The 105,000-nt window shown below is 41.8% G+C and overlaps 3 protein-coding genes across 7 annotated transcripts in view; all 3 read right to left on the bottom strand.

Annotated features, from left to right (window-relative positions):
• The window catches only part of LOC122869184 (multidrug resistance-associated protein 1-like), a 64,647-nt gene extending 60,921 nt beyond the window's left edge, over positions 1-3,726 (bottom strand). The window contains 2 exon segments of the mRNA XM_044181917.1: positions 1,948-2,124; positions 3,570-3,726. Coding sequence (XP_044037852.1) covers positions 1,948-2,124; positions 3,570-3,617 — 225 coding nt within the window. The 5' untranslated portion in view covers positions 3,618-3,726.
• A 1,481-nt stretch (positions 3,727-5,207) lies between these two features.
• Positions 5,208-18,020, bottom strand: LOC122869353 (secreted acidic protein 1A). Of its 2 annotated transcripts, none has more exons than XM_044182278.1 (6): positions 16,993-18,020; positions 9,634-9,731; positions 9,311-9,379; positions 6,812-6,863; positions 5,591-5,627; positions 5,208-5,505 (listed from the first exon to the last, which is right to left on the bottom strand). In XM_044182278.1, the coding sequence occupies exons 1-6, from the start codon at positions 17,537-17,539 to the stop codon at positions 5,466-5,468; spliced, it is 843 nt and encodes a 280-aa protein (XP_044038213.1). In that variant the 5' UTR covers positions 17,540-18,020; the 3' UTR covers positions 5,208-5,465. The 2 variants fall into 2 exon arrangements, with proteins under 2 accessions (XP_044038213.1, XP_044038214.1); XM_044182279.1 differs by having other exon boundaries at positions 9,634-9,728.
• Positions 18,021-23,133: 5,113 nt separating this feature from the next.
• Positions 23,134-83,188, bottom strand: trpm4a (transient receptor potential cation channel, subfamily M, member 4a). 4 transcript variants are annotated; one of them, XM_044181470.1, is made up of 29 exons: positions 82,934-83,188; positions 66,840-66,901; positions 65,663-65,840; positions 62,459-62,639; positions 61,245-61,414; positions 59,186-59,363; positions 57,726-57,790; positions 56,573-56,812; positions 55,693-55,795; positions 53,235-53,353; positions 50,014-50,325; positions 48,960-48,992; positions 47,846-47,947; positions 47,133-47,261; positions 46,745-46,874; positions 46,259-46,404; positions 45,631-45,743; positions 44,196-44,303; positions 44,061-44,107; positions 38,886-39,118; positions 37,771-37,886; positions 37,390-37,522; positions 35,607-35,781; positions 32,581-32,746; positions 32,232-32,413; positions 26,475-26,607; positions 25,845-25,917; positions 25,219-25,316; positions 23,134-24,919 (listed from the first exon to the last, which is right to left on the bottom strand). In XM_044181470.1, exons 1-29 carry the CDS (start codon positions 83,171-83,173, stop codon positions 24,886-24,888), a joined length of 3,999 nt encoding a protein of 1,332 aa, XP_044037405.1. In that variant the 5' UTR covers positions 83,174-83,188; the 3' UTR covers positions 23,134-24,885. The 4 variants fall into 4 exon arrangements, with proteins under 4 accessions (XP_044037405.1, XP_044037406.1, XP_044037407.1 ...); XM_044181471.1 differs by lacking the exon at positions 48,960-48,992; XM_044181472.1 differs by lacking the exons at positions 23,134-24,919; positions 25,219-25,316; positions 25,845-25,917; ... (1 more) ...; positions 32,232-32,413; positions 32,581-32,746 and adding an exon at positions 32,876-33,253.
• Between the last annotated feature and the right edge of the window lie 21,812 nt (positions 83,189-105,000).

The following is a 105,000-nucleotide window of genomic DNA, read 5'->3' as shown; positions in this document are numbered from 1 at the left end:
TTTGCCTCCTTCGTCACTGACAAAATTCAGAAAGTTATACAGGCAGTCAGTGTGTCTATATCAGGTACAGGACATGTGTTGTCCCTGTGTCAATTTAAAATCAATTTAAATAGCATGACACAATTTGATCCTACTAACCATATAAACTTGGAGGAGATTATACGACATCTGAAATCCTCTTCCTGTCAACAAGTCTCTTCTTTCAGGTATCTTCCCACAGGCCCTGAAAACTGGACTCTTAAAAAAAGAATAATCTAGACGCGTCACTAATGAACAATTATGGGCCTATATCAAACCTCCTGTTTTTAAGTAAAATCATTGAAAAAGCTGTTTTTCAACTTCTTGACATTAAACAGTTGTTTAATGTCTGATGTCTTCCAGTCAGGTGTTTAATCATACCACAGCACTGAGACTGCTCTTGTTTAAGGTATTCAATGACATCCACTTAAACACAGTGTCAGAATTTCAGTCTTGGTATAATTGGATCTCAAGTGCTGCATTGGACACGGTCGACCACAACATATTACTAGAGCGACTGGAAAACTGGGTGGGACTTTCTGGCTCAGTTTTAAATTGGTTTGAATCCTACTTAAAGGACAGGGACTACTTTGTGTCTATAGGTAATTACACATCTGAGCAGACAAAAAATACATGTGGAGTTCCCCAAGGCTCTATTCTGGGACCTCTTCTTGGATGTGCCAGAATTTTCTTCAATTAAACAAAGATATAACTGAAGTCACTGTTTTTGATACCAAGGAAGAACGATTAAAAGTCAGTGCTCAGCTTCAATCAGTAATGTAAAAACCACAAACCAAGCCAGAAATCTTGGTGTAGTCATGGACTCAGAGCTGAATTTCAACAGCCACATTAAAATAATTACAAAGACAGCCTACTACCACCTGAAGAATATAAATTAAAAGATTTATGTCTCAGCAGAATTTGGAAAAATTTGTCCATGCATTTATCTTCAGTCGACTCGATTACTGTAACGGTGTCTTTACAGGTCTCTCTAAAACAATCGATAAGACAGCTGCAGCTGATTCAGAACGCTGCTGCTCGTGTCCTCACTAAGACCAAGAAAGTGGATCACATCACTCCAGTTCTGAGGTCTTTACACTGGCTTCCCGTCTGTCAAAGAATTGATTTCAAAATACTGCTGTTGGTTTATCAAGCACTGAATGGTTTAGGGCCAAAGTACATTTCTGATCTTCTGCTGCGTTATGAACCATCCAGACCTCTCAGGTGGTCTGGGACGGGACTGCTTTCTGTTCTTGTGTCCTTGGGCAAGACACTGAACCCCAAATTGCTGCCGAGGGCTGTGCCTTCAATGTGTGAATACATACATTTCATATACTGTACATTTGAAATTCGTGGTTTGCTGTGTTCTTTATCAGTAGTCCTTTCTGACATCGGATTGGGGGACTGTGTCCGACCATTTCTCTAACTTCCAGAAACCGACAATCTGACATTCACACCCACTTCATACTGTGATTGGTCAGCTGCGTGGAGGTGAGAGAGGAGCCGGGGTTTGAACTTCTCTCTCTAACTCTCTTTTTCATTCTTTACACAACTATTTCTGTCACTTTTCATGTGAACAAAACTATGAATTTCTTCCAGTAGAGACTGTCTGAAAACGCGCTCCGTTATTCCTATAGTCAAACAATATTGTGCCTCCCACTTCTCCGCGAAGGCCGGCTTTTCACTCTGAAAACTTTTGATTTCTGAACAGGTCATACGAACCACTTCTTTTTCTATTATAACCCGAGCCTTCACACATGTCTCCTGTATAAGAGATGTATTAGTGTTTTTGCTCTGCTCCAATAACACAGGATAACATTGAGAGGGCAGATTAACATGGAGAGAGTAGAAATAATAAATAAACAACACGTGACCCTTGCACAATTTGAAAAATGACTCCTCAAAATAATCAAGGGTCACGTCACTCACAGTTTTAGCTTTGTTGAGGTGACTCATACATATATAGCCATGGTCGTGGCTGCGGAGGTAGATGAGGTAGATGGGGGCACACGTCCACAGGTAAAGGCATGGCAGCCACACCAGGACAGTGTTCTGGAAGCATTGGGTGAGGTCTGGGTTAGCAGCGTACCATGTACGGTTCCAATCCTGGTAGAGAGAAAAAAGAGGATAAAGACAAAGAATCATTGAGATGTTATTAAAAAGAAACTGCCTGAGTGACTGAACGCCAGCTGAAAAATGTCCTCGCTGCACCCTCACATCATTGTCACATGTAGTTACAGGTACAAATGATCCCACTTCTGACCACACATTAACTTTTTAACCCTAATAGGTGATTGAAACAATGCTTTCAGTTCGATGCCAAGTTACCTTTTGAAACAGCAATGATCTATTTTGGATCATGATGATCCATTCCCTTGTAAAGTCTGTCACTGCTAGTTCTGCTGACCCGAGGAAAGGTGTCACTAACTGCATCTTTCACCTGCCAGCAACATGCTTGACCAGAAGTGCATTACATGCTCGGAAGTTCATGCTCATCACCCCTCCAAACCAGGATGTGATCCCACACCCGTTTCCCGCCCACAGACACTTTCATTTATGTTGAGTGAAACACCTGACCAGGGATTGAGTCTAATCTCTCTAGTGGTTTCTTATAAAGACTATTATTGTTGTTTATTAACGCCCTGTAAATCCTAAACTAAAACTAAAAAAATGCAAGAGATAAATGCCAAGTATTACTGTGTGGTGATGTCTGAATGAAAACATTTAGCAGTTTATAGCAGGTCTTGTTCCATGCTCGAGCCTTGATAACGGCTGGAGAAACTTCTCCATATTCACCAAGGTTATTAGGCATGATGTGAAGTATACACAGAATAAATTACCTGTGCATTATGAAGGGGGTTACATATTTTGGCAGACTGTACGTCCACCCTGGTAGTACAAGTAGCCTACCTTAATCGCTTTGTGTTATGAAAAGTGATATTTAAATACAATGCATTATCATTATGATGGTTATTATTATTTACCCTTTATGGAGGGGGGATCAGAAGCATTTACAACAATATCCAAAGGTAGGCTATCATTTGCAATGTAAACGTGGATTACAAGGACAAAATACTGTTAATGCTGCGTTCAGTTCAATGAACATTTCGAGTCAAGGGGAGCAATGTGTTTAACTGGTTACAGCTATCTGAATGAACAACGTCCTTATAAAAGGTTGCAGTGTGTCTGGATCCAGCTCCCAAAGAGTAATATGGGACGACCAGGTAATCGACTCGTGGGAAATTATAACATTGTCAAATTATCAGAGAAATGTTTGCTTTTTCAGTGCAATACGAAGTTCGACAACACGTACAGAACAATAAAAGCGTTTATTTTGATACATGAGCCATGTGCCTACTTTGCAAAACCTCGTTGATATGTTTAATTTACTCACCGAATGCAAGCGGCCAGGGACCCACTTTCTATTCGGAGGTAATTACCCTGGCACGACACCGGGGCTAAGTCAGGTCCATTAGCATGTGCTAATAACAACAACTGGACAGACTTTTAAGATAACGGAAAAGACATGAAGGTCGTGAAAATAAACTCACCCAAAACGGATCGGAACTGTCCAGACTGCAGAACTTGGCAAACCCCATTCGCCGCGGTGCAATGGAAGTTCAAGTCCTCACTGTCAGAAATGTTTTTGGGGCTCAGCTTTGGTTTCGTAACCTTACTGAAGCGGAAGGTACGTCCTCTTCTTTCTCTTTGGTAGTTGACAAAGCAACGTGAAAGTTGTATACTGCCACCTGCTGTACCAGAGTGTGTAACTCCGTGGCTTTCTGTTCATGTTCCCCTCTCCTGTCGCCTTGAGTCTGACGATGCATTCAGGTAACCTTCAGTTACGAACCTCACGTTTGCCAGACTGTTTTTTGTTCATGGGAAATCCTGTTAAGTTCTGTATGTCCTCACCTGAGACTTAAAAAAAAGTCAAACTCTGACAAACCTTTGTATTTTATACGGTTATTCCCTACCTTTACTGTCCTTATTTCATGATGGATCAAGATTTGATTTTAGTCAAGTCACTCCCTTTGCCAATGTATCTGCACCAAGGCCCAGCAAGGGAATACGACCCAGCAAAGCAGCTGCCTCCAAGCTCGGAGACTCCAAAAGGCAGATTTCATTGCATGCCAACTGGCTTTTGGTAGCCTATTAGCGAACCTGCAGCACTGAAGTTCAGTATCACTAAAGTGGGTTCTGCATTATTCCATTGTTTTCAGACTACAGTACACTGCAGCAGAATCTGAACAAATTGCAGACAGCTCTGTTCTCTTTTACCGCCTCTGCTCACTGTAGACTGATGATATTATTTCTGCTGTAAAGATATATAGCCTTTGGAAACAATATATTTTAACAATGAATTTGTTCAATTCTGGGATAAGCTACACAGTATGTGCCTGCTTCTGAAGGGTCATTGTTTGGGTTTTAGATCAATCTGTAGAACTAGTTAAATAATGAAAAGACATTGTAACATGTTCTTGCAGGCCTAGTCAATGACCACGGTTACCCATTTTCTTACCTGATATCTCTCATCCAGTGGTAGCTGTGATTAGGCTCCAGAGCCCCACGACAGGACAAGCTGCTTTAAACGATTGATGAGTTCTCCATCTATATATTTCTTCAAACCATAAACATTGATATTTAAATGTTTGAACCCTTTCTATCAATGTGCTATGTAATGTCAGCCTCACCCTGCCCCCTATTTGCTTCATAGTGATTAGCATATAGCAGGATTTTTGTCCTTGACATTTTTAATCCTGGAGTCTTACAATGGCTATTGCTCTCTAAATATTATATAATATCTCAAATCACACGTGAAGCATATGATTTGAGATATTATACATAGAAGAAGTTGATTCCTTTTATAACATCATATTTACAGTAACCCTTGGGCTTGGGGATGATATCAAGCTAAAAGGCTAAAGTCCAATGGAAATCACGAATCACTGGTCAAGTTGAAAGTCTGTTTTGATTTTGTCATCAGATTCGTGACTCGAGTCCAAGTCATGTGGCTGGATTCCACACCTCTGTCACACTATGCAGCTCAAAATGGCCTGTTTTCTGACTTCAGGCAGTATGTTGGCTTAAAGTAGAATCAGTTCTACAAGACAAGTTTCATTTTCTTTCATCGAATGCAGTACTTCATACATTCAGTCTAGTGAGCATTTTAAAATCAATTCATCAATCCGTGAAAATGTCCCCTCTTTTTTATTTAGCATATCCCAAATATGACTGCAAATATTTTATTTTCCTTAAAAGTATGACTTAGACTTGTCAGTTAACAACAGTACACAAATATATGAAGTTATTCTTTTAACATTTTCTATTCAGTCATTGGTTAGCAATCGTTTAATGTTCTCAAGAAAAAAGACAAAAATAACAATGAAAATGAGAAGTGAAAGTGAAACATATTAGTTTGGCCACATGGTGGCAACATATGGTTGGGTTCAGTTGTCATCATCATCATTAAAGACATCAGCTACAGTCCTGTGGATGGAGAGACAAACAGAAGTGACAGACTGTAGTTCATAAATGTTTGAACAGGTTTCAGTTCAGTGTAAATATGACTTACTTGTAGATCGACCCAGTCACTTCATCAAGAAAACCTCCTGAAGAAAAAAGACAATGTAAGCGTGAGCTGGAGCCCTAGTCAACAAATAGGAAAGTCCAACATTTCTCATCAGAGGTAGAATTGTTGCCTTATAATGTTGTCATATAACACTACTGTAGAAATCTCAGCATAACCATTTGATTGAACTGATCAAGTATTACTTCATTTTGGGATTCAAAATGTTGCAACGACATTAGATTGTGATTCATTTACATACACTACATAGCCAGATTTGGTCTACTCAGCTGCTGTATAGGAAAGAAAATACTCCACTTTGGTTAACAAACATTTAAGATTTTGTATTATTCCCAGTCCTGTTGGGTCATCTTTAGTTCTTCTGCCTAACCTTCAGCCATCAGTGCAGTTTGGGAGATCCTGTTCTCTTTAGAACTATGAATCAAGTCCCAAAATGCTTCGTGTTGTATAACAGGACTGACCAGTTCAAAGGAACTACAGGAAAACTTTCCTTTTCTACTGTGATAAAAGATGTGATGTACCAAAAGTCACTCTCTCGCCTCCAACTGGTTCAGAATGCAGCAGTTCTCACTGGTTTTAACAGACGACATCACCTCACCCCAGTCCTGGCTTCTCTCCATTGGCTCCCTGTTCGATTTAGAATTGATATTAAGATTTTACTGATCACTTTTAAGGCACGTGTGGGTCTGGCCCCAAGCTACATAATGGAAATGTTGACTCCATATGAGCCGGCTTGCAGCCTTAGGTCCTCGGGTGGGGCTTAAATCTAAAGGTGTCCGTGCTTTTGACATCAGGGCCACTCGGCTGTGGAACGACCTGCCTGAGGAGATAAGGCTCGCAGAATCAGTGCCTTCTTTTAAATCACTTCTTAAAACTCCCTTTCATAGACTTGCTTTTACGTGATGTCGTCTTCTTATTTGTCTCTTTATTATTTTTATTGTTTTCATTTGTTTTTATTTCTATCGTCATGTTTTTAAGTTGTCTCTTGTTTTAATTTGACCTTATTTTTGCTTTGCCTTGTCTGGCATTTCTGTTTGGCTTTCTGCTGTTATGTTGCCTTCTGGGTATCCTGTTTCTGCTTTGCCTTGTCTGGCAAAGCACTTTGTAAACTCTGTTTTTAAAGGTGCTATATAAATAAAGTTATTATTATTATTAGCATTATAAAAATGTGTTTTTTCTCACTGTGGCAGCTCTGCATTTACTCACCAGGCTGGCAAAGAGTTTGACAAACAGGACACACATGGCAGAAACTGCACATCTGTGAACAAGACAGAAAGTCATGAATACAGAAAAGTAGAGTCAGAAATGTAAACAGTTCCATAGTGTCACAACAAGCCTAATCTATTTGTCTGACCCCAGAGCTGTCTGTTCCCAACCTGCTTCCTGCGCACACTGCCATAGGTTACTTCATACAGCTACAAAAACATTTGCATGTATGCTCATATGTTAGATGTATGATGTATGATCAAATGACCAAATGTTAGGAATGACAAACATAAAAATACTCTGGGATTTACTATGTCAAAATAATGACATTTATTGAGTCTTCGACTTTCACATTTTAAAAAAGTCTACATTTTGACCTATGCCATAGTTATGACTTAGTATCTCACAGTTTTGCCTTAGTATATTATAATCTTTACTTGCCATCATTGTCATTTTATATCATCCTTGACTTTTCATACGTTATTTTGTTTCCTTTCTTTTTTTATTGCTGAGAGGGCATATCAATATGTAAATGTGAATGATTAAGAAGGTATGATGCACAGCCAAAATGGCAGTGAAAGGCAAATGTTTAAAATTTTGGACTTCAGTACCCAAATGTTAGGTGACCTTTGGAAACAGCAGGGAATGATGAAATAAGATCTAGTCTTGTAAAGAAAGTAGTTTTCTCTATCATTGAGCCCCTCACCCATGTTTTTATACTAGTATATACAAGAATAAAAAAACATGTGGATGAGAGCGACATACTGTACAGCCATCAATATGGTTTTTGGAAAGAAATGTCAACAGAAATGGATCTTTTGCAGTTTGTTCACAGAATCTTTACAGCCTTAGACAATAAATAAATCTCTCTCTGCATATTTTTATACTTGTCAAAGGCCTTTGACACTGTCGATCACTTACTGCAAAATTACAAAAATATGGCTTTCATGATGTTGCTCTAAAATGGCTGCTTGATTATATAAAGGGCAGAGAACAGTATGTATATATTGTATATAATAGGCACAAATCAAATAAATGGTAAATGGATAGTGCCTTTCTAGTCTTCTGACCACTCAAAGCGCTTCATACACTACATATCACATTCACACACATTTATACACTGATGGCATGCTAACTGCTCATCAGTCCAAAGTAACTAACCACACACACTCACACGCTGAAGGGAGCAATTTGGGGTTTCCCAAGGACACTTCGACATCTGGGCTGGGGGAAGCCAGGATCAAACCACAACCTTCCGATTGGTGGACGACCTGCTCTACTACTAAGCCACAGCCACTAAGCTACTTTGTGGAGTACCTCAGGGTTCCATCCTTGGGTCTCTCTTGTTTTTGATTTACATGAATGACCTATTTAGGGTCTGCAGAAATGTACTGCCCCTTTTATTTGCTTATTTAGAGTGCATCATAGCACAGAGACAGCACTGGTGAAAATTACAAATGACCTTTTAATTGCATCAGACAATGGAACTGTCTTTGTACTTGTCTTGTTAGATCTTAGTGCTGCGTTCGACACCATTGAGCATCACATCCTATTACAGAGAATGGAACATTCAACTGGCATTAAGGGAACCGCACTAAGCTGGTTTAAATCCTATCTATCAGATCGATCTCTGGAGCTGCAGAATCTGGATCTGTGTTTGTGGGCCACCTGCTGCCCCCGTGTTCCTGCTCGACAACTGCTACTACAGTTGTTGTTATTGGCTCTGTTACTAATACTGACATTGTTTTTCCTATAGCTGTCATTCCTATTATTATTAATTTATTAATATTAACACTACAATTACAATTCTACTATTTAAAAAAAGATTCTAAATGTTGCAACGACATTAGATTGTGATTCATTTACATCCCCCCCCCCCAACCTCTCTCTCTGTCAAAACCTAACACAGCAGCGGCGGATAGCCGCCCACCATTGAGTCTGGTTCTGCTCGAGGTTTCTGCCTCTTAAAGGAAGTTTTTCCTTGCCACTGTCGCCAAATGCTTGCTCATGGTGGGATTTGTTGGGTCTCTGTAAATAATATTATAAAGAGTTCGGTCTAGACCTGCTCTATAGGAAAAGTGCAATGAGATAACGTTATGAATTGGTGCTATATAAATAAAATTTTATTGAATATCTTGTCACACAGGCCAAACTAAAATTTTACTTTTAGTAATGATGGCCACCAAAATAATAGTCAGTAGTTAAAAATATATATGTTGGCAATAATTTTAAAATCATGTGTGATTTATACACATTTATATATATTTAATATTAACTGATATAGATTCATTCTATTCCATTTAGTTACAAATGTATAGCATCACATTAATAACAGCATTTGTGTTAATCTTTGTTGAGTGTGTCACAGGCAGAAGCACATCACTTAAATATGTACATGTATGAAAAAACAAAGCTGATTAAGACTTTCCTTTGCTCTGGGGTTAGAGGAGAGTATGGACTGACCAGAAGTCAAATGTCACATAATGTGTATTTTCTCACCTTGCAGTCATCACAGTGTTCAGACTTGTCTCCCTCTTCACAAGGACATTTGTCACAGCTGTCACAGTGCTGCAAGGAGACACATTTAGTTAAAAAGAAGCTGATAGAGAGCAGATCATCAGAAGGGGCAAAGTTGGAAAGGATTGTACATAACAGAACCTACAGAGTGGACACGTGTAGAGTGGAGGATTGCTTGTATGTACTACTTCCATTTCAATACATAAAGAAACAAATCCAAGCTGTTTAATCTTTAACACAGCTGGTTCCCATCACTACACACTGTGATGCTTTGATGACTATCTCAAATGTATTTTCAGACATACCTCACAGAATTCACAATATGAGCACACAGAGCCCTTGTGATAAGCATCATCGTCGTCGTTGTCGTCGTCATCATCATCATCATCATCATCATCATCATCTGCACATAATATTGATAATAATATATATGACTTTCAAACGAAAATACTTGAACAAATCTAACACTCAACAATGTTGCATCAAAATACATGGTATTCCATTGATAATGTGAACATAAAGTGAGAGTGGTTTGTCTGCCAATTATAGTTCACAGTAATTTTGGAGTAACTTAAAATTTTGACTCCACTTTTGACAGACAAATGAAGTCCATATAAAGCCAGAATATAAAATATATAGATGTGTCTCTTTTTATGGGCTCCACAGGACTGGATCATGGGGAGTGACCGAAAACATGTGTTAGGATTACATACATCTGACTGCAGTAAACTTTTAGTGATGTTTGTTTTTTGTTTGTTTTTTAGCAAACTGCATGTTTACCTGCAATATCACACCTCCAACCACTGAACACTAAGTTTAATTTTGCACAAGTACTGCCTCTGCCTCACTGGCTGCTGGCTCACAATTACTCACCACTGCCACACTACTGTACATAGACCTTGCACAATATGTGCTCTCACATACCCATACACTTTATACCATTGTCTATACTGTACATATCTTATCCATAGTGTATACACCATATTCATATCATACTTTCAGCTGTTTATTCTGTATATAATGTCTTACTTTTAGCATTACTTGTACTTACACCTGCACTGTATATTTTATATATACTTACACTTGCACTGCCCAGTATAGCTGCTGCACATGTTCATACTGTATATATCTTAGCATATGCATATTTACCCATTACTGTTTATTTATATACTGCTATACATATGTAATTAAAGTCACAAATATGAAAAAAGTAAAAACTCTCAGAATAAAGTCAAAATTCTGGATTAAACTCAAAATCAGGGAAAGAAGTCATAATTCTTTTACTTTACTTTAATCATAAAATAGAAACCCCTGAACACTGTCATGCAATGTGTCGTTCCAACAACCTGGAAGAATCTTGTTTAGTCTGGCAAGACAGGAAGGCCCTCTGTAATGCCAGAGCAGCTTACTACTCATCATTAATATTGGAAAATAAAAACATCCCCAGGTTTCTTTTCAGCACTGTAGCCAGGCTGACAGAGAGTCATAGCTCTATTGAACCATGTATTCCTATAGCTCTCAGTAGGAACGACTTCATGAGCTTCTTTAATAATAAAATTTTTACTTTTAGAGAAAAAATTCATCACGTCCTGCTCTTAACCTGTACCGATTTATCTTCAAACACAGGAACCTTAGAAACAACTGTAAAACCTGATATATATTTTGACTGCTTTGCTCAACTTTCTTCAACTAACTTCGATGATTAATTCATCTAAGCCATCAACCTGTCTCTTAGACCCCATTCCAACTAGGCTGCTTAAAGATGTTTTACCCTTATTTAGCACTTCTTTACTGGATATGATCAATCTGTCTTTATTAACAGGCTATGTACCACAATCCTTTAAAGTAGCTGTAATTAAACCTCTTCTTAAAAAGCCCACTCTTGATCCAGGGGTTTTAGCTATTTACTATAGACCTATATCTAACCTTCCCTTTCTCTCTAAGATCCTTGAGAAAGCATTCGCCAATCAGTTGTGTGATTTTCTAAATAACAATAGTTTATTTGAGGATTTTCAGTCAGGATTTAGAGTTTTTATCATAGCACAGAGACAGCACTGGTGAAAATGACAAAAGACCTTTTAATTGCATCAGACAATGGACTTGTCTCTGTACTTCTCTTGTTAGATCTTAGTGCTGCGTTCCACACCATTGACCATCACATCCTATTACAGAGACTGGAACATTCAATTGGGATTAATGGAACCGCACTAAGCTGGTTTGAATCCAATCTAACAGATCGATCTCAGTTTGTACATGTTAACGGTGAGTCCTCCGCACATGCCAAAGTTAGTCACGGCGTTCCACAAGGTTCTGTTCTTGGACCTATTCTATTCACCTTACGTATGCTTCCTCTAGGCAGTATTATTAAGAAGCACTCTATAAACTTTCATTGTTATGCGGATGATACCCAGTTATATCTATCGATCAAGCCAGATGAAACTAACCAGTTACCTAAACTTCAAGCATGCCTTAAGGACATAAAGACCTGGATGACCTGCAATTTTCTGATGTTAAACTCAGACAAAACTGAAGTTATTGTACTTGGCCCCAAACACCTTCGAGACACATTATCTAAATATACAGTAACTCTAGATGGCATTTCCCTGGCCTCCAGCAGCACCGTAAGGAACCTCGGAGTTATCTTTGATCAGGATTTATCTTTTAACTCCCACATGAAACAAACTTCAAGGACTGCCTTTTTTCACCTACGTAATATTGCAAAAATCAGGCACATCCTGTCTCAAAATGATGCCAAAAAACTAATGCATGCCTTTGTTACTTCTAGGTTGGACTATTGCAATTCCTTATTATCCGGCTGCCCGAATAAGTTCCTTAAGACTCTTCAGTTGATCCAGAATGCTGCGGCACATTTACTGACAAGAACTAGGAAAAGAGATCATATTTCTCCAATATTAGCTTCTCTGCACTGGCTCCCTGTAAAATCCAGAATAGAATTTAAAATCCTTCTCCTCACCTACAAAGCTCTTAATGGTCTGGCACCATCGTATCTTAAAGATCTCATAATACCATATTATCTGACTAGAACACTGCGTTCCCAGGATGCAGGGTTACTTGTGGTTCTTAGAGTCTCCAAAAGTAGAATGGGAGCCAGAGCCTTCAGTTATCAAGCTCCTCTCCTGTGGAATCAGGTCCCAGTTTAGGTTCGGGAGGACCAGACACCATCACCACATTTAAGAGCAGGCTTAAGACTTTCCTCTTTGATAAAGCTTATAGTTAGGGCTGGCTGGTGAGTCCTGAACCATCCCTTAGTTATGCTGCTATAGGCCTAGACTGTTGGGAGACTTCCCATGATGCACCTCTTTCCTTCTCTCCCTCTCCATCTGTATGCATTTTTATCCCATTACTGCATGTTACTAACTCAACATCTTCTCTCTCCCGTAGTTTTGTGCTTTCTCGTCTCTCTCCTCTCTCCTTCTGTTGCTTTCAGCAGGTATTTCTGCCTCCGGAGCTGCAGAGTCTGGATCTGTGGTTGTGGGCCACCTGCTGCCCCCGTGTTCCTGCTCGACAACTGCTGCTACAGTTGATGTTATTGGCTCTGTTACTGATGCTGTCATTATTTTTCCTATAGCTGTCATTCCTATTATTGTTATTCATTTCTTAATATTACCACTACAATTAAATTATCACTATTTTAAAAAAATTCTAGGTGGTATTTGCATTGTGCAACCCCCCTCCCCCAAAACCTCTCTCTCTCTCTCTCTCTCTCTCTCTCTCTCTGTCTGAAAACCTAACACGGCAGTGGCGGATGGCTGCCCACCATTGTGTTCAAGGTTTCTGCCTGTTAAACGGAAGTTTTTCCTTGCCTCTGTCGCCAAATGCTTGCTCATGGTGGGATTTGTTGGGTCTTTGTAAATAATATTATAAGGAGTATGGTCTAGACCTGCTCTATAGGAAATGTGCAATGAGATAAAATCTGTTATGAACTGGTGCTATATAAATAAATTGAATTTAATTGAATTGTCCTGTAACAATAACATTTTTCATTGTTGTTGACACTGTTGGAGGTGTTAGCACAGAGATGGTGTCTGTGCTGACTTTTGAGGCTGTGGATTGTGGTCTGGCTTACGTTAGATTGTCGATGTTTCTAATATATTTGCTCCTCCACAGATTGTGTTCAAAGCACCTGTCAGTGTAAAACACGATTACCAACCAAGCAAAGTGGACACCTTTTCGAGGGGTCTTGTGTCAGAATTGAGTTTGAGGACCTTTACTGTTATTGATATTGTGCTCATATTGCGCATATTCCAAAATAATATGTGTTTAATCAAATAACCACAACATGGGGCAAACCTGGGGCCAGGAAGTATTCTATAATAGGTTGGTATCTAGGGCTGTGTGCTGTGTGAACTGTACATGATGGGCAGAAAGTGGGAGGAAGGAGGCTCACTGGGGCCCCCTGGTGAGCAGTCTATTGCATTCCTAAACAACGCCACCACAATGCATAAAACATAAAACAGCCTCAAGAGTGCCATTAAATAGAAATGAGTGAATCCACAAACATGCAGTCTCAACAAAAGCCACATTTTAGTGACTACTGTAAGGTAATTGCATTACATTGCATTGTGTTATAGTTGCTTCTATTTTTCTGCTCACTAGTCAATTAAAATACATTTGTGTAGTTTAATCTTATTAATTTCATTTTTGACATTTTCAGTTTAAGTTCATGTTCAACTTAAACCAAACTCAAGGAGACCAACAGGGGTGGAAGACATATTCAGATCCTTTACTTTAGTAAAAGTAGCAATTGCACAATGTAAATAAACTCAATTACAAGTAAAAGTAAGAGATTCAAAATGTTATTCAAGTAAAACTACAGAAGTATTATCAGCAAATGTACTATGTAAGTATTAAAGTAAAAGTGTTCATTATGCAGCAGAATGACGTTGGTCTGTTATTTGACTGTATATTATAATAGTGGAATATTATTACTTTTTTTACAGACATTTTTTAGCAGCATTTTCATGTTATGGGTCTATAACAATCTATCATATTTTACATTAGCTGACAATATGGCTTGGATGTAAAAAATGTATTTGTAAAGTAACTAGTGACTACAGCTGTTAGATAAATGTAGTGGAGTATTAAGTAACAAAAGAGGATACCTCATAATTATACTTAAGTACAGCATTTGAGTAAATGCTTAATTACAGTACATTCCACTACTGTGACACATTTACAATACAAATATGTTATAAATTACTTTTTGACACAATAAAAATGTTATTACATTTGTTGTCACCAGTAACAATTACACTTTGGAGGTAATGTCTGAACATTACATTTTTAGTGTCTATTATATTTTCACATGCTGACTTTATCATTACTGCGATGGTTTCAAAGTGTTGGGAATGCAAAGAAAATGTTTCACCCAGAAATTAAAATCTGTGTCAGACCCTTAATTTTAATTAAGACTGTTGAAGTCATATTACATTTGTGCCCAACCCTTCACTATTGTAATCTCCCAGACAAGCATTTATAAAACACAGTTCACTGTGGTCAGAACAGATACTCACAGGTTTCAAATGTCTGTAGCTTGGCATTCTGGTCCTCATACAGGTAACATGACCAAACACATTTTTACAGGCCTCTAATAAAAGCAAAAGTAAACGCTCTCCGTGCATTTTAACAGCTTTTTACGACTCAGTCCTCTGCCTTTGGTAACAGATTTGCATTTAGGCAGTTTATGATCATTTGATTTATTTAATGAGTGAAAGTAGGGTTGAAGACATATGGACAGCAGTGACTGTCATATTTTCCACACATGAATGTTCACAGTCATCACAAAATCACATTTTTGCCAAACAAAAGAGAAAAAGAAGACAACCATTTCATCTCTTGAGAATTTGACATTTGGCAGAGCTTTTGCTTTTTTTTTTTTACTTCCTCTATAGAAAGAGACGTTTCTCTCTTTTCCCAAACACTCTCTCCCTGAAGGTCTGAAAAATCATCAGCAAATCCACTGTTGCAACATTTCATAACAAATGAGGAATTATACATCTGTTCATTTTAGTTTCACAAATGACTCAAATATTTTAATTCAATTATATCAGTGCCAAATAAGCACTGAACAGTAAAGGGAAAATTGCAGAAAACTCAAATATTCATCATTAATGTAAGCTATTGACATGTGCATCAAAAGTTATTATTTTATCTAGTGGTTCAGAACATCAGCGTTTTAGAAAATAAAAAGAGATATGATTATTACACTGTTCATAGATACATTGACAGTTATTTTATTATCTTATCTGTGTTTAGCAATTTTACAAGTGCACACACCAGACTTGAAAAATAAAATCTGTGCATTACACGCCTCTTCAACAGACAGCGGCATAAACGCTCCACAGAGAAAGAATGAGATTGAGAGATATGGAGAAAGAGAGAAATTTAATATCTGTTGGTACTCTAAGCTTTTAAATGAATGAATTTAGGTAGTGGCCCTCCTGCACCTCTACTCGCGCTTTATTCTCCCTCTGTCTGTTTCACTAGCACCCCAATCCCCCAACCCACCCCCAATATCACTGTCTCTCTTTCTTTCTCTGTAGGTTCACATAAAGACACAAATGCAGGTCAATCTGATCCAAAACAAATGAGAAAGGAGATCCTAGTGGAGGAACCATTCTTTCAAACGAAACACAAATCAAAAGATCTCAGACTAGTGACCCCAATGACTGATTTCCAAGGCAGGCTTGGTTTCTGTGAAATTGTTTTTTTTTGTTCTTTCTCTCTCTCAAATCAATGCTTCTGCAGTCCCCAAGTTCATATCTAGTGTACTGTACGAAGGACTTCGGACAGTTGGACTTCAGATGGGCCAGTTCAATTTCCCCAGAGTGCTCATAACTCTAGTTAAGCAGGGAAAAGAACACAGTGTCAGAGACAGCAAGGGAAATGGACAGCTGGAAAGGGGTGGAGGAGGGACTTTATTACCAATGCGCTCCGAGACATTAAAATAAGAACTGACAAAGAGATGATTAGGTTGTAAGAATGTTAACGAGAGGGGAGTGGCTAACGTTGGTCTTAGCTCCTCCCCTTTTGCACACTGTCCTGTAATGTAGACATACATGCACGTTTGTACCTGAAACGAATCACCAACTGCATGTCATCAGCCATCACTGACAATTGAACTTTAAATATAACATACGTGGGTGTAACATTGCTACATTGAGCTGTGGCCTATTTTGTTTCGGCACTGTGTTTTGTCAATTTTAATAGCCAATCACAGCCAGACCAGGAATAAACAACATATTGTCATTAAAAATCAAGTCAGTGACAGCTAACGCTTTGACAGAACGCAGTTTCAAATGTGTTTCAGCTGCAGATGTCTGCTGCTAACACAGGAAGGGCAGCCCGTTCTCATTCCCAGGGCGTCAGATACCGACATTTTGTCATTTCCCTCTGCGTTCTATAGAGACGCACAAGGAAACCCTTTAGCGTTTGTATAGCATGCACAGGGCTGCCAGAAAGCCTTAAGGAAGTCAGGTGACGTAGTATAACGAGCGACATAAAGAGCGAGAAAGTCCACCTGTATACAATGCCAAGGGGCGTGACAAAACATTGGTATTTGACGCCCTGGGAATGAAAACGGGTGGGGAAGGGACAAAGGAATATGAGAACATACAAAGTACTGCATATTTAAAGTAACTTACCTTCATGATCATCATCGTCATCATCATCATCGTCGTCGTCATCGTCATCGTCATCGTCATCGTCATCGTCATCGTCGTCGTCGTCGTCGTCATCATCATCATCATCATCGTCGTCATCATCGTCGTCATCGTCGTCGTCGTCGTCATCGTCGTCGTCATCGTCGTCGTCATCATCGTCATCATCATCATCATCATCATCGTCGTCATCATCGTCGTCATCGTCGTCGTCATCATCATCGTCATCATCATCATCATCATCGTCGTCATCATCGTCGTCATCATCGTCGTCATCGTCGTCGTCGTCGTCGTCGTCATCATCGTCGTCATCATCATCATCGTCATCATCATCATCATCATCGTCGTCGTCGTCATCATCATCGTCATCATCATCATCGTCATCATCATCATCATCATCGTCATCAGCCACCAGACCTTGCTCGGAGCGGAATGGCAGATCCTGCGCCTTTGCAGTGGGAGCCAGCGGGGTGTGGAAGGAGCAGAGCAGCGCCAGCAGCAGCGCAAGAATCAAACTTCTCAAAGATGCCATGTTCACAGCCGGGACCGGACCAACTAATGAGGAATTAACCTGGAATCACTGCAGGAGTCCAGCACTGCAGCTCTTTGCCTATTTGTCCCCCACACACACACAACCTCACAAATTCAAACCCACTCAGGGGTGCACACACTCAGATAGATTGCTACAGTAGGAAATGGACGCCAATTATAATGGCATCCAATAGACAAGGTCCAGTGCAGAGAAGATATTCCAAGTTGAGATCCAGACACTTGTTCCCAGGTCCTGGCAAAAATGATCCTGAGAAAAGCGGGTGTCCTCCCTTTGAATCTGGGACCACAACAAGACAGGCTAACTTTTAGTCCAGTGCAGCACTTGTGTGATCACTTCAGACTGCAATAAGAAGCTGAGAGGAGAGCCGTCAGTAACTGGTAACACTGGAGACACAGACAGGACTAATGTGAGAGCGACAGAAAAAGAGTGAGACTAACCTATGGGGTAAGCTGAGAAGAAGGGGGGCAGTCAGGCTGAGTGACAGGGGCAAATGCTGGTGGGCAGACCTGCACTATCCATAAGTTAAGTTACTAAGAGAAGAGGGGAGTGATTGGAGGGGGGTATAAGGAATGAGTGGACCATACTTGCTTTTCCATGATCATCAAATGTTCAAGTTTAACTTTAGAACAAGTGTTCAAGCTTAACTTTAGAGAGGACCGCAGCAGAAGTAAGTCAAGGCAACGATTACCATATATTGTGAGAGAAAGGAAGAGGGTGACTTGGTAAAGAGCTGGGAGGATATTGGACATGTAGTTGTACACAGTACAGACTGATCAAGTGTTACAACATATTCCCTTTGGAGTAGGTGGCTGAACATTTTGCCCCACTAGCAGCTGGGCGAAGGCATAACGATGTTGGTAGATCATTTGGGAGGTTAGTTTGTCCATGCGTATGGTATTTCAATAAGTACAGAGTTCCATGACATTTGGTATAGATATTTATGTTCTCAGGGGATGATTATTAATGATTTTAGTGACTCCCTGACCTTTTCCTCTAGAGTGCCATGAGCCCAACATTTCCCTTAGACCTACAATCCAATCCAGAACGATGTATCTTGAAAAATCAATTTTGGATTTCTAGGATTTTTCTGTGGATACGCATGGTCTTAAGAGGATGAATCCTAATACTTTTTGTGACCCCTTGAATTCTTGCATCATCACATTGGTGCCATCTCCAGGTGAAATTGATAACTTTACACGCAAGATGTCCAACTCTATATCACCAGACAGGACATTGATATCGGACAATTCTGCAAAACCCTGGATTATGATCAATGACAAAGTTTTTAAAGGTTCAATGCCAACATTTTTGAATTTTTTTATTTAAAAAAAATCCATGCATGGCAAATCCAGCACTTTTAAAGTTTGGGAAAGATCATGAATATAGCCAATAAACTAAACTTAAGGTATGTTTAGGTTAGACATCTAATACACCAGGGAAAGATCATGGTTACAGTTTAGTTTACAAAAAGCCAACATTAATTGCTCGTCTGCAATGGGATGCTAACTCCACTCTCCGGCACGAGCGTTGGAGATGCTACATGCTCATCCACCATCCTGACCTTAACACTGGGGTATGCTTGAAACGCACTACTTTGTATGAAGTGCCGTCCAACCATGCCTAAAGGCAAAAGTATTTATAGCTGTTCCAAATGGCCACAGTCAAAGGCGGGGTGAAAAGCTTGTTGTCAGAGTGAGGAGCAAAACATAATTATTGTTCAAAGGAGGATAACATTTCATTTTCAGACAGTCCCTCCTCGAAGACATTCATGGTGTTGCACTCGATTGTACATTTGGAAAGTGACAGAAGTAGTTTTGTGAAGAATTTAAAAAGACAGATTGAAAGGGCTCTCTTTTTTCCCACCTTCACACACCTGGCCAGTCACTGTGTGAAGTGACTGCGAATGTCATGTTGTCAGTTTACACAAATTTTTCCTCTGCTGTGGTCCTCTCTAAAGTCTTTTTTTAATATTGTAGAATATAAAAAGGACTTTGTTTGCAGTGTACTGACCCCATTACTTGCTACATAAAGGTTACCCTACTTGCATTGGCACTTAACATTAAGCATCAGTGGTGCTCTGCACGATCATCCAAATGGAACTTAATTCCTAGAGTCACTGGCTTGTGATAACCCATGATCTAATGGGCAAATTTGCTGAGCACATTAATGGTCCTAAGGGTACAAATCCTTTCACTGCCCTCAGTAGAAACATTTTTAGCTCTAAGCATAGCTTAATCATCACTTTGTTGTGCATTCTGTCCAACACTATCATATTGTGAAGAGTTATGAACATTGCAGCATGTAGGGGTCAGACTGTTGGTCTTCATAATCATTATTCTGGACCATTTTCAAAACATGTTTTTACAACTTCTGTTATATACATACCTCCAGTATTGCCATCATGCTGATGCAGCCAGAGTGTATGTACTACCAAGGCTATAGGCCAAACCCAGACACTGATCACTAGCCCATTTACTTGTCCCCCCCTACACACTGCCCCCAAAATAGATGGATTTGTGCAATGAGGAGTTGACAACCACTCTATTTAAAACCACACACTGTCAGAGTCAGTGTAATGTGAGCTTCCCTGGCTCTGTCTGTGTAGGGCCAGCACAGTATCCCACACCCTCTGTCAATTCTCACCTACACATGCATGAAGAAAGAGGTCAATGACAGGAACCTCTGAAACAACTCCTAAACCAAACTTGACTAGAGTCAATAAATACATTAACTCTACTTGTTTTTGCAAACTGCTGTGATGCCAGTGAATGTTCTCACTTCATTAACCCTATTTTGTATACATGCTAAGGAAAACACAACATGCTACTTAAAACTTAGATATTTTTATTCAAGGCAAATAAAAACAAAAATGCCACACCTGTAATTTTACTTTTTGGCTAAGTTTACATTAGATATTTTTGGTCAGTTGCGTCTAGTTTTGTTAAAGGTCTCACTGATGTTATTGTAAAAAGCAATAATGGTTGAATGATCCATAATCTTTGTGCATATTGTAGCCAAGTCAATAACATCATGAGTACTAGAACTTGCTCTGATTTTCATTTCCGGTCAACCAGGACTGGGAAAAAGCGAAGGCCTGTGATTTGTTCTAGATCTGTCCTAGATTCTCAAGTAGTCCCTAAGTCAAATAAAATAGTTGCAGTAGATGATTGCACAGCCCAGCCCAGCACACTTAACATAGGAGACTTAAGCTTGTATTAACCTATTAGAACTTACATCATCACCATTATCAGTCACTATTTAAAGTTTTAGATAGCACATACTCTTTGATACAACCGCATAGGTTTGAGAACAAGTTCATAATGAAGTTTCTAATGATGATAGACTAGTGGCAGTCAGAAACAGCTGAGTTGGAAAGAGCAAAGGACAGAAAGAGAGAGGAGATCAGATCGAGATGAAGACTGCAAAGTGGCTGAAAGTGGAGATGAGCTCAGACATGCCAAAGACATTTCTTCTCTCTTAGTTTGGACCACTGCCTCTGCCTGCATTGACCCACTTGACTCATTTAGTTAACTAACGCTACTGTTTAATTCCTCCTCCCCATAACATCTTAAAGAAAACATCATCAGTTTGGAATAATAGCTGATGCATGTGCAACACTTTGCCTGTCTGCTTTAGCTTGGGGCAGATGCTGACACCTGAGTATAGACCCTAACACAGGACTTCAATTAATTCCAACATGTCTGGGTATAAAAAAAAGAATGGGTGTTATTTAAGGTGTTGGATAGGGTGTTGTGAGGTGAAGAGATGACAGCAAATGCACTGCATAGGCCCATTCATCAACCAGATCTGACATTCCCCAGCAGGATTCATTTGCCTCCCTGAATCTGATCCAGTGCCACATCCAACCCAAGCCCTTTCCATGTAAGGACTGTCTAAAGGGGGAAATCACTTTCCATGATAAAGTTACCTAAGGGGACTGGTGTGTGTGTGTGTGTGTGTGTGTGTGTGTGTGTGTGTGTGTGTGTGTGTGTGCATTAGGGGGTTAGAATTATAATTTAAAGCTCCAGTGTAGTGCTGGCTGAAAATGAACAAACAATTCTTTTCTACGGATACTTTTGCTGTGGCACTATACTGACAAGAACTAGGAAAGAGATCATATTTGTCCAATTTTAGCTTCTCTGCACTGGCTCCCTGTAAAATCCAGAATAGAATTTAAAATCCTTCTCCTCACCTACAAAGCTCTTAATGGTCAGGCACCATCATATCTTAAAGAGCTCATAATACCTTATTACCTGACTAGAACACTGCGCTCACAGGATGCAGGGTTACTTGTGGTTCTTAGAGTCTCCAAAAGTAGAATGGGAGCCAGAGCCTTCAGTTATCAAGCTCCTCTCCTGTGGAATCAGGTCCCAGTTTAGGTTCGGGAGGACTAGACACCATCACCACATTTAAGAGCAGGCTTAAGACTTTCCTCTTTGATAAAGCTTATAGTTAGGGCTGGCTGGTGAGTCCTGAACCATCCCTTAGTTATGCTGCTATAGGCCTAGACTGTTGGGAGACTTCCCATGATGCACCTCTTTCCTTCTCTCCCTCTCCATCTGTATGCATTTTTATCCCATTACTGCATGTTACTAACTCGACATCTTCTCTCTCCCGTAGTTTTGTGCTTTCTCGTCTCTCTCCTCTCTCCTTCTGTCGCTTTCAGCAGGTATTTCTGCCTCCGGAGCTGCAGAGACTGGATCTGTGGTTGTGGGCCACCTGCTGCCCCCGTGTTCCTGCTCGACAACTGCTACTACAGTTGTTGTTATTGGCTCTGTTACTAATACTGTCATTATTTTTCCTTATTACTTACTATTACTATTTCTTATTACAATTATCATTATCATTATTATTACTATTATTATTTAATTAATATTAATACTACCATTACATTATTATTTTAAAATTCTATGTGGAATTTGCATTGTGCTACTGTATTCTCTCTCTCTCTCTCTCTCTCTCTCTCTCTCAAAACCTAACATGGCAGCGGTGGATGGCCGCCCACCATTGAGTCTGGTTCTGTCCAAGGTTTCTGCCTCTTAAAGGAAGTTTTTCCTTGCCACTGTCGCCAAGTGCTTGCTCATGATGGGATTTGTTGAGTCTCTGTAAGTAATATTATATAAATGATGGTCTAGATCTGCTCTATAGGAAAGCACTGTCAAAATGCAGGTGACCTACATTCAATACTGAGTAACGTGACAGACAGACTGTGATTAGTGGATAACCCACTCTACCTGCTAAGTCACAGTCACAGAGCTGCTGGGCTTGATGTAGACTCTAGTGTGAGGCTACAGCTAGTCCTTGTTTTCTCTTCCTCTCCTGAGGAGCAAATAAATAAATATCAAGATTGTGTTGGGAAGGAATTGTGTTTCCTCCCCATATTGGACAGGCCTCAAATTTTAAACCATATGGCATATACTGTATATTGGAGACATACATTTGGGAACATTTTCGGGAAGGGAGAGAGAGCCCATGCATTTGTTTAATTGTGTATGAAAAATTACAAATTATATTGTGGACTAAAGCAGGTGGTTTTAGGCAGTACTGTAGAGATGAACGGTATAGACAAAATCCTCTGTTTATTAAGACTTTATTGCAGTTTGAATAAAATCTGAGTTCTCTACAGTCTTTATATTGAAACATACAGTACCTACAGTATTTATATTGAATGAGTCATTAACAAAAACAAAAACAGAGGTACATATTGGTTTACAAAAAAGGAAAAATATACAAATCATGACAACCCAATAAAAAAATATCACATCTCTAAACAGAGATGTGATATTTTCAGATACTTTGCTGTACAGGGTGTGCAATGACAATAGTTTTCCACAAGACCCCCAACCCTCACTGAGTGCTTTTTAGTAGGTTATTAATGTTTTTTTATTCCATGTGAATGCATAGATGGCTGATGTTGGCTGTTGTGTCTGGACATATACTTCAGTCACTGTGGCACCTTGTGTTTAAAGTGACATCATGTCCATTCCTTCTCAGTGCTTGTTCACACATACCAGGAGCCAATTGTCCAACAAGGAGCTGCGTACAGTCTTTGACAGATCCACTGTCACACATGCAGTGGCCATCACTTTTTTTTGTCTTTTTTGCTGTAGCTACCATTGTAGCATTGTACCATTGTAGCAATTCCAGCAACTGGAATTGCTTTGTTGAGCTACTGCTAAACTGAACATTTTCTGCTGCTGCTTCACATTGAAAGCTTTTTGAACCACTGGAAGGTTTTTATTATGAATCAGCTACAGGAAGTGCAGCCTCATTATCACCAAGGTTAGCGACTGTCTGTTATCTCCTTGTTTGATAGAAAGTGGTATACACAAAGATATGTACTGTGAAAGAAATTTGAGACCTGGTATAGTTCTGCTTTAGCTGCAAAATGCTCCACTATGTTCACCAGCTAGTCTCTAATTGTGTCTGTCTGCTGTTTGCTGCTGAACAGGTAGTTTACAGTGGCTTTATCAGAGCTATTTCACTGAAAACAGCTGCCTGCTGCTGCAGGAAATAAGGTGAATAAAAAAGCAGGTTGAGAACCAGAAACCAAAACCAAAACAATGAGCTAAAAGAGGCTACAAAGCTCTGTAGAGTTGAGGGGAACAGAGTTGGTCATTCTTTGTGGATTTGTCATTACGAGCGACCCCTTTCACATTATAGTCATTAGATCCATTGTTAATATAAAGATATTGATTAGTGCAGCTTTAATGAGTGCAGGTTGCTCTCCCCTGAAAAAGTTGTGATCATGTAACAGCATTCTATCTTATTAATGGTCAAAATTGCCTTACTTAATCAACTTAGCAGACATTAACAAGGCACTCTCTGGTCTTTCTTCTATTTGTCCCCTCCTTGCTACTCTCTGTATGGTCCCAGGGGAGGGGGGGTCCATCAGGGATTCCCCACAAAGCAGTAGACAGAAGAAGTATTCGAGTTCAAGCTTCACTCATAATCGTTCGTTTTCGTCAATAAATCACTTAAACGCATCTGCTGATGGTGTGGTCCAAGCTAGTGAAAGCTCTGTTTAATGCTCAGACCTGTAAAGCCTTACTTGTGTAAGATTTGAACATTTCAGACTTTGGCGACTCCTAGTAGTAGGATCCAAACAGGCACTAAAGCAGAAAGCAATGCATGCCAGCACTGTAAAAAAAAAAAACATATGATACTTTTACCTCAGCATATTATTTGTCCTAATTACAATACACCTCAAAAAAAAAACTGAAATCAACAAAGTGAAACAAATGAAATGATAAGAAGAATAGCAAACAAGGTGCTCTATGACATAATGGCCCTGAGTAAACTGTGTGTGTGTATGATCCTGGAGTTCAGGCAGTCAACTTTGAGACAGTGGAGTCAGGTCTACAACAGAAGAAAAATAATTATTAATCCCAAGTAGGATCCTGAAATGAGACAAAAGAACAATTCTCTATGGCAGCAAAGAACAGAAAAACAATACAAGGCTGGTCCAAATGCTACACACCATGCACCTCTGGAAGATTAGTATGTGTCTACACCTAATAATCAATCTGAAAATTGTATTATGCAACAAGTTGTTATAATATAGTGTTATATTCCCATCCCATTTTAATGCAAGTTTCATCACATTTTAAATTATTTCTTTTTTTCATCACATCATATTAGATGTCCAGTGACTTTACCTCTGAGGAGCGGAGGGTGGCGGCTGGCCGGCCTTTATCAGATTACTCTGAGACAGAGCATCCGTCATCCAGGAGAGGGCGCTGCAGCAGTACTCCAGCTGGAAGAGAGATACACAGACAGAGATGGATAAGTGCTGAGCAGGCAGAGCCGACAGCTGCAGAGAAACCAGACACACCATGCACACACACTCTACACACAGATACCAGATACCACAGACCCACCTCAATCTACCCATACATGCAGGGATTGGACACAATAAAACTAAGTAGCAGCTACTGTATTATGTCAAAATAAGTAGACTCTATATTTGATCTGTACTTAACCATTTCATCTATAGAAAAAAACATTTTGAATAATATTCTGGCCAAGATGATAGGCAATGACTTGGATTTGCAGATGGACAACCTGTCAAATATTCAGTTGGGCCACTGGGCTAAAGAAGCACTAAAAGCCTCTTTCTGCGATAGATGTTTCCTTGTAAGAGATATCTCTAAATTAAATACAAAGACTATGACTTTTCTGGCCATGAAAAGAGACTGGAATATGGTTCTAGGCTGTAATATAACTGATGATGACTGGTACAGATTAGGCTCTGTTCTTGCATGTGCATTAAGGCTTTGCTGACCTCTGTCTCCATCAGCCGCAACTTTCGGTCATGGTCACAGATCTCTGCCATCTGCTTAAGCACGCTGTCCACCCTGCAACAAACATGCAAATAAGCAGCTGCAAACCTCAGCTAGAATGTCATTCTGAGTTCAGCTCAGTTCAGAAAGCTGGAATGGTCACAAAAGGACTTTTACAGTGGAAAAATAAACTTGTCAGTGTCAGTGGACTAACTATGTAAGGAAGGACACTGTTTCTCAAACATATATGTCATTTCTGTATTACATTATCTTGTTAGTTATTGGTTGACATATACGCCAGTACCAATATACTGTATGTAATAATTCAATGTTGATGTATTGGCTTGGCTCTATATTCCACATTTCTTTTAGTCAGTCAAATTTAATTGTACATAAAATGAATGGTCAGTTCTAACCTTGAGAAGGATATCTTTTAACATTATATACTTCGTCTTAGTCGTCTGGACACTGTTTTTAGAATCAAGACGTTTTGGCTCCCATCCCATTCTGAAAACAGTGTCCAGATGACTACGACTGAAACCTTTTCTACGATGGAACACTCCTGGACAAATGAGGGACTACACTGTCTTAACATAACACAACACAACACAACAATAGCAGAGGCAACTTACTTGACAGATGTACGTTTAAGTCGTGCTGTGTCACTCTCCCTCTGCCACTTATTCTGAGCTGAGAGGAGGTTTTCTTTCTGTATAGCCTCCCATGTGTTGAGGTGGCTGGCCTTTCTGCCCTGCAGCTCCAGAACTGAGGATGGGGAAGATCAGTAAAGAGAGTGGACTGAGGGTAAGAGTAGAAAGCGCACATGGATGCACATGTATGTGGATATCTGTAGAGATCCTCCACTAGCTGGAGACCGGTGCCCAGAAGATGCTTATCTGTGGAGGTACCACAGGTAAAGCATCTGTGAGGCATTCTGGACAGATGCCCAAACCACCTAAACTGGATCCTTTCAACATGAAGGAGCACACTTCTGTTCTGAGCTAGTTGTCTGAGCTCCTTGCTAAAAAGGTGCAATGTGTAAGAATTAAGACTACTCTCCACCTATCGATTCATACTCCAAAAAAATAGAGGGCAGCATATCACATATCAGGTCATAACTGCTGCTAACTGTTGTTAACTAGTTAGCTCAGTTAGCTGTGCATCGGGGGGGGGGATGCTGGCAGGTGCCGGGCAGCGGTACTGGGCTCAGCAACCTCCCAGTGAACACGGCCGGACCAGAACCAACAGAGGCCAGTTTGACGACAGGGAATAGAGTACCAAGGTGATTTATAGCGTTGGGTTTCTGTTGAGTTTGAAAGTATGTTTTACGATGAGTTAACAAGGCAATTAAGATCTTAGTTCGGTGAAAGAGAGAAACTTGAATTCAGAAGGTGTGTGGATGTATTTTTCTATTTAACAAGGAAAATAGGTGTAAGAATATTTCCTTTCTTGCCATTTTGTGATGTTATTTTGTTTATTTATTAGACTAAAAAAAGCTAAGAGCGCTTGTGTATTGTAGTGAACTTGCCGCTCACACACATCTCTCAGCTGAAACTACGGGGGAGGCCTGAGCTATACTATTGGACTATCGCCTCTTAAAGTACTAAATGGTATTATGAGACAGTGCCCTTCCCCTATATATAATGCAACCACAAGGGGGCACAAGCCAGTGTCTTCTTGTGCCAGTCCCAAGTCTGGATAAATGCAGAGGGTTGTGTCAGGAAGGGCATCCGACGTAAAACACATGCCAAATTAAAAATGCGAATCGTGACAATGACTTCCGTACCGGATCGGTCGGGGCCCGGGTTAACAGCGACCGCCACCGGTGCTGTTGACCTACAGGGTACTGGTGGAAATTGGACTACTGTTGGTCGAAGACGAAGAAGGAGAGGATGAAGGTGTGTTCGTAGGCAGAGAAAGAAGAGGAAAGCTAAGAATGTAGGACTGACAGTAGGGACTTTGAATGTTGGGACTATGACAGGGAAGGCTAGAGAGTTGATTGACATGATGCAGAGAAGGAAGGTGGACATAATGTGTGTCCAGGAGACCAGGTGGAAAGGTAGCAAGGCTAGAAGCCTAGGAGCAGGGTTCAAGTTGTTCTACCATGGGTCAGATAGGAAGAGAAACGGAGTAGGAGTTATCCTGAAAGAGGAGTTTGTGAGGAATGTTCTAGAGGTGAAAAGAGTATCAGACAGGTTGATGAGTCTGAAGCTGGAAATTGAAGGGGTGATGTTCAATGTTGTGAGTGGTTATGCACCACTAGTAGGATGTGAGTTAGAAGAGAAGGAGAAATTCTGGAGTGAGTTAGATGAAGTGATGCAGAGCATCCCCAGAGGTGAGAGAGTGGTGATTGGTGCAGATTTCAATGGGCATGTAGGTGAAGGGAACAGAGGTGATGAGAATGTAATGGGCAGGTTTGGTCTTCAGGACAGGAATGCAGAAGGACAGATGGTGGTAGACTTTGCAAAGAGGATGGAAATGGCTGTAGTGAACACTTTCTTCCAGAAGAGGCAGGAACATAGGGTGACATATAAGAGTGGAGGTAGAAGCAGTCAGGTGGACTACATCTTGTGTAGACATTGTAATCTGAAAGAGACCAGTGACTGTAAAGTAGTGGTAGGGGAGAGTGTAGCCAGGCAACACAGGATGGTAGTGTGTAAATTGACTCTGGTGGTGAGGAAGATGAAGAGCACAAAGGCAGAGCAGAGGACGAAGTGGTGGAAGTTGAAAAAGGAAGAATGTCGTGTAGTTTTCAGGGAGGAGCTGAGACAGACTCTGGGTGGTCAGGAAGTGCTCCCAGATGACTGGACCACTACAGCTACTGTGATCAGGGAGACAGGTAGGAGGGTACTCGGTGTGTCATCTGGAAAGAGGAAAGTGGACAAGGAGACTTGGTGGTGGAACAAGGAAGTTCAGGAGTGTATACAGAGAAAGAGGTTAGCTAAGAAGAAGTGGGACACTGAGAGGACTGAAGAGAGTAGACAGGAGTACAGGGAGATGCAGCGTAAGGTGAAGGTAGAGGTGGCAAAGGCCAAAAAGAGCATATGAGGACTTGTATGCTAGGTTGGACACTAAAGAGGGAGAGGTGGATGTGTACAGGTTGGCCAGACAAAGAGATAGAGATGGGAAGGATGTGCAGCAGGTGAGGGTGATTAAAGATAAGGATGGTAATGTATTGACAGGTGCCAGGAGTGTGATGAGAAGATGGAAGGAGTACTTTGGAGAGTTGATGAATGAGGAAAATGAAAGGGAACGAAGAGTAGAAGAAGTGACTGGTGTGGAGCAGGAAGTAGCAAAGATTAGCAAGAGTGAAGTGAGGAGGACGTTGAAGAGGATGAAGAGTGGAAAGGCAGTTGGTCCTGATGACATACCTGTGGAGGTATGGAAGTGCCTAGGAGAGGTGGCAGTAGAGATGTGCAGAGCTGTGGCAACTACAGAGGAATAAAGCTGATGGGCCATACAATGAAGTTGTGGGAAAGAGTAGTGGAAGCTAGGCTAAGGGCAGAGGTGAGCATTTGTGAGCAGCAATATGGTTTCATGCCTAGAAAGAGTTAGATGCAATATTTGCTTTGAGGATGCTGATAGAGAAGTACAGAGAAGGTCATAGGGAGTTGCATTGTGTCTTCGTAGATTTAGAAAAAGCGTATGACAGGGTGCCGAGAGAGGAGCTGTGGTATTGTATGAGGAAGTCTGGAGTGAGACAGAGAAGTATGTATGTGGTGCAGGACATGTATGAGAGCTGTAAGACCGTGGTGAGGTGTGCTGTAGGTGTGACAGAGGAGTTCAAGGTGGAGGTGGGTCTGCATCAAGGATCGGCTCTGAGCCCCTTCTTGTTTGCTCTAGTGATGGACAGGCTGACAGATGAGGCTAGACAGGAATCTCCATGGACTATGATGTTTGCGGATGACATTGTGATTTGTAGTGAGAGCAGGGAGCAGGTGGAGGAAAATCTAGAGAGATGGAGGTCTGCTCTGGAAAACAGATAAATGAAGCTTAGCCGCAGTAAGACAGAATACATGTGTGTCAAAGAGAGGGACCCAGGTGGAACGGTGAGGTTACAGGGAGCAGAGGTGAAGAAGGTGCAGGACTTTAAGTACTTAGGGTCAATGGTTCAGAGCAATGGAGACTGGAAAAGAGGTGAAGAAGCGAGTGCAAGCAGGTGTGTTGTGTGATAAAAGAGTATCAGTAAGAATGAAAGGAAAGGTGTTCAAGACGGTGGTGAGACCAGCGATGTTGTACAGCTTAGAGACAGTGGCACTGAAGAAAAGACAAGAGGCAGAGCTGGAGGTAGCAGAGCTTAAGATGTTGAGGTTCTCTTTGGGAGTGACAAGGAAGGACAGGATCGGGAATGAGTACATCAGAGGGACAGCTCATGTTAGATGTTTTGGAGATAAAGTCAGAGAGGCCAGATTGAGGTGGTTTGGACATGTTCAGAGGAGAGACTGTGAATATATTGGTAGAAGGATGCTGAGGTTGGAGCTGCCAGGCAGGAGGTCTAGAGGAAGACCAAAGAGGAGATTTATGGATGTAGTGAGAGAGGACATGAAGTTAATTGGTGTGAGTAAAGAGGATGCAGAGGACAGGGTTAGATGGAGGCACATGATTCGCTGTGGCGACCCCTGAAAGGGAACAGCCGAAAGGAAAAGAAGAAGAAGAAGCCCTTCCCCTATATAACCCTGGCGCCCGCGCAGGTTGTCTCCCTTTGGAAATACAGCCACCAGGAAACTGGGGCCAGTTGGGCTTGTAGTTAGAGGGCTCCGCACGTACACTGGAGTTACATCCAACTAAAAAACACCTCAGACTACTCCAGAGGACCAAAAGGCAGCCAGGCAAATGTCCTCCACTGAGACAACCCTGAACAATGCCATGGACGAAGTGATACCCCTGGTGGAATGCGCCCTCAGATCCTCAAGGGGAAGGCAACCCACCACCCCTTAACACCTGCGGATCGCATCACAGATCCAATGAGCAAGCCGACAAGGCTTGGCGATGAGCTGCCAGCCAGTGGGGAATAAATGTTTCCCCAGTTCCCCTGTAAACACCTGTAGGTGTAAAACCCCCTGTGCTAGATCACGAGTGGGTTGGCTCCGCAGCCTTCCCTGCTGCCGTAGATTTTATCATGTCCTCAAGCGAGGACTACTTTGAGTCTAGGCACCTGCAAGATAGTGACGGCTAGGGGTGCTAGCCAGTCTCTCCCACAAGATGCATGGGCACAGGGGTTATATAGGGGGAGGGCATTGGGTGCCTGCTACCCCCCGATTGGGGGGTGAGTGTAAAGATATATTTTCAGGGTACCAAGGTGGTGCCTTGGAGGGTATACCAATGGCAAAGCCTGTGAGAGGGTGGTGCACGTACGAAATAGAACTAGTTCCCAGGAAATGAGTTCCCAACAAAAACAGGCTCAGCACCCTGCTAGTAACCTCATCTGGAATGCATCTGGGATATACCAAGTGTTATTCAACACGGTAGTCTTTTAGTGTGCTACCCTTCATTGTTGGTTTCTCTTAAAGTGTACACACTGTACTGACATCAAAATTTATAAGGTGAGACTTTGGTGTGTAAATGCAGACACCCTGTGGAGGAAACAAATTTCAGCCACTATCAACAATCTTTTTTCATTCATTTGGTCACTACCCAAAGCTGTTGACCATGGGTGAGAATTGGAACACAGATCAACTGGTAAATTGAGCCTTGCCGTCAGTCTCAGCTTCCTGTTAACTACAGTGGTTCACAGCAACATTTGCTTGACTGTGAACGGCATACTGATTAGCCTGGTGATCTTAGCATCCACCTTACCCTCATACATTAACAAGACTGAACTCAGACTATTAAATTAATATGAACTCCAACTTGGAGCTACTGACCCTCAACACAGCCCCCTTGCAATCAAACCACCCCAGTGTACAATACATGTCACAGGCTTACAACCACCACTTTCAGACAGCAGGTGTGTCAACGCAAATTCAATCTGCACATTCACATGAGACAGCTGTCACTGTGGCTGTCACTGTTAGTGACTCCAGTCTGCAGTATAGTTCATAGACTTTGCAGATAAACTACAGAATTACACTGTATCACATCCAACAATTGCCAAATATACAGGTTCACCTGTTTCTGTTCATATGCTTACGCGCTTTCTATTTCTCTCTCTCTCCCTCCCTTTCACTCTCTTCTTCTTTCTGTATTTTTTCAAACAGGGCAAACTCCATGACTTAACCAGTACCAGTGCAAGAGCTAATTCATAATTTGACAACCAGGGGCCACAGTGCTTCTTTTTATCACTTTGCCCATACCTGTGTCTCTTCCTTTTAACTTTTTACTGTTTTTTTTACCGTCCCCTCCTTCCCCTGCTAAATGCTCATTTTCATGCTCTACTTGCAACTTCTCACCAAAGTGTTTGCTCTTGACTGAGGGGATGCGGCGGATGTATCTCTTGATGAAAAGGTGGAGGTGTGAGATGATAATGAAGGGTGGTGCCAGGCAGGGCCTTGAGTGGTACTCCACAATCAGGTTGTAACGCTGAAACTTCCAGTAGGTGTCACTGCGCTCCTGTACTTTGGAGAAGGTGTAGCTGTAGACAGTAAATTGACATCTCATTATGCATATGGAGAGAGCTAAAATGCTTTCCTACACTGGGCTTCCGTGCTGTACAACACAGTACAATTTCTCCTGTATGAAATCTGTTTAATCAGTAAAACAGCACTGAAACAAAATCAATCATTCTAAATGCTAGTGTACCTGAAAATAGCAATGAGTAGGTTGACCAGTATTATGTTGGTGAACAGCAGGTAGATGATAAGGAGGATGACAACCAGCCAGTTGGCGAAGGTGTTCAGGCAGGGCTCCTCGCCAGCTTCAATTCGTGTGGCGTCATTTGTACAGTTTACTTCCACCAATTTATCAGCTAGATGGAAGACCAATGAAGAGGCCCAAAACAACATGTGAGGATCTATGCTACACATTTACAAGCACCTCAAAGAGTAACATCCATTTTAAATGTAAATGGCTGCAAAAGCAGCTGAAGTCCTATATACTTTGTGTTGCCAGTTTATTAGACCAAATTACAGTGGTGTGAAAAAGTGTTTGCCCCCTTTCTGATTTCATATTTTTTTGATACGGACAGAACAGACCAGAGACACCGTGAAGAGACTGAGATTGTTTATTGCACACAAGGGAATATGAAAAGGTGAAGATGATAATGCTGCCGTCCTTTTAACTGGGATTAGAGGAGCTCTGGGGTTGAGTAGACACACACAGGAGAGTTGAGACACACGGGACCGGGAACTGGAGCGACACACACAGGAGACTGGAGATGACTGGAACTGGGATCGAGGCTTTGGAGACGAGTAGGCGATTTGCTGAAACGTAGGTGAGTCCGTGGCGTAGTGGAGGCAGGATAAAGAGTTCTGTCCTTAATCCAAACGAGACCGGACACTGACTGTGGTGAGGGATTGTTTTTTATAGGGGAGTGGAGTGAATGATTAGGTGCAGGTGTGTGATAGGTGACAGGTGATGGGAATTAGTACTCGGGTGAGGGAGTGCGGTGTGTGTGGTGTAGTGGAGCCTGGCATGTCTGACAGTTTCAGATCAAACAAATTTAAATATTAGTCAAACACAAGTAAACACAAAATGCAGTTTTTAAATGACGGTTGTTATTATTAAGGGAAAACAAAATCCAAACCTACATGGCCCTGTGTGAAATAGTGATTGCCCCCTAAACCTAAATAACTGATTGGGCCACCCTTAGCAGCAACAACTGCAATCAAGCGTTTTTTGCGATAACTAGCAATGAGTCTTTTACAGCGCTGTGGAGGAATTTTGGCCCACTCATCTTTGGAGAAATGTTGTAATTCAGCCACATTGGAGGGTTTTTGAGCATGAACTGCCTTTTTAAGGTCCTGCCACAGCATCTCAATAGGATTCAGGTCAGGACTTTGACTAGGCCACTCCAAAGCCTTCATTTTGTTCTTCTTCAGCCATTCAGAGGTGGACTTGCGTGTGTTCTGGATCATTGCCCCACTGCAGAACCGCTTCAGCTTGAGGCCACGAACAGATGGCCGGACATTCTCCTTCAGGAGTTTTTGATAGACAGCAGAATTCATGGTTCCATTTATCACAGCAAGTCTTCCAGGTCCTGAAGCAGCAAAACAGCCCCAGACCATCACACTACCACCACCATGTTTTACTGTTGGTATGATGTTTTTTTTCCTGAAATGCGGTGTTACTTTTACGCCAGATGTAATGGGACACACACCTTCCAAAAATTTCAACTTTTGTCTCGTCAGTCCACAAAGCATTTTCCCAAAAGTCTTGGGGATCATCAAGATGTTTTCTGGCAAAAATGAGACGAGTCTTAATGTTCTTTTTGCTCAGCAGTGGTTTTCGTCTTGGAACTCTGCCATGCAGGCCATTTTTGCCCAGTCTCTTTCTTATGGTGGAGTCATGAACACTGACCTTAACTGAGGCAAGTGAGGCCTGCAGTTCTTCGGATGTTGTTGTGGGGTCTTTTGTGACCTCTTGGATGAGTCATCGCTGCGCTCTTGGGGTAATTTTGGTTGGCCGGCCACTCCTGGGAAGGTTAATCACTGTTCCATGTTTTCACCATTTGTGGATAATGGCTCTCACTGTTGTTCGCTGGAGTCCCAAAGCTTTTCCAGTCTGATAGATCTCAATTACTTTCTTTCTCATGTGTTCCTGAATTTCTTTGGATCTTGGCATGATGTCTAGCTTTTGAAGATCTTTTGGTCTACCTCGCTTTGTCAGGCAGGTCCTATTTAAGTGATTTCTTGATTGAGAACAGGTGAGGAAGTAATCAGGCCTGGGTGTGGCTAGAGAAATTTAACTCAGGTGTGATAAACCACAGTTAAGGTATGTTTTAATAGGAGGGGCAATCACGTTTTCACACAGGGCCATGTAGGTTTAGATTTTGTTTTCCCTTAATAATAACAACCTTCATTTAAAAACTGCATTTTGTGTTTACTTGTGTTATCTTTGACTAATATTTAAATTTGTTTGATGATCTGAAACATTTATGTGTGACAAACATGCAAAAAAAAAAGAAATCAGGAAGAGGGCAAACACTTTTTCATACCATTATGTGATCCAATGCAACAGCCATGCAATAAATCCCACCTTTATTAAGCTTATTATATCCAGTTTTTGTTAAACTTTATTCAATTATGTGGTCATTTTTCAGCTGCTGTGTGTTGTCATACTACATCATATTGAAAGGTATTTCTAAGATTTTTCCCAGTGGTGAGCAAAATATTAGTAACACTTTTTAATTTAACACAATACAAGCTTCATAATACATGATATAATAAAACTCAGGCTTCATTAAAGTAGGATTTATTGCATTGTATTATTTGTATTGTATTTAACTGCTGTATATTTAACTAAATATACTTAATAATCTGGCAACTGAGTGAGTGATTACAATTATGATTAAAAACTATCCACTTTGGCTGCAGGCAAATTGCTAAACCAAGTGCACATGCTCATCATAAGAAAGGTTCTACAATTTTTATGTCTTGAGAAGGTCATGCAAATCTATGAAGAAAAACGTGCATTATTCATTTTACAAAACTGGGATGAATTAAATGAAATGAAAGCTTTAGAAAATTTCTACAAGTGTAATTTCAGCAATTTGAATTTCGAATTGACTTTAACTAAAATTTCTTTCATTTAATTTAATCATGGAAGACACAGAGGGAACCTAAGGTCCTTGTGCTTGACAGAGACAGACACTGATAAAAGAGACTCACCATCCATTTCATGTATGGGTATTTGTCCAAAAATGTGCATGAATGGTCTGTAGAACACTCTGCGGAATATCCAATTAGGGCGGGGATCATACGAGTAGAGGAGTGCCTGATTGGCCACCCCATAGGCCATGAGCCACACAGCCAGGAAAAAAAGGAAGAAGAAAACATCCTTCATCTGAGGGAAGCAAAGAGAGACCAGAAATGGATGATGTAGGATCGGCCCCGGTGTGAGGTCATGTTTAGGACTTCGTCATTTCAATTATGTCTGCTGATTCTAGTCTGCTATGTGATTCATTTCAGTGACATGTAATCATAATTGTAATGAAATACATTAAAGTATATTGGTCAATGTCTGTTATATGTGTATGGCATGACTATTTGGTTGACATGAGGACTTAGACCGAGTCTTGGAACATATTACAGGTAGCATTGCAGGATCGTATGACCAGCACCTCAGCAAAATATCTCTTCTAAGTATAATATAAGTATAATATAAGATTTTACACACACAGTTACTGTTCACATTACATGCACTACCATCAGCCACCATTACCAACAAATGGAGAGTGAGTCTCACAGGGACAACATTCATTAGCCCCTTCTAACACCACTGACATCAGTCAAACCAACTATTTTGTTATTTTGTCCTCTTTGATACTTTAAGAGAACAGTGATGTAATTTTCTATATGAGGAATGTGGATGCAGAAGAAGAAATGTGCAGTGTGTGCAGTGGGACAAGCCAAGGTATCCATGACAGACATGTTTTTGGATTGCTGTAACAATATGCCAGCCAAAGACTATACTGTGACTGCATCACAGACTCTCTCTTAAAGCACTGGTGCAATGTTCATTAGGAATGTCCACGTCCAAGTTTTTTTGGCCCAGATCCCAATCCAAGTCCTTCAATACTGGGTATCTGCTGATCTGATACTTATATTTACCTTAATGTTGCTTAAATATGTATCTGACACATTGAAATAACAGCTATAGCCTACTTAATCTGACACCTCATTTTTCAAGAGCTGCTTAATCCAAATACTGAAGGTCCTGGTTCAAAAATATTAAGTTGATAAACTCAAATTATTGGTCTGCTATGAATGAGAAAATGTGGGAGAAAGTGACTTGACATAACTTGACATGCGATCCGCTACAGAGAAGATGTATCACTCAGTTGGATTTGTTGTAACTACAGAACTCATTCCCCACATTATTCTACAGTGGTGTTACAGAGCAGAGGTTCGCCAGTACTGGCTGGCAGAGAGCATTTTAACCAGACAACAGGCAAGTTTAATTTTGGGTGAAGTTAAAGTTAAGACGGTGTAGTCCCTCATTCATCCAGGAGTGTTCCATCATAGAAAAGGTTTCAGTCGTAGTCATCTGGACACTGTTTTCAGAATCAAGACGTTTCGGCTCCCATCCGGAAGTCATTCTCAATTGTGAAAATGGTCTGAGAACTCAGAAATTTAAGCTACTCTGTGTTGCTTAAGCCCTGCCTTCAGGAAGGAGTCTTCCTGAGTGTCTGCTGGCCTTAAGGTCAGTTTCAGGTGAAACTAGGCAGGGTACGTCTTGATTCTGAAAACAGTGTCCAGATGACTACGACTGAAACCTTTTCTACGAAAGTTAAAGTTAAGTTACTCACAGGACTCATGCTAATTAGCAACAGGGAATATGACCTACCACCACCACCACGTTTTAACGTTCTGTTAAACAAGTCTTTGGTATGACTGATGTTTCTGTTTCACATTGCCCATAGGTTGTTTCGTGAGTTTTGTGTGCACTCACCATTTTGCCAACAATTATTATCTTTGGCCCAAGCTGTTTGTGGATGGCAAAGATATGGATCAGACGTAGTGTGAAGACCATAAAATCTATGGCCATCACAGCTCGGCCAAACTCATATGACCAGGGACACATTCTGGAAAATAAAAGAGTGCAGTCAATCACCGGTCATATGTAACGCAATATATTCAGCTAGATTATGAACATATGCAACGCGATGAGAAAGAACGAAAAATGTAAGAAAAAATATTGACTGGCTTTTGAGCCTGTCAGCACAAATACATGAAGCACTGGCAGTGATGCCTTCTGGCCCTAGTGTTGCCTTGGTACCATCTGGTGCAGCAGTCAGTGTAAGTCCCGCTGTCAGTGTGTCAGACGAGTCACCTGCAGCACAGAGCCAAAGTGAAGAGAGCGATGGCTGTGAGGTCACACTTGTTCCACACATCCTGGATGTAGTTTCTCATACTCTGGAGCACAAAGGTACTGCCCACAAAGAACGTCTGTCAACCAGAGAGAGAGAGGAGTCAAGATATTGTATGTGGTTATCTGTGCAGTGTACAGTGTGTCTGTGTCAGTGAGAGAAATGTTTATCTTAGGTGATGTGGTAACCAATTAGCATTCAGACTGAAAATAGCGCTGCATTAAAAGTGTTGGTGGGGTGTGTTGCCTCAGGTACCGGAGAGAACATGATGGCTCATTTTTGAAGCAGTACTAATATCGGTCTGACCACGGCTTTAAGGTACAGTCACAATAGCCTTCTATTCAATTAAACTGCCCCCTACTAAGCCCCAAAAAAGCATGCGATATAACTTTTCCATTGTGGGTAGTAAATAAATCAGTCATGGACTGTAAACAGTGTATGAGAGCAATGCTGCAATTTGTAGCCTGGCACTGTAATATTGTACAAAATAAGGTGATGGCACAGCACTAGAAAAATTACTTCTCCATTTCCAAACACATCGCATCAATGTTTCTTGTTTCTTGTGCTTGTTTGCAGGCCAAAGTCTAACAAAGATTAACTCTGACTTACTGTAGGAAATGCATTCTTTCATTTGTCACTTGTATGGGTTTAAATTGAAATGAATGGAATATAGAGCAAATTTTCATGGGGACAATGAGACCATACCTTTAGCCTTTAATTCCCCAGATCCATTACCTTTATAAGCTACAACTTTTGAAATAGGTGGCCCTTAGTTGGGACATGGCTGTGGTCAGGTTGTCTGAACTGCCTCAGCATTCCAGCCATTTTGTTACCTTCTTTGTTTTCCTGATTGCTTACCTTTTGCCTGCTGACTGATAACTATCTGATCCTGCCAAACTGTTGCTGACTGTACACCTGTTTGTGACAGCAAGGAGCACAAATGCTCTTTGTCTTACAAAGAACTTTATTTTTGAAAACCTACTATTTAGTTTACGTACGTGTAAAATATCTCTAATGTAGACTGGGCTGCTCAATAAGTGTCAATATGTGTGCGCATGCTAGTGTTTAAACAACCAACCTGCCGAATCTCTTCACATACTAAGGTGAAAACCCAAAAGTAAAGCACGAATTCCAGCGTGGCAGGGCCGTCAGGGGGTGGAGGCTTGAAGTCCACCAACAGAATATAGGCAAACAGGCAGAGGAAGAGGAAGTACATCAGCACATTGCCCAGGAATGATGTGACAGGGGCAAACCAGAACTGTCTCCACCGTGTCACAACAAATGGTCTCTTGGAGTTGGATGGCAAAGAGTCTGAAGTAAAGAGAAGTAAAAGAATTAAAACAGGAATGATTGAAAGATGTCAACAACCAGTCATACAAAATACAGCTCTGGAAAAAATTAAGAGACCACTGCAAAATTATCATTTTCTCTGGTTTTACTATTTATAGGTATGTGTTTGGGTAAAATTAAATTTTTGTTTTATTCTATAAACTACTGACAACATTTTTCCCAAATTCCAAATAAAAATATTGTAATTTAGAGCATTTATTTGCCGAAAGCAACAACTGGTCAAAATAACAAAAAAGATGCAGTGTTGTCAGACCTCGAATAATGAAAGAAATAAGTTCATATTAATTTTTAAACAACACAATACTAATGTTTTAACTTAGGAAGAGTTCAGAAATCAATATTTGGTGGAATAACCCTGATTTTGAATCACAGCTTTCATGCGTCTTGGCATGCTCTCCACCAGTCTTTCACATTGATGTTGGGTGACTTCATGCCACTCGTGGTGCAAAAATTCACGCAGCTCGTATTTGTTTGATGGCTTGTGACCATCCATCTTCCTCTTGATCACATTCCAGAGGTTTTCAATGGGGTTCAGGTCTGGAGATTGGGCTGGCCATGACAGGGTCTTGATCTGGTGGTCCTCCATCCACATCTTGATTGACCTGGCTGTGTGGCATGGAGCCTTTGTCCTGCTGGAAAAAACAGTCCTCAGAGTTGGGGAACATTGTCAGAGCAGAAGGAAGCAAGTTTTCTTCCAGGACAACCTTGTACGTGGTTTGATTCATGCGTCCTTCACAAAGACAAATCTGCCCGATTCCAGCCTTACTGAAGCACCCCCAGATCATCACCGATCCTCCACCAAATTTCACAGTGGGTGCGAGACACTGGCTTGTAGGCCTCTCCAGGCCTCCGTCTAACCATTAGACGACTGGGTGTTGGACAAAGCTGAAAATTGGACTCATCAGAGAAGATGACCTTACTCCAGTCCTCTACAGTCCAATCCTTATGGTCTCTTGCAAACCTCAGCCTGGGTCTTCTTTGCTTCTCATTGATGAAGGGCTTTTTTCTAGCATTGCACGACTTCAGCCCTGCCCCTAGGAGCCTGTTTCGAACCGTCCTCGCCGTGCACTTCACCCCAGCTGCCTTTTGCCATTTTTTTGTAGGTCACTTGATGTCATCCTACGGTTGTTGAGGGACATTCGAATGAGTTGGCGGTCATTCCGGTCAGTGGAGAGTCGTTTTCGCCCTCTGCCGGTCTGTAGCTTTGTTGTCCCCAATGTCTGCTGCTTGACCTTGTTCTTATGAACCGCCGTCTTTGAAATTTTAAGGATGGAAGCAACCCGACACTCACTGTATCCCTCTGCCAGTAAAGCCAGAATTTAACCCTTCTTTTCCTCACTCAAAACTTTCCTTTTCAACTTTTTTGGCATGGTCAATAGTTATTTTTTGATTCCAATTACTTTTGAGGTACTACTAGCACTGTTTTTGCCATCCAGCTGGTCCCACTGCAAGAGGATAGTGATGACCACAGAAGTGTTTTTTTATACTTTTCCTTATTAAATAAGATTTGGTTCAGGTGATCACCTAATCAGCACCTCATTCAGTAGAATGAGGTGTGCCTGTGTTGGAATTCAACAGACATTGGAATGGAATGGCTTCCATACTTGTAGAGATGCTGATTTAAGAAAAAATTGCAGTGGTCACTTTTTGTTTTTTTTTTTAGGAACACATATGCTTGATAAAGAAAACACAAACGTTCACTCCCCCCTCCCCCAAAGGGAATCATGATACAGACATCATATACCAGATGTGCAGCCTAAGCAGCTTCAACTGTCACTGTTGGTGATGCTTTGAGCATCTTACAAAAAGCTGTCCTTCAGCAATTTTTATGCACTAGTGTCAATATTTGAAAAAACATAACGCATGCACACTTACTCCATGCCACAAAAGTTTAATAACGATAAACTGGGGGGCAGATTCTCACTGTCGGCTACAAACCATCCCAGTGTGCACTGGATGTCATGATCTGCTGAAACCAGCAAAACTACTTGATCTGCAAAAAACAGATGGACCTTTTTTCAGAAATGGCTTTTTCTTGCCACCCTCCCATACAGGCCAAATGTGTGCAATATCTTGTGTGTATACACGTTGCCACTGAATTCTGTGTAGCCTCTCTGACCAAACATCTTCTCTCCTAGTCATCTAGTTTAGGTGGACACCCTGATTTTCGTAGACTGTGGGTGGTGCCATACATGTTCCACTTTTTCATGATGGTCTTAACATTGCTTTGAGGTATCTTCAAAGCCTTGGAAATCTTTTTATATCCCTCACCTGATGAGTACCTTTCCACAACTTTGTGACTGACTTGTTTTGAGAGATCTTTGGAGCCCATGCTGCTGTCTTTGTGTGAGACTGCACTTCCAAACAGAGGGACTATGGTAAACAGCTGTTCATATTCATGTTATCAAGTTAATTGTGGTGATTCCACACGTGTTGGACATTGAGTTACTGTATGATTTTGAAGGCATTTGGTTATTCCTGAGATTCCTAAAGGGGGTGTATGCTTATCAAACCAAGTTATTGCAATTGTTTATTTTTAATTAATGTTAGAACATTTTAGTAATTTGTTTGTCACTTTGAAATGGCTATGTATTGTGTGTAGATTAGTCGGAAAAATACATAGATTTATTTCATTTTAATTCCAGGCTATAGGTCATCATAATTTCAAAATAGTTCAAAGGGGGTGTATTTATTTTCTTTCAACTGTAGTTTATTTGAATGTGGACCCCAGGCAAGGCAATAACTAATGGGGATCCCAGTAAACAAGATGAGGCTAGCAGCAGATCACCACAGCTGGAAGGATTGAGGAGTGAAAAATCATTGCCTGGTCGGATGAATCTTGATTTCTCTTGCAACATTCTGGTGGTGTTGAGAATTTGGTGTAACCAGCATGAATCCATAGATTCAGTGGTGGTAGTACAATATCAAAATATATTAACTGATGTACATTTGAATGCCTCAGTGTACCCAAACTTTTTGTGACAACCCACAAATACTAACTAATTTTCGTTCTCCTAGTGCTGGGGCCAAAGAATGGGTATACCGTCAGTTGGTCGGTTGGACCGCCCAACTTTCTTGCAAAAAGATATCTCATAATTCAAACTACAAGCCAGACTCACACAAGAACAGGTATGGATATTCATGGTCCGCAGAGGGAGATTCTTAATGATTTTAGTGATCCCTGACATTTCCTCTAACAACACCATCAGAGTAAAATTGCAACTTGACTCTTTGGTACATGGTAAGGTATCTTGAGCACTAGTGCAATTGGCTTGATTTCCATTACATTTCCTGTGGATTTTATTGTTCAAGAGATATTCCTCATGTTTTCAATGACACCCTGGCCATTCTCATCGAAATTCAAGGCCAAAACTATTACTAGTATACAAGAAACATCAAAATTAATGTCCATGAAATTTTCCGTAGTGCCACCCTTAGGCTAGAAAGTCAACATTGCCCACAAAATATCAGAATTTATTTAGCAGATTGCCATGAAATCTACTCCCGGGGTGATAAACCTTTTTGATTTTAATAAAACCAAGGCCTTCTTCCAGTGCCGCCCTCAGGACATCCTGACATTCCCTTTGGACAGTGTTGATTTTTGGTTTCAACAAACCAACTGAACAAGGGTGAGCGTGGGGATCCTTCATTATATAAGATTCTAAGAATAGCAAAACCAATACATTGTATCTTCCAACAAAGGATACGGCAGGTATTCTTCTTTTCCTTTCGGCTGTTCCCTTTCAGGGGTCGCCACAGCGAATCATGTGCCTCCATCTAACCCTGTCCTCTGCATCCTCTTTACTCACACCAATTAACTTCATGTCCTCTCTCACTACATCCATAAATCTCCTCTTTGGTCTTCCTCTAGACCTCCTGCCTGGCAGCTCCAACCTCAGCATCCTTCTACCAATATATTCACAGTCTCTCCTCTGAACATGTCCAAACCACCTCAATCTGTCCTCCCTGACTTTATCTCCGAAACATCTAACATGAGCTGTCCCTCTGATGTACTCATTCCCGATCCTGTCCTTCCTTGTCACTCCCAAAGAGAACCTCAACATCTTAAGCTCTGCTACCTCCAGCTCTGCCTCTTGTCTTTTCTTCAGTGCCACTGTCTCTAAGCTGTACAACATCGCTGGTCTCACCACCGTCTTGAACACCTTTCCTTTCATTCTTGCTGATACTCTTTTATCACACAACACATCTGACACATTTCTCCACCCGTTCCAACCTGCTTGCACTCACCTCTTCACCTCTTTTCCACAGTCTCCATCGCTTTGAACCGTTGACCCTAAGTACTTAAAGTCCTGCACCTTCTTCACCTCTGCTCCCTGTAACCTCACCGTTCCACCTGGGTCCCTCTCATTAACACACCTGTATTCTGTCTTACTGTGGCTAAGCTTCATTCTTCTGTTTTCCAGAGCAGACCTCCATCTCTCTAGATTTTCCTCCACCTGCTCCCTGCTCTCACTACAAATCACAATGTCATCCACAAACATCATAGTCCATGGAGTTTCATTATTTTGTCTTATTATTAATAGCAAAACCCATAAAAACATCAACAATTAATTTATCCCACTAACAAGTATTGTTTGTGTATTATTTCAATACCTGGAACATAGCAAATGTTTATTCCTCTAAACTCAAGCAAAGTAAAAAGAATCACATCCCTGCTACATCATCTGCTATCTGACACCCTAGACTACTCTCCAGAGTTTGAAAAATGCAGTCACAGAGTTGTTTCACAACAAATTAAAAGGGCCATGTTTATTGTACTGAAGGAATATGTTTCCAACATCTTGCTAACTTTTCTTTGCTGACAGTTTCAGCAAGGCAGGGGTACCTAAGAGAATAGCCACTGAGCGCAAGTACCAATAGCAGAATAGTGATCCAAACCCACCTTTCAGGTTCTTTTTTAGAGGCCTGAACTCTTCAGATTCTTCCTCACTGCGACCGCAAACAAAGAATCAGGGAGTTTTGTTAGAACTGAGAAGGAAAACCCAAATATGATTTGTGCTTGCATATTTGTTTTTACTTTTGTATAATGTCAGCAAGGGAGAAGACAGTGGCATCATTCCCATCCAGACTGTCAGTGTCTCTGGCATGGTGGACCTTCACAGACTTAACCTCCTCCTCTTGTTCCCTGTAAAATGAACACAGACAATCTGGCATGTTTTCCTTTCTAGTCAAACCATTGGAGACAATATGAGTTAAAAAGGAATCACTAATTCTTGACTTTGTTAACTTGCTTGTTTTTCTGTTGTAATGATGCGGTATGTGTTACTCTCAGCCCTCGAGTCATCTCGACTCCTGTCGAATCAGTGGAACACAGAAGAGCTTCAGCAATGTCCAACAATATGTATGAAAACATTCCCTTGTTCATTCGTTCTCTATTCTCTACATATCAAACACTATGAGTAGTAAACTGAAAGTTCAGATACAATCAATATAATTTTGCACTATTACATACGGGCGTAGCGTTGCATATCAGAAATTTACATGTCTATGTTTTGTTTACAATGTGGAAATTTTTGAGGGCACTATATAGTGAAAGTAAATGTAATAGTACAAGGTAGCAAATAGGAAGTGATTTCAGACACAAGACTCAGCAATTCTAAGCTGAGGTGGAGTACAAAGGGTGGACTCAAGACCCAGTTCTAGTCTGAAGGCCTGTACTTCTATGCTAAAGGTAAATTAAATTTAGGAAAGCTTTTCAGATCAGTAAAATTCTATCAAGAATCCTACCTCACCTAAAGTCAATATTCTGCAACTACCACTGCAGCCTTCCTGAACCGCTGAGGTTTGGAAAAGACTTTGGTCAAGTTTAAGTGAGGAAATCTTGAATAAAATGTAACCTTCACTCATAGGGTACATCTTTGTATGACTTGGAAATTGATGTACTGTTCTGGAGGATTACAGGTGTGCCTCCTTTACATAATCCTTTTGTGGTGGGAAAGTATTTGTCTGACTGGTTTGGACCAAGTTTATGCATTTTAGGATTTTGCAATCATATGAAAAATGTCCTGATTTTTTTTTTAGAGAAGCTCTGTTTAAACCAAATATTAACTGGATTTTATTTTCCCACACATCCAAAAGTTACTGCTTCCTCCTGCAGGAAGACTCTGATCACCACAGTTTACATTAAGGATAGAGGGTTTCATACGTTGATTGTAAAATCAAGAGGCAAATTTGCGGTGAGTTTGGGCTATTTAAATAAAATTTACTTTATTTTTGACTTGATTCTTGACTTGATGAGTACAGTCTATGGATAGAAAGTGAGGAGAAAATGATACAAAAGACTGCTTGCACAAAGAGTGCTAACTTCAAATCCCATTTATGCTCAAATTCAGATTTGCACCAACAAATTCACAACCCAGGATTCCAGGATGGAATCAAATTGCAAACACACTCTCACAAGGAAAATTACACAAGAATCACACAGCATAACACAATAGTAACACAACACTGACCTGAAGCTGATAAGGTCTGTGTAGAGGAGGGGGGGCAGGAAGAAGGTGAGAACCAGTTTCCAGACCTCAGTACTCCTCTCCATGTCACCCCACCAGATCTGAGACAGCAGAGACTACAGCAGAGAGCAGCACTGTCACTACAACAGCTCCCAACCAACATTACACTCACTGATGGCATTCATTTACACTGCCTGCATCTATATCAATTTCGCAAACCCAATTTAAAAACTTCGGATGTGTTCAGTTCAAGAGTTGAATTTGTAAGGCGAATTTTGGAACTGAATGCAAAGGTTTGAAATATATAAATAATCACATGTGATTTAACATGTAACTTTCATTTGGAATTTGGTTCTCAATTGAAACTCTGTAAGACAATTATTTTGCTGTTCATTCAACTACCTGTTAGCTATACTATATGTATTTGATTAATCAACTTTACTTCTCAGTCAGGAAGCAAGCACCAAATAAAAGTCTACAGTTTGTTTTGTTTGTTCGAAGTACCTTTCTAAATGTGTTGTTAAAGTGGTGAATATGTTTTTCTCAGTCTGATTCTTGCAGTTAGTTTCTCTTGGCCACCATATTTTTACCAGTCTGTTAAATCCTGCTGTTGGCAGGACAGCATCTCTACCTGAACACCATCTTGGCTGAAGAATAGGCGGGCATCAGCTGCGGTGGCCATCTGCAGGCACGTAGCCCCGCCCCACACCAAAGACTTCTTTATTAGGAGAGTAAAGGAGCGACTCTCGCTGTTCTGGTAACACTCACCGAAAACATCTGAACACACAAACAACACAGAATGATTCATTTTTTTTCTCCTTCATAATGGCTAAAGATTGCTTTTCTAGGCTGCTAGGTAACAGGGTGTCAACTTTTTTCCCCCCAAGCATTTTTGGGGCATTTTATGTCTTTATTACAAACAGTGAATACATGACAGGAAATGAGGGAGACAGAGATACAGCAAAGGTCTTGACAGACTCAAACCGGGGACCTTAAACCATGGGATTGCCCTGGGCTTCAACTTTTAGATAAAAATAATTAACAGATGTATTTAACTGCTCATAATTAAATGAAAGGACAGTTACTGGGGCAACCAGCAGCTTGTGGTCTGACTCACCGTGTGCCAGTTTCTCAAACGTCTGTGCTAGTTCCTTCATGGCCAGCTTGTTCTCAGTCTCACTCTCGAGCTTAGAAAGCTCCCTCAGCATCTTACAGCCAGCCAGAGCGCTCAGCACTGACTCCCCTGCCTGACAAGGAAACACAGGGTGCCAATAAATGGCAGTTCAAGTGAAACCAAATTTGATGGCAGCTTTGTGACCTCAGTGAAGTTTGCTGTAGTGTGCACATGCTGGTCAGCCTGTTTCTCACGGCACCTTTATGTCATAATCTGAAACTGGTCTAGATTAAATTGTGTACTAATGTTGATGTCATTAGATCCTACACACTTCAACTCTGAAATAAAAATGTCTTTAGTGAGGTTGTAGAGTATTACATGTGAGTCTCACCATCTCCCAGAAGTAAACAGCCATTTGACTACGGTTCTGCAGGACGGCCCAGATGAAGAGTGCTGCCCAGGGTGAGAGGCAGCACTGGTCCCTGTACACACACTTCCCCAACAGCATCTTATTGACTTGCTGAAGGAAAGACAAGACACAAGACTTACCAGTGAGGGAGTCAGATCTGAACAAAGATGATCTCTCTCACTGCTGAAAACCATCCATTATTACATTTTCTATTTTAAATTGTGGCAATTAAAATACCCAAAACATGACTTTATATAAAGGGGAGATGTAGACTTTTGAAACGTACAATGTACTAAAAGACTTCTCCATTGATTTAGCATTGCACTATAACATTGATCGACTTATGATAGTTAAAAAAAGGATCAAAATCGATGCAGCATTAACAAAAGGAATTGTTTTTTTATTCCATGCCTTCTTCCTTGTCAAAACCTGGCGCTACATCATACTCAACTTCGGAGATTTGAGTGTGTAATGCTAGCATCAGCTAATTTAATCTGGAGCCTCTAGCCTCATGCAGAGATGAGGAGCGAGCTACAGGTAAGTTCACTTTGTAACTCCACACTCCAAGATGTTTTTCATTTTCAAACTACAAAAGCCACAAAAGGCTTTACAAAACTGTTTTCACATATGCTGTAGTACTCCACAAAGACCTTTAAATAGACTTTGATGTGTAAAATCGTTCCCTAATCACTGACCTTGAGAGCCCTCCTGGTGCTGGTGCTCTGGTCAAGGCCCAGAGGTCCATAGTAGAAAGGCTGACAGACATCACCCAACAGGTCCCACAGCAGGCGGGATACCTGCAGCATCACCAGACACTTCACTACTACTGCATACAGAGCAAGGATGCTTTCATGTAATGCCACTTGATATAAAGCAGACAAACAAAAGCAATTACAGTTTGCTGTGTTTCAAAATAGTTAAATCTCACATATGTGTGTCTGTTTACATGATCAGAATCAGAGCAATGAGGAAAATGAAGAGAAAGTAAAACAGATGCAAATAATGCTCAGCCTGACTGTTGTTACATTCAGTGACTTCTCAAAGTTATCTAGCAACTTTGTTTCTCAAAAGTGACAAGCAACAAGTTATCAACCTGCAGATACAGTTGTATGATAATATGGCTAAACATGCTATGACCTTCACAGTCAACAGATCTCAACTCAACACCTATGGGAGGATGGCGCTCTCCACCATGATCATCAAAACACCAAATGAGGGAATATGTTTTGGAAGAATGCTGTTCATCCCTCCAGTAGAGTTCCACACATTTGGACAATCTATGACAAGGAGCACTGAAGCTGTTCTAGAGGCTTGTGGTGGAACAACACCTTAATAAGACACTTTAGACTCTATTTTTGTGTTGGGACTGTGACCAGTGCAAGCAGCACTCTGACAGTTTGGTATTTTCCTGACCTTGAAATTCACTTTGCCCGTCTGTGCAGTATTTTGGTACTCAGCGCGAGCCACAGAAGGGAGGAGAGGAACAAACACGTGGGAGGTTCATTCAAATGAGGCAGCACAAAGAGAGCTGTTGGTATTTGATTGATGAACATTGGGACTGGGAACACTCGTCAACCCTTCAATCAGCATAAACTTAGAAACGTTCTATGTGATCATAGCAGGAATTTCAGTGAAGTATCCTGCATCGTGGTTCTTATAGCATATGCCACCAACACGTTTGCATAGTGTATGAAAATCTTTTCCTTCAGTTGATTAAATCCCTACAGCCATCTGAAGGCAGCAGGACACTTGAGAAATGATACATCTGCAGCCAGAGGGCAAGTGCCAATGGCGGTCCACTGTGTTTACCTTGATTAAGTCACGAACAACTGGCACCAGCTTCTACAAATTAACCACACACACACACACACACACACCAGACTGGTCGGTCATTACTCGGTATTATGTCTGTTTATGTATGAGACAACAGATTTCCATGACTCATTATTCCTGTGCGGTCCTATAAACCGTTTCTGTAGTATGATGTGTAGTAGTATGTGGACCCAAATGCAGAATATCAGGAAGCGGTATGAGGATGAGGTAGCCGGATGACTACAGTGTTTATTGGGTGAAGATGTATGCAGGCAGACAGGCCGGTAGGCAGACAGTTCAACAAACAGGAAAAAGGCAGATAGGTTACCGGCTGGCAGTGAGTCAAAAGGGGACAAAACAGTTCAATAGGGAGCAGGCAAATTACAAAATCCAGGATCCAGCCAAGGTCCAAGGGAGACAAAGAATGCAATACAAAACTCACGGTAAGAATGCTGGGGAACTGGGCATAGGAACTAGGTACAACAAAAGGTGTCCCCAACAGCGACACACCCAAAAGTTAGGAACACCCACACAACGAGAACAGAACTCAAGACGGGAGCAACACCAAACAGAAATCACACCATGCATTAACAACAATGATCCAACACTGAACAAAGACAGAGACCCGGACTAAACACCCTAGGGGAGGTGAGACGAGACACAAACAATGCAAACAGTGCAAACAATCAAGGGAGGGCCAACAATCAAAACTGGAGGGAAAGCAAACAAAGACAGGAAGTAAAACCACAAGACACACAAGAGAAGGAACACACTACAAATTAAAACAGGAAGTGCCAAAACCTTAAACTACCACAGTTTCAAAAACGATTGTTTCTATTATTTATTTCTATTGTTAATGTACTAATCCTTTTGTAGCCTACAACATAACATGTAATTAAATAAATTAAAAGAGCTACATATAAAAGTAATTACAATCTACCTTTCACCCTCCCATTGTACACCATTAACAGTATAATTAAACCTGCTATTAATCCATCTAAATGGTCCCTTTTTCCTACCCCTTTCCCCATCCTCCCCTCCTCTTCCTCACCTCAAACAGGGTGAGCTCCATTGCTGAGGCAGGTCCAGTTAGTGCACCCAGGGGACTCTTCAGAGGTCTCCTCTTCTCTGTCACAGCTCCATCCAGGTTGGGCAGCGAACCAACCAGGCCCTGCCTCTCGCTCAGACGCTTCTGGAGCAGAATGTAGGCCAGTGAGCTGTCTGACAGCGAGCAGTACAAGCTTTCCAAGCGGCCGTATGTCAGGTAGTTCAGGATATTCAGACCATTCTCACAGAACAGACGCACAAACTGGGGCTTGTCGTTGATCAGTGCATCTGTCATGGCGTCTTCAAGATCCTCATACTGAAAACATAATCAACATTTCTTCTGTGAAATTCTACCAAGGGAGCACTTCACTTATTTTACACATCAAAGTCAGTTTACTTGTCTTGAGTACTTGAGTTTGAAAGCCATGGTTATTTACCAGGCAGGAAGGATCTAATGAAGAATGCTGTGTAGTTGCATAATGGGAAATGGAGGATCCAGTGGTTTTCGAGCTTGACCCACACTAGGGAATAAAAGTCAGGGTATCTCAGCCTCTGCTGAATAATTGTTCTTCTATCTTTCCCTGATGAGTCTTCAAACCTTATGGAAGTGCAACACTGAATTGGTTGAGTACATTTTTAATGAACTAAAAAATACACTTGACATGTCTTTGAAATCAGATTGCCCTGAAATTTACTGAGCACAGCCATGCTCATCTGTAGATAAACCCTTTGATTTTCAGTTAGCAAGCTCCTCTCCTGTGGAATCAGGTCCCAGTTTGGGTTTGGGAGGCAGACACCATCTCCACATTTAAGAGTAGGCTTAAGACTTTCCTCTTTGATAAAGCTTAAAGTTAGGCCTGGCTTGGGTGAGCCCTGAACCATCCCTTAGTTATGGTCTAGACTGCCGGGAGACTTCCCATGATGCACCTCTTTCCTCTCTCCTTCTCTCCCTCTCCATCTGTATGCATTTTTATCCTATTACTGCATGTTACTAAGTCGACATCTTCTCTCTCCCGTAGTTCTGTGCTTTCTCATTTCTCGGACTATTTATTTATACATATACTGCATCATTTGCACTCCTACACTGCATCATTTGCACACACTTTATATCCTGCACTTGCTTATTGCACATCTTGGACAAGCCGGCAAGCACGGTGAGGATCATGTTTTTTGACTTCTCCAGTGCTTTCAACACCATCCGGCCTGCCCTGCTGGGGGGAGAAGCTGTCAGCGATGCAGGTGGATGCCCCCCTTGTGTCCTGGATTGTTGAGTACCTGACCTGGCAGACCACAGCATGTGCGTCTGCAGCACTGTGTGTCAGACAGCGTGGTCAGCAACACTGGGGCCCCTCAGGGGACTGTCCTCTCTCCCTTCCTCTTCACCATCTACACCACAGACTTCAGCCACCACACAGAGTCCTGCCACCTTCAGAAGTTTTCTGATGACTCTGCTGTGGTGGGATGTATCAGCGGTGGTGATGAGACTGAGTACAGGCCTGTGGTGGGTAACTTTATCTCATGGTGTGAGCAGAACCATCTGCAGCTCAATGCGACAAAGTCTAAGGAACTGGTTGTGGATCTATGAAGGGCCAAGGCACAAGTGACCCCAGTTTCCATCCAGGGGGTCAGTGTGGACATTGTGGAGGACTACAAGTACCTGGGAGTACACTTAGACAACAAACTGGACCAAGAACACTCAGGCTGTTTATAGGAAGGGCCAGAGCCGCCTCTATTTTCTGAGGAGGCTGAGGTCCTTCAACATCTGCCGGACAATGCTGAAGACGTTTTATGAGTCTGTGGTGGCCAGTGCTATCCTGTATGCTGTTGCATGCTGGGGCAGCAGGTTAAGGGTAGCGGATGCTAAGAGACTCAACAAACTGATCCGTAAGGCCAGTGACATTGTGGGGGTGGAGCTGGACTCTCTGCCGGTGGTGTCAGAGAGGAGGATGCTGGCCAAACTACATCCAATCTTGGACAGTGTCTCCCACCCACTCCATGACGTGCTGGTCAAACAAAGGAGTACCTTCAGCGGAAGACTCATCCCCCCAAAAAGCACCACAGAGCGCCACAGGAAGTCATTCCTGCCTGTGCCCATCAAACTCTTTAACTCCTCCCTCTAAGTGTTAGTCTGTATGACCCTAAGTCACTAAACTGGACAGTGATCATTACATCTCTGCAATACTTGAAATAATTGTGCAATATTCTGTGTACTACTCCTGTGCAATATTTCGTTTTTCCTATTTATTGACATTGATATTATTTATACATCCATTACTGCTGTGCAATATCTACCGTCTCATAATAATCTTAAGAGGCTACACTTAACTTGACAGTACATGCACTACTACTTATTACTTATATTATTACATTGTATTATTATACCGTATTATCATCATCAACCGGTAAACCCACTTGGTACTTCACACTTATTTTATTTTATACTTTTACCCAGCTGGTACTTAATTTATTTTCTGACCTGTATTATAGTGTATTGTATTATATTTTTTGCTAGTACTTTTTCCTGTGTGCACTGACGTAAAGGCGAGCTGCTGTAACAAAGAGTTTCCCTTCAGGGATCAATAAAGTATTTCTGATTCTGATTGTTAGACCTAAACTGCATTTCATTGCCTTGTACTTGTACATATGTAATGACAATAAAGTTGAATCGAAGCGAATCAAATCGTTTCTCTCCTCTCGCCTTCAGCAGGTATTTCTACCTCCGGAGTGTGGATCTGTGGTTGTGGGCCACCTGCTGCCCCCGTGTTCCTGCTCGACAACTGCTACTATAGTTGTTGTTATTGACTGTTACTAATACTGTCATTATTACTATTTTAAAAAAACTTCTAGGTGGTATTCTCTCTCTCTCTCTCTCTCTCTCTCTCTCTCTCTCCCCTACTGATATGTTCATATCAACAGTTTGCTGCTGCAGCTCACTCCACCACCCCAACCTCCTAATGTGCTCAGCCTTTGGTATTGTTGATTTAATTCACATCTAATATTGTATCTGATTGAAACATGTTGGTCGTTCTATCCAACATTTTTGTATTGTGGGGTGTAATGAATACTGTAGCCTCTAAAGACTATCAAGGCTTTAGACCTTTAGCGTTCTCCTGGTACAGTGTGATATCCCAAATCCTTGTTGATGCCAGGTGTATAGATACTATAGAGATAGGTACTTTGCCTGTAGAATGATTTATCACATTTGTCATTCAGTTGGACTCTGACCTTCCACTGTATGTCTCCATTGAAAAGCTCAGTTTTGGCGATGTCCACCCGGTTCCAAGCCACGGCCAGTTTCAGATCTTCAGTGTACTCACAGGCCTCACTGGACACATGTTTACTAGCTTAACACACACATATACACACAGAGAAAGCAATTTTTTCATTTACTGTACAAAAATGGACATTGGATAAATAAAATTGGACAGTGTTGTTATTTTTGGGGTCTTTCATTGTCTTAGTGTGGGGGATATGTGGGTTAAGGAGGCAGGTTCAGAACTGATGTGACACACTGGGGAGGAAGAGGTCACGATGAGGCTGATGGAAAATACCCTGAGAATATGAAATGGCAAGGCTAAGAAAAATGCACACCAAGAATGCTTTGGAGAGACAAAGGAAGATACATACTGAGCAAAATACAAATGCAAACACAAATTCTTGTTGAGGCCACAAAAGTTTGTATTGCCAGGGTAGTTACTAACACTGACGATGTAAATAAGCCAAGCCACAGTTCAGCTGATTTCAATGAACTGCTGCTAAAAAAGTCATTTTTTTAGTGGTTCTTAAAACAAGAGTATTGCTGTTAACAGATCATCCAAAGTATGTAAGCACCAGGCTCAGTCCACTCTCAGTAGATGTTATTCAGACTTGAAACTCATAGCAAAAATTGAGCTCATGAGATATAGCTGGCTGTTGGAGGCTAAGACACACTGACAAGCATGTACACACAGAGAGTGCTGTCCCAGAGAGTTTTTCTCCAACAACACTACAAGATCTCACAAACCTGGTTGACAGAATGAAAGCTTGGTATGGTATCTCTAACTCTCTATGACCATTAATATGGTACAAAAATACAAAAATAATAACCAATAGCCCATTTTAAAATATAATGATGCAGGTACTGAGAGGTAAAAAAGATAATAATAATTGTTAAATTGTACATTGCAATACATAAATCCCTTCACGAAGATTCAGGAAGACTGTGAAGATTATGAAAGTATTGGATTATAGGACAATAAAAGTGAAAAGCTAGGAGCACAACTTATTGATAACTACTGATGCTTTAGGAGAGGAATGAAGGTATTTGTTCCAAGCAATAAATGTATCACTAAAACCAAAAAAATTAAGCTTCAAATACATAATCCCATACCACCCTATAAAATGCCTTCTCCGCATCCAGGAGATAACCACCTCTGGACCCTCTCTGGATGCATGAGAATAGATAACATTTCAAAGGCAACAAATATCTGTAAAGGAAGGGTGGCCAGAACTGTTTGGTCAAAAGAAATGATATCAGGTAGGAGGGCTGTGTCTTAGCAAAGATTTTATAGTCACAGTTTAACAGTGAGATCGGACAGAATGAACATTCTGATCTGTCTTCGCCTGGCTTTGGTAAAAGCGTAATCGATGCCTCAGTGAGTGTTTGCAGTAAGGTCTCCCTGTCCAGAGAGTCCACAAACACATCTAGTAAAAGAGGAGCCATTTTTTCTAAAAGGTGGACCGGGGGCCATCCCACTTTAAATCACTTTAATGATTCATTGTTTATTGTATTTGTATTGATTGGTCTATTTCTGTCCTCTATGCAGAACTCAAGGTGGGTGGGTTTAAATCTTTAAGAAAAAGTATCAAACCTGCTCTGTCCGAGGCAGACAGAAAATAAATCAGAGTAGAATCTTTTAAATGATCCATTGATTATTGTGATTTTTTGGGAGGTGATCCTAATTTGTGAAAAATGATGGGAGGTGGATATGCACTTTAGTTGGTGTGCCAATAATTGGCTGGCTTTTCCCTCATGTCCATAAAGGGCCCCATGGTGGTCAGCCTACTACCACCTGAAGAATATAAATTAAAAGATTTATGTCTCAGCAGAATTTGGAAAAATTTGTCCATGCATTTATCTTCAGTCGACTCGATTACTGTAACGGTGTCTTTACAGGTCTCTCTAAAACAATCGATAAGACAGCTGCAGCTGATTCAGAACGCTGCTGCTCGTGTCCTCACTAAGACCAAGAAAGTGGATCACATCACTCCAGTTCTGAGGTCTTTACACTGGCTTCCCGTCTGTCAAAGAATTGATTTCAAAATACTGCTGTTGGTTTATCAAGCACTGAATGGTTTAGGGCCAAAGTACATTTCTGATCTTCTGCTGCGTTATGAACCATCCAGACCTCTCAGGTGGTCTGGGATGGGACTGCTTTCTGTCCCCAGAGTCAAAACTAACATGGAGAAGCAGTGTTCAGCTTTTATGCACCATATATCTGGAACAAACTCCCAGAAAACTTTGGAGCATCTATTTAGACTTGCCATTGTGCAATTTTTTATTTATAAATATTTTTTACTTTTTTAATTTTCTTAAGTCTGTATTTTATGTCTGTTGTCTGTCTGTCTTTTTTTTTATTGTGGAGCATTTTGCACTTTCTGCTCTTTAAAGGTGCTATATAAATATATGTATCTACTTACTTACCTCTAACAAGGGCTTTGAGGAGAACTGTATCAAAATCATCAGAACCCTCCTGTTCCCCGTGAAAAACAGTGATGAGCTCTCTGTTCTTAGAAATACTCAGAGCCTAGACACACAGAGGTAGTGAAAGGAAATTGACAAATCAATGTTTGGCAAAAGTTTCATTTCATACATCACAAAACATTTACATAACCACGCAGACTCCAGGCAGATCAAATAGAACAGTACTGATGGAACTGTAGATTAGCAAAGTGGGGAGGGTTATATCAGGAAGTCTGGATTCATCTTATTAATTTCTCCCATAGACAATAGCAGGGTTATTAGAATGTTTTCAATATGAAACTCTTCTGGTTGAATCATCAAACAACACTAAAAATCAGCTTGGTTGAAAAAAAAAAGTAAATGTATATGGTGAAAGACAGCAGGAATTAAGTCCACCACTGCAGAGACTCAGGGTTTGATCCTGCACTGCACTGGTAGCACTGCCTCCTGCTCATCACAAACTCACCTGTGACAAGAACTGCTTTGTGAAGGAAACTGAGCATCCAAACTGGGAGGAAGTGGGGACAAAAAATCCCAAGATAAACAGAATTTAAGAAAATTGGGGTGAGAAGTCAGCTATGAGTCCAAAAAGAGGATTGATACAAAACATAAAGGTTCAAATTGTCATGTGACTAATTGAAGTTATTATAATTTATTTGAGTATATTTATCTCAGTTCTCTAAACTCCTCACAAACCCCTTTTCTACTTCCTTTAGAATTGTAACAACTGTACACTGCAACGCCACTCACTTTGCCACTCTACATGCAAAGAAACACACACACACACACACACACACACAAAGACTCACACACAGACTCATACATGTGTGGTTGGACTCACACTATCCACCAGTTTCTCCAGCTCAGCTTCAGCTGGGAAGTGTCTCCGGACCTTGTCACGGACCCTGTCGCGGGGCTCTGTGCTGAGACCCACACCAGCCTTGCCCTCTGCTGGGGGAGAGGTGGCACTGAGGGAAACAGAGGAGAGATTGCCCAGCAGCTCACTGATAAGATCTGCAGCTGGACCAGAACCAGCAAGAACCAGCCAGGGCGTAGCTTTCTTCAGAGAGGCATCTAATCTCTGAGCCAGGGAATATATGTACACAGAAAGTCTCAGTGAGATGGACATCTCTCTTTTAAAAGAGCTGTGAAATGAAGAGTAGCCACATAGCTGACAAAACACACAACTGATCCACATAGTCAGAAATTTCACAAGGTACTTCATTTACAAAAATTACAAATATCCATGAAATATGAGACACTGCTTTATACTCAGTGGACAGTACAGTAAGACAGAAACAAACTAACACAACTGCCTTCACAGTCGCATACAGACAGGTATGGAGCTGCTGGGGAAAAAGAGCTCTGACATTGATCTCAAAATCCTGGGAAAAAAGTAATTAATTAGATTTTCTGAAAATGTCAAAAATCTGGAAAAAAAAAAAGAAAAGAATTTTTTGTTTAATACTAATGACATTTTGGATTTGGAATTTTTCACAATGCTACCATTTTAATTTAAGAATTCATTTTTTCTTGAATTTTGACGCCGATCTGAGTTTTTCATGTGGACTTAACCCTCTTGCATGACATGCTACTGGACTGACTGGTGAGTGGTGTGCTGTTGATAGCCAGTAACTCTGTGTATAAATAAATACATACATAAACTGAAGTTCAGTGCACGGTTGGCGACACGAGAAGAGGACCGGACCAAGCTGGCCCAACCACTCGGTCAAGTGGAGCGACTACAGAAAGCTCGTTGAACTCGCAGAGGTTCAGGCAAGGCCTGCATGCCTTTCTTGTTTTTGGCCACCTACGTCTGTTCGTAACTGGTACAGCTAAAAGGCGTACTTGTAAATAAATCCCCTAGACCTCGTCACAAATTATTTTACCAGTACAACCTGTGCCGGGACAATACAGCTGAAATATTTTGGCAAAATCCAAAAATCGATTATAGTGTGTGTGTAGAGTGAGAATGTATTTGACAGTTTGCTTACCTTCAGCATATTGGCGTCTCCTGAGATGAGCATGCACAGCACTGGGATTTCAATACTGCCACTACCTGTTATTGGCCCAAGGTAAGAAGTTAGAAGAAAAAGACAGAAACACTGCATTAAGCAAAAAAAAAAAAAAATCTGAAAGGCTTTCTCATAATATCCCATAAGCTCTCCAAAAGTGTACTACATTTCTTATCATGAGTTGAATTGATAGTAGCAGGTTTTTGAAACCTCTCAGTGTCCATTCAGATTGTCTTCAACCTCCCAGCATTCCAGATCCCTTTGTTTTGGCCGTTATTTATCCAAGTTAGGTTTGCGGGGCACAAAAAAGGAGCACCCTGTTGTAGTCTCACACAGCTGCACACATCCAGTATATGCTATCTATCTAACAATCATTTATTTATTAAGGCGTTTCAAACTTGGTTTGACGTAGTGTGATGCGCTCTACAACTATTACCTTCACCACTAGAGGGCAGGCAAGTACTTAACACACTCAGCCCACATGTACTGTACCTCTGATGGTCCAACACTCACTCACAGTAACAACAATATACCATATGTTGGGTTTCAGCGTGTGCATGCATATCAACATATTTTTCTCGCTAGTCCCTTTCAGACATGCACCTCATTCTATACATTTTCTGGCAACTCAAGGTGTCATGTTTGAAAAATATCCAGCAAGCAAAATCCAGCAAAATGCTTCAGCTACAAAATCATGAGTAAAATATACTGTAAATTAGCTGAAAGCCAAAATATGACTTGGAGCAAGTCATGCGTAGATATAATATCGATTTTCATTGATACGCAGATGACACGCAACTGCATGTCCCTTTAAAGCCTGGTACCACCAATGTGTCCTTTATTATGTCCTGCCTCACTGAAATTAAGAATTGGATGTCCAAAAAATTCCTGCAGCTAAATGAAGGCAGAAATAGTTATAATCATCTGGCCCTGGCATTGGCAGCATTAACAACCTCTCCTCCACTCTGGGTGCTATATCTAATCATGTTAAAAAAGAGGACTGTAACCCGGGTGTTATTTTTGACTCAGCATTGTCTTTTGATGCTCAGGTGACTAAAGTGGTACAGTCCTGCTTTGTCCAGCTGAGACAAGATCAGGTCATTCCTTTCCTCTGCAGATTTAGAAAAGGTCATCCATGCTTTTATCTCCTCCAGACTTGACTACTGCAACACACTTTATTCTGGTATCAGCAGGCGAAACATCCAAAACTGTGTGTCAGTGGTGATGAGAGGGAAATGGACTACCTTGAAGTCAGACAATTGTGCAACCACTGTGGCTATATCATTAATGGTTCTGCCATGTGTGAACTGTTAATGGAATTTTTAGACCTACATGCAAAAGCCAAAAGACATTATTTCAACAACTGGATGAACCAGCAATATTCCAGATTCAATGTTTGAAAGGGGCTGTTGTTCACATACTATATGTCTCTATCTCACCCCAAATGCCAGTGCGCTGATGGGAAATGTAGTCCTCCAGACTAGCTTGAAAGGCTGTCTCTCCCCCTCGGCGGCCAACACTCCCATCATCCACCAGGAGGAACGCCTGGCAGTTGTTGTCCAGGCAGCAGAAGTTGCTCGATGTGTTCTGGACGTAGTAACGAGCAGGGAAACTCCCCTTCAACAGACAACACAAGAGTGAATGTGAGTGAGTTCATTTCCAGGGGAGGGATGGAATCTACTCTGCCACCCGTCTGCTGATCTGATATCAGCTAGGACCATCTGGTCAACAGTCTTACACTGGTGTGACACCAGCCAACAACAGCCATCATCACCATGCTTTGTTTGAGTTGACAAGTCATACTCTGCACCTGCCACACATCTGCTCAACAGGTTAAAGTGATGTATAATGTTCAGAACGTTTGGCAGGTTTACTAGGTTACTTTTTTTCCCTTGTACTTTGCTGGAAGCAGGCAGGTGTTGCAGCATTTGCTTCCAGGGATGATGCTCCATTTACTCTCCTCTCCACTTCACTATGTTCTCTCTGTGCTGTCACTGAAAACACCATCACTGCAAAAATCTCCATCATATCAAGTCTGATTTGTGGAGTCCGTGAAGTCGTACTTTCTTAAACAAGCGCAAATATGTACCAGTGCTATTTCAAGTATTAGTTCTTTTTTAATGGAAGGCAAACCCTGAACAAAGAAGGGAAAAAAAGATTTAAGTGGTCATTTGGCAATTACTAAATTAGTAATATTTAATATATTTCCAACCATGGAGTGTAATAGTGAAAGATGTATGACATCTCTCTTACATTACATTAAACCATTTTCTTAAAATTGTGAAATCAATGTTAGAGTTCTGGCTTTTGTCTCAAAATTCTGACTTTTTCACTGGAACTTTAAGATTAATGTCAAAACTCAATTAATTTGTTGAATCCACTGATTCTCTTCTGGCATAAGATACAGGGCCTTACCTGCACTGGACACATTTTGAGGAAGTATGTGAACCTCTAATTTTATAATGGGGTATGCTGTATAATCAACATACCGCCTTTCTTCCCACACATAAGACTTTCAAGATGAGGGAAAGATGCAGGATCGTGTATAGGGCTGCACAATTAATCGAAATATTATCTAAATCACAATATGGCCGAGTCCAATGTCCAAATCGCAGAAGCTGCAATGTTTTGATAAAGGTCAAATGTGTGACAAAACAGCATTATAATGAAGTAGAAATCTTGTTCTCCAGATGGAAGAAAACATGTTTGTTTGGTACAGACCCCAACAAATGTCACATCATCATGATTTTAATTTAATTTTTTCAGAATGATAATTCCCCCTAATCGTGAATCATATCGCAATTATAACATCTGTCAAAATAATTGCAATATGATTTTTTTTACCTTATCGTGCAGCCCTAATCATCTATTTATCACATCTCCATGGCTCACTCCTGCATTGTTTTGAAGCGATGGCACACAGCTGTGCCAGCTGTTGCTGGGCTTGTTCTGGGTTGTTCTGGGTCTCAATCTGATCAAGTTCTGTCTCAGATCTACACTCTCATTTGTTACACTTACTTTGTGATTCTCACAAGATGTGACAGATCTGAAAATAAGATTTGCAATAAGATCTATTCATGTTGTCCTTTTAAAATGAAATATTTGTTGTACATGCTATGTGCAACAGATGCAAAAGTCAATCAAATCAGCACAGAATTTAGAGCAAAGTGTAATTCACCTTCACCTTCCAGCAAACTAAAGTCATTGACCATGATCGTATGGACTGTCACCGTTTATTTCCATCACATCATGCAGAGTTTAGTGAGTGAGTGTGTGTCTGTTACTGTGGGTTACATAATAAAAGGAAAAATGAATACATTTCTCATGTAAAATGTATAGACCTATGTGACAATTTGAGACCCAAAATAACCCCCAACGTTTTTTATTATAATTTATTTGTTTCTAGTCTCAGGAGGAGGCCAATTGCTCTCCAGTTATGACAAGCAAGGGTGCAGGCTGCATAGTGGACTATCTCAGGACAAGCATATTGTATGATACCTGGGCATTGACAAGCTGCTGCCTGTTGTGCACCAGGCCCCAGGGTGCCAGTCCCACAGCAATCACTTTCTTCTTGGAAAGAGCTGGAGCCGCGGCCGCGTGGTCCCTCACCGCCTCGCCCACACAGCGGGCCACACCCTCCATCAGACCCCCCGTCAAGATCCAGGCCCCTGGGCAAGAGTAGTGAGAAAAGTAGTGAGGTGGGACACACAAGGTGTGCTTTTCAATAACTCAGCATACAGTATAGTATAAACATGCAAACCCTTATAAGTGACATAATGATATTTGGAGAATAAATATATACCATTAAAGCAATCAGTACATGTATTGTGCCCCATTCCAATCACCTCTCCTTGGCTGATTTTTTGTTTCATGTCAATGAAACCCAACACTTTCTGCATAGATGTTTCACATTAAAAGCCTTATGACAAAGGACATAATCCCTCCCTTTCCTGGTAGGCTTTTAATGCGGGACATCTGCAGGATGTAGCAGTCACAGTAGTGGTGACTATGACATAGTGCTGTGGAAATGTACATGATGCTAAATTTAACAAGACAAAGCAGGCAGACATGGAGGAAGGGATGAGCAAATTCTCTTTTTCTCATTTATAGGCCAACCACTGCTGCTGTAGGTAATAATTAGGATCCCCTTTTGGCTTCTATCTTTAACTGTGTGTTCTATATCCGTGTTGCTTGTGCTTACACAGTTGGTTTTTAACATTGCCTTGAAAATTGTTCAGCACTTTGATGCATTTGTGTTATTGCTTTATAAATGAATTGACTGATTTGACTTACATGTAGTTAACCAACTATTAATTGACTATATATTTTCTACGACTTGTTGTTTATTCACTGATCTAATGTATATAATTGTTTTTGAGTAGCATAAAGGGAACTACAAAACTAAATCTCATTATACAACCCTGTGTTGTAAAATTATTAATAAATCTATCTTGCATCTTGTATTTTGTTCCCAAATATAGATAATACATATTGTTTAATCATTGAAATCTTAGTATTAAGAAATAATTGTGATTAATATTTTAGCCATAATCAAGTCCAAGATGCTCATCTGTATTTGTCAAATGTTCTGAGTATTCAGGAGTCAGCTGAGGCAGCTGATCAGAACAACAAGACATCATACAAACAATATTCTAAATTTTTTATGTTTTCATAAAAAATTGCTCCATGTTGCATTCTCAATGGGTTCTTACCTGTGCTCTGTGCAGCCCTAACCAGCCCGTTTCTCAGGACATCTCTCACCCATGTCTTAATCTTCTCATGGCCTTTGCCCCCTACCACCGACACCACCAAGTTGGGTGGGGGCAGGCCCCAGTGAGTCGTCATCAGATTGTAGACGATCTGAGGTGATGTGTCACATGACAGCCGCAGAAACTAGAGAGGACAAAGAGAGGATTGCAGTGTCTGACAGACAACCAAAAAAAGGGATGCATTTATCGCATCATTTTCCAATGATTCAGACAAAGATGCAATGCACCAATAAATGTTATTATAAAGAGTACGGCCTAGACCTGCTCTATAGGAAAAGTGCCCTGAGATAACTTCTGTTATGAATTAGCACTAAATAAATTCAATTGAATTAAATTTTAACATCATTCATACTGTTTGTCTGACCTCAATGTACCTGGGAACTAAACCTAGTGCTCAATTGGGCCACCACAAGCAAAGTTCCCTCTGAGAAGATGCTGTCCTGTCATGTGTCTCAGAAAGTTTGACACCCTGTCCACATCAGGACCCCGTTCTTCATACGTGGATAACCGAGTTATCCAGATTACAATGTTGATGATTTGACACAAGTCTGGATTTTTTGGTTCTTCAGAGCTGGTTTAAAATTCATCTGGACCTGTTGTTCTGTCCTACTCAGTGGCAGCGTACTCTGGGCCAAACCGCTCGGATTAGAGTCTGTGGTGGCCAGTGCTATCCTGTATGCTGTTGCATGCTGGGGCAGCAGGCTGAGGGTAGCGGATGCTAACAGACTCAACAAACTGATCCGTAAGGCCGGTGACATTGTGGGGGTGGAGCTGGACTCTCTGGCGGTGGTGTCAGAGAGGAGGATGCTGGCCAAACTACATGCCATCTTGGACAGTGTCTCCCACCCACTCCATGACGTGCTGGTCAAGCAAAGGAGCACCTTTAGCGGAACACTCACCCCCCCCCCCAAAAAGCACTACAGAGCGCCACAGGAAGTCATTCCTGCCTGTGGCCATCAAACTCTTTAACTCCTCCCTCTAAGTGTCAGTCTATATGACCCTAAGTCATTAAACTGGACATTGATTCCCTATTTATTGATATTTATTCATACTTCTATTACTGCTGTGCAATATCCAACATCTCAGTCATCTTAATAAGCTACACTTAACTTGACAGTACTCATTACTGCACTATTACTTATTACTTATATTATTACATTGTATTATTATACCGTACATACTTATCAACCGGTAAATCCACTTTGTACTTTACATTTATTTTATTTTATACTTATACCCACTTGGTACTTAATTTATCTGACCTGTATTATAGTGTACTATATTTTTGCTTAGTACTTCTATTCCTGTGTGCCCTGACATGACAGTGAGCAGCTGTAACAAAAGAGTTTCCCCTCGGGGATCAATAAATTATTTCTGATTCTGATTTATCAGTGAAGTTAAAGGTGGGTCAGCGATTCTACTCCAATACACGTCTTTTTGTCAAATTCAGCGAATATCTCCTCTCGGTCCGGTAGCTGTGCGTTCAGTGTGAGAACTGAAAACCCTCAGGTGTGTGTACTCAGCCCCGGCTCTGTGAACAGGAAACACACAGAGAGGCTCGGACCGAGCCACACAGCACTGTTCCAGCCATGATCTGTGTGTCAGTGACGTTAAAGGACTTGCCCACGGACATTCAGCTGACTTTCTAGTTAGCCAAGCTGTGCTGTTGTTGTGATGTTAGCTGTAGCAGCAGGAGAGTTGTGAGCGTCGCTGTCTGGAGCTGCTGTGCTGGCTCTGGGAAACCGTCTCGTCCTCTCTGGCTGTTAGCTTCGCAGCAGCTACTGTAGGGACAGTTTGCTAACCCACAACCTAGCTAAGCTAACCCACAACCTAGCTAAGTTAACCCACAACCTAGCTAACGTTAGTTACATTACTTGCTGTGCCGCTGTTTGCTCTATATCATGGTATTGGATTTCTCCAGAATCGCAGACCCCACCTTTAAATGTGTGGTCAGAAGTGTGCTCCACACCCTGTAGCACATTTCTGCATCACTGCAGCAAGGTGAGAAGTTAAACCACTGGAGGTCAGTATAAACAAGGTTTTCTGGGGGTGTTATGCTGTTTTATATGGGCTCCCCTGCAGGTGATAACATACATTTTTTCTGATAACTTCTGTGTGTATGTGTTGTTTTCCCTTCGGGTATAACTGGGCTGGCCTGATTGGGGAAAAACCTATATAGAGGTAGCAGGGATACTGGCTCTCTCTGTCCACCTCCTAGCCTCAGCAGCAGCAGCATGAGATTCTTCTTTTCAGTTATTTCTGTGTTTGGGGTGATGGCTTCAGTAGGCTTTATTTCTGTTAGGTTTGGTTTCTAATTTTGGTTTTGGTTAGGGGGAGCCCCAGGTCTGACGGTCCATTGCATGGTTGGCCTGGGTGGCTTCCCTCCCTTTTGTTAAGTTGGCCTCTCAATCCCCTTTGAGTTTTTGTTTAGTATTGATTTTGGGGGTCACTTTTATCAAAATAAAGTTTATCTGTTACTCCATGACTCTGTGAATTCTGTTATTTGTTAACCTAAATAAACTGAAACCAACGCAGAGTTCAGTGCATGTTTGGCGACATGAGAAGAGCATCAGACTGGGCCGACCTAACCACCCAGTGGATGAGCGGAGCAGCAGTGGAAAGCTAGTGGAGCTCAGCAGGGTTCAGGTAAGGCCTGTATGTTGTGGCCTGTTAGTAGCTGGTACAGCTGTCAGGTTTAGTGGTAATTAAACCCTCTAGACCTAACAACAAATTGTTTTACCAGTACGACCTGTGTCGTGACACAAACGTTTTGACAATACAAAGAGTCATGTTGGAATATTTGTCATGCTCAGAAAAATTTATTCATCTTTTTGTAGTTGTTTCTTTTGTAATGATTATGTATGTGAAAAAGTTGGGCCAGTGGTTGTCGAGTGACCTGCAATTCAGACTGACCACTACATCAAAGTGCACACACAGCGTGTAGACAGAGGATGCAGCAGGGTATAGTTACTCTCTAAAGAGTGGGTTCGCCATCTTGGATTCAGTTAAAAAATTTTGTTGGGTGACCTGCGGGTTCTATTCATCAATCATGAGAATGGACCACTCCACCAAATGGTATGCTGGTACATCTATGACTGTGTGTGGTGTGTATGTGTGTGTGTGTGTGTGTTCAGCACTGCCACTCACATGGCTATGTCTGCGTCCAGCGCCGGCAAACTCCAGCTCTCCAAAGGCGTCGGTGGGACACTCTGAAGAGTGCTGGATGCTGTCCCACTGGGTGACAATAGCTGCTCCAAAGTAGTCCCCTGTTGTCACAGAGTCATGCACCTCCCGCACAGCACCACACTGACACAACGCTCCATTACTGACACACAACACACAAAGCAACAACCCCACACAAACCTGTTATTCTGTGGTTTGTAGGGTCTCAAATGCCCTGAGCCGTTTCAAAGGCATTTGAGGTAATGATACAGTTTTTACAGTAAGTTACTTATTGGTTCATAGTTGGTACGACCCTATCTCTCTAAGTCGACAGGAAGTTTTAAGTCTAGATCGGGGGACTGTAGCAGCGTTTTGTTGCAAGATCTGAGATTGAGTGCAGGTATATACAGTATGGGCACAAAAGCTCACAATTGTATACTGGAGCCAGTTGGGGTTATGTGATCTCTCTTGTTTGTTCCAGTTAACAGTCTGGCTGCAGCATTCTGTATAACTTGAAGACTTGAGCAGGCTATGCTGCTCAGGCAGGTGAAGAGAGACTTACAATAATCAATGGTGGAGAAGATTAAACCATGAATAACTTTCTCCAAGTCAGAGAATAGTAAAAATGATCAGATTTTCGATACAAGACAAATTTGATAAAAACAGGACTGAGCTACTTTGTTAACCTGATAATCAGAAGTGAGATTAGAATGAAAGATAGCTCCTCAATTTCTGGCACAAGGCTTAACGCAGGGGGCCAGGTTATGTATTATTCAGTGAAATGGAAGCATGTAGATACAAAAGAGAAGGGGGCCTAGGACAGAGCTTTGCGGTACTCCATGGTTCAGAGGGGAATAGATCATGTGAAATTACCTAGAGTAATAGTAAACTACTGTATCTGTTTGAGAGGTAGGAGATAAACCACTCAAGAGCTGCGTCTGCAACTCCTACAATGTCTCTTAGATGAAAAGATACTATGATCTGCTGTATCAAATGCAGAGCGTAAGTTCAGTAAACTCTGAGCAGACCCTTCACCAAAAGGGTTATGATCAGAAAAACATTAAATTCAGAATCACATCATTAAAATACTGATTCCTTATTACTTTTACATCATAAATCCAATATTTTTGCCTTTTAGACAAGACAGAGACGGAGAGATTACCTGGAAGAATCTTCAACAAAAGTGGTGCACACTCGCTTCTTGATGATCTTGGGAATCCAGCTCTGTAAGCAGGAAAACAGTTTGTTAGAACTATAAACAGAAATATGGGGACAATACTGTGCACCAAGCAGTGACAGATTTATAAGTACAAACTGCTTGACAGTCAGAATTTTGAACATCATATGAGCTTGCAACAAGAGTTATGTCACAAGTTTTGGGCGAGCAACAGGTCTTTTCCTGCTGCCTTCAAACTGGTTTTGCCAGTTTATTCTTCAAATTTCAACTAACTCTGCCGACTTGCTCTGAATATAAAGAAAACTTGAAGGGGAAACAACAAACCTTTATGGCTTTTACCTATTGTCACAGTGAATGAGAAGCAGAACCAGACAGAAATTCTCTCTTCAATCATTTTCATATATTTTAGTTTACTGATATATTTATTACACTATGCAACAAATTCCATAATAAACACATACTATGGTTTCTATGTCATAACAGAAGAGGGACCAAGTGTGCAAACATCCAGGCAAAAATATTCAGGTGCAAGACAAATAATATAATTGCAGGACATAAAGGAGAAAGGTCACACACTGCACACTGTTAAGGCCCTTTCAGATACAACGCGACAACGGCACCGCTGCGCTCTGAAACCCATTATTTCCAAAGGCCTTCCCCCGCGATGGCTTTTCGTTGTGCCAAAGTTCAACTCTGCGTTTAATTTGGCGTGTATCTGATCCACCAACCAGCACGTATTTTAGTGAGAAACCTTAATTTTTTAAACAGTTTGCCTCTCATTCCCACAGTCTTCTCCCACTAAAATAATGAAGCTAAACAACGGAGGCTGGTAGCGAGATGACGCAATAGAATCCAAAATGTAAAGTTTGTACGGAAATACAGTCTATCTTTATTGATGCCAAATTGACAAGAAGACTGTCAACATTTGACGCCTTTTATCTCGTGTTTCTAGAGTTATGTGTTTTTGCGGACACGTAAGGAATTGTTAATAAGTCCTATTTCTTAAAGGGAGTTTGGCGTAATATTGGTGCGCAGGGAGCTTCAGTTTAATTCAAACTGCTAATACTGTATGTATATTTTAAAACTTTTTTCACCACTACAGAAACACTAGGTAGTTTCTAACGGCAGTATGTAGTAAATGGCTGCCGTGTGTGCGTGTGTACAGTTTTAATAAAGTCAGTACTGTTTTTCAATACAGTGACACCTAATTGTTGATTGTATACTGTTTTGTTTTCATACATACATGTAATTGTCACGCGTTGTTATTGCACCATTGGTTTTGGCCGCGGTGCCCCAATATGTTTGTATTTATCAAAGGCTTATGTAGCCTTGCCCTAAAATGACTTAATTCCAGGCCTGGAATCTGGAAATGTCATGGTCCGGCTCTGCCTCTCCCTCATAGGGCTCTTCTCATTTCTCTATTTTGTGCCTCCTCGTCTCCTCACTCCTCCCTCCACCGTCCTCCTGCCTGTGACCCAGAAATTGTTCTCAGCGCGCCATCTTGAAGGATATCTCAATTCCTAAAATGCATCTAGAGGAGAGAGGAGGCTTGCTGGAGGAGCTATGATCGATGATGCACCGGAGTATCCTTTGTGAAGTCTTTTCGGCAGGTGTTGCACACAAGAGCCACGACACAGCTGGAATTTACAAACCATGGTGGGAGTAGGACTCCACAAGTGATGCTTTTGTATTCACAAGTTGAATTAATGATTTCAGATGATCAAATGACCGTTTGTACAGCGTATCCTAAGGTGCACTGTTCTGACCGCATTCCTTAATGAGTTGGACGAATGAGGGACTACACTGTCTTATTTCAACTTGATATTTACTGTTTTTAATCGGCTGCACCCAATTCAACTGCTATAATCATGACATGATGTTTAACAGCTGCTAACGTCACATTATTATATCAACAAGAACATTCTCCAATGACAACAAATTTGCTGTATTTCATGTTGTCATATAGTATATTGGTCTGTCACGGACTAACAGGCAGAGGACACCGAGATGGATGGGAATGTCTTTAATGAAGATGACAGCCAGCAGTGGAGAGTGTGGAGATAGGTAGAGTGGATCTGGGGAAGTTACCGGAGGGAAGCCACAGGAGACCGGAGAGACCAAGGAGGAATGGAGAAGCCACTGAGGACTGGCGATGACACGGAGGACCGGAGAACACACGGGGAACTGGAGAGACACAGGAACGGTCCGGTGCATGGAGTCCTATCCATAAACGAGGTTGGACACTGAGTGTGGAGAGTGGACTGAATTTATCCTCGGTGTGATTAAGGCTGATTAAGGGCAGGAGTGTAATTAGGAACAGGTGTGGGTGATTATGGGCTGGTGAGGACATGACAGGCTGTGACATGGTCATTATGTTGTCTGCAAATATCTTTCCAGAAGTACAGAGTTTATAGTCCTGTGAGGACAGCTGCAGCTGGGCTGTAGGCTGCATTTGAGATCAAGTTTACTTTGTCAGTGTGTTTGTGTGTAGACCTATATAACTCAGTCACATATGTAATATACTGTATATCACTCAATCATATATATATATCAGTGATCAGATACCCTGCGGGAATAATAAGGTGGCCAAAGGAGGAGATACAGACCACAGACGTTAAGACGCGAAAGGTCCTCACCATGCATGGAGGGTACCATCCCAAATCCAGCACCCTGAGACTGTACGCTAGCCTAAGGAAGGCGGCCGTGGACTAGTGAGTGTGAGAGCCACTATCCAGGATGAAACATCCAAAATCCACAAGTACATCCAAGATAAGGCCCCAACAGATGACGTGCTCAGGGAATGTCTCAGGCAATGGGGAACAGAGGAAGACGTGCTGGAGGAAGGACCATCATGGGAGGACAAACCCCTACATGGGATGTACCACCGGAACATAACTGAAGTGGCTGATATCAAGAAGTCCTACCAATGGCTAGAGCGGGACAGCACAGAGGCACTCATCATGGCTGCACAGGAGCAGGCCCTGAGCACCAGAGCAATAGAGGCCCAGATCTACCACACCAGACAAGACCCAAGGTGTAGGCTGTGCAAAGAGGCCCCTGAGACAATCCAGCACATAACTGCAGGGTGTAAGATGCTGGCAGGAAAAGCATACATGGAGCGCCATAACCAAGTAGCTGGCATAGTGTACAGGAACATCTGCACTGAGTATGGACTGGAAACCCCGAGGTCAAAGTGGGAAACACCTCCAAAGGTGGTAGAGAACGACCGAGCCAAGATCCTGTGGGACTTCCAGATTCAGACTGACAGAATGGTAATGGCGAACCAACCAGACATCGTGGTGGTGGACAAACAGCAGAGGAAAGCCGTTGTGGTTGACGTGGCGATACCAAGCGATGGCAACATCAGGAAAAAGGAACATGAGAAACTAGAGAAGTACCAAGGGCTCAGAGAAGAGCTGGAGAAGGCCTGGAAGGTGAAGGCAGAAGAGTGCAGTACTGGGAACAGCAAAGATACTGCGCAGAACCCTCAAGCTCCCAGGCCTCTGGTAGAGGACCCGAGCTCGAAGGATGAGACCACCCGCGGAGGGTGAAGGACAAAGTTTTTTTTTAATATACTGTATGTTGCTTTATTTGTATGGTACTTTTCAAACAAACATTTGTAGTGCTTCACACAATAAAATATATAAAGGCAATATATAAAGGCTGTATACTGTGTGTGTGTGTTAAATAAAAGAAAAAATATGACATCTGTACATTCTTGTCACATAATGCCACGTTGTGAATTGAATTAAAAGTAAACATATAAGTTTACATGACCACTGTTGATCATCTGACAGAGATCATAAAATACAGCGGTAGGCTATAACCATAGGGCTGACAGATGATGCAGCTGTGCCACACGTCATATTTAATTGACGTCGCTTTAAAATGATGGCTCCGAAGCAAGGATATCTCATTTCATTAAATGCCTGTTGCCTCACTCCTCTCTGCACGAGTCTCTTCCTCGCCTCCTCCGCTCGGATCTCTGGTAGGAGGGACTACGACGCAAGGAGAGGAGCGAGGAGGTACAAACTGAGAAATGAGAAAGGCCTATTGTGTCTCCAGTTGTTCTCTCCCCTTCCTTGTGTTTCTTGTTTGTCCTCTCTTTGTGTGTGTGTGTATGTGTGTCTGGGCGTGGCATTCCATCTCACTCTTGCCGCCAATCCACCTGCACACCTGTGACTCATCCACTCATCAAGCTCCTGCAGTATAAAACCCCCAGCTCTCCTCCCCAGTCTTCGCCAGATCATTCAGTTTGCCTATGTGGTAGGGGCGCGCCCCCCTGTTACCCCCTATTACAGGACAGCTCAGCTGGCTGCAACACAGACCTTTTCTCTTGTAACACAGAAGTCAGGAACATGCCATGAAGTCCACAGGAGGTACACCCCATCATTGAGTCTGAAGCCGAAAATCAGCCCGATCTGATCAGTTTTGTTCCGAGCCCCGTAAAGGTGACGGCGAGAATTTTTTTGAGGACTACGTTTGCATTCCCTCACAATATGTTTTGCGTTACCTCGCAATACTTTTATTCTTCCATTCCTTCTGGGCCATATGTCTACTTCCGCTCAGTTGCTCCCAGTGCAACGCAACAGTATCAGCTCATTAAACTTTACTTTGAACTGGGCATTAAGTATGCTGATATTGTGCTACTGCTCAACAGGCCTGCATGGTTATGGAATTAGTCAAAGTAAAATTAAACGAATTCTTAGATCGAGATGTCTCTGCAGAAGAAAGCAGTATAGTAATCTGCAGGATGCTTCATCCGTGAACACTTACTGTTCTCTGTACTGTACTGGACACCAGAGGGGGAATTACAGATGTGCAGGTGAATCTACCTCATAAAGCTAGTGTGCTGTATTTGTATGAGTCAAAAAAGCAACAGGTGACTGAAATGCTGCAAATAGAGTCTGTGGTTCTGTCACAGAAAGAGCAGACAGCGCAGGGTCCTATGTTCTCTGCACAAAAGAAATTAAAGGAACCTTCAATGGTGAAACAGGTTTTGGTAGAAGGCCTGTTGCTATAAGTCAATCAATCAATCAAACTTTATTTCTATAGCACCTTCCAACAACAGAAGCTGAACCAAAGTGCTGTACAACATTAAAAACAAGATAAAAAATAATAATGATAATAACAAATAATAATAAAAGTACAAATAGGTCAGCAGAGCACATTACGACATTAAGATAAAGAGAAGTGTCGCAGGGCCCTAAGTGTTAAAAGCTATTCTAAATAAGTGGGTTTTAAGTTTGGCTTTGAACAAAGGCAGGTCAGTGATGGAACGTAAGTCAATGGGCAGAGAGTTCCAGAGTTTTGGACCGGCCACTGCAAAAGAACGGTCGCCCCACTGTTTGCACAGGGACCGGGGGACCTCCAGCAGATGTTGCCCAGCAGATCGTAGAGCTCTGCCGGGTCAGTGAGGGCTCAAGATCTCACACAAATAGGAAGGTGCAAGGCCATTGACTGCATTAAAAACAAATGTCGAAATTTTAAAATGAATTCTGAACTGGACAGGGAGCCAGTGCAGGGAGTACAGGACGGGCGCGATGTGCTCGTGTTTCCGACTGTTAGTGAGCAGGCGGGCCGCAGCATTTTGCACAAGCTGCAAACGGTGAAGACCAGCTCGGTTAACTCCCACATAGAGCGCATTACAGTAGTCTATGTGGGAACTAACAAAAGCATGGATAGCTTTCTCCAGATCACAACGGCTCAAGAAGGGTTTAACCTTTGCTAGGAGGCGGAGCTGAAAGAAGCTTGCCCTGACCACAGAATCAATTTGCTTATCAAATTTTAGACTGCCGTCTAATTTCACCCCCAAATTTTTCACAACGTGGTTAAAATGGGGGGTCAACGCAACAAGACCAGGAGCTGAAACGCTGGGTAGGTTGGATGTGCCAAAAACGATACATTCTGTTTTGTCCTCAGTGTGGAGCAATAACTGATGTTCCTTATGTATAGCTCCTTCCCAGAAGTTTGATAATGTGGGTTATTTTGTTGTTATTTTTACAAGTTATTTTGTTAGGTTTTTATTGTCCAGGTATTAATGTTCTTTATATTTATATTTTGAAAATTCTACTTATGTGAACATTTGAAAAAAAAACCTCTCTCTCTCTCTCTCTCTCTCTCTCTCTCAAAACCTAACACAGCAGCGTCAGATGGCCGCCCACCTTTGAGTCTGGTTCTGCCCGAAGTTTCTGTCTCTTCTGTTATGAATTGGCACTATGTAAATAAAATTTAATTGAAATAACTTTTTTTTTTTAGATTTTATACATTTTTTTATTGGTGTCAGAAATAAGATAAAGGTGATGAACGCTGGTTGGAAAGACTCTAGAATCACCACTGTCATCCTGCATCATTTCCACTTCATGCCAAAATTGGGTTCATTCTAGCCACACTGTTATAGTCATAAAGTGTTAGACTATATACTATTTTCCTGTATTTTCAGAATCAGAATCAGAAATACTTTATTGATCCCCGAGGGGAAACTCTTTTGTTACAGCAGCTCACTCACGTCAGTGCACACAGCAATAGAAGTACTAAGCAAAAAATATAATACACTATAATACAGGCATATACAAAGCGAGTGTACTACTGAAAACCTATCCATTAATGTCAGGCCTAATGTTCAGAAGATGTGATTTCGACATTATTTCAACACCGCAATTCAGTTTCTAGATTGGCCTCCTTGGAACTTCATCAGAAGCTGTGTGGGGGAATGTGTGGGCACTGTGCTGGTTTCATGTGTAACTGTCGAGGGCGGAATGTATGAAACCGAGACCGACAGACAGGAGAGAGAAGCAGACGAGGGATCAGCTTTTCTGCAGAATCAGAAATACTTTATTGATCCCCAAGGGGAAACTCTGTAACAAAAGAGTTTCCCTTCGGGGATCAATAAAGTATTTCTGATTCTGATTCTTGAAACAAAAGGACAGAAGTGTTGGAGCAGCAGACATAAGATGAACACCAAGCAGAGAATGAAAAAAATGAATTTGTGAAGAGGGCTTCAAGTTGAGGCATGACTGAGGTGTTGCAAAGGGAAACTACTCTCTGAAACTAGTTGGCAAACCATGTGTGTTTACCATTGCAAACACACTGTGAACTTCCCACACACCGCATACAGCCCTTCTTTTCCAACTCCATCAAACCTAAAAAATGCTACAAAATGAAGCAGATTAAGCTGAAAGATAATCTGTCAACTCATTGAGTGAGGACTGGTTCAACCTGTCTGCCTAGTGAAAGCTAGGAGGTTATTTGCTTTCAAGAGGGAGTGCCACCTTCCGCATTCACACAATACATATCCTTCTCTGCAGTTAGCTCAGTTGATGTTGAACTGCAGGTTTTATTTGATGGTGCTGTGTTTTATTAACTTTTTCCTCATCCTGTCCAGTGTGCTTCATTTTCCACAATGACCTGCACCCCTGTCTTACATATCATTATCTGGCTGCACTGCATTGTGGTCTACAGAGGCGACCATCACAGCAGGAACTGGTATTTCTACGTCTTCTGCAATGGGTTTCTCCCAAGTGTTTGCTGAACAATCAGAATCAGAAATACTTTATTGATCCCCGAGGGGAAACTCTTTTGTTACAGCTGCTCACTATCACGTCAGTGCACACAGGAATAGAAGTACTAAGCAAATAAATTGCAAAATATAATACACTATAATACAGGCAAGATAAATTAAGTACAAAGTGCATATAAATATAAAATTAAAATAAGTGCAAAGTGGATTTACCGGTTGATGTTAAGTATGTAAGGTGTAATAATACAATGTAATAATATAAGTAATAAGTAATAGTGCAATAATGAGTACTGTCAAGTTAAGTGTAGCTTATTAAGATGATTATGAGATGTTGGATATTGCACAGCAGTAATAGAAGTATGAATAAATATCAATAAATTAAACTGAAAACATTTTATTGCAGAATATTGCACAATTATTTCAAGTATTGCAGTGATGTTAATGATCCAGTTTATCGACTTAAGCTCATATAGACTGACAATTAGAGGGAGGAGTTACAGAGTTTGATGGCCACAGGCAGGAATGACTTCCTGTGGCGCTCTGTGGTGCTTTTTGGGGGGGGTGAGTGTTCCGCTAAAGGTGCTCCTTTGTTTGACCTGCACATCATGGAGGGGGTGGGAGACACTGTCCAAGATGGCATGTAGTTTGGCCAGCATCCTCCTCTCTGACACCACCGCCAGAGAGTCCAGCTCCACCCCCACAATGTCACCGGCCTTACGGATCAGTTTGTTGAGTCTGTTAGCGTCCGCTACCCTCAGCCTGCTGCCCCAGCATGCAACAGCATACAGGATAGCACTGGCCACCACAGACTCATAAAACATCTTCAGCATTGTCCGGCAGATGTTGAAGGACCTCAGCCTCCTCAGAAAATAGAGGCGGCTCTGGCCCTTCCTGTAAACAGTGTGTTCTTAGCCTAGTCCAGTTTATTGTCCATTTGTACTCCCAGGTATCTGTAGTCCTCAACAATGTCCACACTGACCCACTGGATGGAAACCGGGGTCACTGGTGCCTTGGCCCTTCGTAGGTCCACAACCAGCTCCTCAGACTTTGTCGCATTGAGTTGCAGATGGTTCTACTCACACCATGAGACAAAGTTCCCCACCACAGCCCTGTACTCAGTCTCATCACCACCGCTGATACATCCCACCACAGCAGAGTCATCAGAAAACTTCTGAAGGTGGCAGGACTCTGTGTGGTGGCTGAAGTCTGTGGTGTAGATGGTGAAGAGGAAGGGAGAGAGGACAGGCCCCTGAGGGGCCCCAGTGTTGCTGACCACGCTGTCTGACACACAGTGCTGCAGACGCACATGCTGTGGTCTGCCAGTCCGGTAGTCAACAATCCAGGACACGAGGGGAGCATCCACCTGCATCGCTGACAGCTTCTCCCCCAGCAGGGCAGGCCGGATGGTGTTGAAAGCACTGGAGAACCGTGTTTGCCGGCTTGTCCAGGGGTGTAGATGCGGTTCAGCAGGAAGATGATGACGTCTTCAACTCCCGGCCAGGGCTGGTAGGCAAACTGAAGGGGGTCCAGTAGGGGTCTGACTACGGGCCGCAGCTGTTCCAGCACCAGTCTCTCCAGGGTCTTCATTATGTGGGAGGTCAGTACCACTGGTCTGTAGTCCTTGGAGCCACTTGGACGCAGGGTCGTCGGCACAGGAACGAGGCAAGATGTCTTCCACAGAACAGGGACCCTTTGAAGACTCAGGCTCATGTTGAAGACATGGTGAAGGACTCCACGTAGCTAAGCGGCACAGGCTTTTAGCACCCTGGGGCAAACTCCATCGGGGCCTGCAGCCTTGTTTGAGTGGAGTTTCATCAGCTGTCCTCTCACCTGGTTAGCAGTCAGGCACACAGCAGAGGTTACAGGCAGGGGAGGGGGGGGAGTCATCAGTCATGAGAAGGCCATTAGCCTGAGAGCCAGTTGAGGGGGGAGTAGGACTCTCCCAGGAAGATGGAGGAGGGGGGGCAGTGGACTCAGGAGTCTGAGGGCCGACAGGAGCTGAGAACAAATCAAAGCCCACTCTGCACTGGAAATATTTCAGTCTGAGAAAAGCAAGCGAGCAGATGCAGTACTTGGTAGAGATCTTCAGGCAGACCTGACTCCTTAAAAGCCCACTGACCAAACTGTGTCTCATTTTTACATTTTCATACATGCACCTCTTTATATAAACTTCGAGATAATTTTACATGTTCAGCTGCCTGAAGGCAGATAAAGTTACATTAACCTGAGCTGGAAAATAAAAACACAATGGAGATAAGTGGGTCGATATCGTCTTGAAAATAGCACACAGGGCTTTCTAACAATTTGAAATCAGCTCATGTTTCCGTTTCCAAGTAAGTCTTAAACAAATTTCATTTCATTATTCATAAGCAGTAAAAATCCTATAATACTGGGAAAGTGCCAGGCATGTGATGCAGGCATGTCACGACCCCAGCCAACCCATAGTCTATTTTTTCTTTTATCTGTACTGTTTTCATGCCGTATCACTAAGACCCAATCCCGATCTCCATCCAAAAGCCTAAACCCTGAACCCTCACAGACTTAGTTGACGTCATCTGGTAAGTGCTTAATTGCGAGAGGCTTCAAGGGCCAGAAATGGTATAATGGGACAGCAGTTTGCAACATATCACAATACCTTGATGACCAAAACATGTTTTACAATTGTGGGTTTCAGACTTTTTATTTTACGTTTTTTACTTTCTTCACGGCAAACGCACTTAAGGGACCGACTTCCTGATTTGAACGTATTCCAGGCTCTTGCCTTACAGAGTGGACGAGAGGTAATTTTCAAATAATCAGTTTACTTGTTTTTATCAAAACAGCATCATACACTTACATGTAAACTTCTTTTTTCTTGTAGTTGCTCCTTCCATGTTTGTTTACCTTTTTTTTAACGCCTCCTGGCTTCCCCTGGTAACCCTGTGTTTAATGTCACAACGCTATAAACTGTGGGTTTCTCCCTCAGGCAAAGTCTGCAGAGATGCAGACTTACGGAAAGTATGCATAAAAGGCTCAAAAGGTCTGCAAGAGAGCCCTCATGCACTTCACAATTTGACATTGGCAACCCTAAGCCCTTACTGGGAACTCGCCTCATAGTCCTTGAGTCCGTGAGTGTGGAGATTGGGATTGGGCCTAACTTTCAGATCCTACCACTCCCTCCTTGCCCCCACCTGCAGCTCATTCACTCATCAGTCCCTCAGTATTTATACCGGTCCAGTTTCGTTGGCTGCGTTTCATCAGTCGTTCAACGCGCCCTGGTTTACTTCCCCCCAGGGAAGTTCCATTTGTCTGAAAAGTGAAGTGAACTTGGTGAGATCGACCCTTGCAGGGCTGAGGGAGCGAGTCTTCAGCGATGGTCACTGCAGGTGTATATCACCCACAATGCACTGCAGTTCTGCATTTGGTGCAAGAAAATGTAAATAAACATCCATGGTTCGGTGGCACTAATGTACGTAAACCTAGTTTCTTAAGAAAATCTCACTGACAGCTGCAGTTAATATTTCCTTGGTTTGTTGTTTGGCTTGTGTGATTTCTTTATTCCCACCATCATCTGGAAACGCATGGAAACACTGCTGCTTTGCCAGATATCATAAACCTGCAGCAACAACAGTGAAGTGAGTCTGCAGGTGTTTCTGATGCTTTGTAAAAAGCAGTAAAGTGCTGAGCTACAACTGGTGGTCGATCCAAGATAGTTTGGGCTGAAAACCCACACCTTCCCTCTGCTCTCCAGTGGCCTCTGTGCAACGTCTGCTGTTACGTGATACCAAGGGCTGAGGGGAAATGAATGAGGGGAAGAGGAACTACGAATGAAATGCAGCCATTCACTCCCTGACAGATTGTTTTGCCTCGCTCTCCAGTGTTCTTCATTCCTGTTTTGCCGGACTTGCCTGTTTGACCATTGCCTGCCTGAAGTAACCTGAACTTTTTTGTTACATTGCTTGCTTCTGTGTCATGATTTTGGGTTCTTGTCTTCCACTCAGACTTTACAATGCAGGTCTGAATGATAACTATATCATTTATAGTCACAGTCCAGTCTGCTCACTGTGAGTGCTGCTGCTATAAGAAATCAGGAAGGGGCAAACACTTTTTCATACCACTGTACATGTCATGACATATTTGTAAATTAGCGTGTGAACCCGCAAACAAACTGTCTGGCAATGTGTAACTCCATGTTGTCAGACGCCCAAATATTCATAGCTGAGGTTTCGCACTACTTTTATGATGAGATGATGGGTGACTCTAACTGATTGCACCAACAACAAATGTTTCTGTATGTAATAAGGGTTTTCTGAATGAAAGTAAATCGGGACTCATTAATGGTGAAGGTGGGTTCTGTCCGTTTCCTTCCCAGTCTGTAGAAAGAGGGTGAGTGTGTGTGTGTGTTTGAGCAGCAGACATGTGTACAGAAGATGACATTGATTAAATTTGTCTGGACGTCATGAGGTGACCCAGATATGTAACTGCTATTAACAGTAAGAATGCTTTATGGTGAATTGTTTCTTTAGTCTGGAAAATAGGAGGTGAGAGGTGAGGTGAGATGCGTGGTGAAAACAAAACCCTCCTGTGTACAAAAGATACGCTGCCACTAGTTCTAGACCTTGGTTGTTTGTGTGCCCATGTGTAATACTGTACCTGTTAGTGTGTGTGAAGGTATAATGGATGCCTATTCATAAATACAAAGCAGGGTGGAGCTGATGGATGAGTACACAAAACAGCTGCAGTGATTCACAGAATTCACAGAACAGGTGCATAAACTCCAGGAATTCATGATGTTGCATTAATCCCTGCAATATTTTCAAAAGCCAGAATGTTTTCTATTAGGCTTGCCAATTGTACCTACAAGTACAAGCCAAAGTTAAATAAAAATCAAGTCTGAATCTCAGCAAATCAACAACCTTGTAACTTTGGTGGGGAGGACTTGCCCTAACTTGTCTGGGTGTCAAAACACCCACGCCTGTTGATTTCGGGAGGGAGTGGGGAATGTGCGTGACATTTAACAGTGTGCATTAACACAGCAGACCTACACAGGGGATGTTTCCATGATAATTTGCTATAGTGATACTTAGCCCACATTTAACATATAAAACATTTGATGAAGATCAATCAAAGTGCAGCTGATGTTGCAGAGCTTGTGTAGTGAACCCAGAATAACTGTGTGACTGATCATCGCTCAACTGAAATGCGTTTGGGCTTTTATGAGCAAAGATAAACTGAAACATATCTGGTTTTCTTTTCCTACATGCAACTTTTAATTGAAATTATTGGGGGAAACATTTTACAGAAAGTTACATCTCCTTTGTGAAGACGCCCTGCTCCTTTTGTTTTTATGAAAACAGAGGAGTTTAAAGGCTGGGACTAATAATCCCTGCACATAAAACAAACCCATTTCCGAGAAATGTAGAGTGACCTGTTATGTTTACTAACTTCCATACAATATTAAATACACACTAGGACAAACTGCTTACTGTAGACTTATCGTTTGTTCATAACTGCAACTGGTGAACGTGTTTATTTTCATTATTTATTGTGCCTGAAAAGCACAAGACAGGTGTGTGCCCTCCCAGGTGGTTTGCTGCTAGGTGCTTTCATCAACCAGGCTTCATTCAGCCGCTTCAGCTCCACCTCTTCGCCCATTTTTGGATTAGCTGGAGTCAGGGACTGCCAAGATGGCGACGGCCGGAGCCGCAGGGAGCCGCCGGAGCCGCAGGGAGCCGCCGGAGCCGCCCACTTTGAGCTTCACAGCGGCTCTCAGAAAGCTACGGGTGACGTCACGGACACGCCGTCCATCTTTTCTACAGTCTGTGGTTACAAGCAGGAGTTGCAGAGATGCGCTTTAGCTTAATGTCTATTAAATGAACTGTCTGAGCGGTCTAAACTGTTGTCTGCCTGCAAGCCCTTTTTAAACAGAGATCCCGCAATACTGCCGTAACGAAGACCCGTCTTTTTTACACTGAACCAAACAACGGCGGCATAACGCTGCCCCGGGCTGAGATTGAGTCCGGAAGCAGAAGAGGCGTGACGGCGCGCTCACACAGAAGTCGATTCGGCTCTGTTACTGCCTCCGCTGCTTAACAACATTCACGCCTTGAACGGGCTGCATAAAAGGTCTAATATCAGTCTAATATCCATGATGGCTCCTCTCATGCAGCCACTTTTAATGCTGGCCCTTTGGTCCCCGCAGCAGGACATATCAAACTGCAGCCGTCCGGTAGCTGGGCACAGATGTTCCTAATGATATTGACAATGCCTTGTAATCACAAAACTGATTACAGGGATATGCACCAAGCATCAGGCGCACTCAAAATTTCTCTGAAATGTTCTACTTATTATTATTAACTGACAGCCCAGTATTCATTTCTGCAGTATTACCTCAAATGTGGCAGCAAAATCATATTGTGATGATACATCAACATTTGATTGGTTCACAGATGTCGTCTGTGATGTATTCAAATCTAAAAAGAATTGTTATTAAAGTTTTAGTTTGACACATAAATAATTTCGTCTCATGTAATGCATAACAATTCAATTCAATTTTGTTTATACAGCGCCAATTCATATATCATTGCACTTTTCCAACAGAGCAGGTCAAGACCGGACTCTTTATGAAATAACTGTGGAACACATTTCTTTTTCACTGCTTTTAAACATAAAATGGAATATTTTATGTGTGATTTTGCATACACCTCACATATCGTGTTATATATCAATATCATAATCTGTAATATCTGTATTCACTTAGTGATAATGATTTGAACATGATTATAACACACCTTACCTCATATTCCTGTATATCACATACCTGTGTGTACAAAGTGTCATTGTAAAGTTATTCTCAGTACTCATCGATGCAGCTCCATTGAAGCACACTGCTATACCAATACAGACACCGGTATACAGTGTATGCTCGACCAGCAGCGCATTATCATAAAGAATGATCCTAGTTTTGTCCGGTTCAGTTTCCAGTTTAAGGTTTTAGTTTAGCATTATTTAGGTTTTGATTTCTTACCTGCCTCTTGAATGTTTTGTGTGTTCTAATTCATTTAAAGAATGTTTTAATTGGCCACAGATGTATAGAGTGTGGGCATATCATCTTAGTCCTTACTAATTCTGTGTACCTGCGGCACACAAATTACAAGCACTGTTAGTGCTCCTCCTGCTCCTCCTGCCTGCTCCTCCTTCCTGCCTGCTCCTCCTGCCTGCTCCTCCTTCCTGCTCCTGCCTGCTCCTCCTTTCTGCCTGCTCCTTCCTGCTCCTCCTTTCTGCCTGCTCCTTCCTGCCTGCTCCTCCTGCCTGCCTGCTCCTCCTGCCTGCTCCTGCCTGCCTGCTCCTGCCTGCTCCTGCCTGCCTGCTCCTCCTGCCTGCCTGCTCCTCCTGCCTGCTCCTCCTGCCTGCCTCCTCCTCCTGCCTGCTCCTCCTGCCTGCTCCTTCCTGCTCCTCCTTTCTGCCTGCTCCTTCCTGCTCCTCCTGCTCCTCCTGCCTGCCTGCTCCTCCTTCCTGCTCCTGCCTGCTCCTCCTGCCTGCTCCTGCCTGCCTGCTCCTCCTGCCTGCCTGCTCCTCCTGCCTGCTCCTCCTTCCTGCCTGCTCCTCCTGCCTGCTCCTCCTGCTCCTCCTTTCTGCCTGCTCCTTCCTGCTCCTCCTTTCTGCCTGCTCCTTCCTGCTCCTCCTGCTCCTCCTGCCTGCCTGCTCCTCCTTCCTGCTCCTGCCTGCTCCTCCTGCCTGCTCCTGCCTGCCTGCTCCTCCTGCCTGCCTGCTCCTCCTGCCTGCTCCTCCTTCCTGCCTGCTCCTCCTGCCTGCTCCTTCCTGCTCCTCCTGCCTGCTCCTCCTTCCTGCTCCTGCCTGCTCCTCCTTCCTGCCTGCTCCTTCCTGCTCCTCCTGCCTGCTCCTGCCTGCTCCTCCTGCCTGCCTGCTCCTCCTTCCTGCTCCTCCTGCCTGCTCCTGCCTGCTCCTGCTTCCTGTTCCTTCCTGCTCCTGCCTGCTCATGCCTGCTCCTCCTGCCTGCTCCTGCGCTCTGGTTCCGTATTAACGAACGCAGCAAAGACTAACGTCTAACGTGAATGCGCGGTTCAAGTAAAATACAGGCTTGCTTTGCGTCTGTGTCCGCCAACATTACTGATGTAAACAGCCGTAAACAAACCTTTATCAACATGACAACATTCATATTCATAAGGTATCTGTTAGTTCTGCAGACTTGACCATGGCAGGTTCCAATATTGGGTTTGGAGCTACTGATTTGCCTTTCTCTATTTTTCTGTAGCAACATGTAAAACAGGTGAGTGAGAAATGATTCGGAGTGTAAGTCTTTTCCGTCTGAGTGACAGGCAGACAGTCAGATACAATCAGAAACTTGGCTTGCTTCGGTCAGTCTGGATTCCTCAGACTTCAAACCAGCACTGGCAGCCTGAGGCATTTCGCACCTACAAGACTCAACACGGCAGCATCACCGGAACCTCCGTTTCAAACCGAATACAAGTCCCATCTTCTCTCGTTTTACTCTGTCTGCACCCACCACCACTGTGTTCACACATCCACAGCCAATCAACGCAACATTGTGCACACATACCTGGTCCTTCTCTTTATTACTTCCAGCTTTTCCGGCTCCAACGCCCCTCTCTTTCTTCAGCTCCTTCATCCTGCGCAGTTGCAGCAGCTGTGAAGTGTGAGCAGAGGTCCGGGTCAGCCGTGCTGCGCTGCAGCTCCGCCTACAGCCTCCACTACGCCCAGCCCACAGCCAGCAGGCCCTAGTCTCTGCCGCTGTCCCTACTGAGAGCAGTGGGGACAGAGGCAAGTAAAAGACCAGCATCGTTAAGTGTCAGAAGTTCTGCTGCAGAAGGTCTGACTCTGCAGTCCATTGACTGATATATTATTATATATCACTAAAAGATTGTTAACAATGTGTGTGTGCTTAACAGACACAGCTGACACAGTAATAATAATAACTTAATAAAGATCCGGGCCAGAACCCTACCTCCAGTCACAACTTCGGCTCTGACCCAGCACAGACTTTTTAAGATGGCTCTTCTCAACGTAAGATCCCTCTCTAACAAAACGTTTATTTTAAATGATTTTATCTCTTCTACTGATTTAGATTTCATGTTTTTAACTGAATCCTGGTTACATCCCGGTGATCACAGTCAGCTCGCTGAATTAGGTCTTCCTGATTATGACTGCTTTAGTCGCCCTAGGGTCTGTGGTCGAGGTGGGGGCCTTGTTACTGTCTATAGGAAGCATTTAAGGTGTAACCTCACAGCTTGCAATGAGTTTCTCCTTTGAAGTGCTCATGTTTAAACTTGGTGGCCCCCTCCCGGTCATATTTGCTATTATTTATCGCCCGCCTAAACCAGCTGGCTCCTTCTTGTTGGAACTCCCTGAGTTTTTATCCAGTCTTGTGTTAAATTATGATAGAATTCTTCTTTGTGGTGATTTTAATATTCATGTTGATGACTCCTCTAATGCCCTTGCTGCTGATTTTTTTAAATTAACTTTCAACAACATGTGTCTGGCCAAACTCATTCCCGTGGCCACACCTTAGACCTAGTCTTTAGTCTGGGCCTGAAAACCCCATCTATGGAAATCAGGGACATGTTTGTATCTGATCACCTATGCATTGTTTTTAACTGTGAATTAGAGGCTGCTAGTATTGTCTTATCCTGCTCTAAGTACACACGCATCCTTAATGAGCATAGTGCCTTAAAATTCTGTCCACTGTTCAATTCTCCGGGCAGTGTGTTTCCCGATTCCTCCAACACCAACGATTTGGTTGATTCTTTTAACTACCTGTGTTCTTCAACCTTAGATCTCATAGCTCCTCTGAAAAATAGACCAAACTCAAAGACTAGAAAACAGCCATGGTAAATGACAGTATTCGAAGCTGTAAAAAGAAATGCAGAAGAGCAGAACGCAGATGGAAGAAATCAGGTCTCCAGGTCCACTTTGTGGCCATGAAAGAGTTATTACTCCTTTATAATAGGATGGTGAAGGATGCAAGAACATGTCATTTCTCTGCACTTATTTCTGCCCATCAGCACAACCCCAGATTCCTATTTAAGACTGTGGATCAGTTAGTTAACCCAGCCTCTCCTTGTGCCCCTGCTGAGTGTGATGCTGATTGTGAAAAGTTTCTTTTGCACTTTGCTAGAAAGGTGGAGTTAATAAGATCTGATATCATCCCCAATCCTACCTTTTTAGATGTGGAACACCCGCTCAGGGATTCTTTGAGCAATTTTTCTGCTATTACTCTGCCTGAACTCACAGACATCATGTCTCTTATGAGAAGATCCTCCAGCCCTCTGGACAAAATCCCAACTAGGTTCTTATTGGAAGTTATGGATTGTATTGCGCCCCTTTTACAAATTATTTTTAACAGCTCGCTGTCTACTGGCTGTGTCCCTGATTACTTTAAAACAGCCTGTGTCCAGCCAGTCCTAAAAAAAACCTGGGCCTGATCCCACCCTCCTGGATAACTATCGCCCAATCTCCAAATTGCCTTTTATTTTGAAGATTCTCGAAAAACTTGCATCTAAGCAGTTTCTTCCTGCTGTGGAAAACAATAGTACCTTTGAAAAGTTCCAATCTGGCTTTCGTCAGCACCACAGCACTGAGACAGCCCTCCTCAAAGTCACCAATGACCTTTTAATGAATGCAGACGCAGGCATGTGTTCAATTCTTGTGCTGCTGGACTTAAGTGCTGCCTTTGACACAGTTGATCATGGCATTCTTTTAGATAGACTGAGGCACTGGGTGGGCATATCTGGCACTGCACTAGACTGGTTCTCATGTTATCTGTCCAATAGGAAATTCTGTGTCAGCATTAATAACTTCATGTCATCCTTTTCCCATATCAAGTACAGTGTGCCTCAAGGTTCGATTCTGGAACCAATATTGTTCTCCTTATACATGCTTCCTTTGGGTGATGTAATCCGCAGACATGGGATTTCTTTTCATTGTTATGCGGATGACACACAGTTGTACCTCCCTGTCAAGCCCACTGACCTTAGTACGCTGAGTTCTCTGCAGGACTGCCTGTCTGACATAAAAAATTGGATGTCGATATATTTGTTTACAGCTCAACTCAAATAAAACTGAAATCCTTGTTATTGGCCCCAAACACATCACTAAACAAATACTGCCATCTACTGGTAACCTGTCACAACATATCAAGCCTGTTGCAAGAAATCTTGGTGTCCTGTTTGATAACAATTTATGTTTTGAGCAACATATCACTGAGCTCGTCCAAACATGTTTTTATCACCTCAGAAATATTGCACAAATCCGATCTATTTTAAATCTTAATAATGCAGAAACTGTTATACATGCTTTTATCTCCTTGCGCCTTCATTATTGTAACAGCCTGTTCACTCGTCTTAATCAAAAAACTTTGACACGACTGCAGACTGTACAGAACTCAGCTGCTCGGCTGTAAACCAGGACCAAGAAGTACGACCACATCACACCTGTTTCAGCCTCTTTACATTGGCTCCCTGTTTGTTTTAGGATTGATTTTAAGAGCTTGTTGATTACTTTTAAGGCTCTTCGTGGCCTGGCTCCAGACTATATTGTAGACCTTGTAATCCCTTATGAACCTTTACATAGTTTCAGGTCTTCGGGCAAGGGTATCCTGTCTGTTCCTGAGTCCAGGATGGAAACTAAGGGGGACAGAGCTTTTGCTATCAGGACCCCGAGGCTCTGGAACAACTTGCCTGAAAAAATGAGGTTGTCTGAGTCAGTGTCTTCTTTTAAGTCTCTTCTCAAAACACATTTTTATCTGAAAGCAGATCCTGATTTTACCTGAACTGGCTGTTTATTTTATTGCTTTTGTGTATTTTATGTATTTTATTTCTTTATATTTTGTCATTCACTGTGGTATGTTATTTCTCTTGTTGTGAAGCACTTTGTACTTTGTTTAGTACAAGTGCTCTATAAATAAAGTTTTATTTATTTATTTATTATTTAATACATCAATGTATAAGCATTATATTATTGTTGTAACTGGTCAAGGTGGAGCTATTTAACTGTAGTTTAAACTACTTTACATATAGTTAAGTAGTGTAGTGATTCCCAAGTGGGAGAAACTAAACTGACTTGCAGGGCTCACCCACCCACCCAGTATGCCTTGATCCGCCCCTGTCTGGTCTGATTGGCTATATCGTTCCAGGTGTCTGCTAAATGCTAATGCTAGCCTAGCGTCCTCCTACTCAGTTTCACCCAGTATTGGCAGAAAGAGGGCGGTTAGCTCACCACCAAGTGCTCGCTCTTAACCTCAGGGGTTTCACCTAGGGATCATCAATAAATACATATATAGAAATAAATAGACATATAGATCAGCTTTTTTGTTTTTGAGTAGCATGTTGCTGCAGTACAGGAGGCTGAAGTTTCAGGACTGCATATCTAGGACCCTCGTTTTTCACCACAGCACCATTCACTGAATTGGATAACCAAGGACCGCATTTCTAAGTTATAGACAATATAGCTCATGAAAAGTTGATTTTTTAGAGATACATGGTTCTCACAGGATAGTGGCACTACATATGATGCATTATTGTAGACTACCGAACAGTATATAAAGCATTTAAAATGAGCTCAACCTTAAACATCTGCAGCAGTAAAATGCAACACACACATGAATGCAGCAGGAATATTAATCCAGAAACTTCATAAATATAATAGTAAAACACTGACAGCACCATTTTACTGCACAATGACTACTTTTACTTTTAATACTTTAAGTAAATTTTGCTGATAATACTTACATACTTTTACTTAAGTAAGGTTTTGAATGCAGGACTTTTAGGCTACTTGTAGTGGAGTATTTTCACAGTGTGGTATGAATACTTCTTCCACCACTGCTTATATTAATTGTTGACTTATGATAATTCATTCTAGCCAGCACATTAATTAAACTTCACAAGATGATAAAAGCATGTGGATATGTTCTGTTTCTGTCAGCTACATTAAAGGTGGTTTACACATGTCTTTTTGTCGAATTCAGCGAATATCTCCTCTCGGTCCGCTAGCTGTGCGTTCAGTGTGAGAACTGAAAACCCTCAGGTGTGTGTACTCAGCCCCGGCTCTGTGAACAGGAAACACACAGAGAGGCTCGGACCGAGCCACACAGCACTGTTCCAGCCATGATCTGTGTGTCAGTGACGTTAAAGGACTTGCCCACGGACATTCAGCTGACTTTCTAGTTAGCCAAGCTGTGCTGTTGTTGTGATGTTAGCTGTAGCAGCAGGAGAGTTGTGAGCGTCGCTGTCTGGAGCTGCTGTGCTGGCTCTGGGAAACCGTCTCGTCCTCTCTGGCTGTTAGCTTCGCAGCAGCTACTGTAGGGACAGGTTGCTAACCCACAACCTAGCTAAGCTAACCCACAACCTAGCTAAGTTAACCCACAACCTAGCTAACATTAGTTACATTACTTGCTGTGTCGCTGTTCGCTCTCTCTCTATATACTGTATATATAATCATGAGTCTGCCCTCAAAGTCATCCTTGTGTCTTCAACCTTTCAAATATCTGGTTGAGATCTAGTGACGGCCATAGCATATGATTCCATTATTTTACCAGATAATGAGCTAATTCTGCTAATTACACAAATTGCAACATGCAACTCTTACCAACCAAGTTGAATTACTAGACTGATAGTAGTATTTTGTCATGGTTTTGGGTTTTTGTCCTGTTATTTCCTGTTTTATTTTGGAATCAGAATCAGAATCAGAATACTTTATTGATCCCCGAGGGGAAACTCTTTTGTTACAGCTGCTCACTGTCATGTCAGGGCACACAGGAATAGAAGTACTAAGCAAAAATATAATACACTATAATACAGGTCAGATAAATTAAGTACCAAGTGGGTATAAGTATAAAATAAAATAAGTGTAAAGTGCAAAGTGGGTTTACCAGTTGATGATAATAATACGGTATAAAGTAGTAGTGCATGTACTGTCAAGTAAGTCATAAGTGTAGCTTATTAAGATTATAATGAGACGGAGGATATTGCACAGCAGTAATAGAGGTATGAATAAATATCAATAAATTAAACTGAAAAGAATATATTGCACTGGAGTATTAAACAGAGATTATTGCACTATTATTTCAAGTATTACAGTGATGTTAATGATCAATGTCCAGTTTAATGACTTAGGGTCATACAGACAGACACTTAGAGGGAGGAGTTAAAGAGTTTGTTGGCCACAGACAGGAATGACTTCCTGTGGCGCTCTGTGGTGCATTTTGGATATTATTATAATAATATATTATAAAATTATATTTTCCCTCCCTCTTGTGCCTGGTAGTTGCTTCCTGTGTTTGACTGCTTTCATTGGTTCCACCTGTGTCTCGTTGGCTCCCCTACCTGAGTGTATTTAGTCTGTGTTCTTCTTTTGTTCTGTATTGGATCGTCGTTGTACTTCTGTCAAGCGCCCTGGTTTCTTGTATCTGTGCGTTCTGGAGTCTTTGTTTCCCTTGTATCTTGCCTGTCTGTGGATTTTTGGTTTTGCCTGTTTACCTGTTGAGAGTTGCTTTTGCACGCCAATTCAGTGTAAGCCTTCTTTTGTTAATAAAATGATTGATCGGCACCAGCTCTACCTGCTAGTCTGCGTTTGGGTCCTGTTCCCTGGCATTTCCTGTTTCCCGGCTTGACTAATCACTACATATTTGGGTGGAATAAACCTTTAAAACTATAAGTAGTGCTTCATCTATTTTATATGAATATTTTTATGGAAAAATCATAGATAAGTTACAAATATTCTTAATATTATTATTGTTGTTGTTGTTATTTTAAATACCAAACAAGAAATTAGAAAATCTGCAGTAAACATGAGAAACTGAGCCACCCTTTATAGTTAACTTTCTATTTTTCATTACCTGAAGCAGTGTGGATAATTGGTTAGTTGATAGTTGGTTTGGCTGCCGTGGACTACAGTGGAAAGGCCTTCTCGCTTTCTTTTCCCAGGCCCTGCGAGGAAGAGCAGCACCGGATCTCCTCATCATCCACTGTGGCGGCAGCGACAACATGGTGGAGGACCTGCACCAGCTTCACCTCCAGCACCCTGGCATGAAGATCATGTTTTTGTCTGTGACCCATAAGGTGCCGGTGGAAGGCCAGGAAATTTGTCAAGTGTTAAAACTACATTTGTTAGTAGCTTAAACGGTGTTATGATTGAGCACCCTCAGATTAGACATGACAGTCCTGGCTAATGCTGAGTTAATTTTTTATGTTCATTATGGTTTGTTTGAAAAAAATAACATCTGTAACCATAACACTGTTACCACCTCTGCTCTTCCTCAAGCCCACCATTTATCCCCTTTTCCCTCTACCACCCCCTGGACTCTGCAGCTCTGGGCATAGCCGTTACCTCTTGCACAGGCCCCGTCTGTTGATCTTATTTGAATAAATGTGTTTACTTTTACATTTATAGTTTTAAAAATTGTCCATGTTTTGTCATTTTATTTAAAAAAACATGGTTGTCCTTTGAATAAATTCTATTTATATTTGCACTCTTTTTGTCTTTACTACTGACTGAAAATGTTAGATTTCACATTTTAATCTGATTTACTTGCACACTGAGACATTATGAATCCCCCGAGGAGGCATCATTTATTTGCAGCATTGCAAACTCTGAGAAGGTCTTCCTCAGGCAAATACACAGGTACTGTGAGGCTTATATAGTGAGGCAAGAAGAAACATAATCATCTGATCAAATAGGTGCATTGGATCAGCCATGTGTTTTTTTTCTATATCACTATACCTGTGCAATACCCACAAGAGCTTCTCAGAGATTGCAAATGAATGACACCTCCTAGGTGGCTTCAAAACTATTCTGTGTGCAGATAATTGTTTTCACGAGAGTATAGTTTCTCAGTGAATGTTCTACATTTGTCTTAAAGAAATGTCCATATAAAACCAGCACATAACATTATCTTTTCATTTTTTTACTTTCTGCTAAGATCTATGCAAAAAACAACTATACACACCATATTAATATTTCCATTTATACCTTAATTTTAAACCATGACAACTCAGAGACCAGGAGGCAGAGTTGCAGTTCTACACGCTTCTCTGCACTTCCAGAACAAAACAGGAGAATTAAATGTGGACTCCTAAACATCAGATCTCTGTCATCTAAAGCTGTACTAGTGAACGATTGAATATCAGAGTATCATATTGACTTATTCTGTCTTACTGAAACCTGGCTGGGTCATGAAGAATACGTTAGCCTAAATGAATCCACTCTGCCCTGTCATATTAATACTCATATTCCTCGAGGCACCGGCCGAGGAGGGGGAGCTGCAGCCATCTTCGACTCAAGCCTTTTAATCAACCCTAAACCGAAACTAAATTATAACTCATTCGAAAGACTTGTTCTTAGTCTTTCAGACCCGACCTGGAAAACACGACAGCCAGTTCTATTTGTTATAGTGTACCACACTCCTGGTCTTTAGTTCTTAAAACTAAAGAGTAAGAACTGTAGAGTTTTGATGCAAAAACACCATTTTTACAAGAGTTAAAATAGTTTTGGATGAAGTGTTTGCTTTTTTTTTTACCAATGCTTAGACACACTTTCTGAAACTATGGCTCATTTTGTCAACTTAACACACAAAACCCAAAGGTATACACACACACTTCTGGAAAAAGCAAACATTTCATCCAAAACTATTTTAACTCTTGGAAAAATTGTGTTTTTGCATCAAAACTCTACACAAATATCAAATGAATGGCTCTTTCTACACACCAACTACACACTGATGTGATACCTGGAAAACAGTACTAGTTTATGTCTTTTTGTATTTTCAGTGTGCAGGGCGCAGCAGTCTGCTGTAAGTTTGAAGTGGCCGCTGTGATCGTTTTTGTCAATGGACAGCGCGCAGTCAGAAGTCAAGATGTCCCGAACATGTTTTGCTCCTGATCCCTTTTCAGGGACAGATTTGGTGATCAAACACAGACATTGTTATTGGCATTACAGTTTTTTCTGAATGCTTAAACCCTAACCCTGATTCTTATAGCACAACTTCTAAAACTATTAATACTTATAGCAAAACCACTCACTGAGTTTGCAAAACTAAAAGCACAAACACTGCTTTGCACTCAGTTTGCAATTTTGTAACACACACTTTGCAAAACTGTAGGCACAATCCACTGCACAGCACTCTTTTTGCGGAAGTGTAAACACAGCTCACTGCTTTACACTCCAAATGATTAACACGCTCCTAGCAAAACTATACACATGTATGGCTATTACTTTTGTATTATTTTTTTATTTTGCCAACTGGCTGGCACACTGTCACATGTGAAAACTGTTTTAGATAATTAGTTCACTTTGCAATCAGCCTAAGCACTATAAATAAGCCACAGGTAAGCTGTCTGTGTGGAGTACCATGGAGGGAGCAGGAAGAGTGAGAAGAGTGAGAATTAGAGGAGGCCGAGGAAGAGGACGTGGAGGTGAAGAAGTAGGAGGAGGAAGAGGACGCAGAGGTGAAGAAGTAGGAGGAAGAGGAGGAGGAAGAGGACGTGGAGGTGAAGAAGTGAGAGGGAGAGGACGACAAGGACAAGGAGGTGAAGTTAGAGGAAGAGAACAAGGAAGAGCAAGAGGAGGACGAGGAGAGGGAAGAGGAAGGGTAAGAAGAGTAAGAAATAGAATTACTGATGACATCAGAGCTACAGTAGTGGACCATGTCATCAACCATGGGATGACCCTGAGGGAATCTGGCCAACGGGTTCAGCCTAACTTGAGCCGCTACACTGTAGCAAGCATCATATGGACATTTCAAAATGAGAATCGGTAAGTACTTTGTAGCACTGCCATACTCTAATGCGAAACACAACAATACCATACATGCAAAAATACTGAAATTGTTACTTTACAGAATTGCAAGACGTCCAGATGCTGGCGGCAGAGGAAGAATGCTCACTGCAGAACAACAGACCCATATAGTCAATATGGTGATTGCAAATAAATCAGCAGCGCATTATTGAGGATGACACCACCTTCCAAAATATACACAATGTGAGCATTTCTGCACTAAGTCGTGTACTTGCCCACAACAGAATCCGAATGAAACAAAGAGTCCCTTTTGAAAGAAACAGTGAACGTGTAAAACAACTGCGATATGACTGTGTGACGGTAAGCTATAGTGTCATTGGTACTGAATCTGGAAGTGCAGACGGTAGTACTGTGCATGGGCCTGCTGTGCTGCATTTGTTTTGTCTTGTCCAGAGAGTGATGGAGCTAGAGGCAGATGCCATGGGTCATGAGCAGCGTTTTGTGGATGAGGCAGGTTTTAACCTCACTAAAACAAGGAGACGTGGCAGGAACATTATTGGACACCGTGTCATAATCAATGTCCCAGGACAACGTGGTGGTAACATAACCATGTGTGCAGCTATTAGTCAAAATGGTGTTGTTCACCATCATGCAACCCTAGGCCCATATAACACTGCACACATTATTACATTCCTGAACACCTGACGTGATATGCTCACTGTTCAGAGACCAGAGCAGACCAGATATGTCATCATATGGGACAATGTTAGCTTCCATAGGGCTGCTTTGGTCCGCAACTGGTTTACAGACCACCCGCTCTTCACTGTACTCAACCTCCCCCGATACTCTCCATTCTTGAATCCAATTGAAGAGTTCTTCTCTGCCTGGCGCTGGAAGGTCTATGAGCATCATCCCCATCAACGCATAGCCCTTTTACAGGCAATGGAGGAGGCATGTGGGGATGTTGACCAGGCATCATGTCAGGCCTGGATACGGCATTCCAGAAGATATTTTCCCCGGTGCCTCGGACTAGAGGACATTGCATGTGATGTAGACGAAATTTTGTGGCCGGACCCAGAGAAACGACACGATGAAAACTGATTTTTTTTTTCGCAGTGAAATTAAAAACACTTGTTGTTTTGTTCTGATATGTGTAAATAAACACCAGTACTTGAAGTTTGGATCCTTGTATGTTTACAGAACTATGACAAAAGTATGACCTCAAACTGACATAGCTTGTGCACAGAGAAAGCAAAAGCCAGATGTGTTTTTTATTCGTACCATCAGTGTGTAGTTGGCGCATTGAGTGCTTATTAATGTGATGGCTTGTGTTAACTGTTTGATACGAAAATACCATTTTTACGAAGGTTTGAAGAGTTGAGCAAGGTTTATTAGCTTTTGCAAAAGAGCTTAAATGTTTTGCTGATACATACATGCATACATGCATGCATGCATGCATGCATGCATGTATGTATGTATGTATGTATGTATGTATGTATGCATGTATGTGGTGTGTAAATAGAAAAATTTTTTACAGACTCAATGATATATTGTCTTATATTGTAAACAAAAATACTCTCAAGCAGTGATCAAGCTTTTATTTTAAAAAGAAAAAGATCTGCACACTTCATCAATCCTTGTTTTCTTTACTGTCACACATTTCCACTGTTTCCACACAGCTGCGGCACTCCTCTTCATCAACCGCACACACAGCCGCACAGGTTAAAGGTTATTATGTGATTATTCTTTTCATTTCTTGAAAAAGAACACAAATCATACATTACTACTTATGTCCAGGCTGGTGAACATGTTGGTAAGCAGCTGTGTTCAGTGCAGCTGAGTTAGCTGAATGTGCTTCATGAGACATGCAGAAGAAGAAAGGGGACAGTCTGTGCATGGAGCAGGCTGGTCCTCCCCTGGGGACGCTGTGGTCATTTTCTTAACACAAGGAAGTCACAAATAAACATCCACATCAACACATTCTTCCCACTTTCAGGTTTACACCAAATAATACTTTGGAATATTTCGAATAAGGAAACACATTCTCACAACTTCAATGTCAGTTTTGAGGTGGGAATGACACATGATTTGTTTCATAATAATATAATAAAATATTATTATTTAATAATAAAAGCTAAAAAGGTCCACTTAATAGCTTATCAGAGCTTTCAAGCACGTCTCACAGTTTTCATTCAGCAAATGTCACTCGTTCCGGTGTTATCACATGAGCTAAGTGTGGTCACTTAATGAGAGGTGGTCATATGGGTGGACATGGTTACCTTTGTCGCCGTTCAATAATGTTCTCTGGTGTCAGATGTCCTCCTTGATCTTTCTCCAGCTGTCCACTGACTCCTGATGGATGACCTTTGACCTCTTCCCAGTGGATGCCGTGAACAGTTTTGGTCTGGTCTGACAGAGTAGGTCAAACTGTCACAACACCAGCCCTGTGTTCAGCACAGTTTGACACTCAACACTCAAGGTTACTCTGTGCAGGCTTGATTTGGGGATTTTTGCCACTCGCCATAAAACTAGGAAGACTCAGCAGCTGGAGACTTGAGGAATGCCTTGGACTTGTAGTTAACTGACTTGACTACAACATTTTGTCAGTTCAAGGTCCACACAACCTCCCGTGATGTTTACAGCTTTAACCCCTGAGTCCTGTGTGTGTGTGGAGGCGACAATGGGAGATTAAGGAGACAATACAGGAAACAGTAGCTGGATAACTCGGGATAACCTGCTTCCTGCTATTTCTGCTTGCAATAACCAAGGAGGCAGTTACAGTTCATCAGCTCCACTTTGTATGATGCCATCTGAGAACTGAACAAGTAATGAGCCGCTTCTATTTTCAGTCCCATCAGTTGAAAACTTTTGAAATTGACAAGAATTTTTCATTGACATTGTTTGCTCTGTAGAGACATATTCAAGTGAATAAAAAATACTGCTAAAATAAATATTGTTTCTTTGCAAACAAGGTATAAAAACAGAAAAAACATGAGACATGTAAAAGACCATAAAGACTAAACATAAAAATATTGAAGGTGTTTGGGTACATCAAAACCTGAGTGCAAAATAAAACATGTACACATTTACATTTACACAGAGTAAAAAGATGAAATAGGTTGTACACATACATGTGCAAAGTAGCAATGAAAAGATGTAAAGTGACTTCCATAATATATGTGTGTGTGTGTGTGTGTGTGTGTGATAGTCTGGGTGAAGGAGCTGTTGTTCACCCTGATGGTGTTGGACTTCATGCTGTGGTGTCTCCTGTCAGACAGCAGGGGGTCAAACCGTACATGTTCTTCCTGTTGCTGGAGGTCTTTCACAAACATCTCTCTGTAGATCTCCTGGATGAAAAGGAGGGAGACTCTGGTAATCCTCTCGGTTGTTCTCTGCAGAGTCTTACTAATACTCTGATTTACTAGTTGTTGTTTTTTCCACGCCCTGTGAAAAAAAACAGCCACATTTGTAAAATGTGTGATGACCACAACTACAAAGTAAACAGACAAAAGTGTTTAGTAAACAGAAATAGGCGGCAGATTTCTTTGGCTTGTTCTGTGCTCAGTGGACATAAACACAGCAGCTGTATTCCATATTGGATGATGCCATTGAAATGGTGTGACTCAACACTGAACATTCAGCCTTAACTAACAGTTCCCTCAATATAAAGTGAGTGAAGCCTCTGACATATGGCAGCCAGAAGGTTGTGGGTTTGACACCTTGTCCTTTCTGACTGCATGTTGGGTACCTGGAGTCTGTGGGGGGGTTCCAGGACTGAGCCCGTCTACTGCCATCTACTGGTTCAAAGTTTTTCAACATTTCCTAATGTGACATCATGATTGCATGTGGTCCAACAGAATTACTCCCTTAAAACCATGGAGATGATTGCAACAGTACGTTTCTGCCATGAATGGCTTGGTATAAAGCTTCTCTTTAAAGATGTGTTCTTGTGTGCATTTCGACACAACCATCATTCACTAAGCAGCTATGCTTGGTGTCACCACAGCATTCTGATGTACAATGTTTCTCCAGGGAACCATCTCACCTGTTATTGTTCAGCATGCTCTTGTGTCTTGCTGTGTAAAATAATTTCCTTTGTTTGGCAGCAGCATCAATGTCAATCCCTTGGTAAATAATCAAGGTTTAAGTTACACATCAACTGCAATGATGCAGCCCGGACCAGAGCCACAATAGGGACACAGAGATAATGTTCTCAGTATCGTTTCAGGGAATTTGGAGCAAGCCTGGATTACCAAATCCAACTCCAGTCAGATTTCCTTTCCATTTCCATGTTCTCAGTTTGAAGAGTTGGGTCCTCAATGTGACATGAAGAACTTCCACCTGCAGCCGCTCCTGTTGGAGCCACTTTGTACCAGAGTTAGTACAAAGACAAGACGGGAGGCTGCTCCCAGTAACCTCATTAAACTGGAAGTGTTAGGGGTATAGGGACTGAAGGTAACACTAACCTTCATTGTGGCTCGCAAACAACCATGACATATCTTAACATGCATTGAAAACAAAGAAAGTTTCCAGAATTTCCAGCAAATTCAACTCCGAGCAACGTTTCTTTATGTGTCAAAGACTTTTGTTCCAACAGACCTAATATAGAACCATTTCCAGGCTCAGCTAGTAGCTGTACGCAGTTGTATTCTTCTCGATTGCAGCCCAAACCCCTTGTAGGCACTGAAAGATTCTTTAGAGGCAAACCCAAGTTTGTTGCTCCCCAAAACAGAAATGCCTCATTAGATACTTGTTGTTGCTTAGTGGAGAGAGATGTTTTACGAGCCCTCAACAAAAAAGAGAATGCAAAGTTCATAATAATTTATCATTAGATCAAAGAGAGGCCTTATTTGAACTAAAAAAAGACAAAAAATATTGTTGTTGAGCCAGCTGATAAGGGGGAGTTCCATAGCATTGATAGATTTGTGTGACTATTATGGGCAGAAATATGTGTCCCCAGAAACTGAATTTGAATCACGTAAACTGAATTTGTATGCTCAACTTGAATAATTGCATTGAAAAACTGAATCTGAATAGCATAATTTGAAATGGAATTTATTAGTTTGGAACTGACTTCCAATAAACTTGAAACTGAATGTAATATTATGAAATTGAATTTAGTTGCTCTGAAACTATATTTGATCCTCACTGAAAATTCAACTCTCCATATACTTTCACATTCAGTTCACTGAGACCATAGGCTCGTTGGAGACGAACTGGCCTCGACCGGAAGGTGGACGGTGGACGAGATCAGGCGGCAGCAGCAGGGGGCGGCGACAGAAAGCTGCAGTCAAATCGGGCAGTTTCCAGAAGCCTTCAAAGAATCCTCATTGCACTTTTCCTATAGCGCAGGTCTAGACCGTACTCTTTATGATATTACCTGCTAACATACCTGCTGAAAGCGACAGAAGGAGGGAGGAGAGAGAGGAAAAAACACAAAACTATGGGAGAGAGAAGATGTCGAGTTAGTAACATGCAGTAATGGGATACAAATGCATTCAGATGGAGAGGGAGAGGAGGAGAGAGGAAAGAGGTGCATCATGGGAAGTCTCCCAGCAGTCTAGGCCTATAGCAGCATAACTAAGGGATGGTTCAGGACTCACCCAAGCCAACCCTAACTATAAGCTTTATCACAGAGGAAAGTCTTACAGTTTTTTCTGAATGCTTAAGCGCTAATCGTGATTCTTGTAGCACAATTTCTAAAACTATTAATACATATAGCAAAACCACTCACTGAGTTTGCAAAACTAAAAGCACAAACACTGCTTTGCACTCAGTTTGCAATTTTGTAACACACACTTTGCAAAACTGTAGGCACAATTCACTGCACAGCACTCTTTTTGCAGAAGTGTAAACACAACTCACTTCTTACACTCAATTACCAAATTTCCAACACACTCCTAGCAAAATTATACACATGTATGGCTATCATTAACACTATTTTGCCAACTGTCTGGCACACTGTCACATGTGAAAACTGTTTTAGATAATTAGTTCACTTTGCAATCAGCCTAAGCACTATAAATAAGCCACAGGTAAGCTGTCTGTGTGGAGTACCATGGAGGGAGCAGGAAGAGTGAGAAGAGTGAGAATTAGAGGAGGCCGAGGAAGAGGACGTGGAGGTGAAGAAGTAGGAGGAGGAAGAGGACGCAGAGGTGAAGAAGTAGGAGGAAGAGGAGGAGGAAGAGGACGTGGAGGTGAAGAAGTGAGAGGGTTAGAGGAACTTAGAGGAAGAGGACAAGGACGAGCAAGAAGAGGACGAGGAGGGGAAGAAGAAGGGTAAGAAGAGTAAGAAATAGAATAACTGATGACATAAGAGCTACAGTAGTGGACCATGTCATCAACCATGGGATGACCCTGAGGGAATCTGGCCAACGGGTTCAGCCTAACTTGAGCCGCTACACTGTGGCAAGCATCATATGGACATTTCGAAATGAGAATCGGTAAGTACTTTGTAGCACTGCCATACTCTAATGAGAAACACAACAGTACCATACATGCAAAAATACTGAAATTGTTACTTTACAGAATTGCTAGACGTCCAGATGTTGGGGGCAGAGGAAGAATGTTCACTCCAGAGCAAGAGACCCATATAGTGAACATGGTGATTGCCAATAATGCAATAAGACTGTGCGAAATACAGCAGCGCATAATTGATAATGACACCATCTTTCAAAATATACACAGTGTAAGCATTTCTGCACTAAGTCGTGTACTTGCGCGCCACAGAATAAGAATGAAGCAAATTTACAGAGTTCCTTTCGAGAGAAACACAGAACGTGTAAAGCATATATGACTATGTGCAGGTAAGCTATAGTGTCATTGGTTCTGAATTTGGAAGTGCATACTGTAGTGCTGTGCATGGGCCTGCTGTGTTGCATTTGTTTTGTCTTGTCCAGAGAGTGATGGAACTAGAAGCAGATGCCATGGGACATGAGCTACTTTTTGTAGATGAGGCCGGTTTTAACCTCAGTAAAACCAGGAGACGTGGCAGGAACATTATTGGACACCGTGCCATCATCAATGTCCCAGGACAACGTGGTGGTAACATAACCATGTGTGCAGCTATAAGCCAAAATGGTGTTGTTCACCATCATGCAACCCTAGGCCCATACAACACTGCACACATTATTGCATTCCTGGACACCTTACATGACATGCTCACTGTTCAGAGACCAGAGCATACCCGATATGTCATCATATGGGACAATGTTAGTTTCCATAGGGCTGCTTTGGTCCGCAACTGGTTTACAGACCACCCAATCTTCATGGCACTCAACCTCCCTCCATACTCTCCATTCTTGAATCCCATCGAGGAGTTCTTCTCTGCCTGGCGCTGGAAAGTGTACGACCGTCATCCTCATCAACAGGTAGCCCTTTTACAGGCAATGGAGGAGGCATGTGGAGATATTGACCAGGCATCATGTCAGGCCTGGATACGGCATTCAAGGAGATATTTTCCCCGGTGCCTTGGACTGGAGGATATTGCATGCGATGTGGACGAAATTTTGTGGCCGGACCCAGAAAGACGACATGATGTAGGCTGATTGTCTTTTTTTTTTTCTTTTTTTTTGTGAAATTACTATTTTGTGTTCTGACTTTGTCTTGGTTTTGATGAGTGTGAATAAACACCAATACTTGAAGTTTGGATCCTTGTATGTTTACATGACACTATGACAAAAGTATGACCTCAAATTGACATCTGTACACAGAGAAAGCAAAAGCCAGATGTGTTTTGTATTCATACTATCAGTGTGTAGTTGGCACATTGTGTGCTTAGTAGATGATGGCTTGTGTTTACTGTTTGATACGAAAACACCATTTTTACAAAGGTGTGAAGAGTTAATCTAGCTGTGTTCGCTTTTGCAAGAGAACTACAATGTTTTGATAATTGGGTGAAAGGTTTTCTTATTTGTGTGTAGAGTTTTGCAAAAATAGCCAATAGTTACAAAAAATGTGCTTAAGCAATCAGAAAAAACTGTAAGCCTACACTTCAATGTGGAGATGGTGTCTGCCTCCCGAACCCAAACTGGGATCTGATTCCACAGGAGAGGAGCTTGATAACTGAAGGCTCTGGCTCCCATTCTACTTTTGGAGACTCTAGGAACCACACGTAACCCTGCATCCTGGGAGCACAGTGTTCTAGTGGGGTAATAAGGTATTATGAGATCTTTAAGATATGATGGTGCCAGACCATTAAGAGCTTTGTAGGTGAGGAGAAGGATTTTAAATTCTATTCTAGATTTTACAGGGAGCCAGTGCAGAGGAGCTAGTATTGGATAAATATGATCTCTTTTCCTAGTTCTTGTCAGTAAACGTACCACCGCATTCTGGATCAACTGGAGAGTCTTAAGGGACTTATTTGGACAGACTGATAATAAGGAATTGAATAGTCCAGCCTAGAAGTAACAAATGCATGGATTAGGTTTTAGGACAGATCTCAGTATCCAGCCAAAGTAATGTTACGGACTCCTACCTCACTTCAAACGTCTTCTCAGTTCCCGAGCTCCCAATCCCGGTTCCGTGGATCTCCAGTCTCCCGTGTGTGTCTCCGCAGCCCCAGATCGCCAGTTCGGCTAGCTAAAGGACGGTATCAGTAACATTCCCACTTTTCCTGTAATATCATGTACAATAAATACCTCCTGTCTCATCTTGGTGTCTCCGGCCTGCTCTGTCCATAACAGAAGGCAGGACGTGATGAATTTTTTTCTCTAACAGTTAAAATATTATTATTAAAGAAACTCATTAAGTCGTTGCTACTGAGGGCTATAGGAATACATGGTTCAATAGAACTGTGATTCTCTGTCAGCCTGGCTACAGTGCTGAAAAGAAACCTGGGGTTGTTTTTATTTTCCTCTATTAATGAGTAGTAAGCTGCTCTGGCATTACGGAGGGCCTTCCTATATGTTTTAAGACTATCTTGTCGGACTAAACGAGATTCTTCCAGGTTGTTAGAACGCCATTTCCTTTCAAGTTTTCATGATGTTTGCTGTAATTTGCGGGTTTGGATGTTATACCATGGAGCTAACCTTCTTTGTTTTATTATCTTCTTTTTTAGAGGGGCGATAGAATCGAGTGTTGTTCGCAGTGAGCCTGCAGCACTATCAACTAGATGGCTAATTTGGGAGAATCAGAATCAGAAATACTTTATTGATCCGGAGGGGAAACTCTTTTGCTACAGAAGCTCACTATCACGTCAGTGTACACAGGAATAGAAGTACTAAGCAAAAAATATGATACAGGTCAGAAAATAAATTAAGTACCAAGTGGGCATAAGTATAAAATAAGTGTGAAGTACAAAGTGGGTTTACCGGTTGATAATATGGTATAAGGTAATAGTGCATGAACTGCCAAGTTAAGTGTAGCTTATTAAGATTATAATGAGATGGAGGATATTGCACAGCAGTAATAGAGGTATGAATAAATATCAATATGTCGTGAGGCGAGGTGCTATATGCAGGTATGTGGACCCAAAAGCAGATGACGAGGAAGCGAAAGTAGCTGGATGACTACCGTGTTTATTGTTGGGTGGAATGCAGGCAAGAAACAGAGTTGATCAGACAAGTAATGAGCAGATAAAATGCAGATGAGTACTGGATAGCATGGGTGAAAGCAGTGGCGTGAGTCCAAGGAAGAAAAACAGTACACAAGGGAACAGGCAAAATCCAAAATCCAAAATCCAAACAAGGTCGACAGGAGAACAAAGAATCCAAGATAACACAATCACAGGGCTTGGCAAGGAACAACACCATGTGTACAACAATGATCCGACCATGAACAAAGAAAAGACCAAAACTAAATACCCTCGGGGAGGTGAGACAACGAGACACAGGTGCAAACAATCAAGGGAGGACCAACAATCAAAACTGGAGGGAAAACACAGACAGGAAGTAAAAACACAAGACACACAAGGGAAGGAGACTACTACAAAATAAAACAGGAAGTGTCAACACCAAAACTACCACACAATATCAATAAATGGGGAATTTTAAACTGAAAAGAGTATATTGCACAGGAGTATTAACACAGAATATTGCACAATTATTAAGTATTGCAGAGATGTAATGATCAATGTCCAGTTAAATGACTTAGGGTCATATAGACTAACACTTAGAGGGAGGAGTTAAAGAGTCTGATGGCCACAGGCAGGAATGACTTCCTGTGGCGCTTTTTGAGGGAATGAATCTTTCGCTGAAGGTACTCCTTTGTTTGACCAGTACGTCATGGAGGGGGTGGGAGACACTGTCCAAGATGGCATGTAGTTTGGGTAGCATCCTCCTCTCTGACACCACCGACAGAGAGTCCAGCTCCACCCCCACAATGTCACCGGACTTACGGATCAGTTTGTTGAGTCTGTTAGCGTCCGCTACCCTCAGCCTGCTGCCCCAGCATGCAACAGCATACAGGATAGCACTGGCCACCACAGACTCATAAAACATCTTCAGCATTGTCCGTCAGATGTTGAAGGACCTCAGCCTCCTCAGGAAATAGAGGCGGCTCTGGCCCTTCCTGTAAACAGCTTGAGTGGTCTTAGCCCAGTCCAGTTTATTGTCCATGTGTACTCCCAGGTATTTGTAGTCCTCAACAATGTCCACACTGACCCCCTGGATGGAAACTGGGGTCACTGGTGCCTTGGCCCTTCATAGATCTACAACCAGCTCCTCAGACTTTGTCACATTGAGCTGCAGATGGTTCTGCTCACACCATGAGACAAAGTTACCCACCACAGCTCTGTACTCAGACTCATCACCACCGCTGATACATCCCACCACAGCAGAGTCATCAGAAAACTTCTGAAGGTGGCAGGACTCTGTGTGGTGGCTGAAGTCTGTGGTGTAGATGGTGAAGAGGAAGGGAGAGAGGACAGTCCCCTGAGGGGCTGCAATTTGCATAGGAGTCCTCTGTTAATATTGAGACATGGCATTGAATCAAATGCAGATGGGGTCGCTTCCTTGAATCTAGCCACAGCACTATCAGATGGACATCTAGAGTAGGAGTTTTGCCTAATGGCGTGTAGTTCAGTAATAGGAGTTCAAAAGTTATTAAATAATGGTCCGATAATAAAGGATTCTGTGGAAAGACTATTAAATGTTGAATTTCAATGCCATATATCAGAACAAGGTCGAGGAACAAGGTATAATTTAGTTTAGGTTTAGGGTTGATCAATACGCTTGAGTCGAAGATGGCTGCAGCTCCCCCTCCTCGGCCGGTGCCTCGAGGAATGTGAGTATTAATATGACTGGGCGGAGTGGATTCATTTAGGCTAACATATTCATATTTCAGTAAGACAAAATAAGTCAATATGATACTCTGATATTAAATCATTCACTAGTACAGCTTTAGATGACAGAGATCTGATGTTTAGGAGTCCACATTTAATTCGCCTATTTTGTTATTGTTTTTGTTTAGGTTTTTATGTATAACTCCTCTTCTGTTAACTTTAGATTTTATTAATTTAAGTGGTCAGGGGGCAGACACCATCACTAAGGATTTTTGGGTGGGTAACTGCTCTGGAAGTGCAGAGAAGCGTGTAGGACTGCAACTCTGCTTCCTGGTCTGAACTCTGAGTTGACATGGTTTTGGTCCACTAATAAACTCGGTCAGGTTTCTGGATATGAGAGCTGCTCCATCCAAAGTGGGATGAATGCCATCTCTCCTAATCAGACCAGGTCTTCCCCAGAAAGTCCACCAATTATCTACAAAGCCCACATTGTTTGCTGGACACCACCTCGACAGCCAGCGGCGGAATGAAGACATGCGGCTGAACATGTCATCACTGTTCAAGTTTGGCAGGGGCCCAGAGAAAACAATAAATAAATAACCTTTATTATTGGATTATTATATTATTAGTCTAATGAGTATAATATCCTACAACCTAGCGTTAAATATTAGTTACACAGAAAATTAGGATTTTATACAAAATGTGGTGTTTGTGGTCAAAACTAAGAGCCAATCAGCTCTTTAATCAGGCGACAGCCAGGTGTTTCCCATCATGCCCTGGGTCTTGCAGTCGGTGGAGAGCACTGGAGGCCGCCTCGATCTCTTGAGGTTATCGTTGCCCATGTGTGCATGACGTCAGAGCAAGTCGGACACAAATCTAACCGGCGCCCCTGAATAAGGTATTTTACACTTTACTGAGTTTGTTTAGATATTTTGTTCCTTATATTTTTATAATCTGGACTACGCAACGTGTTGAACTTGTTGAGCTGAATGTCTTCATATGTTCTGATTGTTTCAATAAAAATAAAAAAACACAAATCTAACTAGCATCCATTTCGATTCTGCTCATGCCTGGCTCATCTCAAACGAGCCTCATGGCTGCATTTCATTCGTAGTTCCTCATCCCCTCAGCCCTTGGTATCACATAACAGCAGACGTCACATAGAGGCCTCTGGAGAGCAGAGGGAAGGTGTGCGGGGGAGCAGCGGGGATTTAAATGGAACGCACCTCCCTTGTACATTTTCAGCCCAAACTATCTTGGATCGACCGCCAGTTGTAGCTCAGCGCTTTACTGCTTTTTACAAAGCATCAGAAACACCTGCAGACTCACAGACTCAACGAAGCGAAGCGTTCTCTGGGAAAAGAAGCACCATGTCGGCACTTTGGAATCAGCTGCATCGGTTTCTGATTTAGACATTTCTGTTTGTGATGTGTATCATGATTATCATAACTGTTGTTGCTGCAGGTTTATGATATCTGGCAAAGCAGCAGTGCTTTCATGCGTTTCCAGTTGATGTTGGGAATAAAGAAATCACACAAGCTGAACAACAAACCAAGGAAATATTAACTTTTTCAGTAGAATATCGAGCTGTCCGTGAGATTTTCTTAAGAAACTATCTGCTAATAGGCAGCAGGAGCTTTATGTACATTACTGCC

This window comes from Siniperca chuatsi, linkage group LG21 (genome assembly GCF_020085105.1).
Source record: "Siniperca chuatsi isolate FFG_IHB_CAS linkage group LG21, ASM2008510v1, whole genome shotgun sequence".
Taxonomy (NCBI): Eukaryota; Metazoa; Chordata; class Actinopteri; order Centrarchiformes; family Sinipercidae; genus Siniperca; species Siniperca chuatsi.
Note: the sequence above shows the minus strand (reverse complement) of the source record. Positions and strands in the feature narration are given on the sequence as shown.

Coding starts and splice junctions, on each gene's coding strand:
- trpm4a (XM_044181470.1), bottom strand. CDS start 83,173: ATGCTGGTCTTTTACTTGCCTCTGTCCCCACTGCTCTCAGTAGGGACA. Junction 65,841..66,839: donor TTTGTTGAAGATTCTTCCAG/GTAATCTCTCCG, acceptor GTTGTGTGTCAG/TAATGGAGCGTTGTGTCAGT. Junction 24,920..25,218: donor CCACCCTCCGCTCCTCAGAG/GTAAAGTCACTG, acceptor CTTCTGTTGTAG/ACCTGACTCCACTGTCTCAA.
- LOC122869353 (XM_044182278.1), bottom strand. CDS start 17,539: ATGGCATCTTTGAGAAGTTTGATTCTTGCGCTGCTGCTGGCGCTGCTC. Junction 6,864..9,310: donor AACACTGTGATGACTGCAAG/GTGAGAAAATAC, acceptor TCTTGTTCACAG/ATGTGCAGTTTCTGCCATGT. Junction 5,506..5,590: donor GTGACTGGGTCGATCTACAA/GTAAGTCATATT, acceptor CTCCATCCACAG/GACTGTAGCTGATGTCTTTA.